This window comes from Eleutherodactylus coqui, chromosome 2 (assembly GCF_035609145.1).
Source record: "Eleutherodactylus coqui strain aEleCoq1 chromosome 2, aEleCoq1.hap1, whole genome shotgun sequence".
Lineage (NCBI taxonomy): Eukaryota > Metazoa > Chordata > Amphibia > Anura > Eleutherodactylidae > Eleutherodactylus > Eleutherodactylus coqui.
Window position 1 is genome coordinate 297,436,604 of NC_089838.1, and position 144,179 is coordinate 297,580,782.

General features: G+C 44.1%; 1 protein-coding gene across 6 annotated transcripts; it reads right to left on the reverse strand.

The window, feature by feature from the left end:
- Nucleotides 1-19,941: 19,941 nt before the first annotated feature.
- FGFR1 (fibroblast growth factor receptor 1) lies at nt 19,942-97,902 on the reverse strand. Of its 6 annotated transcripts, none has more exons than XM_066593393.1 (18): nt 97,320-97,902; nt 83,167-83,332; nt 59,157-59,420; nt 56,125-56,211; nt 50,883-51,049; nt 50,115-50,238; nt 41,560-41,750; nt 39,909-40,059; nt 33,721-33,924; nt 31,932-32,076; nt 31,714-31,835; nt 27,573-27,683; nt 25,513-25,703; nt 24,206-24,328; nt 23,205-23,275; nt 22,970-23,107; nt 21,477-21,582; nt 19,942-21,379 (listed from the first exon to the last, which is right to left on the reverse strand). In XM_066593393.1, the coding sequence occupies exons 2-18, from the start codon at nt 83,255-83,257 to the stop codon at nt 21,215-21,217; spliced, it is 2,451 nt and encodes an 816-aa protein (XP_066449490.1). In that variant the 5' UTR covers nt 83,258-83,332; nt 97,320-97,902; the 3' UTR covers nt 19,942-21,214. The 6 variants fall into 6 exon arrangements, with proteins under 6 accessions (XP_066449490.1, XP_066449493.1, XP_066449489.1 ...); XM_066593396.1 differs by having other exon boundaries at nt 31,932-32,077; nt 33,728-33,924; nt 97,316-97,902; XM_066593392.1 differs by having other exon boundaries at nt 97,316-97,901.
- Nucleotides 97,903-144,179: the final 46,277 nt, after the last annotated feature.

A 144,179-nucleotide genomic window follows, 5' to 3' on the forward strand; every position in this document is an offset into this window, starting at 1 on the left:
TTGTGTCAGTTGTTAGAGGCCTTGGAAGTTTCCTGCAAAAATGGGTCGGAAGTATTGTTGTTTAGGGCGGCGTTTTCAATTGCGTTTTTCGCCGCGTTGAGGATTGGCGAGCTGGTTCCTGCAAGTAAGTGTAAGGCGGGCGGGCTACAATGGAACGATGTTATTATAGTCGATACGTCGTTGCGCGTCAGGATCAGGAAGTCCAAGACCGATGTGTACGGCAGAGGTGAGTGGGTGACCATCAGTCGTCTCGGATCGCGATGGTGCCCAGTTGACACAGTTGTACAATACATGGACGACAGGACATCGGGAGAGCAATTTTTCGTACATTCGTCGGGCCTCCCTCTCACGCGGTTCCAATTTTCGGCAGTTTTGCGTTCGGCTTTAAAAGTAGCGGGGTTCAACTCAGCGGAGTTTGGAACGCATTCTTTTAGAATCGGCGCGGCCACATCGGCAGATGCGGGTGGTATGAATGAGGACGGTTTAATGAAACTAGGCAGATGGAAGTCGCAGGCATATAAATCTTATGTCAGACCGGATTTGGCGGTGGGCGACTTTAGCAAAACGGCGGCATTGTAGAGAAGTTTTTGTGTTAGGTGGAGTTAAATAGCCTTGGTTCCTGTATTTTCTTTTCTTTGTTTTCTTTTGTTTTCAACAACAGAGAAATGGAAGGCGTGCATTGTGGGACATTCCTACGTCTATTGGGCCCAGAGGAGGGCAGCAGTGCGGCCATTGGGATCGGACCTCGGCTTACCCGGAACACCCGTAACCTGGCACGGAGTCCGGGGGCTAAGATGGCCCGACATGCTAAAACTAATAACGGACATAAGCAGGTCCAACCCTCGGAGAGTGATTTTGGTAATTCACGCGGGAGGAAACGACCTTGGTAAAATGAAGACAAGGGACCTTTTGGCTATCATGAAGCAGGACATTTTACGGTTTCGCTCATGTTTTCAGGAGGTGATAATCGTCTGGTCCGATATAGTCGCACGAAGGTATTGGAGAGGTGCAAGAAACGTGGAGGCGATAGAGAAAGTGCGAAAGTTAGTGAACATGAAAATGTCGCAGTTCGTGCAGTCCATTGGAGGGGTGGCGGTTCGCCACTGGGAGCTGGAAGGTAAAGAGAGGGGGTCATTGAGGGAGGACGGGGTCCACCTCAATGATCTGGGACTTGACACATTTATATCTGGTTTGCAGGATGGCGTAGAGGCAGCTCTAGCCAGGGTAGGTGGGGTGGGACGGAATGAGCCGCAGTAATACGGCACATCCCGTGTGGCCCGGAATTATCCATGCTGGTTAGGGATGATTGAGGAGGGTTTGCAAGCCAGAGGATCGTGGGCTTACGAACGTCCTCTGGGACGGTTTATGGACTGAAAAAGTTAAACTGCATACAGCATGGATAAGTTTCGTGAAAGTTCAGGATTAACGTTACTAACAGGTTATTTAATAAAGCTGTGGCCTACCCCACATTTGTTCAGCAAGAAGTAGTCGGTGTATGTTATTTACTAGGTAAGTGAGCTGTTAAGAATTAAGTTATTGTCCCTAGTCTCTTATGCTGCGAACCGTGGTAGGGAAACAGCATGGGACTAGGGACAGGCAGGGTAAGGGTTAAGTGTAGCGAACGCAGCAGGGGGTGGGGGGAGGAGCTAAGGCAGGAAAAGCAGAGGGAGGGGGAGCGGAAGAAGAAGAAGACCAGAAGACGGGAGACACGTGGAGAGGAAAGAAGTCTGGAGCAGAAAAGAAGCCCACCCACCCTCCCGGAAGGCCTGGGCAAGGGAGGAGAAAGAACAGTGTTAGGAGTTAGTTGAGTCCACCTTTTTAATTTTAATTTTTCTTTTTAGTTTTTCTTTCCGGAAGTTGTCACAGCTAGTGGTTGGCCCGGAATTATCCATGCTGGTTAGGGATGATTGAGGAGGGTTTGCAAGCCAGAGGATCGTGGGCTTACGAACGTCCTCTGGGACGGTTTATGGACTGAAAAAGTTAAACTGCATACAGCATGGATAAGTTTCGTGAAAGTTCAGGATTAACGTTACTAACAGGTTATTTAATAAAGCTGTGGCCTACCCCACATTTGTTCAGCAAGAAGTAGTCGGTGTATGTTATTTACTAGGTAAGTGAGCTGTTAAGAATTAAGTTATTGTCCCTAGTCCCGCTTGACCGTGGGTCACCTCTGTCGATGTCCACCGCCTTCCTGATGCGCTCGCCGTCAGACCCAGAGATGTTCCGGGCCGCTCCACACCTGACCCGCTGCAAGGCTGCTCTCGTCCTGCAGAGCCGCCACCTCCTCTCCCTCTGCTCTTTGCATTCAGGTTAGCGTTTGGCCCCGCCCCCCTCTCAGCACGGGGCCTCACGCTGCCCGCCGCACTCCTCCGTTTCGCGGGAGTTCTCCCCGCCTTGCTCCCCCTGCCTGTCGGTGTTGCCGGGGGGAGCCTACTACGCGGGGGGGCCGAGGAGAGACTCCGCATCCTCTGCCTGCGTGAGGGACCATGCTCGGGGCTCAATCTCTCTGGCGCACGGGCCCTCCGCGGCCTAAGCTCTTTTGCGTGCCCCGCTGGTGCTGCCGCCGCCGGCCCCGCACCCCTGGTTGACCTCCTTCCTTCCACCCGATCTGCTTCCGCCATCTCCGCGTTTCCTGCCGCCACTTCTTGTGTTGCTGCCGATGCCACGTTGGTATCAATCGCTGAAGATCCTGCCGCTGCACCGAGCGCTTCGTCCGAAAGCTCTAAGAGCCACTCCAGACCTCTTTCTTCTGCCGCTGCCCGGATTCTGGAAAGGACCGCCTCCATCTCTTCAGGTACTGCGATCTTCGGGCGCTTCCTTGCTGCTTTCGCTGCTGGCTCTCCTCTTCTTCCTGCTTCACTGCTCAGGACGGAGTCTACCTGCTCTGCCGCTGTCCGGGGGTCCCACGTGACTTCCGGTGCTTCGGGTAAGCCGCGCGTCCTCTGCCCTCTTCGCCGTCTGCCGATCGCCGCCCCGGCTTGCTCTTCTCACCGCTCTTCACCCGCCGCCTTCAGCCGCCGATCCCGCTTCTCCGTCACTCCTTCCGCACCTGTCGTTCCTGCTGCCGACTCGCCGCTCCTGCTTCAGCGCTCGCCGACCCTCTTCCGCGCTCGCCGCTCCTCTTCAGCGCTCACCGCTCCACTTCAGCGCTCACCGCTCCACTTCAGCGCTCGCCGCCCTTCTTCAGCGCTCGCCGCTCCCCTTTCGCACTCGCCGCTCCTCTTCAGCGCACGCCGCTCCTATTCAGCGCTCGCCGCTCCACTTCAGCGCTCCCGATGCTTGATCTTTGCTTCGTGCTCTTTTGCTTGCTTCTCCTCTTCTTTTCGCCGCTCTGGGCCTCTCCCGTGCTTCTGCTCCTTTTATAGTACCTCCCGGTTGAGGCCCCGCCCCCTCCCAGAACCCACTGCGCCCGATGACGCCTCTCCTCCCCGTTAACCCTTTCATGCCTGCCTACCGCCCTGCGGGCTTCCGGCTCCGGCGGTTCTAAGGCCTCATGTCCATGGGGACAGATCTGCAGCGTGATCCGCGCCCCATAGGGATGCATTGGACACCCGCAGGTAGTTAAATACCTGCGGATGTCATTTTCCCCTGAGGCGCGGATTGCGTGTGCAGAAAAACACCCGCAGCATGCTCCATTTTAGTGCGGGTCTCCCGCGGGGATGGCTCCCGCAGGCTTCTATTGGAGTGTATGGAAGCCGTCCAGATCCGCGGCACACCTGCAGCTGAATTCCTGCTCTCCGGCGCGGGAGAGCAGGAGTTAAAAAAAAAAAAGAGTGCACGGCGCATGCACGCAGCACGCTACCGGCGTGCCGCGCACATCCGCAGGGCCGAAGAAAGAAGATCCGGCCGCGACGGAGGGCAGATCCGCAGTGTCCGGACAGGTAAGTAATTCTTCTTTTTAGGCCTCATGCCTGCGGGAAAGAAGGGACCCGCTGCGGGATTCTGCATGAAGAGTCCGTGGCGGGCCTGATTTTCCCCGTGGACATGAGGCCTAAGGCTCCCTTCACATGTGCGCATGTGTTTTTTCACATGCATAAGCGTAGCGGTTTTGTGAAACGAACAATACTTTTTTGCACGCCTATCTGTGTATTTTACTGTACTTTTTGCATCCGCAAAGCATGTTCTTTTGCGCAAGGCACCGATTGAACTGGCTAACTAGTCCTAATGAGTTTAGGAAAGTGTTCTTTCTCTAGCAGAATTATGCAGCGTATCACATATCTCCTTGCGTATTGCACGCATTTAAACCCGGCCATTGACTATGTGGAGCTTTGATGCGCAAATACGCAAAAAAATAGAGTACTCTGTGTTTTTTAGCGCAACAGAAATGTGCGCTCAAAATACAGAAATGTGAATTGAAATCAATGGGTTCCATTCTCTGTGTATTGCACGTGCAAATTTTGTGCGCACAAACACAGCCGTGTGAAGCCAGTGTAAGTGCCCCTTCACACTGGCGAGGGTGATGTCAGGCCGTGAATCCACGCCAGATATCGCCATCCATGTGAAACCTGTGGAGGTGGACCTCCCCCCCCGTGATTTGAAAGGCTATTTAGTTTAATGAGATCGCATCACTGTCACAGCTGGGCGATATCCTGCGGTGCCATGCAGGAAAACATCGCTAATGTGAATGGGTTTCGTATTCATGCGAGATTTATGCGTCTCACAACCCACAAATCTCACATGATTTTCTCGCCAGTGTGAAGGCGGCCTAGGGCCTCCGACACAATATTAATCTTTATTTGTATAGCGCCGGCCGGATATCAGATAGCACACGGTCAGACTTCCCTGTGGTGTTCTATACAAGGTGCACCCGAGCCCCTTGTGAAGATTTGAAACTTTGACATCTATCGGTACGGATTCCCATTCGAATGGATGGAACGCTTCACTGCTGCAGATTCGCCACAGATGTGATGCAAAATCCACAGCAAATTTCTGCAGTGTGAACATACCCTAATAATCCAATCACACGGACATATGTTATGTTATATGTTATGTAATAATAATATATAATAATCTTTATTTGTATAGCGCCAACTTATTCAGCAGTGCTTTGATGCATGGGGAGCTCAATCAGGGAGCGGTGGGGTGGTACAGGAGATGTGGGGCAGGGAGTGTACAGAAGGGCATCATTTGAGGGCAGGGGACTAAATCAGGGGAGCTGAGGAGGGTCTTAAGGGCACGTCTGAAATTCTGTGCATCAGGGATTGTCCGGATGTCTTGGGGTAGAGCATTCCAGAGGATCGGTGCTGCTCTGGTGAAGTCCTGAAGAAGAGGATGAGAGGTTTGTATTAGGGGGACATCTAGCCTGACTGTTGGCAGAGCTGAGCGTGCGGCTCGGTGATGTATGGACAGGAATAAGGTGATGTACGGTGGTAAATTAAATTGGTGCATGCAGATGCAAGTGTATGTGCAAAAACGAAAGCCTTTGCGCCAAGAATAATGCAACTTTGCACGCATATTGGTGCATATTACTGTACTTTTTGCGCTTGCATGTCCAGTTCCCATTGGACCATCCCCTCCACCCTGTGATTTAAAACGCTATTTAGTTTAATGAGATCCCGATGTGTTCTTTTTTCACAAATTGCCCAGGATCTAGCGCATTTGCAAGAGTATTTCTTCCACATTTCTACACCTCCCATAAGCTTCTAAGTGGACCTTTAATGTGAAAATGCGCACAAAAATAGAGCAGGCCGCGTTTTTATTTTCACATGCATGGAATACGTGCGCAAAAAAGAGAAGTGAGAACAAACCCACTGAAATCCACATTATTTCAATAGGTTCCATTCTCTGCATATTGCGCGTCCAAATTTTACATGTGCAAGTATGTGCGCAAATACATCTGTGTGAAAGAGCGCTTAGTCCGTGTTTATGGACCAAAATCGCTCACTAAAGTCTATTGGGGTGTAAAAAAAAATGCAGAAAACACGGATTAGCATCTGTGCCCATTGTGTTTTTTTTTAATTTGCGTACCCTGTTTTCTGTCGGTTGTGACAAAACTGACATCACTTGAGCCCTCTTGCATTGTCACAGATGTCACACAGAACAACAGGGACACAAAAATCTACAGGAATGCAGCAAAATCACATGTAACACGCACACATGCAGTGAAAACTGCGTTTTTTTTACAGACCAAAATTGCATATGCCCATGTGAATGAGCACCAAGTACGCCCGGCGGGTGCAGCATAACGCTGTATGGTAAACGAACACAGGCTCGCTGCTTTATTGAGGTCAGCAGGCCCCTCTGCTGACCTTTCCTCCTGCACCTTGCACCACCTCCTCGCTCCTCCTCATCTTCCAGTGTGTTGGATCTAGCTGATTGTACCCCTGTGTTTTGGGGGTGCCATTCAAACCCCCCATGTATCCAGCTATACATATATAGTATATCCCCAAGGAATAGTGCAGCATGATGTATAACAGAGAAGGATATCGCTTCTCCTTAGGGAGAGAAACTAGAAGGTGTGAGGAGACTTATAAGGCCACCCATGCTCCTCTGGGAAATATGCAAATGAGAAGGAACAATGTCCCTATAGCATCACCTATTGGAAGGAAGCATTCCTGCAAGTCAATGTCAGACATTTTAAGAGTCCTTGTAACAATGACTGGGGATATAAACCAAAGCCTGAATCTTCTCCAGAAGGACAAGATCACACAGGAAAGTCAGCTGTTCCAGAAACCTACTGCACACTGATGAGGGCCAATCACCCCGAAACAGCTGTCTGTGTATGGTGATCTTTTCCTTCTGGATAAAACTTTGCCTTTGGCGTATATTCCCAGTCATTGTTACACGGCTTGTTAAAAAGGTCTGATATTGACTTGCAGGAATGCTGCCTTCTAATAGGTGGGACTGCAGAGGTATTGTTCCATCTTCCCTATTTGAATAACAGAGACAACCGGGGTCACAGAGGATAGCGGGGTCAGCACAAAGGTTGCTCAATTAGATTATGGAGCCGCGTTGGGAGCACAGTTGGATTGCAAGGGCACAGGAGACGTACAATTAGATTGCAGAGGCACAAGGGACACAGCCTTGAACCATGCAGTGAAGTTGCATGGAGGGACCCAAGTTAAACTTTTGATCCAGGGCCCATGAGTCTTTAACTACCCCTCTGATAGGTTATGAATGTCTGATCACTGGGACCCCTGAGATCCCAATATATACGTACCCTAAATTTCCTTTGTGAAAGGAGCAATGATGTGCCTGCCTGACCACCGCTCCATTCACTTTCTGTGGAGCAGAGGAAGATTGACAAATGCATCATTCTTCTTCTGTCCCATAGAAGTGAATGAAGAGGTGGTCATGTATGTGCACCATTACTCCATTCACGTGCAGAACGCTGGGTGCGCAGATGTCGGGATCACTAAGGGTCTGAATGCTAGCATTCTGTGGATAGGGGATACATGTTATTAGTAGGAAAACACCTTTAAGTATCCTTTTTTTTACTGGATGGCGTAAGACTGTATTGGCATCATGACAAGTTGTAGAACATACCGCGATTCAAGCGCCGTTAAGGGTGGACACCTCTGTAATGCATCCCGTGTTCTGTATCCCCTACATGCGCCCAGTCCTATCCCAGCTGACATCTCCATAAGTGATACAGTAATGTATTCCTATGTGGCAGGAAGTGTCCTGTGACAGCTCAGGCTCCGTTCTAATGGATCACGAAGAAAGATCAATGCAAAACGCATTTCTTTTATTTTTTGCGGCGCAGGCTGATTATTTATGGTCTACCCACAGCTTTAATTGGAGACAGCAAAACAAGTGCGTCTCTGCAATTTCCCGAGGAGTCCATAGAAAACGAAATGACTCATTAAGCCCAGTTAGCTCATGGAAAATACACACACCTCATCCATCCTCTACCTGATCAACCGTCCTAATGCCAAATGCCAGCAAAAGACTATTTTCTGCATCGCTGCTAAAGATGACATTATGCCTATATTTAGATAAATTACTCACTTTTTCCATTTTGTTTCCCAGTTCTCAAAATTTTTTTAGTATGCAATGAAATCTACTGTCACCAGAAAACCAAAGCGAAGCAGCCTGCAGATATAGCATGTAGTGTACGGGATCCTGATGAACGTGTATAGTGATATAGTACATAGGATTGTGTGTGTGAAGTCCTTCTATCCTATATGCCCATCAGTCATTATATTAAAACCACCTAATATTATGTAGATCCCTTTAAGTTTATTGTGCAGATCCTTTAAGTCCTGTAAGTTGCTCTGTGGGTCTCCATGGATCGGACTTGTTTGCCAGCAGATCCCATAGATCGGATTGAGATCTGGAGAATTTGCTGGACAAGTCTTCACCTTGATCTTTCTGTTCCCCATCCTGAGCAGTGTCTGCAGAGTGCCCGGGGGCATTATCCTGATGAAAGAGGGCACTGCCATTGGAAATACTGCTGCCATGAAGGGGGTACTTGTCTGAATACTGTTAGGTAGGTGCTACGTGTCACATCCTCATGATGCTAGGACCCAAGTACCTAAAGAACAACGCCCATGATATTGCCACCACCAACTTGTCTTCTTGCCATAGTGCATCTTGGTGCCATCTCTTTCCCTTGTAAGTGACGCACACAGACCCGCCGTCCATATGAAGTAAAAGAAAACATGACTCATCAAACCAGGCCACCATTTTCCATTGCTCCATTGTCCGGTTATGATTCTCACGCGCCCGTTGTAGGTGCTTTCAGTGGTGGACAGGGGCAAGTTTTGGCACTCCGATGTCTTGTGTGATCTGACACATTTTTTGTCATAGCCAGCAGGAACACTTACAGTAATTTTACCTACAGTAGTTCTATGGAATCAGACAGTCACCTTCACTCCCCACACACATCGATGAGCCTTGGACGTCTATGGCCCTTGCACTGCTTCAATGATTGCTCATTCTTGGACCTCACACCCCACAAGACCCGTTTTAGGAGATGCTCTGACTCAGTCATTTAGGAGCCACAGTTTAGGGCCCTTGTCAAAGCTGCTCAGATTCTTAAAGAGTACTGGCAAGTTCACCTTCAGAGCGCTTCTGCTGTTTTTGGTTCCTACTGGCAGCTGAAGGTGGCTCCATATAGCGCTTGGACAAACAAAGATGGACACATATCTTCTCTGACTATCTGATACACAGTGGATATTAGTATGCATCATTTGTCTAAGACACCAAACCTGGTTTGATTAACCAGTTCTGCCCATGTGAGCAGTGCTGACCAGTCAGAACAGCATGTAGTGTCTTAGGCTACCAATGTGTGCTATGCACAGTGTGCATGAGGTAGTCAGTAGAGCAGTTCAGCCATGTCTGTTTGTCAGGACCCAGGGGGTCGCTTTAACTAGTGAGTGACAGCTGCAGTCCCATGCAAGTCAAAGTATTCCTCTGGACTATTGTGGGTGGTTGATACGATGCAGATGAAGGAGTTACAACAGATACACAATATTTATTCAGGAACAAGGACTGTCAGAGATAAATGTAATAATCACAAATAAACATCCAGATACCATGAAATTACCTGCAGCTAGCTACAGCTAACTAACTTTTAAAGCTATCAACACTTTGGTTATAATAAGAATTTAAAACAGTAACCAAGTAAATCAGTGACATCCATGAATAAAATAGCTTACAGCTCCAAGTTTAACAGTCTTCGTCTCATAGCAAAATAACCGCTCTACTGAATGGTTGATGATGGTAGCTCTGGATGTTTTATGTTGCAGTATGGAAGAACTGAGCTTGACAGGTAGCAACGTACATAAGCACCTTTTGTGATGATCAATCAGCCTCTTCATAAAGTTGCTAATGGAATACCCCAAAATTTCTTTAAATTAGTCTCTCAACCGAATCAGGTTCAGTGTCTTTGCTATTAACACAATCCCAACTAGCATGCCTGCTACAACTCTCCGTTTATGCGTTCACACATGCCAGCTTTTATTGAGGCCAGCCTCACTTACAACTCGATGATCACAAATTCCATGATGTCTTCTTGGAACTTTATCTTTCGCCCAGCAGCCCAGCTTCATATACTGTCTGTTCCTGAGTGACTGGGCGCTCTATCGCTCACTCCTTCAGCAGATGGCATCTCCTGGTTTGTGGCAGCACTGTCCCAGCTCTTACAGTCTCCTATACTGTGCTGAGAGCCTCTGCATAAAGTACAGTGCCTTACTCTTTCTCAGTTCCTATGCTCTCTCTGGCAGTTGCAGACTATTGCACCTACCCCTTCAGCTCCCCAGTAGCACTTCTGCAAACTTATACAGTCCCCCCCCCCCCCCCCCTGTGTGCAGGAAATAGTGCTGATATAATATCACTAGAAAGTTCCCAAGGAGCATGCTCAGTTCAGTTTGCAGCAGCCATTTTGGTGCTCCATTGTGAAGCCCAGTACACCCTTTAGAGGAATCCCTTTGATTTTGACTACTGAGTTGCAGCTGCAGTCTATCAGTAGCGGTACAAAAAGTCTCTGTGTAGCCGTTGCCTTACTTAATAGGAAAAGCACTTCTGTTTCTTTATTAGCCAGAGACACGTTAGACCTCATTTAGACTGCAGTAGTTGTAAGTTCAAATCAGGAGTGAGTCCAAAATACAGAAGGGTTACAAACCTTTCCATTGTACTTTTCCCGTGTTGGCTCCACTCTCGGTTTTGGCTTACAAATATTGCAGCAAAGTACTGACCAAATACTGTTGTCTGCATGAGGCTTTAAATTAGAATCTGCATGTTATGCTAGAACCAAATGATCCCAGCATCATACATAATTCCCTCTACAGCGGCACTCCTCTATGCGCTAAGACATAAACATTGAATATATGAATTATTTTGAATTGCATTATTACTACATTAGTGTTTGCCTTTGTACCTCACCCAGGGCGGCGTGCACTTGCACGCTAATTTTATATTTCCTGTAATATATGAATTATTATTAGTAACATTTTCTGAGCTCCTCTCCGTTGTTGAGAAGTAAAAACATCCAGCAAAATTATCATTAATGTAATGGTGCTATTCAATGGCGGATTATGATACGGGCGGCCACCCCAGGCCTGAAGCTCCAGGGAATGCCCATAGCCATCCCAACTCCCCCTATTATAATCCACCCCTAGTGCAAGTCACTGCATCAAAAATTTAAAAAACAGCTATACTCACCTCACCTACGTCGCTCCTCCAGCTTACTGCTCTGCAGTTTGCACCTCTAGTTTTCAGCTTGCTTCTGGGTAGACCGCAACGTGACAAATTCAATTGATTACTACAGCCAATCCTAGCCTTACCAACACTGTGGCTGGGGATGGGCTGCAGCTTTTACATTACCGGAAGGCAGCGTGAGACTAGTTGTACCGACTGCAGAGGCCATGACCGGGTGGACTGACACAAGTGAGTCTAGCTGATTTTTATCTTAATGGCTACAAAGGGCATTACTGAGAAATGGGGCCATAAGGGACATTATTACTAAATGCAGGTCATAAGGGGCCCTGCCGTTAAATGGAGCCATGTTGCTGGAAAATTGAGGAGTTAAAGATGTCTGTGCGTCAAATTCTCCAGAGACAAATTGTGACCAGGAGAAGTCGTTATAGTGGTCTGGGGCAAATTGAGAAGAAAAAGGATAGTGAATGACAACAGTCAGAGAGGACATCACCTGGGATCAGTGGATATAATGGTAGAGTAATCAGTTACATGGTGTGAAGAGCGTCTGTATCTGCTCCTATATGGTCACTGTATGAAGGGTAATTTTGGTCTTTATATAGTGTTTTTTCAGTGTGGATTTGATGCAGATCCACACCAGACTTCACCCCTTCAATCGCAAAGGTGAAATCTGCTGATATCCATATTAAAATTTGTAACGGGGTGGGAGGTGGGAATTAGGCATTATGTTTGTGTGGGGCCCACGTTGTGTGAACAGCCACCGACCTTTGCGCCGATTCACACCTTCCAACTTCTGAACCAAATTAAGAGGGGCAATTTTTGTGGCATGTGGCAATTTTTTCCATTAAGCCACATACCTTTTTTTTGCCAATACACATCCGTTGTGTCACCTTACAGTAATAGTGCCCCTCGGTGATGCCTTCATGGGAATAGTGGTCCCTCATAATACTTCCACGTGCTCCCGCTCAGTAATAGTGTCCCCACATATGCCCAAAGTAAGTAATCCCCCTTTCATGCAGTAAAATTAAAAAACACCTACCTCTCTTGCTCTCCGCTCCTACAATCCCCTTCTTACATCCAGATACCGGAAGCAGTGATCAGTGACCACTAGTGGCTGGCCACACCGATCATGTGATCTCGCTACCAGTAAGTGAATGTGGGAACAGTGATACCACCAGCATAGATCAATGTGGCGGTGCAGTAAAAGGGGTGAGTATAAGAGATATTTCCTGCCTTACTGAATGGCGAGCCAGCCTCCAAAATGTGTGACTGTCCAACCGAATGGTTTGTAGACATGAACATTACCTTGGAAGATTCCAAATCACAATGGTTTGAACATTGGAGCTACAAACCTTGACTTGAGCAGAATGCTATGGATTAAAGGGGGTTTTACCACCAAACACAATTATCCACTCTCTACACAATAGGGGGCTAAATGTGTTCTTGCTATGAGGGCCGACCCTTAGGTCCCACAGTGATCCGGAGAACTGTGCCCATGAGCACAGTTCCATTCACTGGATGGAGATTGCTGATGCATCGATCTCTGCCTATGCCATAAATGGAGCGGAGGTCGAGCATACACACCACCCACTCCATTTACATGGCGGCAGATCTAGGGATCGCTGAGGGCCCCAGCAAGCAATTGTTTATCCCCTATCCAATGGTCATGTTTATGATGAACTTCAAATATCAGTTTTGGGCACTGTCCATTTGCTTGAGAAAAGCTTTAATGTTGAGCTGAAGCATTGCATGGGAGAAAACAAAAAGGATCATTATTTTGAGTTCTGCCAAGGTCTTTCTTTTTGCTGCACATGGTGAGAAGCTTTGGATTAAGGTTTTCCTGGGCTTGCACCCATATTTTTGTTTTTTCTTGTGCTGCTGAACCTCTCTCCCTTTGGGATAATTGGGGTGGCCAGGACATACTGGGATTTGCCGTTTCACTTAAACCAGACAGACCCAGGTTGGCAACCAATGTGGTTGTCTTTGGATGTAGGAGGAGTTTTACTGGGACGTTTCATGAGCTTTAAAGGGGTTGTCCCGCGCCGAAACGGGTTTTTTTTTTTCAACCCCCCCCCCCCCCCCCCCCGTTCGGCGCGAGACAACCCCGATGCAGGGACGTACAGAAAGCTTACCGGAGCGCTTACCTTAATCCCCGCGCTCCGGTGACTTCTATACTTACCTGTGAAGATGGCCGCCGGAATCCTCTTCCTCCGTGGACCGCAGCTCTTCTGTGCGGTCCATTGCCGATTCCAGCCTCCTGATTGGCTGGAATCGGCACGTGACGGGGCGGAGCTACACGGAGCCTGCATTCTGCACGAGCGGCTCCATTGAAGAGAGCAGAAGACCAGGACTGCACAAGCGCGGTTAATTTGGCCATCGGAGGGCGAAAATTAGTCGGCACCATGGAGACGAGGACGCCAGCAACGGAGCAGGTAAGTAAAAAACTTTTTATAACTTCTGTATGGCTCATAATTAATGCACAATGTACATTACAAAGTGCATTAATATGGCCATACAGAAGTGTATAGACCCACTTGCCGCCGCGGGACAACCCCTTTAAGCAACCCTCCAGTCCTGGACAAACAAAGATGGCCACACCACTTCTCGGACTACCTGGTGCACACTTTATAGTATGTATTGGGGATCTAAGACACTTCATGCTGCTTTGAATGACCAACACTGCACATGGGGGTGGCACAAGCAGGTGTAGTGTCTAAGGGCCCATTTACACACAACAATTATTGCTCAAAATGTGTTCAAACAGCCGAAAATGAGCGCTAATCGTTACATGTAAACGCAGGCGTCAAGCACTTCTCGTTTGAACGATGATTTTAAGGTGAACTTACCATCCATCGTTCAGCTACTGACAGGTAGAGCAAACAGATTTACCCGCTCAGTAGACCTCACGCTGTTATCTTCACGGGAGTCAGTAGATAACATTGTAATCTGATGGCAGCCGTGAACAGAACAATGCAGCTGAGCCTGTGATTAATCACATGTTGGGCTCTGCAAACCGCTGGAGGCCCTTTTACATGCAAATGATGATAAAGTGTTAATAGCCATTAAAACATTATGCAAATAGATCACAAAATCTTTTAGTCGTTTGAAAGATTATCTTTGCGTGTAAATGGGCCTTTAAACGATTGATTCATACTAGTCAGAGAAGCTGGTGCAGACATTTTGGGTTGCCCAGGCCTGAAGAACCTGTTATGTCCTCATCCTGTCAGAGGGGTGAAATGCATAGCTTTTTAGTCATGACTGTTCTTGCTCTAACCAGGGCCAGATTAAGGCTGTCCACAGTATGATGGAGTTGATTTTGATGGGCCCCCCCTTATCCCTGCCCCCTTTGTCAACACTTGCCTGCAGGGTAATCTCACAGCGCTTTTTATGTTAAGCCAGCTCTTTATAGCTCCTCATAGTAATATTGCTCACTAGTGACCCCTTCATAGCAATAGTATATCTCTTAATAGTCAATTAACAGTTCTACATAGTGACATTAATTACAGCGCAGTTACCTCCTGTGACTAAATGTGGCATCAGCTCTATTAGTGTGGCCTATCCCTTTTCTTCTCTATCCACACCCAGACTACCACAATGACTGCTCCTGGCTGCAACTTGTCTCTGCAGAATTTGACACATGCAGTCAGCCTTGCTGACACAAGGATACGACAGGTGCTCTTTAAAAGGGGTTTTTCAAGACTTAAAATCGCTTCACGACCACTTTGTCCTTCCTGATTGCTGCTGACGAGGATATGTGACTGCTGCAGATAATCATTGGTTATAGAAAATCAGCGATTGGCTGCAGCAGTTACGTCCTGGGCAGCAGCAACGAGGAAGGACAAGGTGATCGTGAAGCAATTTTAAAATATAGGAGAACCCCTTTAGGGTGGATTCACATGGCGCAGATTTGGATTTTGGTGTGGATCTGTAGCAGATTTCGCCCTTTTAATTGAATTCCCCTTGCAAGGGTGAAAACTGCTGCACATCCGCACCAAATCAGGTACAGTTAAATGCACCCTTAAAGTGCTTGTGCAGGTGTATCTGACAGGTGGAGAGAGGTTACAGCATGCTGTGTTGCCAGTACGTGTCATGGGCATATCATACAAATAGGCTAGAGGTTAGATCAGGCAGGAGTGTACACCTGCACAACCCTTTTAACCCCTTGAGTGGCGGGTTTCCTACCACCCTGTCGTGCCCACCAGGGCAGGTTTTTTAAAATGGTCTAATCATTGAATTTCAACTAATTTTGCAGTTGCGTCTCAAGAGCCATTACTTTTTCATTTTTCCATTGACATGGCCATATGAGGGCTTGTTTTTTGCGGGACAAGTTGTGATTTTTTTAAAGAGGGGGGAGGAAAAAAGAAATGGGGAAGAAAGAAAAAAAGGGGCCATGTCATTAAGGGGTTAAATAATGCATTAACTTTCTTTTCTGGGTCATTACGACGCATGGATACCACATGTGTGATTGTATTTTTGATTTTTTACAAAGTAAAGGGAGACAAGTGTTTTTATAATTTTTTTAAATAATTTTTAAACTTTTTTTTTTTTTTAATTTTTTTTCTTTTTTTTGTCCCTTTAGGGACTTCCACAGGGATCCATCAGGACCCCTGATCACATTCCAGGGGTCCGATGGTGACAGCCCTTTACATGCTGCAGTGACAGCCCTTTACATGCTGCAGTCACATAGACTGCAGCATGTAAAGGGTTAACACAGCAGAGATCAGAGGTTTTCTCTGATCTCTGCTGTAAGAGCTAGTACCTAGCTGTCCTCTGACAGCTAACAACCAGCTCTCCCTGGCACAGAGACCATCAGCTTGCTTCTGACAAGCCGATGGTCTCTATGGCAACCTGTAAACAAAGCAGGAGGTTGCCGACATATCGGCAATATCTTCTTCTGGTTTTTCAAAGCCCTTGCTTTGTTCTCTGTGGGTCTGTGCAGGCAGAGCACAATGCTACAGCTTGTGGCATTGTGCTCTGCAGATCCCATAGTGATACATAGCCCGGAAATCTTCCGGGCTATGTCGCTATGAGCAGTGCAGCTCGTCCCGGAAAATTTCCGGGCGTGCCACTCAAGGGGTTAAAGGGGCTTCCAGAATTAGAAAACACCCCCACACCTGTCCATCTGTTATGTGCAGTATTGTAGCTCAATTACTTCAATGAAACTGTGCTGCAATACCAGACACAAACTATACACAGCTATGGCACTGTTTTTGGAAGAAAGACATTTTTACTATCCTTGACAAACCCTTTTAAATCAGGTTTTCATTCCTTCCATTTTGGGCGTGTGCATACACAAAATTATTGAAGAGCTATTCTATAGCTACAATTTACTTCCATTTAGTAAAAGGGTTTTAGGTCCTTAGACAACGGTTTGCGTAGCAGGTACCTAATATATAGCAGATTTCTCCACGGTTTTAGCTGGTAGAAACTGACATCAAGTACAGAAGGAAAATTAAGCATTAAGTGGAGCAAACTGAAATCAATGAAAATCCACATAACGCACTCCTCGACTCCAGAATGAGAACTGTACATTGCTGAAGCTCTAAACAAAAGCACTTGACTTTTCAAAAGAATCTACCATGTGTATATATGAGGTATAACACTATTTTTGACTATGACTTGCATCCTGCAGTTATCTCCTCTGCAGAATGTATCTCTGATTTTCAGTGTTCTCTGAACAGGTGGATGTAGACCAGTTATGTTACCTTCTATAAAATGCACATGGAAAGAAACTGTAGATTTTGTTCTCTCTGTAGTACATACAGAGAAATCAGTGTAGTGGCCCAGAACACCATCCTGGTCCCCACCATAAATATCATACATGTATTGTTTTGTGTGTTGCACAGCTGCAGCATCTGAAGGGTTAATGTTCATAAAATCATTGCCTGTCAGCTCTGCCTGCTGAAGGTATCTATTCTATGCTGTCATGTGGTATAAGTGAAGGTATAAACGTGAGTGCCTGAGAGCAGAAAGAGTTCCATCTTGTCTACCTGCGTGTGCTAACACAGAGCCGCATGGAAGCACCTTTAGCTTCCATGTAGGTGAAGATGGAGGAAGAAGGGCAACATCCTGTAGCATTTGGAGTGTGGATGTATTAGGAGTGAGTCCCATCCAGAGAGCGAGCGAGCAAGCCCCAAGTAATTCTGTATACAGGGACCCACCATACCAGGTACACATTCACACTGCAGGCATTTTCCTGTGCGGCCGTCCGTCAGTCAGGATCACCGCACAGAGGTACATTATTGGCTAGGCCTTTTTCTGAATAAGTGTTTTCCTACCAGAGTGTATGTGGAGTGACCCCTACCCATTTTCCTCCTCCGGAGGGCTCCCAATCCAGGACCAGTGACATAGAGATAACTTGGACTATAGGGCTGTATTGATCCAGTGTATCCTCCCTACCTCTGAGATATAGCCTGTAACTACTGCGAGTGAATTGTGCCTGTAATTACCTGTTATAAAAATTAAAAGTAAAAGTTATAACGGGCCCTAACCGTTCCTAGGGACCCAAGGTACTAGACACAAGTCTCCCTGTGATTTACTCCGTCGCATAGAATAACGGTGTGTGGGAACAGTGGAATTATGAGTGATATTTACTACAAACCCCTCATCCCCTTTATTGGCACTCCCAACCAAAGGAGTGTCAAAGGCTGGCTCGCAATCTACACGGCCTTGGCAGCGTGTCATCCCTCCGGGACTAGAGCCTGGTAAGTGCCACCGTGAAACATCAGCACTTAACCCTCCCAGCTCTTCACGTTAGCCAGGTGCTCAGGGTCACCCCTCTGGGGTGTTGCAACAGCAGCATGGAGGACCTTATACAGCAGTACTGAGCAGTGAAAATGTGATTCTAGTAGCTGTAACTCAATAAACACCATCAGTTGCAGCAGCAGCATTTGTATAAGTCTCTCTTCCCTGAAGCAACTCTCTTATTTCCCCCTAATTTAATTCTATTGTCAACATGAGCCAACAGCCCTCCTCTATTTCCTGTTTGTTGTCATGTGAAATCCATTGCTAGAAACAGTCACCAAGTCAGCGAACACTGGCCAGCAAGTTAGAATGAATGGAGACCTCTTGTGACCAGCACTTTAGAGGGCTTTTTAAACCAAATAGTCATTTTAGGTGAATAAAGTTATTTGCAGTTTTCCTAGTTATCACATTGACTATCACATAAGCAGGCATTGTTGACAAGTTGGTTACCATTTACATTTTATTACCTTTACAGGCCCCGATAATATGAAAATGACAGCCCCTTTAAAGGGAACCTGTCCTACGGACAAGATCCTGGGCACTGCACTACACAGGAAGAGGACCTAACTGTGCATGCAAGACCACGAATTCCAAGTGCCACTGGTGGACGTTACCAGCAACAGTTTCAAATATTAATATATGGGGCAAAAAAAAAAAAAAACAACATGACTTTGAAAAAAAGCATTTCCAAAAAGAGATAAGCGATTGTTACAATTTATCAAGATATGCTGAGTGGCAGACCAATAATGAGGGGCATTGTGCTACATGTTTAGCTAGGGACCTCTTGGATTGGATAGATTTAAAGATCATAAAAGCTGTCAGAAGACCAGTTTTAAAAAGTTCTATTGTGTAGGAGTGATTTCCTATAAGTATGCTAATTATATTGCCCTGGAGATGCCAATCCACCAGTTGACTAATGGCCCTTTTACACAAGACTACTCTCAAGCACTTCAATGCCCGACAGTCGTCCCAGCAATAATTGCTCTTAAAGGGGTTGTCCTGCAAAATAAAGTAACGTTAAACACTTCTGTATGGCCATATTAATGCACTTTGTAATATACATCGTGCATTAAATATTGGCCATACAGAAGTTATATACTAACCCCCTCCGGCGTTGGTGTCCCCGTCTCCATGGCTCCGACCAAAGCCTTCTTCTGCCTCGATTAGACGTGCTTACGCAGTCTTTCCTCTTCTGTCCCGCTCCGGCATGCGGAGAAGACCTGTGCGGCGCGAACACGCCGGAGCGGGACAGAAGAGGGAAGACTGCGCAAGCGCGTCTAATCGAGGCAGAAGAAGGCTTTGGTCGGAGCCATGGAGACGGGAACGCCAACACCGGAGGGGGTAAGTATATAACTTCTGTATGGCCAATATTTAATGCACTATGTATATTACAAAGTGCATTAATATGGCCATACAGAAGTGTTTAACCCCACTTGCTGTTGCGGGGCAACCCCTTTTAAGCGATCCTCACTCCTGTGTGGAAGCATGTTGAGTGAAGGTGGAGCGGGCTGGAAATCGTTCCTGGTTGCTTGCCTCCCTTTACAGTAATCAGGCCGTCATTCACAGATCAGCTGCGTGTTTACACAGGCCAAGTCTCGTTTGATTTTTATGTCTACTGAGACTGTAGGCAGATGATAATTTGTTTGTAGTTAGTAATTGCGGGCATTTACAGTACACCGAACGATTGTCGTTCAGATTCCCGCGATCCATTACCATTTATGACTAGGGATGAGCGAGTATACTCGCTAAGGCACTACTCGCTCGAGTAATGTGCCTTAGCCGAGTATCTCCCTGCTCGTCCCGAAAGATTCGGGGGCCGCCGCGGGGCGGGGAGCTGCGGGGGAGAGCGGGGAGGAACGGAGGGGAGATCTCTCCCTCTCTCCCGCCCGCTCCTTGCCGCAACACACCTGTCAGCTGCGGTGGCCCCCGAATCTTTCGGGACGAGCAGGGAGATACTCGGCTAAGGCACATTACTCGAGCGAGTAGTGCCTTAGCGAGTATACTCGCTCATCCCTATTTATGACCTGTTAAAACAAAAATGAATGGATAAAAACATAAACAGAAGGTGGCCCACAATGACCAATTTGAAACTATATCTAAAATTATGAACTGAAGCCGAATCTCTTTATTAAGGGACTTGTACTGGAAATAAGAAAATTTTAGAACATAATTTAAAAAAATACAAACTGAAAACATAGCAAAATATATGATTTTTTTTGTTTGTTTATAGCAACTGAGCGCTACCAGCCAATTTACTACCAAACTGGTATATAATTCATAATATTTTTTTCTTAAAAAGACATGTAAATATATAATTCATTTATACATTTTCTAGCTATATACACAAGGAAAGCATTTACCGTTCTGCTGCCCATATTTATATTACATAATTAGCTTCAAACCTGTATGAAAAAAAAAAAGGTCCCCCCTCCCCACCCGATGTTTTCAGGATAATCCGATCTAGGCCTTTAATCTGGAACTTTGCCCTTTGGTGCAGGTTTGAGTTATATTTATACTAGAACCACATTCTACCAGGAGGCTTCTGGGTAAGAGCTTCAAAATAGGCCCGGTTCGAAAAAAAAAACTAGAAAATCAACGGTAAATTGGAGTATACTGTATACCCCGTATTGATAGCTGGCCAGCAGAATTTCACTTAATATGGAATAAAATCAGTGTGCGAGATTGGAGCACAGTCCATTTTTTTGCGGTAGGTGCTTTAACATTCAGTTTTATTAAGACGTGACACATTCATAATATATGAAGAATAGTGGCGTCCTTATCAGTGTGTCGGCCTTTAGGATTCAGTTCAGCTAATGGCGGACAAAGCTGCATTGAGACTTCTTTGGAGAAAGACCTTATTCCCAACTCTTGGTGCCAAAGCCCATAGTCAACTGTATTCATATATCGGTAAAGGCTAAAGCATGCTCTCAAGGGGTAGAAAAATTGCCAAAGAGCAATATCTATATGCACCAAACAGACTCCAGATCATAGGTGTATGGTGACGAAGTTAGAAGACTTGAGATGGCACGTGGCAAGAGAATCTGATGGGTGCTTCTCCAATAAATGCGTATGATGAGGTCACAAGTTTTCCTACCGATGTTGTACCTATGAGATTAATCAGATGTTCTGGTGCTGACACTGCTAAAAGTGCACTGGCCATAAGTTAAGTAATACTTGGATCTGGTTTACATTCCGAACATCTGAAAACATGGAGTTCCATCAATGCATGAGGTAAGACTAAAAGACACAGGCTCAAATGGTCCATTAGGTCTTGGAAATTGAGAAGCAGGTTGAATGTTTTTCTTTTTTTTTTTGGGAATGCATAAGACCAAGTGTCCATTAACTGGGGTGATGACCTATGATTAGGTGATCAACGCTTTTTAAGTCCTCCATTAGCATATTTGGGAAGACATGGTTCATCTGGTAAAGGGTCGTGAGAAAAAACAGAATCTTCCCCCGATGAACACGTGGAGCTTCGTGTATCTGGGAAACATGGAGAATACTGACTGATTGGCATGACGAGGTCAAGGTACTCCTGAAAAGAAAGGATATAAGTTAATATGTACATACAACCCAATGATCATGTACAGGTCAGCTTACGCCCAACCACTCATATAACAGAGATTCGTTACCTGGTTAGAACTTAGAGCTACAATACGGTCTAAATCTTCCACCAGTTGTACAAAGGTAGGTCTCTGGCTGGGAACTGCATGCCAGCAATCTCTCATCATCATGTATCTGAGAAAACAGCACAAAGGACCCAACATTACAAGACTGTTAACTAACCCTCGGATGCACACCAAACCGAGATTTACTTAGAAACCCTAAACATTCCTGCAAGATGTGGACAAAAGCAACAAGTGAGGAACATCTTAACCGACTACTGCTATCCGTTTTCCAAGCAGGATCTGCGTCAAACTACAAAGCAGCCGAGTTCTATATTAAATTTGTGCTAGTTGAGAATAGATTTGAATAGAAAGAGTTACGAAAGAGGATAGAGACCCATTTAGGAGATACACATTGGCTGTCAGTGCAAGTTAGGTTAGCTTTACGAGGGACTACTATTGTCCAACTAGTTGCTTGATGGAGCGAATGTAAGAAGCAGCTATTCTAAGCACAAGCACCAGCCAAGTAAAGGCCCATTTAGACAACGATTATCGCTCAAAAGTCATCTTTTGAGCATAATCGTTGCATGTAAATATGCCGTCTTTCAGTTTTCTGCCGAAGGATGGATTTCAGTTCGGCTTGAAATCCGTCCTTCAGCAGAACAGCTGATAAGACAGACCGTACGCTGTGCTCTGCCCGGGGAGCACTGATTACATTGTCTGAACTGTGATCAGCTTGGCAGAACAAAGAATTTATTCAGAGAACAGCAGGTGGTCCTCTGAATAAATTCAGCCCCCGGCGGCTCACATGCTACTAATTGGTACTAATAGGCATTAGTACCAATCAATAGATTATGCAAAATGATCGCTCAAAAGCCATCTTTTGAGTGATCATCTTTGTGTCTAAATGCACCTTTACAAGCAAGAATTTCTTCCCTGGTCACTTAATTTCAGGTCACCAATTGCTGGTTGATTAAAATTGTCTGGTGTAAGCAGGTAATTGTTGTCTTTCAACGACTAGCCAACAACTTTGCAGGAAGGTGTGTGCCTCCCACCGAATGCTGATTGGCTGCCTCTTTTTTTAAGCTTTCAAATAGTGTATCCTTTGACTTAACGCTCATTGGTTCCTGAAAAGAGCGAGGAATACGTGCAAGTAATCCTCGACTGAATAGTTATTGCTGGTCTTCAAAAGAACACTTGCTGCTATGGACACCGGCTGGTTTTGGTCTGCAATGATGCATTTATGTACATTCAGTGGACCCGGCAACCAATGACTGTGCTGAGAAGGGGGTCAAAATTTCAAATACATGGTCATCAAAAAACCTTATGCCTCCTAACTAGGCGGCAAATCATTTTGTGTCCTGTGTGAGTGCGCTCCACAATTGGTTCAGCGTTCACAAAATTGAGCAAGAAAACAACAATCGCTGTGTGTAAACGCATAGTGGTCCCTTGTAAAGCAAACTTTAAAGAAAAAATGGAAACATGCAAAAGACTTCTCGAAAAACCACTTCAGTACTCACAACTCATTGGTGCAATTTGTTGGCTTGTCCATCCGATGTCCTTCTTTCAGTAACTTAAACAGTTCCTCCATTGGGACACCAGGGTATGGAGAACCTCCAAGTGTAAATATTTCCCACAATAAGACCCCAAATGACCACCTAGTACAAAAGTATTTTTCTATTAGTTAACAAATCCATATCAAGTCATTGCGATGATTTCTGTATAAACTGCATTCGGTAGCAATAGGATACTTACACATCACTTTGATGAGTGTATATTCGATCGAACAAGGCTTCTGGAGCCATCCATTTAACAGGTAAACGACCCTACAAAAAGCAGAGATAAGGTCAATCTATAGATAAACGGAAGATATATCATAACCAACACTGCATTTCATGTGACATCACACTGAATATATTGGTACTATATATTGTATCCTTCACTAGATATTACTTGGTCTTGTCAGTTATCTATAACCATTTAAACCCCACCAAAGTACAAAATTGACTTGTGGGTTGTCATGCTTAAAGCAAACCTGTCCCTTGCCATACTGCAAAGATTTCAAGAACTCATCAGTCACGAAAAAGCTTGAATTCTGTAACACAACTCCTGAACACAAGTGGGAGGGACATGATGCTGAAGTCTATGTGCAAAGCTGGTGCTGTGAGAAGGGAGAAGTGAGGCAGCTGATGGGTGAGCACACACCAGGAAGTGTCCCAAAATCTGCAGGCTACACACAATATTTCAGGCTTCACTATATCTAATACATATCTACAGCTGCTTAAAAGGAATTTTCCAAGTTATTAAAAAATGGGTAAGAAAATGGTTAAAAAATAAAAATGGCAGTGATATACAGACCCATCCTCACTGCAGTTTAACAAAAATGACCATCAGCAAGGATGAGACCCGCAGCGCTCGAACGGCAAAGGAACGGAGCAGCGAATATACAACTTTTTTTTATTATTATTGATATTTTTACCCATTTCTTTCCTCTGCCCAACCTTACATTAACTTGAAAAGCCCATGAGGCCGATGGTATATAGAGTACTGTAGCAGATCGGAGCTGGACCTGGCATGAACCACAAAGAAATCACCCCTGACAGATTTTTGTCTTTTACTCAGTAAACCCTTCACTATGTGTTTGTAGTCCGGACTAGAGCTTGACGTTATGTAGAGTGATCAACTTCCATCAAACGCGAAGATGGAGTACATGTACCACTGATAACATAACCATAACCAATTTCGACAACACTCACATTTGTTGTTTTTTTGTAATAGTCGATGTGGTGGATATCCCGAGCAAGGCCAAAATCGGCAATCTTCATCACGTTATCCTCCGTGACGAGAACGTTCCGAGCTGCCAGGTCTCTATGAATGCACTGCACAAAACAGTGTGAAACAAGATATTCATTTTAATTAAATCACAGGTTGTAGAGCAACGTACTGGAACCTGCAGAAGGCATCCATTAAACGCAGCAATCCACCCCCCCATCCTCCCCCCAAAAAAAACGTATATTACAGCATCAATCTCCAGTCTCTGTAGCAGAGAGGTTAACCTGAGGGAGCTCTTCACAGGGTTATACTTGAGCAGCCAGTCATCGCAAACTAGGAGTGGGATTTCTAATGGGCGTTTTCTATATAAAAGGGTGGGACTAAATATATTCAGACCCCCGTATATAATCTCAAACCCCAAATAAAACTCCTAAATTAATCTCAAACCCTCCAATCCCCCAGAATATAGTCAGACAATTTAAGGGGGATAGATTGATGATCTATCCTCAGCATAGGTCATCAATAGTTGATTGGCTAAGGTCCACCACTTGGGACCCTGCCAATTAGTTGATCAGACGCCCACTATTAGCGCCATGACATACACAAGGTACAGAGTGGTAGCAGATAGAGAACTACGCCTGCAATTGTGAGCGCCGCCACTATATTGGGGTTGGAGTGAACAGCTTCCGATCCCTACCCATGTGTGTTGTAGACCCCCTAAATCTATTTGGACCAGAGACTGCCTAAAATGTATACAAGACCCCAGACCCATAGCCTAATTCAGAGCAAACACCTTTTAGTATATTCAGATCTCAGACATGCACCTTATTTGTAGCCTTCCTCCTGGTCTACAGGGTGAAAACTATATAACACCGGGCAACTGGGTGAGGGTGGCTAAAAACAGGGTGACTTCCTGTAAAACCAGGTGAGTTAACATGTCTGCTGTAGCCATTTTAAAACTATAACCCCAGCATGCTCTGACAGCCAGTCATTGTTACAAGTCTTGTATAAAGAGACTAACATTTACTTGCAGGAATGCTGCCTTCCAATAGGTGGCGCTGCAGAGATATTGAACAATCTCCCTTACTAACAGCCACATGTAATTCTGCAATTGCCTGAAGTAGTGACTGTAGAGAAAATGAGCAACCAACAAAGACTTCTAGCTCATGTTGTTGGGGGGTCTGCTGCTGGACCTGAGAAGAATAGCTGATCACCATCCCGGCTTTCACTCTAATCGGGATGTCTATGATGGTCAACTTTGACTTAGTAAATACATACGTTTGTAAAATACCTTTTTAGAAGCCAGATATTCCATGCCCCGAGCCACTTGATAAGCACAAGAGACCAGGTCTTTGAAGGAGAGCAGCTCGTCAGGGGCACAAATGGGGTTGTAACAATATTCCATTCCTGGTGGACGTCTTGCACGCAAGTACTCGCGCAAGTTCCCTTTGGAGGCATATTCAACAATCACATATAGAGGACCTAGATAACCAAAGACAAAAGACAAATCAGAGACACACCACAGATCCATCTGGATATAATTACAACTTATTTTCCGACAGGAAATTCTGCATATTGCTCTGAATTGTCATCTTTGAGACTTTGCCAAAGTCTTCACAACTCTTTCCCGTTTTACACTCTTGTCAAAGAAAATCACTTCCCCCATGACCTTTAATGAGTTTAAAGTGGATAGTCCTTTCGTAGTTGAGTCCATTGTAGGTGTCTGGGCTGAGCAACCTAGACTTCATTTATTTATGAAGTAACAGATAGAGTTAGAGGGGCCGAGTTTTTGGCCATAGGCAGTCTCGCTCCAGCACACATGCACACCCGGCTGTACAAGGCATGCATGTGTTCTGAATGTAGAAAGCCACTGCCAGACACCTCTGGAAGCAGCTAATCTCTCCAAGAACAAAAAGGACTTGGCAGCTCCAACTACCTAATCCTTATCTCCCCTGACATCCACCATTGGGGGAGAGTCGAACAGCAGTCCGATACATTAGATGATCGGCTGGCTGGTCCAGCCAAAAAATATCGGATGTATAGGACCATTCTTTGGATTCATATGGTACTATTAGTGGCACTTGGTTTGTCATAAAATAAAATAAAATGAGTCATGTGTTGCATATTACTGCTATTTAAATTTGCTATGGTAATGGGCTGTGAAATGCACCAAACATTGTGCCAACGCAGAACTGAGCATGCATAATGGATGCTGGTTGATGAGCTGAAGCCGTTACATGAAAGCATAATTTCTGCTGCGCAACAGAGAGGGTGTAAAGTGCTGGATGGTAAGCTGGAGCTACTGCCGGAGTGCTGCTGACAAGGGACACAGTCTGCGGGGAGCAGCAGCCTATAGAGGAGAGAAATCGTGAGAGCTGCTTTGAGTAGGCAGGGGGCACTGGACTGAGCAACGGAGGACTGTTTACTGTCTGTAACTGAAAGGAAAGAGCGCCTATGATACATTCCCAACTTGGAGGGTCGCCGGGACTGCGGCAATGCCCAAGCAGAGCAGTAGAGTCACGCTCTTGACTTCGGATAAGCCAGGGTCAGTACCGTACCAGCGGCTACTCCCACTCCACTGAACTGTAAGTGAGGCCGACTTAAAACTGAATAGTTGGTGTGCACAGCATTAGCTGGTGTAGTTCATAACCAACAGGCCTATTGCATAGGACCTGAACTGCTGCTTGCAGTTATGTACTGGGATTGTGCCACAAGCTGACACAGTAGTCACAGTTGGTAAGGGTTTGAACATTGTATTTTCAGAAGACTTTGCTAATAGAGTCTTAGAGTTTATCTGTTCTGCTGGGACTGAGCTTTGTATGGTATTGTTGACATGGTTTTTTGGACCTATCCTGTATTGTACACAAAGTATTAATAGTTCTAGGATTCAGCTAGAGGCAGTTGGTGCCAAGTTATTCCAGAAGAAAAAGTTTGATTGTTTGCTTTTCCTGATGCCATTATTCACTTGCATTCCTTCGTTCTTAAATAAACCTTGTAAACTCCTGCTGAATCGTATCCCGAATCTGTGTAGCAATACCACCCCCGCGATAACAGGAAAACAAGTCCACCTCTGGGTGATGGTTAACACAACAACAAAGCATGGTTCCAAGGTTGGAGGGCCGGTAGTTTGTTTACCCCCTTTGTTGAAAAAGTTTTGCACTTCCCACTGGGAAAGAAGACCAACATGAGCGGCCCTCCTCCTCCCCATCGAACAGCCATACTACATCTTTAGCAATATGTCCTTAGTATATACATGGAGCATAATAGACAATTTAGCCATGTAGACGATGACAAAAACATAGTTTTGCAGTCAACTATTATTACAGCATAGTCATTATTGCAAATACTTACCATCTTGTGTACAGGCTCCTAGGAGATTAATGATATTTTTGTGCTTTCCTATCATTTTCATCATTTCCATTTCCGAAATTAGATCAGAAAGGTCTTTCTCACTGGCGTCAGCTAAAACCAGAAGAGTACAAGTAATGATAGTGTATGGTAGGAATAAAAACGGAACACACCGCCACTCTCTCTCGCCCATCAGCAGCTTTCTATTTAAGATCTTGCTAACATTATAGTAAACATTACATTTGAGCCCCATGTTTGTCATATATACATAGAGAAAACTTTTCATGGCGCTATAGAAAGTTTTGGCAATATACTAAAAAGGGATTCTGTTACAGTTTTACAGATGCAAATCTGCGGAGAGCGCTGGTTAGGGTCAGGGGAGTAAAAACACTTTTATGGATGCTTTCACAGTCCTTAGCAGCAGAGGCGTAACTTGAAGCTCCCGGGCCCCGATGCAAAACTTGTAACAGGGACCCCAACTATAATGCTTTACTCATAGTACTGGGTTACCTATATGGAGAAGAGAGGCCTTATGGGCCCCCTAAGGTTCCTGGGCCCGGGTGCAACCGCATCCCCTGCATCCTTTATAGTTACGCCCCTGCTTAGCAGTGAGAAAAGCAAGTTGGACAGCAGCGGCTCAAACATTCTGGAGGCTGGAATTCTCACTGAACTTTTCTTCTCTCCTGTTGGACACTTATAATGGTCAAAGGTGTGGAGCCACTAATTGGACAGAAATTGAGAGCGCATGAACGAGAAGTCCCACCTCTCCAAAGCGCTTGTGATTGAAAACATCCATAAAAGGTATATTTACACCCAACGTCCGTGACCTTAACTAGTGCTGTCACAGCTTTGCACCTTCAAAGCTCCTGACAGAATCCCTTAGAAGAAGTATTCCAACCTAAGGCATTATCACCTATCTACTGGATAGATTATAAATGCTAAAACCGGTGGGGGTCCTAAACTGCTGGGACTCCACCGATCACCAGAATGGGGGACCCTCCAACTCCACCCTCAGTTGTGCGACCAAAGCTATAAAGAGTTTGAACAAAGCTGTGGTCAAATATGTGTATTGCTGCTCCTTCCAAAGTCTAGGGCACTAAAAAACATAGCCAAGCACATTGCATGACTGTTTCAATCAGTACAGGGTGCATGTTTGATCACTTCTTCCTTCAAACTCTTCTTAGCTACATTCTTGCAGCTCTGAGGAAGAGGGATTCAGGATCTCCCGTTCCATCAATAGGTGGGGTTCCCAGCAGTCGAATCCCCACCGATTTAGCATTTATCCTCTCTCCAGTGGATAGGTGATAATGCTTCAGCCTGGAATGCCCCTTTAACCCTTTCCAATCCACTGTCTGATGTCTGAAGACATTCCGATTGAAGGCTGTACAGCTCTGATGTCGGAAGACGTCCGGCAGGGTATTCTTACTGTATATTGCTGGCCGCTCTGTTGTCAGGGGCCTCTCCAGCATATCCCATACAGCAGTACTAGCTCTAGCCAGCAGATGGTGCCATTGTATAATGGAAGAAAGAGAAAGCCCCCTAGGAAACCCTTAATCCAAAATTGGATTGCAAAGGGTTAACACTTTACATAGTCCTATGCAATCAGGAAAATGTATATGCACAGAGCTATACCAGAAAATGAAGGTTAAATCAAGTCTTGAAAATGTTTTGTGGTTTCTATCTGTATTTTTACATGCACAGTGAAAGGTCTATGACATTAGCAAAACTAATATCTGCTACAAATGCAGGAACATGTCAAGTCATTCAGCCGAATTGGCACATAGCAATTACTACCAAGTTCCTACAACGAATGATGAACCATACTGATGGCCACCACTATAGGGAATAACAGGTATTAAGTTTGGCTTACTTGGGGAAAAAAAATCAAACCATATTACATTATATCAGAGCTTGAACCAGCATCTAGATAATTAAAGGAGCTCTTAGGAACTATAACATCGATGGACTATTCTTAGGATCAATCCATGTTTGATTTGTTGAAGCCAACCTCTTGCACTCTTGGCCGCAGCTCTCCCATTTCCCTTTCATTGTTTACATAAGCACAGCCATTCTTCCATAAGAGCAGGTAAGATTCATAAATGCAGCTTCTTGCAACTAACGGAGACCCCTACAGATAATTGATGGCCTATCCTAAGGTTTGTATAGAACATGGAGACACATAGGAAGCACATTGAGTAGTGGAATTGCAGAGGAAACCCTACAACACTCAGTCTTGAAACATAGCTCCTGTCAGTATAGGCTAAGTACACAAGATGCTGTTGCCTCTGGAGCTATACTTCCCAGCGTGCTACCTGTCTGTCTCCACACCCTATGAAAAATTACACCTTATAACTAAAGTTATGTGACGCTAAATCTCCATTTACACTCGACGATTATCGGTCAAAAGCCATCGTTTGAGCGATAATCATTGTGTATAAATGCTACCATCTTTCACTCCTCGACTGAACAATGATTTTTAGGCGAGCATAAAATCCGCAGTTCAGCCAGAGAGCAGATAGCAGGGACTGCATTCTGTGTTCTCCACAGAGACCGCTGATTACATTGTATTCAGCTTGCAGCCCCATGGCAGAACAAAAGAACTGTATGCAGAGAACAAACAGCCTGCTGTTCTCTGCATATAGCTCCAGAGGCTAATTTACATGCAAATGAAGGTAATAAGCTGCTAATAGGCATTAGTGCTTATTAGCAGCTTATGGAAAATGATCACTCAAACTGTCATTCTCCCTATGTTTTGAACAAATTTTGAGCGATCATCTTTGCGTGTGAATGGGCCTTTAGTCAATCTGCACAGTAAAAATGGCTCATCTAACCACCTTGTAACGAAAAGAAAGCCGAAGCACACATTATATCTGCTCACAATGTCTTGATGAAAGGCTTGGGGGGGGGGGGGGGGGGGGGGGTAAGGGGTCTTCACTTTGTACAATTCCTTCTCATTAGAAGTATCCTTTGACAATAAGCTGCTCACAAAGTGTACCCCTGCTGGGACTCCAAGTAATCAGCTGTAATCTGTAGGGAAACTTGGCAGTAGGTTTTAAGTTTTTCTGGAATGCCACCGCAGGAGAAGGAAGCGGGGGGGGGGGGGGGGGGTTCGAGTTAGACGCATGCCTTTTGGGCTGACAATCATTTTTGCAACAGGGTTTCATTAAAATTTAGCACAGTTTGATATGTAGATGATGCAGAAGACACTGTATAGAAGACTGTACACTACAGTCTAATTCTCAGTAGGAGATCTGTCAGTGAGACTGGACCGACGCCTTGGTTTCCCTCTGCTGTCTCCTCTCTGGCATCTTCTTATCAGCTAATGTTTTGACCACAACAAAGTTAATTCTCTGTGTGGTCATAAATTAGCTGATAAAAGAAGTGGAGGAGAGAAGAGAAAAGGGAAGAAAACTAAAGGCCCCTTTACACGCAATGATTATCGCTTAACATACGTCCAAACAGACGAAAATAAACAATAAATCACTACATGTAAACGCGGGCATCGTGCACTTTTCATTTGAACAATGGATTTTCGTTCACTTAAATTCATCGTTCAGCCGCTGAAAAACGCCCGCTGGGCTCAGCAAACAGCTCCTAGAGGTCCTTTTACATGCAAATTAAGATTATAGAATGTTAATGGCCATTAACACTTTATGCAAATACATTGCTAAATCTTTCAATCTTTGGAAAGATTATCTTTGCGTGTAAAAGGGCCTCAAGTGTCGGTCCAACTTCAGATCTCCTGTTGTGACTTAAAACTGTAGTGTCTCTATACAGTGATACGTAGAAGCTGCAGAAGATAAACAGGCCAACATTTTTAATTAAACCATATTGTAAAAATGATAGTCAGCCCAAAATACCTGCATTAATATATATAAATGCCCCAAATGTATTATGCACTTAAATCAATGGATTGCCTGTGTAATGCAGGACAGGGCCTTCCTCGCAGAGTTGCTCTATGTGGCCACTCTCCACTCTAGCTAACAACTAAACATCCTGAACAGGAGACCCCCCCACCCCATTAACTGCATATTCATCATCAGGGTATATGAAAATTTGTTTTTTTTAAACTGGACACTACTTAAAAAAAGGAATATCACAAAATATCCTATTTCAGTGATAATGCAAAACACCAAATTCTTACATTTTAACATCTTCACCGCAACTTTAGTGACCTTGTTTGGTTTCTCTTTGTCCAGACCCATAGCCTCTGCCATAACTACTTGGCCAAAGCAGCCTTCTCCTAGTGGCTTTCCAAGAATCAACCTACAAGGAAGAAGAGTGTCAGCCATCTTTAAGTGGACAAGGAATTATGAAATAGGAATCACACTAAGGAATGTACAGTGATTAATTACTTCTTACCGATCTCTTGCTACTTCCCATCTGGGGTCTTCAGGAAGCTCATATTCTGATACTCCAGCTAGCATGGGTGTACCACTTGATGACAACCGAGAAGGTCTTACTAATATAACTCCAGAGTGCATTGAGGAGCTTGAGTCTGCCGACACCTGTATCAGGAAGTCAAAAACCAGCAGGTTATCGTATGATCGTTATTCATATACATGTTCTATACATAGGTGAAGTGTTCTGCAAACTAGGAGATGAAAGACCACCCCAATAATTAATTGTAGGACTTCAGTCTGACTAGGGCAACACTCTACATGTGTGAACCATGCCTTACAATATGATCTACACTTCGCAGAGCAGAACTGGACTAGATGCCCTAGTTATAAAACAAACAGAAAAAGCAGATAGAAATAACATTGTGGTTAGTAGGTCGGTCAATGGCATCTGGGTTAGAGGATGAGTCAGAGATAATAGTATTTACTTGGAGGTGTTACGGAGGAAGTTGGAAAGTATAGGGATTGCACGAAAAAAAAAAAAGTTATTTTAAGTAATGGCCGTGCAGGGAGATTTGGGCCCAAGAAAAGCACAGAACAGACCCTATATATTCATCAAAATGCACTGGAGTATTTTCTTCTCTGCCCATATATCCTTATTAGAATACTATAGTAGGGAGTCTCACAATCAGGAGGGGCCATTTGAGATTTGCTCACTTGTTATTGTAGCTCAACTGATGACTAAGCTACAAACTAAGCGGCTGTCGGCCTCTTTAAGCAGGTAGTTGCTCATCTATGTGTTCACTGAATGGAGGAAGAGATCTCCTGAGCGCTCTGCCTCCATTCATTGAGAGCCCAGCAGTAAGTACCCTCACTGCTAGGTTTCCCCACAGATCACTGGGGGATCCCAACAGAGGGCCACTTACACTTTGTGATCTGATCAGAGGGACCCTTCTAGCAAGTAGGGTTTATGAAAAGTGGAGAGTCTCCCTTTAAATGGACATTGTTAGGCGTTGATGCCCTAGAAAAAGCACTCTAGAGGACAGATGCCGCACGTGAGAAGACCTGAAGGATGGAGTGAGAGACTGATGGAAGAGGATAATAAGTGTAGGTCACATCTGGCTCACAAAGCACAGGTCAGGTTGTGAGTTGTAGGAAGGTGCAGCATCGGGGAGCCTTGAAAAGTTTGGAGAGGAGAACCAATGAGTTCCATGTTATTCTCGAAGAAATGGTGTAATGAATTCGAGTTTGGATAATACAAAAAAAAGTTACTCCCTATCCACATGATAGGGGATAATTTGCTGATTGGTGAGGATCTGACCGCTGGGACCCCCACCGATTCCAAGAATAGGGCATCCAAGGCATATGCAAACCACCACTCCATTCATTTCATTTCAAGATGGAGTTTAAGCACTCTCCGGAAGTCTCATTGAAATTAATGGAGCTGTGGTGTTCATAGGGTTGGTGGCGGTCCCAACGGTTGGACCCCAACTAATCAGCAAGTTATGTCCAATCCTGTGGATAGGAGATAAAGGGGTTCCTCCACAAAAAAATGAAGCATGAGTTACAGTAGCAAAAAGTAAGAAATTATTATGGCCAGGGCAGTTTTTTATAACAATGTCATTGGCGAGTGAGAATGATACAATATGGCAGTATACGGCATGGAGAGAATGAAGTACGTGTCTAGAAGTCATAACAATGGGAACACAAAGGCTCTCTGAATAGTATGTATGAATCCAGTGCAATGCAATCACTAGACCAGTCTCACAAGTGTCGTGTAAGTAATGCATTACAAACCCCCTATATACTTTCTGTTACCTGTCTGCGCAGTGGTATGCTCTTGGCCAGCTTGTGGACGGCCATCTGACTATTAAAGTCTGTCTTCTTGGATGGATGCTTCATTTTAAGGATAATGATGGTCACCAACATGGCTGACACAATGGCGGCTCCAGCACAATAGATTATAATCTCCAGATGTAGGGAGGTCGTCATAAGTGATGGTTTATCTGGTGCAGCTGAACTCATACGTACAAGAAGTTTGTCATTATTAAAAAACTTCAACATTTTTTTTAAAACACACTTTGTTATTAAAGGGGTTGTCTCGCGAAAGCAAGTGGGGTTCAGCACTTCTGTATGGCCATATTAATGCACTTTGTAATATACATCGTGCATTAAATATGAGCCATACAGAAGTTATTCACTTACCTTCCCTGCGCTGGCGTCCCCGTCTCCATGGCTCCGTCTAACTTCAGTGTCTAATTGCCCAATTAGACGCGCTTGCGCAGAAGAGTCTTCTGCCTTCGGCTTGGTTCGGCAGCAGCGGCGTTCTGGCTCCGCCCCCTTCCACGCGTCATCGCGTAGCTCCGCCCCATGACGTGTGCCGATTCCAGCCTCCCGATTGGCTGGAATCGGCACACATGACGGGGCGGAGCTACGCGATGATGCGTAGAAGGGGCGGAGCCAGAACGCTGCTGCTGCCGAACCGAGCCGAAGGCAGAAGACCCTTCTGCGCAAGCGCGTCTAATCAGGCGATTAGACGCTGAAGTTAGACGGAGCCATGGAGACGGGGACGCCAGCGCAGGGAAGGTAAGTGAATAACTTCTGTATGGCTCATATTTAATGCACGATGTATATTACAAAGTGCATTAATATGGCCATACAGAAGTGCTTAACCCCACTTGCTTTCGCGAGACAACCCCTTTAATGAAACTATCAGATTGCACACAAATCTGCGTACTTTATATGACTAATATAACCACCGTAAAAGCACATTATTTTATGTATCAATTAACAAAAGTACATGCAATGCATATAACAGTAGCTAATCACTAAAACATCATACAAAACAAAAAAGGAAACAATGCAATGAAAATTTTTGAAAAAAAAACAAACACAAATTTGAGATGAGAAAAAATATATATGGCCTATGAGAGAAGAGAGAAAAATTTAAAAGGCCATATATACACTTTATCCATGCGAGATAGTCAGCAAAGGATTAGGAATACAAGAAAATCCAGTTGGCGACCAGTGCTTTGGTTTTTTTGTCAAATTAGGCAATTTCTCTAGAACTTTATTTTAAGAATTACTAAAAAAAAAAATTTAATAAATAAGAGAAAAAGAAAAAACTTTTAGAAAAAAAAACAAAAAAAAAAACACTGGAGCCATCAACACAACACATGCATTTCGTATTCGCCAAGAAGGATCCAGTTTTAGGGTCATTTCAATGTGAAACCTTTTCGATCTATAAATTTCTCAGCAATCCCCCAGCTGCGAGTTAAGTCAGATAATACAGGTCACACGGGCGCTCTAAATACCTCATTTGCTAAGTTGTAAATAAATCAAACAATTGTGTCCATACAGAGCCTCAGTCTAAAGCGCTTATTATACTGACTGTTCAGACAATTTGTGCTGGGAAGGAAGCTTTAAAGCGCGTTAAAATGGTGCAGAAAGCTTCGATGTTTCGTCACTTGTTATATAAAACGGTTTATAGACACATATTGAATGGCCCCTTTATTAGAGATCCCGGCCCTTTAACAATTGGGGCTTCCCTTTATGGAAATTAGACCCAGGAGTGCAGCATAAAGTCATGTGACAAGTTTTCTACGGATCAGTTTCATTGCGAATCCACATTATTTGGGGGAAATCCTGCGATTTGAGCAACTTCCAGCAAGACCTGGTCATCGATGCTAACTAGTGGGGGGCCGGACTGCCAACCTTATGAGGTATTCTTGTGCGGCATAAGAGAGTATACTGAGAATGGGGTTATCAAGGAAGAGCACACAACAAAAGGTGATCCTGTGGAGGTAGACAACTAGTCGACGAAAGGGGTCAGGGGAGGACGACAAGAATCGTTCCGACAAACAAGTGCTGCAGTCAAGTAAACTGCAGGCAAATACAACACTAGTGTTCCAACTAACATGTACAACTTGTCATTCCTTAGCATGGATGGACTATAACAGTAGATGACCAGTTCCAGCGCCATTGCTGTCTAAGGGAAACAGAAAGACTCGAGCAGGCAAAGGAACACAAAAATTGGATCACTGAGCAGTGGTTATGCAGATTTCTGTTGCACCATGCTGATGGGCAGGCCAGAATTTGGTGCAAGCAGCATGACTCCATGAACTCTTCCTGTCTATGTCAACGGTTTAGGTGTGTGGAGGAGGAGTAATTGTGTGGGGAAGGTTTCCTTGGCACACCCCAAGCCTAATATTCCTGCAAAATGATTTGAACACCCAGTTGAACCTATGGCATGTTAAGGTATTGCGATTATGAAGGCGAAAAAGGTCCAATGCACGGCTAGATGGATGTGCCTAATAAAGTGGCCACGCAGAGAAAAAAAAAGTTTAATTTTGTAGACTTTTTAAATTCACATTATGGCCTTTTGCTGATTTTATGCAGATCATTTCTGTTATGTATTACGGATTATACATACAACCCACAACCAGCCTGAATGCTGTAGTTACTAACTAGGATCAGTGTGGCATACTATATGAGAGCTGTACTGGATTAGAAAAGAATGGCTGCTGGCTTCCAGAAAACAGCGCTCCACCTCTTTATAGGTTGTATCTGGTATTGCAGCTAAGCTCTATTCACTTCAAAGAGGGTTGAACCTCAATACCAGAGACAACCCATGTACAGATGTGATGTGGATGAAAGCAGTCAGTCAGTTTCTAATCCTGTAAAACCCCTCTAAAAGGTGTCGCTCATTTTAGAAAGCCAATTCTAAAATATCTTATTAGGGAATTGTGAGACAAAGTAAGGGAGTCTCCCATTCATGACTCTTTCTTTTGGCTGAGGGTGGCTACAAAGAATGCTTCACACTCTGGAGGACCCAGCAGATCTGTGTATTATATGGATAACTCATTCATATCAATGGGCATGGTGTAATACCTCATTTCAACTGCGGTGGTGCTGCAGGGGAATTCATTACATGTTGCCACTGTTGATTGCTGGGAGTTGAGTTGTCTATATGCTTAATGTGCAGCATTCATACAGCAAATTGCTATGACCACCAGGTCTGGGGTATGGAGTACAACACAGTCTGTATTACAGACATTTGTTCTGATTAGATCCATATAAATTTGTGTTTATTTCTTTTTACTTTTTTTTTGGATTAAAATCTACTTCAATCTTGACAGTTTAATTTTAAACCTAAATAAATTAATGTGGCTGTAGGCAACTCCGGAGCTTTCAGATAATATTAAAAAGGGAATTAAAATCTAAGTTTGTATACAGCTGGGCTGACTCAGAAAGGCAAAATTACCTCCCATGAAATTACTAAGCTAATATGTAATATCATTTACAATTACAGTTTATGCGGAACACCTTGAACACATATATAGACCTATGGGTAAAGCTACTTAATAACCAAGTTTGTTTCTTTGCGGAACCCCGTAATTGCTTGCCCTATACTGTTCATAAAGCAAAGGGAACCTGTCACCAGGTTCATGTTGCCTGAACCAGAGGCAGCATGAACCCAGGACAGATATGCACAGTGAGTGCCCCCGCATAGGTTATTCGGAAACCCTATGGCGCTTCAGCATACACACACTATCAAGGTCTGATGCCGAACAGAGCTCTGACCCAAAGAGCATGTTGACTGACAACTCTCTATCTGCTTGTGTATAGGGAGAGATCTGTCAATCAGCATTGACAGATCTGTCAATCAGCAGCTTGCCTCAAACTTGGAGCTGAGTTTTAAGTCAAACTTTACAGTATATTTATTTTGAAATACTGCAGCATTTCAAAACAACACATACGTAAAGGCATACCTGTCCCGGGTCCAAGCTGCCCATAGTTCAGACAACTTGAACCAAGTGACAGGTTTCGTTTAAGACTTCCAAGTTAAAGGGTGACACATACTGTTAGAAAAACAAGTCTTTTTTCTTGAAAAAAATAGTGCCTTTCCTGTTTATAGCTCATGTCTCATATTGCAGCTCTGCTCTCTTTAGGTGTAAAAAAAACTTTTGGTACATACAGATGTGTCCTTTCTTACTTTTCTTCTTGGCTCGAAATATTCTGAAACGAGTGGCACAAAATAACCAGCTTTGAAAAGAAAAAAAGACCTTTTGTGTTACAAACAACATTCAACAGAATAATGCTAAAGTTTTTGTTTTTTGTCCAAAGCTGGTCATCCTACGCCACGCTCATCTAAAAATATCTCAAGCCAGGAGGAAAGGTACGGAAGGACACATCTCTATATTTAAACCTGGATGCTTTTAGGTCTGAAATGCATGCCACATTTTAAGAAGACAGAAGAGAACCTTATATACCTTCAAGAACGGTCAACCATGCAGAATGATAAGAGTGCCCAATGGAATTAGCAGCCAAGCAGGTATACTGGCCAGCATCCTCAAAAGTAACATTCGTCAGGTGGAGAACCTCCATTTCCTTGTCGGTGGTGTTGACTCCAGCAGTCTATAGAGAAAAGCATCGAAGAAGGGGGGAGGAAACGGACAAGCGAAATGCCATGAGAACCAGAAGAGATGTGGGCAGGTGCTGTCCTGGAACCATGCAAGGTGCCACGGACAGAAAGAGAAACCACTGGAAGAAATCTGGTTAGAAGATTTAAGGAATACTTCTTCCCTTAAGCCTGACCTAAAGAGAAGCTAACTTAGTTAAACCCGTCACCAAAATCGAGACCTCCTGCCCACTTAAAACATGCTAGAGATTGACAACATGGAAAAATGAGACCCGAGTGTGACAGCCTTGTTTGTTTCTAGAAAAATGAAGAAATAGAAGGTATTAATAGAAAAAAATGTCTGGAAATAGGTATTATTAGAACTACTAAGTTTAGAGGAAGCCGCATGACAACAAATATGACCATCATTTCAACCCCCAAAAATATTCAGCTATTCTCATCATATGGCAAAACTTTCCAATTGTGCAAAATATGGAGACTGGCACGGGTGTAGCTATAGGAAGTGCAGAGAAAGCAGTCACACCTGAGCTCAGATGCCTGAGGAGGCCAAAGAACTCCCCTGCCACATAACATGACACCAGTATTATAATGGGAGACCCCATTACATATTTGATCTTCAAGTTGAGAAGCTACAAGTTATTCCTCTGGAGACGGGATAACTAACCCCCCATAAAAGGAACAGGTATGGTTAGAGAAGCAATGACGGCCATATTGGTTGTTCCAAAAGACAAATATAGCAAATGAACAGGTGTCAATATTGTTTTGAAGACCAGAATAGAAATATATTGGGAAGTTTCGATTTAGGGTGGAAATGCTCTTTTTTCGATGAAGACTTCTACATACCCAAATAATTTATAAATTATGTACATAAATCAAGGAAATTGACTTTGTCAGAGTCTCTGATTGCACAGTAGAGGATTAGATTCCACCACTTCCTGCTACAGCCATTTTGGAACACTTGCAGTATTCAACATGACTAAGACTTGCTTCAGGAGCCAAGGAGAGTAGCCAAGCAATCTCAAGTTTTAAAAAGCTGTTCAGCTGGAATAGAGAAGATTTTCCACTCTTGATAGACTAAGACATCTATAATTTCCAGATGAATTCCAGCGGTAACGGGAAGTAATTTTGTAGGAAAGATTAAACTGTCAATCTAGGGCAGTGGTCTTCAACCTATTGCTCTCCAGCTGTTGGGAAGCTACAACTCCCAACATGCCCTGACAGCAGGGTATGCTGGAAGTCGTAGTTTCCTCAACAGCTGGAGACAACCAATTTATAGAAAGGAATTAACAGTTAATTAGAACTGTTCCCCGAGAACTGTGTCAGCTTAGATACAGTGGAGAACATTGGGTAGTCATTAGAAGACTAGTCCGGTAAAGAGCAGATGATAGCAATAAACATCAGAAACTAAGCTAGGCTGCACACACACAAGTATTTTTCCATGGAAGTAAAGCAGACAAAAAAAGGGGGGAGAAATACAATTTGCTCGCCAAGAGCTTTGTGGAGCAATTGTTCCAAGGTTCTAAATTTCACTTGAGTTTTCTGGTGCTCTCAGGAGGTGCCACCGATTTTTTTTTTTACCTTGTATCTGGGGTCTGGTGACGGTAAGCCACGCAGACTGATTGGCCTCACCAATATAATTGGACACTTTACATATGTATTCCCCACTTTCTGCCTCTGTCACATTGTACAAGGTCAAAACTTCTGCGTCTGAGCTATATATCCCAGAGTGCTGAAATAAACCGATAGAACGAGGGGGTCAACACAGCAACACCATCACTGATGATACTTCATATTATCTCTTAGCTACTGACAGAGTACTTAAAGAAGTGGTCCAACAAAAGCAAATTATCCCCTGGGATAGGGAGTAGCTTGCTGATCGGTGGGGGTCTCAGCAGTCCCCGTGGGTCTTAGGCAAGTCTTGAAGCATGAGAAGTGGCAATTTACTTCAACTGGACCATCGGAGATAACAGTGCTGGAACTCAGCCATCTGCACATATTCCAGAAAAATTTATGGGCATATGTGTGACAACTGCTACCCGCACTTCAGGATGCACCAGAGCTTTATTGTAGGTGTGGGTCCAAACAGTAAGACCACTACTGATCAGCAAGTTATCCCTTATCCTGTGGACAGGGAATAACTTGCTTTCGTGGAACAACTCCTTTAAGTATGATTGCAAATTCTAATGATCTTTTGAAAAGTATCAACACTAAATTGTGGGATTTAGCCAAAACATGGCTGCTTTCCTCCAAAAACAGTGCCACATATGTCCACAGGTTGTGTGTGGTATTTCATCTCAGCAACATACACTTCAATGGAGCTGAACTACAATACCTAAAACAAACTAAGGATAGGTGTAGTGCAGTTTCTTGAAGAGGGCAGCCATGTTTTTACATTCTGGACAACCCTTTAAGTTACTACTGTTGGACAGTACAAACGGCAGTAATATTTACATTGTCGTGGTTGCTATGGGCAGAACCACTGTTGAGAACTCACTAATTTATGTGCATCCTACATGGTGAGTGACAGTAGTCACTGAATCAGGAAACTCTAGTATTGCTAAGTAACAAGTTTTGAGTGAAGATGCCCTTTAATAGAAGAATTGAGAACAAGACAGACTGTACAACGTATAGTCTTACGATATACCACGTATTGATTATATTCAACAAAGACCACTCCTCGAATTAGGCACCATCACCAGAGGCACCATTTGCCAGCAATGGTTGGTCCTACAAAATCATATAAAAATGGAGCAGACTCAAATGCAATGTAAATTGCACCATGGGATGACGATTATATAGGGGCTGTTTTAGTTTACGAGAGGTTCCCAATCAGGTTCCTTGTCTAGACTGGGATCTTCAAGGTCTTTGTGAACCATAGTCTACATAGAAAAACTCTGAAACTGAGATTTCATTAATCACAAAAGATAAGTTTACATAAGGTAGGACAGGTCAAGCAGTTTATTACATGAGTGGAGGTGAACGTTCCCTTGATACGCCGTGGAGTCCGTGCGTTGTTAGGCTATGTTCATAGATGGATCTATATTTAGCAACCCCTTAGTTAATAAATAATACATATCCTGGCTAACTGTATTCAGAATTCTCCACGCTTTCGCTGCATGTGGTCGACTGATTCTAGATAACCAGCATGTGGACATGACACAACAAACTCTTCATCTCCAGAGCTCATACTAGCAAGAACACATTTTCTACATTCGTTGCCTATACATACCTTTAGGATCTCCACATAGGGCAAGCCATCAGTTCCTATTTTAGTCCCATTAATTTCAAGGTGCCTCAGCCATTGGATGTGAGGCTGAGGGTCACTGTAGACTTTGCAATGGAACTCTGCGTTGCCTCCTAAAGTGACCGTCTTATTGGCTGGCAGGCCAGCCTGGAGAATCGGCCGATGCGGGGAACGTTCTGATAAAGAAGGAAATAAAAACTACAATTAGTTGATGACATTTCATGGAATCCTCTATGAGAAGGAACATTTTTGAGGCCTATCCAAAAATATGTTCAACCTGTAGTATGGATTAAATAAACAATAATATCGGATTCGTGGTATAATTGATCGTGATTGGGCATAGTGGCAGAAAATCTTTTTTCTCGTGGCTACTCTGCAGAATGCCTCTGGGGTAAGTGGCCGATTTTGCAAAGAGTTCATCCTCTGCTTCACAACAAATAAAAAGAGAAACATCATGGCCAAATAAAAAAAAAAATTAAAAAAATTTGGGTAATGTTTTTCCTTGTGGAGAGCACCACCAGGGTGTAGAAAGCCTCATATAGGCAGTGCAATGCTCCCAGGGAAAATGCTATGCAAATGAGCGATGGAAAAACCCTTTCACAGCTAATGGTGTCCAATGTTTCTGGGAACTAAAGGGGAAAGTCTTGGTCCATCCAAACAACTGGATCAATGCCTAAACACAGAAGTGAATACTTGATCAATCCCAAATCCACCATAGTGGTGGAAAGCAATCAAAGATCACAATACACCAATCTGCAAAAATAAAAGCAATCCAGGGAAAAGGAATGACAGCAATAAAAGAATGATTCAAATGCTCACAGGATAGTGAGGGTAAAAAAGCTGAAGATACTTACTTTCTGCCATTTGGGGGGGGGGGGGGGGGGTCTCCTGGTGAGAGACCTCCCACGGTGAGTAAGGGGCTTCAGTTTTTTACTCTTACTATCCTGTGAGCATTTGGAGCATTCTTTTATTACTATGATACATTGATTTCAATGTGTTTATTCACAAGTGATTTTTTACTTGCAGTGATGTGTGGTACAGAGTGCTCAGCTCTTGCTCATGACCTGAAGGTTGCGTATTCAATCACCTAAAATTTGACTCAGCCTTCCATCCTTCCGAGGTCGGTAAAAAGAGTACCCAGCTTGGTGGTGGTGGTGGTGGTGAGGGGTAATAAATAAATTACTCGAAAACGCTGCAGAATAAGTTGGCGCTATACAAATAACAAGATTTTCTAATTTTGTTTGATGCTGCAAGACTGAAAAATCAACGCATGTCCTATTTTTGGGCGATTCCTCCTAAGAAATCACCCATTATTCCCTAAAAAAAAAAAAATCATATCACACTTGTATGCCATGCAATTTGCACGTGAATGCGATGCAATCTTCCCCACTGCAATCTTTTCACACTTCGCAAAAGCGCATCATGCTCACATCCAGAATCACAAGCTTACACGCTCGCTTGCATGGATAACTACAGCTAAGGCTGGATTCCCATGAACGTACCCACGCAGTTATCACGCACAAAAAAAAAAAAAAATTGCATGTGCGATACGCATTGAATAGAATGCCCATGTGACACCAGCCTTACTAAGACATTTGCAGGGTGGATAGAGGTAAATACCAGCTGGAGTGTATCAGACGTTAGTAGAAAGTAAACCACAGAGAGTATCCGATATCATTAGGGCCAAAGGAACCCCACTAAGTATTAACATATGGAAATAAATACTACTTCTGATTCTTGCTCATGTCTAATCACTTTAGTTAGGATAGTGTACATTGCAAGGCCTGTTGAAAGGCTGCATATTGCCACATAGGGTAGATATCATTCCGATAAGTGGCACCGTGGAGGTTTAGTCTATCATGCCTTTTCCAAAATATATATATATATTTAAAAAGGAAAAAAAACATGGTATGATCCGGGAGCTTAATGACATTGGCCAACTTTTTGACAGACCTGCCATATAATATGGCTGGCGTAGAGCCGTAGTTTGATTTGTCCTGGAAGGAAAATGTTGGACCATCGAAGATGGAAGAAAAAAAAGCAAAAACGTGAGACTAAATAAACTCAGCACCTCAAGTAGGCCTCCCATTGCCCCCTGCACAGGAAATATCTGAAATCTAATAGGATCTGTGAGGTGGAAATGGGGGGAGTGAAGCTGGAAAAAAAAAACAAATGTCGGATAATTAAAGGCGGATGTTGAATGAAGGAAATATTTGTGAACAGAATTGGCTACTTATTCGAGGAAATGGAAGATAATTTCATGATTTGTCAGATACAGGCCAGAAAAACTTATTTTTTTTCTTCTTCTCCTCAATGAAATGGCCCGAGCGCTATCATAACACGCACAAATGCCGGATTTCTTTCCATTCACGTCTCAAATAACACAGCTGTTTGTGAAATTTTTGTTGTGATTTTTTTTTTTTATCTGGAGCGTATCATAGAAGACATCTGTGTGGGGGAATTAGAAAAATGTCCAGCTCGGAGTTATTACACGTCGTTCAGCCATGATATACCACGGTCGGAATCACCAAATTACCTCAGCTCCGCAGCACATGCAATCAGTATTGTTTAATGTAATGCTAGGCATTTATTATCTCATGGACTCAGGCCCGAAAGCTTTTACCACAGAAGATGCTGCCTGTATAATAAATGGTTACATATGGCAACGCTGCCGCGCCGACCTTTACAAGAGACTAGTTTATCTATCAGCACCGAAAGAGGACATTAGTTAGGCCGACACCGCACTCTTATGAAAGCGGTCCAAGAGAAAATCTGTTTTGGTTGCCCATAGCAACCAATCACAGCACAGCTTTCGTATTACCTCAGAGTTGTGAGGAATGAGAGCAGCGCTGTGACTGTTACCTATGGCAACCAATCACAGCACAGCTTTCATGTTACCTCAGAGCTGTGAGGAATGAGAGCCGAGCCGTGACTTACCTATGGCAACCAATCACAGAGTAGCTTTCACATTACCTCAGCACTATGTGGAATGAGAGCCGAGCCGCGACTGTTACCGATAGCAACCAATCACAGCGCAGCTTTCATGTTACCTCAGAGCTGTGAGGAATGAGAACCGAGCTGTGACTGTTACCCATAGCAACCAATCACAGCGTAGCTTTCATGTTACCTCAGCACTATGAGGAATGAGAGCAGTGCTGTGACTGTTACCCATAGCAGTATAAGACATGCTGGGTGCTGCAGTGTACAGTAATAGAGCTCCTGATTGCTGGACCTTGTAGTTATACACAATAAAGAAATGGGAGTTGCTATTTGGCTGTTCTTCTAGTGCGTTGCCCCCCCTCCACCCCCCTGCCCCACCTGTCCCCCTTCTTTGCTTGATGATTTAACTCTTTAAACAAGGGCTATAGGGTAGCGATTTTTGAAGTCCCTGCCCCTGGGTTTAAATAGGTTGATCTTGTCTCATCTCTTCCCCTTCAGGGTCCAGGAGGTGTTTGTCCACTCTTTAGGTTATTAGGCATGTAGCTGTTCGTTGAAAAAAATAATAATAAAAGTAAGAAAAAAAAGAAGTTAAAAGAAGGAAAATATATGTATATGCTTATTTGTTGTTCATGGTGTTTTTTTCTTATTTCCTTAAGGTACGTTTACACGTAGCGGAAGTGCTGTAGAAAATTCTGCAGCAATTCTGCATCTAAAACAGAGACAAAATCCACATCATTGGTGCAGATTTTGACTCAAAATCAGCTGCAGGTCCGCAGCCGACTTCAGGAGATGCAGCGCTCCCCTCGGCTCAGAAATCTTTGCGTTGGCAGCGCTCCCCGGCACCCGGTAGTGGGATCAGCGCCGCTGGTCAGGTGATGCCGAAGCGCTATGCTCATTACAGGCTGCCAGTGCAAAAACCTCAGAGGTGAGGGGGAGCTGAAAGTCCATTGAAGTCAATGAAAGCCATCTGACCCACGGGAGAAGCTGGAGTTAAAGAAGAAAAAAAAAATCTGTACTACGCATGTCTGATGGCAAGCCGTGGAGACCATCTGCAGTACAGAAAGGAGAAAAAGAAAGCAGGTATGCGCTGCCGCCAGGGCCGGATTTTGCTGCAGAATTCTGCATGCGGAATCCGACCTGGCCGTGTGCATGCGGCCTTAGATGCAGGATTTGCAACTGTGGAAACTACGATTACTGGGGGTCCTGAATGCTGGGAGCACTAGGAATAATGAGAACAGTGGTCCCCGAGACCCCTAGAGAATGGAGTTGTGCTGTACAAGAAGTGACCATCATTCCATTTCCTTTTTTGGGGCTGACGGAGATAGCACAGCCATCTTAATAGAGACTGTGCAAGACAGTTGCATTCACTAGAGAGCCTTGGCCTGCCCTCATAGTCAGACCTCCAGTGAACGTACATGTATTTATTGAGAAAACCCCTTTAATGCTGCCCTTCCGAAGATACAACTGTCCTCTACTAGGCTGCAGCAGAGGTGTTTGCTCACCATATTACATTGCCCTCCACAGTGCATTGGCATGAGCCGATCACTATGCTGCAGAGAGCACAGTACAACTGCAAACCACTACCATTAACAGTTATAGGAATTCCTATGCTGGTGCTGCCAGGTGGTCATGGTGAACACAAGCTTTGGTCTAGTAGAAGGCAGAGGGTGAACTCCAGAATGGTGCCTTTCAAGTATTGGTCCCACTGGCACCTCAAAATAGGCTTACTAGTTAATCTTTGATAGACTCCTCTAATCTCAAGGCTGCCTCAAACATCCCAATCTTGCATGGATCAGCCAAAAATTGAATATCTGTGGGAATAGGCCAGCAGTCCCCAACATTTGCCATAGGGAAAAACAGAGATTGGACGTATTAGGTCAAACAGAGGTGTGGTTTAACATCTTGCTCTATTGAAGGCAAGGCAGAGGGGGAGGCTCCTGCTGCAGCCTGTTGTCTTACAGCCAGACAGTGAATAGCAGAAGGAAGGAAATATGGCTGCTCTCCTGGAGACAAATTAGGATCAAAGGAAAGGAATAGAATAGTAGAGTTGGAAGGATCTCCAAGGTCATCAAGTCCAACCCTCTGCTCAATGCAGGATCACTAAATCATCCCAAACAGATATGTCTGTCCAGCCTCTCTTTGAACACTTCCATTGAAGGAGAACTCAACACCTTCTGTGAGAGGGACAGATTTTCATTTTTTTTTGCTTTATGTTAAGCCATCTAGAGCATCCTCACAGTAGCAAGCAGGCAGATCGAATTCTATCAAGTGTCAGGCCTTCTGCGGCACCAAGTCCATAAGGCAAAACTTTTGATGTCAAAATGGGCTTTGAGCTGTCCAACTGAATACCGTTGAGAACTTGTTTTCAGGGAGATCAAGACAGACTATAGAAGACTATAGATCAACAATCCCCAGCATGCACTGGGGGGTAAACAGCTGGCAAAGTGTTCTAGTCCAAGACCAAATGAAGAACAATGGCCATGGTAACACAAGTGGTCTGTGAACAGCTGATGAACTGCTGCCAATGTAAACTTTGTGGATATGTAACAAGGAAAAGAACTGGGAAGAAAACAGCAATGTAAAATAAGTAAACAAGAAATTCCTTAAAAGAAGAGGGCTAGAAAATAGAGATATTTACAGAAAGTAAGAAAAAAGATCCTTTAATTTAGCATCTAATCCACAAATATGAAAAATATTCTGAAATTATACAAGAATAGGAGAAAAAAAAAACCTGAGCAGAGCAAACAAATTACGAGACCTCCGCGATTGAAAGACACAATTTAGGGCCCTTTTACATGAGCCAATACAATTGCTCAGATTCCTGCATCCAGTGTGAATCCGAACTATTATTGTTCAGTGTAAATGCATGTGCCAACTGAGCGACGAACAAGAATTTGTTCGCTTCTCGCCCGTAGTTCAGTTTCTGCAAGCAGAAAACTGAATGGTGGATCGACCTGTATACATAGGCTGTTGTTCCCTTATTGTGAATGTAGGCGGGCGGGCCGGACGATTTCCGTCTCACTGCACCTCCAGTCACTGAGTGATTCTCTTTCCTGTGTACAAGCACAGGAAGGATTATCACTTGTACGACCTGTCTGGTATCTGCATCCAACAGGTCGTCCCATATTAAAGGATCCTAAAAGGGCAACAAAATTCTGCTAATCCAGAATGCTTGGCAATCCAGCACCTTCTAGGATCCCTTAATGCAGTATTAATTGGAGTTTTACTAGACCAAAATATTGATGACCCATCCTCTGGTTACATCAATATTTTTAATTTGAAATTGAAGGACCCCTGGCCATCAGCTTGGGAAGTGCTGCAGCCTCCTGACTGCATATCAGACACAGTGCTGTACATTTCATAGCAGCGATCCCTGGTACTGCAGTTCAGTCTCATTTGCTTGAGTAGAACTGAGCTACCCTTAAGCCACATGATGAATTAATGTGACCTAGCTGGATCTAAAAAAAAAAAAAAAAAAAAAAAAAAATGCCACAGCACTCGGCCTCTTCAACCAGCTGATCAGCCGGGGGCCTGGGCATCAGACTAAAACTAATCGGATATTGATGACCTATCTTGAGGATGGATCATCAATATTTTAGTCTTGGAAAATCCTTTTGGATTGTGAATTCTGAAATAGTATCATCTTCAGGGTCACTATAGATTGAAGTAACTAAAAATGGGATTGACTTATCTTGACCATCCCCCTTTTTCTTCGCCAGCAGTAGGCGCGATGACGCCCAACAGTTGGTATGAGGAAGCTGCTGCTGGGTATACCACTGATAGATTATATTAAAAAGCATAGCCGACTGTAGACTTGTTTCTACAGAGGGAGAAAGACTCCTTATTAGCAGTCTTCTCCTTTGGTTCATAAATGGGATTCCTAAGTGGGGCACCCCCTTCCTATATGCCATAACAGAGTATATAGAAAAAATGGTAGGTATGAAAAAGGGGTTTTCTGGGAAAATTCTATTGATAACCTATCCTCAAGATAGGTCATCAACAGTGAATGGTTGGGGACACACCCACTTAGGATCCCCGGCGATCAGTTGATCATCCAGACCGATGTCAGTGCAGCAGGGCCAGATGTAGTCATCGGGGTCAGAGATGGAAGCATTATAAAGGGCTTAACTTCCATTTAAATCAATGAAAGCTGAAGTCTCCTTTTATACTTCCAGCACTTCTGCCTCTGACACGGGGTCGGATGCGAAAGTGTAATAGGAAGCAGCACTTGCAAGGATTTCAATGGGAGTGAAACCTATCATGATGCTTCAGTCCTGATCCCAGTGATCAGTCTTCATCCTTGTACTGAAAACGGGCCGGATGATCAACTGATCACCGAGGATCCTGAGTGGCAGGATATGGTGATTAACTATCCTGATGATAGGTCATCAATAAAATTTGCCCGGAAAACCCTATTAAAAATTGCTGTAAAATAGGTAATATAAGGCAGTGGCGTGAAGAGTCCTCTATCGATTCACGTTAATTACGTGAATTAACGTAAAAAAAAAAAAAAAAAGTGTTTTTTTTTTTTTTTTAATAACCATGTAATAACACTTCATTTACAACCTGTGAAAATGGGTAGTCCATATGCACAATTGTAAGATATTCTAAATGCCTAGTCTCAAACATTTGTAGAAAATTCTCCTGGCACTTCTAGCAGTATTGCTACAAACCACTGAGCGGATCAGATGTGTTGGTCAGGTTGGTCAGTGAAAGTCCTCCATCGTAGAACACTTTTCAAGTTTTTATTCCAGGATAAGCAAAAAGTTTCTCAAAACTTTTGAGGAGACAAAATGATAGAAGCAACTTCAGGTGGTAGCCACAAATCAGAGTTTAACTGGAAGTCGTAGTGCAGGGGTGTCAAACTAATTTTCACCAAGGTCCACATCAGCCTTATGGTTGCCTTCAAAGTGCCAACTGTAAGTGTAAGACTGTATAGTAATAATGACCCCCATAGTGGCCCCAGTGGTAATAATCACCCCAACAGTGGCCCCAGTAGTAAGTGTCCCCTATATTGGTGGTCCCAGTACTAATAGTGCCCCCCATAGTAGTCAAAGTAGTAATAGTGTCCCACATAGTGTCTTCAATAGTAATAGTGTCCCCTTTATTGGCCCCAGTAGTAATCAGCGACCCCCATAGTAGTCTCAGTAGTAATAGCAAGCCCCCTTTATTGGCCTTTGGCCAAGCAGCATCCCTACAGGACTTCCACTCACCCTGTCCACAGCTGTGGTCTGGTGGCAACATCCGCTGCAGAGTCTGTTACTGCTGACCTCTCCCCTTGGTGTCTGTGTGCACCGTCCTGTATGCAGCACAGACACCGGGGGACAAGGTCAGAAGTCACAGGCTCTGGACTGCCATCACGGGACTGAAGCTGCAGGTTGGTTGAATAGAATGCCTGTCCGGTTGCTGCAGGCAAGCAGGCCACATAAAATGATGTGGTGGGCCAGGTTTGGCCCATGAGCCTTGTGTTTGACATGTGTGCCCTAGTGTGTCCATCAGTGGAAGTCACTTGGTCTTTTCTTTGGGACATAAAAATAGTGCAGTAGTCCTAGATCTAGAAATACTTTTAACAAATTAACTGGAAAGGTTTGGGTTCTTACCGACTACATCCAGCTGGTACGTGTGATTGATACTGCCATACTTGTTCTCCACAACACATGTATAATTGCCCTTATCAGACGGGACCACTGAATCCATAATAAGACTCCAAGATTGAGAGCGAACCTGTAAGTTATCAGAGTATGAAGTCATTGAGGTCCACAGCTTACAAATTGGACAATCAAATTAATCAATCTTGGCACCAAAAACGGGCATCACTTCTAGACAAAGTATGCCTGGTATATATCAGTGATAAGAGGAGGTAGACTATTTAAATTATATGACATATGAAATAAGAGTGACCTCTTGGCCTATCAATTGGGGGTAGCCAAACCCAGTACATCTCCCAGACTATCATAGAGTAACTTGTAGTCCCAAGCAAGTTGATGATCTACAAGATGTCTGTCTGCAAAACAAGAACATGAGCAATAGGTGGTAGACCAAGACTGTCACCACCAATACTTTCTCCTTTCCATCCATTTGCTAATTACCCACAGTTTGTTGAGCCATCTAACAAGCTCAGTAATCAGCAGGGGGAGAGATTAATGAGCGTCAGCTTCTAAACCAGCTCAGACTAGCGAGGACAGCATGCTGGGCAAGGAGAAAGGATGATCCAACTTCAAAGCCCAGCCTGGCATGCTAGGTGATCTCATGTCCTGGCAGCAACCCAGTTACAGTGGAGCATCAACTGGTGTTGACACGCATACACCGCAAGATACTGTATTATGAATCTAAGAATCAATGTATAAAGTTTCCATTGTTGTTTTTACCTTATATCCACCGATTCGATGATCAGGTTTAAATTCTTTGCCATTCTTCAGCCAACGTAGAGTAGGCATCGGTGTGCCCGCTGCCGGACACCTGAACCTTATGGTCTTGGCTGCTGGGACAGCATGTAGTTTCTTCTCCATTTTCTCTGGGTTTGCCCAAAATGGTCCTATAATTTATTAAAAAAAAAGAGAAAATATATTTGAACCACATAGTCTGTCCTGACGGCTGTTACTGGAAATGGTCAACAATCTTGTACAGGCACTGAAGAAGCAGGAACTGCAGGTACATTTCAGCTTAGCATCCTGCAGCATTGTGAATACAGCTGTGTGTGACAGGTGGAGAATATTTTTGCAAAATTGATGAAATTTAAGTATTTTTTTTTGTTGAAGTAGAGATTCAGATATGGTGTTCAAAAGTAAAGGAAGGAATACCCCTGGCAAAACTAAATGCAGGGCCTGAAGGGTGGCCTAAAACCTCTTATTAGAAATCTCTTGTGTCATGCTCTTCCTAATTGGATTCTGCTTTAGGCATAACAGTAGTAGTGCCCCCCATAGTGTCTTCAATAGTAATAGTGTCCCCTTTATTGGCCCCAGTAGTAATCAGCGACCCCCATAGTAGTCTCAGTAGTACTAGCAAGCCCCCTTTATTGGCCTTTGCTCGAGCAAGAAAAAAAGGTTTGGCATATATACGATGCCATAGCATAGACTATAAGGAGTTCTCTGATCTGAAGGTGGTGGTGTGGGGGTCCAGTTTATTGCATTATAAGATGGTTAAAAGTTATACTGTGACTTTAGGAAGGGACAAGACACCCTGAAAAGTTGAGGTTGGCAAGGGAAGCCAAACAGAAAGAAGAGAGAGGGCAGAGACGTGGCGAGAGGGAGCAACTTCTGTGAGCAGCCCAGGGAAGCATGTGCAGTATAAGGTCCTTTGGGCCCGGAGCAGAGAGAATAAGGTCAATGCAGACAAGACTACTTCTCTCTTTACTTCAACAGAGTCTTACTGACAAACTCTCTGCTTTTTCCACCTTTTTGTCACTGCAGACCCTCTCAATCTACCTTGGTATAGCGGTATGGCAAAATGGTTAAAGACTGTTGCACCTCTCCACTGCGCATGCGCGCGATCCCGGAGCGGCGCGGCTCGTGCAGACAGAAGAAGAGGAGCAGCGCCTGCCGGGAGATGACCCCCCGATGTCAACAACAACAGAAGACAAGGTAAGTGTTATCTTTTTATGCTTTAGCAGCCATTAAACCATGGGTTCCCTGGGTCCATTAGGCACACCAGGGAACAATGGCTGCTAAAGCATAAAAACATTATTCATGTCAGAACCCCTTTAATAAACCTTCCCCGTTACAGCAGTAGCCGCAATCCTCAGTATAAATATTTTCCCAACACATTACCGTGTACTCCCTGCAGCCGAGGCCAGTTTCTGGCCCGAACCCCCGTAGACCCGATTTGGTCAGATCGCAGACTAGTATATTTAGACACACCGGTACACTAGCCACTAAACGTGTAGATGAGGGTTTCATCCTGGCTGGTCTGAACTCAGATCTTCCAGTATGCCCTGTCAAACTTATCTTGAGGCTTATTCCATTACATTCAGGAAGAGCAGCTATAGGGGTGCAGAGTTAGCAAATTTTGCAACTGGACCAAAATCCCCTCTGCCACATAAGAGGACGACCGTATTATGAATGAGCCTTGGGGACCCGGTTACAAAATGTTTGCATTGGGGCTCCAAGAGCTTCGAGCTACATTTTCGATAACACTGCCTACAGATATCTTAGATGGGACCTCCAGCTACAAATTGGGTGTCCCGGTAGTGAAAGGGTTAATGCTACACTCCAGCCAGAGTTTATTCAATTAGGATGGCATAGGGCCTAGAGGAATCCCACAGGAATTTAAGGTATGTGTTGTCTAAACGCAAATGGTTACTGGAGAAGATAGGGATCATATGGCAGCCTGTCCTGATGGTTTCATCATTAGATGGTTTTAAAAACAACGTTTTTTTTTGCAGGAGGAGGGGAAGGGGTGTTAATGTAAAATAAAAAAAAAATACATAAAAATAATACATCTGAGGGAAATAGTATCCACATGTTACAAGCATTATTACAGAGCAGGGACGTTCCCCTTAAAAGTAAAGTTCTGGGAATGTGTGCTGCTGCAGATTTCTGCTTGACCTGAGCGAGCGTTATTGACTCTGTTGACTAATAGGTATATTCCAGCCAGGCGACAATTTTCACACATACTAATTATTATGCAAGAGAAACACTTAATTAGTGTTGCTATTTAACAGTATGTCAAGTATCCACTTAGTTAATATATATGCAGCGGAGCGGGTGGTTTGCCAAGTTAAGGCCAATTTTTAAGAGGCCCTACAGACTGCACTGATGTAATATTGCTGTTGTAGTGTCTGTACTCACAGGCTGGTCTCACACGAGCGAGTTTGAATTGTGGAATCCCCGATCGTCACAGGTCAATCTGCGGCATTCCACACACATTCAAACAAATAGAGCATTTGCATGTACATGTGGACGCCGGCCGCAACAGAATTTGACCAATTCGTGTGAGACTGGCCTTAACATAGAAAGAACAGATTAAGGGTTCGTTCATATCAGTATAGCGGATTTCCACTAGAAAACCGGACAAAATAGTTCAGCAAGTTGCACTATTTCATCCTGCATGCCCCAGCAAAATGCCAGACTGCTGGCCAGAAATCCAACGGACCCCCATTATAGTCAATGGTGGGCCATTCGGCACCGTTTTGTTCTATCATAAGACAGAACAGTTTGGCCAGGGGGTGCAGTTTTCTAGCTCCCCAAATAGAGCAGGGAAATGAAATCCCCTAATGCTGATGTGAAGATCCCCAAATCCCAAAGTAGAGACTAATATGAATCCCTTTATTGTTGTGCCAAGTTTTGCCAACCAGGTGTTTGTTTCCACCTCTAAAGATGACCATGCGCTCGAATCTTTACATAAACCACAGAGCAGATGATCCATGTTTCGTAGAATCATTCATATGAATGATCCCACCAGCAACATGCCAGACTAAACTGAACGACAAGGGACCATGTGGGAAAAATAATAGACAATGGGCTTGTGCAAAGTGGTGGAGGACCTTCTGAATTTGGCTGATCACACTATGTACTTCTAATTTTTGCCAATCACATGCAACATCTTCCAGTATGACAGATCCCCTCTTGGGCAGGCTTTACAGTCTGCCATCACGAATGATCATTTACAGGGGATATTTTTTTTAAACGATCATTTCCCAAAATGTCCAAAATCGGTCATTTCCTGCAACTGAAATGCGAATGGGCAATTTTTTTTTATGGGCCAAACCCAATCATGCAGCAATGCAGTTTCTCTGGAGAGGGGAATATGGCATCTTGTAATTAAGGGGACTCTATAATCTAGGGTTAGGCTCCCCATCTCCAAGGGCCTTCTGGTATTTGTTTCATTTCTACACATATTGCATACCAAAAGCGAGGCTGACGTAGAGTTATATCAAAGGAAGAAAAAGGGGAAAAGGGCTTTACGTTTGCATACTCAGGATTGTGTTAGCATTTAGTCGCCTAAATCCACCAGCATTCTCCCAGCAACACATAATCCGCTTGACCTAATGGTTGTGCTGTTGATCCTCCAAGGAAGCGCCACAAATTAGTGGCAGAAATCAAAGTGTATGTTGTGGATTTTTGAAAAATCCACAGTAGATTTGCTTATGTATCGCCTCATAACAAGTGAAATTTGCACGCAGCCCTAGGTACCAGAAACTATGGGCACTATATAAAGCAGCCATTGGCGGTAGTCATAGTTGGATGTGTTCACCCCATGTTTGTTTCCTACTGGAAACAAGGGTCTGGCACTGAATGAGTGCCAACACTCACAATACACAGGAGTACGGAATAAAAGTGATGTTGTCATCCTATCCTTTTTTGGGATGTTTCTATGCAACTGTCTTTGGTAATTCTACGAGCCATTTCTCTATGGAAAGACAATAATGAACCATTACAAGCAGACATGTTCGATAAGTTCTCTGCTAGGAGCCATTAAGGCAGTAAAAATAAAGCTGTAATATCATCCAACAGAACAAACGGCTGTGTTAGGTACTAAGTTTTCCTGCTCCATTATGAGAGCAGGAAAATGGAATCCCCTGGCCGAATGGTTCCATTTTATGAAAGAACCACCAAATGGCCCCTATTGACTATAATGGGGTGCGTTTGGTTCTTGCCAACCTGTCTGGCGTTTCACCGGACTTATTCATTTCGCATTTCACACTGGATTGGCTCAAAGGGCTCCAAATACATTCTAATGGCTTACCTCCAATAGAGGCAAACCATATGGCTATGAGGCCAAGTGCTAGGAAAATGCTCCCTTCAAGCTGCCCCTAAATTTTAATTTGCACCTATTCCCTCAAGAAGCAATTCACACATTGCAGGTTTGACACCGCTTTAATTTTTCCCAAACCACAGCACAACTGGTTCTGCGTCACTTTAAGATGAGTTACTTGAAAATGTAATCATGCCCTTTTTTTTTTCAGAAGATCATGCTTGACGTAGGCCATCAGCCTAGAGAATAACGCTCACGCAATAACTAACATCCCATTTGTTTCGCTCATTGAATGGTGCCCATGGTGATATACAAGTGGCCAATCATTGCAGGTTATGGTTTTTTTTGTTTTTTTTTTATTTCTCTTATGCTGTCTTTTTTGTTCAGAATTTTCAAGGCTTCAAGCATTGTCAAATTCGAAATGTCTGTGTAGACTATTTTCTTCCATCTCTGGCTAACATCACATTATTCTATTAAATTAAAACCATACTACTTATTGTAGACTTTTCAATTCCAGCCTCCACCCAGGTCTCATAGGACACAGGGGAAATATATGGGTCAACACAGAACAAAAAGTTCTATGTTTCAGTACCATGGCTTCCTGTAGGATTTTCATGCAGACCATCAGAGATCATATGTGAAAAATGAAATTTTGACATCAAATTTGAAAGAAAGGGCTCATGACTTGTCAAATGATACTTGAAAAACTACCTTTTTTTTTTACCATTGTTATTATATGAAGCCGGTACTGCATAGCCCTGTATCTACAAACCCTAAGCCAAGACAGATAAGCGTCTTGGCACTCAGGGCACATGTGCTAATACCTGTCTAATAGAAAGCTTCTTGGTATGAAAGGGTAGGCTAGAGATGTGGGACACACTTTGGTTTCACATAACAGGTCTCCAGTGTGTAACTTACGGTTTGGTTTGGAATTCTCTATAGCTTTTTCTTCCGAAGAAGAATTCTCATCGTCGTCGTCTTCATCTTCGGCAGATGGTAGCGCATCTGTGTTAGCACAACAAAAACATTTCAGTCAGTACATTTTTTACATTTCTGGTGGAACCAAAAATTTCAAGAATCGTCCATGTAAGAGTAATTTTTGCGGCAGATGTTCACTTGATAGGACACATCATTGGACACACATTGAAGAATCTGGAAATAGTACTGACTTGAAGGGCCCACGGATCTAAACAAATAGTGGCCTTGTTGTCCATATCATTTCAGCTTAAATAAGTATAATTGGTTCCTACGAGCAACAGGGACAACTGTTTGAAGCACGAGGTACTTTATAAACAGGATTATAGGGACATCGTCACTTTTTTTTTAATCAAATTTTTAGCTGTTGGCCCATTCCTTGATTGGCGGACCAAAATAACGTGAAGCAAAAAAACTAGGCAATGCCTACTAACTTTATAAGTGGAACACCCACCTCTGAACAGAAAAAGAATTACAGCCCTATAGGTTATGTGGACCTGCCTGGCCATATGGACAATACATTTTTGACATATCCTCATGACATAAAAACAACATCTCTATGGGTAGCTTAAAAGTGATCGTGGGCACACTATTGAGGGGAAAAAAAAAAAAAAAAAAAAAAATCAAATAAAAATAAAAATCTAAGCTTTTAAAAAATTCTATACATCCAGCAGTCTATCTTTTTTCCCCTCTGGCATTGTACATAATGGATATCATAGTTAATCCCACAGTTTTCTATGGGATAGTTCATGTATATGCTATGGGCACATAAGTTTTAATGCCAGATGCCTAACTGCACCAGGCAAAAAAAAAAAAGTTGCACGCAATGCTTTTCTTTCTGGGCATGGATGCAGATCAATGCAAAAAGTGCACCAAAATGGCATCACTTGTATCTGGCTCTGGCATAAAATCACTGACCGGACACAACTGATACATGGGAATCCAGTTTAAAGGTCCATTTACACATAAAGATTGTTGCTCAAAGTTTGTTCAAATGACCAAAAGTGTGTGATAATAGTCTCAACATGAAGCCATCGTGAATTATTAGTTTGCTTTTCACTTGTCGCTCAGTTTCAGCCTGCATAAAAATCATTTTGTTTCGCTCACTTCTCGTTACGTCCAAACACTCCTGCTCAGTGTTTCACATAGGAATGTGGGTCAGGAACGCTATCTTTTCTCCTTAGGGAGAACACCTAGAAGGTGAGTGAGTGAGGAGACTTATAAGGCCATTCATACTCCTCTGGGTAATATGCAAATGAGGGAGATGGAACAACTAGCGGCGACGTCACTCGCTTGTATAAACAGGAATCGTCCCGTGTAAAAGGGGCATTATGTGGTAGAATGGGCACATTTTGAACTGGTTGTATATCAAGAAGAACACATAACAGCCCATTACAGAAAGTTAGAGCCCTTTGACAAGTCACGACTATCGTTCATATTCGCATTGGTTCATGCTAATCTGAAAGAGAATTGGGCCTCGTAAACAGAACCAGCGACTGAAAGACGAATGATAGTTCATTTGATTTCTATACCTGCCTAAACTGAACGACAAACAATAAGCAAACAACGATCGGCCTGTGTATACAGGCCAATCTTCATCTATGAATGACTTTGAATGGATGCGGGTGGCTAGAAGCATTCTCTGGCCCGCTCCACCTTCATTCACTGGGCGATTGTCGCTCCTCTGTGAAAGCACAGGAGCAGAGGCGTAACTTGGAGCTCCTGGGCCTCAAAGCAAAACATGCAACAGGGCCTCCAACTATAATGCTTTATTCATAGTACTGAGCTCCCTATATGGAGAAGCTAGGCCTTATGGGCCCCCTAAGGCTCCTGGGCCCGGGTGCAACCGCATCCCCTGCACCCCCTATAGTTACGCCCCTGCACAGGAGTGACAATTGTACCGTGTAAAAGGACCCTTAAATGTGCCACATTTCCAAACAATTCCCAAGTGAACTGGACAATTGCATGGTCTACTTTTGGCCAAATTCTCCCTAAGATGAGGTGTCAAACAAAAATTGATTAAAAAAAAAGACATATTGCGGCACAAAAGGGTCATATTAAATTGATCATCAATTTTAAATTGCCATTAAAAAGGTCTGATAAGGAACCACTTACCTTTATGGGCTGCAATATGTATATGACACTATAGACATGGGGTTAACGTATTTTGACAAGTTCTACGAAAGCTCAGCCAAGCCACGGGTTATTTGCAATTAGAATTTTTTTTTAGCCTTTTTGATCAAATAATGGAGGTCAAATAAAGGTTTAGGGTTCCTGAAGGGCCTTTCCACCAGTTCTATAGGAAGTGTTAATGCTATGCATTTCATTACAGATTAGTGTGCAAAGGCCATTCATGAAAGATATACTGCAGTCATGCATTTGCATTTCACGTAGAATGGAAATAATGGATATTGTGGAAATTATGGTAGGCTCTACTTCAGTTCGTGGGGTCACTAACAATGTTCAAGCCATGGGCAAGTAACATGTTAAGACTTTACGTACTAGTGCCTCTATCAACATTGTAACAATTGATATGCTATACCTTCTTTCCGTTAACTATAGCAGCTTTATGACCATAAGACACTGGCCAAAAGTTCTTCAAACCAGGTCACTTCATTCACATTATTTTCAATGAAGGAAGGAGAGGCTACAACAAGACATTTCTAAATGTCTTGTGTTGCTTTCTGTATATCTTGCAGGGGAACAGAAAAATCAGCCCCAAAAAATCCAACATGGCAGATTTATTTAACTCCTCCCCTTATAAGAACATATGTACAAAAACAGCCTTGCATGAGGCATACCTTCTTTCTCTCCTTTCATATGCCCAAGACCAGTGCTTAGAGACTATATTGAATGTACTTTAGGGGTGGTCAGTAATCTTAGCCTTATTTAGAAATATTTGGAGAACCCTTTTAAAATGATTACACCACAAAGTAAAAAAAAAACATTTTACCATGTCATAATCAAAAACCAACCTGAAATGTTAACTTTGAATAAAACAGTATCTGTTCCAAATGGGCCACTAGTAACGCAGACATACAACCCAGAATCCTCCTGCCTCGCGTTGAGAATCTGGATCGCATCGCCTGTTATGCGAGTGCGGTTAGTCTCCGAAAGCTGAACTCCGTTTTTCACCCAGCTGATGCTCTGAACATCCTCTCGAAGCCTGCACTGTAAAATTATCGGGTCTCCGGGATGAGCCAAAAACGATTCCATTTCTTGTTTGGACTCTGGGCCAACTGGGTAGGGGAAAACAAAAAAAATCTGAATTACATTTTTTCTTTAAATATAAGGCTTTATAGGTGAGCCTCTCTTTTTGGGAGGAATAGTGACTTAAAAGGAAAAAGAGCTCCAAATGAAACAACTAGTGAAGTGTTATCAAGAGGTCTTTGAAGGTGTCCATGGTAGGGTCAATCAATCATGGGATTTATGGAAATTTTGGATAGTCTGACCAAAATAGAGAATACGTCTCAGGCAGATATTTCCATGTGATATTCCTAAAATTCTCACTATTGAAGTTTTGGGTGAAACATAAAAGTTATGCAGGTACTTCGTGGGTGAAGAACAGGTTGGAAAGCAAGCTAGAAAAGGTTAGTGTTAATTATTAGAAGAAAAGCATAATACCAAAGCTGCAATTCAGAACAATATAAACAGACACAAAAGGATACCAAAAAAAAGGCTCTCAGTTCCTGCTTCTAATAGTCTGAAGCTACTGGTGGTGGCCTGACCATGTGAGCAAAGGAAAAAAGCCAGAGCCGTGAAAGGCCAACTTCACACTGGCGAGCCCGATATGGGGCCATGCTTCATGGACATCTCCCGCTTCCCACCGTGTGAATTACCCGCGGATGTGAGGCATATTCATATCGCTCTCGCCACTGTGAAGTCAGACTAAGAGAACTGTCATGTGATAGAAGATCTGGCTCTGTACTTTTTATATGCTAAACATGATTGTAATAGACTTCTTATTTTCCGACTAACCAAGTTCCATCAGTGTGAGGTGTAGGCATGACCCAGAAATTACCCTTCTAAAAAGCAACACATGTTTTCAGTCCTTATCAGTGTCAATAAGATAAGGAAAGTTGCACTATGACAAGAGCAAACTACTCCTGACCATACAGGAAGAGAGGGGGAAATCATTTACAGGGCAGGTCCTTCTATGAGAAGGAGCACTACACCGAAAGGCTTCACACGGACGTATGCGCAATTGTGCATGCTCCAGTACAATGTATTTGCGCTATGAGTGAAGTAGATTTGCATAAGTATTGGCGCATTTTAATGTACTTTGCGCACGTAGGGCATGTTCATTGACACACAGCAGGCAGACGCCCCAATTTAAATGCCATTTAGCCTAATGGAGGTCCCCATAATATAAACTTATCTATGGGAGAACCTTTGGCGAGGTCTCACAAGGACGTTGTCCAATTGCGGAATTCTCGATCAGAGTCTGTGCGGAGGTTCCATGGCAAAACGTGGACATTGAGAGGCATGAACTTTTGATTTTTCCTTCACACTCATGGATACAAAATTGCGTATTCCATGAGTGGAGGTAGAAAGAAAAAACCCCCCAAAAAACGCTGTTTTTCCACCAATTTGCCACGGATGGCCTCCATTGCAGTCAGTGGAAGCAGTACGACCCGCAGCCTATATGCAATTAACATTGTGTATGGGCTGCGGATACCCACGTCATCGCTTATCAACAGCGTGGGAAAAGCAAACACTGGGGAAAAGAAACCTGTACTGCGAATGACCAATGGCAAGCTGCCACAGTAATCTCCAATGCAGAAAATTCAGGTGCGCAGGGTGACCGGCCAGGCTCACAGCCAGAATCCGCTGCGGGCTACCACCATGCGGAATCACTTCCATCCGTGTAAGCCTGGCATAGTAAGTATTCGATTTCTCTGCAGTGCCTCCACAGGGGAGATAAAGCATTACAACGATCCAATTAAAATCAATGGGTTATCCATATTAAAGCATGCACAGACCAGGTGCTCCAAAGTGAGGGGGGCTCTTTGTATCTGCTTAACAGACGAGGGTCCTGAATACAGGAACCCCGTGAATAACTTAACAAAACTATGACAAAACTGTTAATGGTGACCACATCTCAGCCAGCTTTCCTGATAATAGTCATGACAATAGTTACACACACAAAAAAAACAACATTTTCTTATATAACCTGCAGCAGTTATTTTTAAGCAGTATTACAGACAGATCCGAAAACATTTTAAATTCTTGGAAAAACTAATTTATATAATGTGACCTTTAAAAACACAGCTTTTATACACAACCTCGGCATGGGCCGGAGTCCAACAATCTATGAATCAGTACTGTGTGTACTCTCAAAAGGCAAAGTGCAATAGTAAAGGAATTAAACGGTGAGTAACGGCCAAGACAGTAAACTACTTTATGTTGTGTTTTTGTTTTTGAACATCTTCAAGTATTCAGCACCTTCGCCTTTTATCACATAACTAAGTTATAACCAGTCAGTCAGATAGAAGACGCTTTTAGCCCAAAAACTCCACTGATGGTTTACGGTACGAGAATTATGAGGCACATAAATCACCAAATTAAAAAAAATATATAGCAAATAAGATTTAACTTTTCTTTTGCAGTCATTACAGACTAGATTTCAGCAGAAGATCATTCTACAACAGGTTCCTAAATTGGTTGTTGGTTGAAAAATGGCAGGAGGATCGATTCTATTGCCACCTCCAACCATAAAAAGAAAAAAAAACTGATTAAATAGAACAGTGCCAAAGACAGACTATAAAAATAATATAAAAGGTCTTAAATGAAACCCGTCACATCGAACATTACCTCAATATGATGGCAGTATGTTATTGAGCAGGAGGAGCTGAGCAGTTCAATACATATTTTTGTAGTAAAAGATTCAGTCTGAAACTTGTAATTTAGTTAAACTATTGCCCCTTCTGGCTTTAGGAGTCCAGTGGGCGGTCCTAGAAGTGATTGACAGCCGTACCTGTACAAGTGTGTGTATTGAAAATTGTCTTTATATGCACACTCATAGGTAAGGCTGTTAACCCTTTCCAATACACTGTCTGACCTCTGAAGACATTATGATTTAAGGCTGTACAGTTCCGATGTTGGAAGACGCCCGTTGGGGTTCTCTTACTGTATATTGCCAGCCTCTCTGCTGTCGGAGCCTATCCAACGTGTCACCTCATGCAGTACTGGCTTTAGCCAGCATATAGCGCCGTTGTATAACGGCAGAAAAAGAGTAAGCCCCCTAGGAAAACCAGGATACAAATTGAATTGGAAAGGGTTAATCATTGAGTAGGATAGCTGACTAGACTCGAAGCTAGAATCGTCAGAGATTTAAAAGAATTAGATACTAATCATGTTGAATCTTTTCCCACAAAAAAAGGTATTGAAGTGACTGTCCGGGCCTGGAGAAACAAAGATGGCTACACCAGCTTTTCAGACTACCTGATGCACACTGAGCACTTGTATGCATAATTCGTCTGAGACACTACACCTGCTTCGATTGACCAGTGCTGCCCATGTGAGCAGTGCTGACCAGTCAGAGCAGCATGTCATGTCTTACAGACTACCAATGAATACAGTGTGCATCAGATAGTCAGAGAAGTGGTTCGGCTATCTTTGTTTCTCCAAGCCCAGAGGGTTGCTTCAATCTGACCAGATCATATTACTCTGACACAATGCCTGCAGGAGTTGTGCTGACCACTTGAATGAGTCCCACTAAAATTAATGGAATGTACATGTGCGACCATCACTACTTCACTTCAAGATGAGCGGGACCCAATTCTCAGGATCTGTGGAGTTCTCAGTGGTTTGACTACCTCCGATTTGAAAGTTTTCCCCTAACCTGAGATAGGTTGTTCCAATATACAAAAAGGGGTCCAAAAGAGAGCCTGGTAACTACAGGCCGGTAAGTCTCATGTCAATAATTGAAAAAATATTCAAGGGGTTTCTGAGAGATGCCATCCTAGAATACCTCAAGGAAAACAACGGTATAACTCCTCATCAGCATGGGTTCATGAGGGGTCAATCATGTCAGATCAATTTGATCAAGAAGTAAGTTCTAGGTTGGGCCTGGGAAAGTCTATTGATGTCGTATATCTGGATTTCTCTAAAGCATTTGACACCGTGCCACTTAATAGATTGATATATAATATAAAACAGCTCAGTCTGGGCGAAAGCATGTGTATCTGGGTTAAGAACTGGCTCAGAGATAGAAAGCAGAGGGTGGTAATAAACGGTTCGTACTCTGATTGGGTCACTGTCACTAGTGGGGTACCACAGGGTTCAGTACTAGGCCTCATTCTGTTCAATATATTTATCAACAACCTGATAGAGGGGCTGCACAGTAAAATATCAATATTTGCAGGTGATACACAATTATATAAGACAACTAAAACAACGGAGGACAATGTACGACTACAAACGGACCTAGATAAGCTGGGGGCTTGGGCAAAAAAATGGCAAATGAAGTTCAATATTGATAAATGTAAGGTTATGTACATGGGCAGGAGAAACGGATGTCACCAATGTACACTAAATGGGGTACTGCTAGGGAAAAGTGATATGGAAAAAGACCTGGGGGTACTAGTGGACTGGAGACTAAACTGGAGTAACCAATGCCAGTCAGCTGCTGCAAAAGCTAATAAAGTCTTGGGGTTCAATAAAAGAGGTATAGAGGCGAAGGACGAGAACATTATTCTTCCACTATATAAGGCACCTGTCAGGCCTCACATGTAATACTGTGCCCAGTTCTGGACACCGATGCTGAGGAAAGATTTTGCAGTGCTTGAGGGGGTTCAAAGAAGGGCAATTAAATTAATAAACAGAATGAGAGGACTGGAATACCCAGAGAGGCTATCAAAATTAGGATTATTCACCCTGGAAAAAAGACGGCTAAGGGGCGTCCAAATAACTGTATAAATATATCATGGGGCAATACAAGGATCTCTCCCATGATCTGTTTATACCCAGGACTGCGACGGTAACAAGAGGGCATCCACTACGTCTAGAGGAAAAAAGGTTTCATCACCAACACAGAAGGGGGTTCAACTGTGGAACACTCTGCCTGAGGACGTGGTGATGGCAAAATCCATAGAGGAGTTTAAGAAGGGACTAGATGTCTATCTAGAGCGCTATGATATTACAGGATATAGACATTAGGTGACCAGTGGGTTGTTGTTCCGGGTCTTACAGTCAGGTAGGAACTATCAAAGGTTGATCCAGGGATTATTCTCACTGCCATTATGGAGTTCCCCCGCATGGATTAATTGGCTTCTGCCTCATTGGGGTCTTTTGCCTTCCTCTGGATCAACAATAGGGGGAAGGGGGTTGAAAAAGGCTGAACTAGATGGACATTGTCTTTATTCAGCCTAACATACTATGTTAGGTGATAACTTTCAAATGTGACGCAATTCCCCTTTAAAAACATAAAACTCGTCAGGAAAGGCTTCAACAACTTAGTTTGCATAGCTTGGAAGAAAGAAGGAAAATGGGGGATACGATCAAAATTCTTATAAATATATTAAAAGGTTTAAATAAGGTTCATGAGGAAAGAAACTAAACACTAGAACAAGGGGGCACAGTCTGAGATTAGTTGGGGGAAGATCAGAAGCAGTGGCAGAAAATATTTTACTGAAGGACTAGCAGATGCTTAAAACAACTTTCCAAGAGATGTGGCTGGAAAATCAACAGTAAGTCAAGTTAAAGGTGTTTTTGTGACCAAGATATTATGCAGACACTGCGACCTCTTCAAATAGCCGACTGGCAGTGGTCCCAAGGTGGCTGACCCCCACTGATCCGATATTGATGACCTATCCTTAGAATAGGTCATCAATGTTTTAAGGCCCTTTACATGGGGCGACCTATTGGGTGCTTTTACATCATCGCTAGTCAATGGAGGCCTCGATCGGGTCGATCCGTCACTCAGTTTTCTGCATGCAAATGAAGGAATTCTCATTCGTCACTCAGTCGGGGCATGCATTTACACTGAACAATAATGATTTAGACTCCCGCTGGATGCAGCAATATGAACGATTTAGCGGCCCGTATGAAAGTGCACTTAGTATCAGAAAACCACATAAAGAAAAAATGGAATTTATATAAGGGCAGATTATGTGGTCATTATTGTTGTCAATCATCTTTGTTTTACATGTAAACTATTTTAATGGGTAGCCATTTATTTTTTCAATGCCCCCCCCAAAAAAAACACAGTATATGTTGGCACTCTATAAGCATTGGGAAATAAGAAATAGAGATGGCAATTATTTATCTTCTAATTGACAGTTTGGTGGGCTCCTCTCACAAGAAAGATCAAAAGACTAGAGATGAGCGAGCGTACTCGGATAAGCACTACTCGCTCGAGTAATTTGCTTTATCCGAGTATCGCTGTGCTCGTCCCTGAAGATTCGGGTGCCGCTGCGGCTGACAGGTGAGTCGCAGCGGGGAGCAGGGGAGAGCGGGCGGGAGACAGGGAGAGAAAGATCTTACCTCCGTTCCTCCCCGCTCTCCCCTGCAGCTCCCCGCTGGCACCCGAATCTTCAGACCCGAGCACAGCGATACTCGGATAAAGCAAATTACTCGAGCGAGTAGTGCTTTTCCGAGTACGCTCGCTCATCCCTAATAAAGACGCTTTAGAAGGATAATCTAACTATTATTAATAGGAAAGATATATACAAGCTGTTTTTGCATTTTTTTCACCACTTTTTTTCTTGCTGTTCATCTTTAAGGCTGGGTTCACACACAGCTGATTCCCGACGTAAATGTCGTGGTTTGGCCGCGGCGGCTTTGAAGCGGCCCAGCCGCTCGCTCTTCCGCTGCAGCCGGCGCTCCCATAGAGGAGAGCGCGGCCGCAGCGTAAATAAAAAAAAAAATAGACATGCTGCGGTTGGCAAAGCCGCGCGGGAGCGGCGGTTTCTGCCGGATTAACCGCAGCGGATTGGCCGTCCCGTGTGGACGAGATTTCTGAGAAATCTCGTCCACTTGGCTGGCTAATCCCGAGATTAGCGGCCGCGGGCGGATTTGCTGCGGCGAAATTCTGCACGGAATTTCTGCGGCAAATCTGCCCTGTGTGAACCCAGCCTAAGAGTGACAGATGCAGCTTTCTTTCCATGCTAATCTAAGGAGCAGACCCTTAGATAATGTAAATACAAGTGACTGACCCTGTTACACCCATAATGGGTGGTTACAGGAATGGCCCTCAACAGGGTCAAATGGGCTGTAGATGCCAATGAGCTGTAAATAAGTCTATTTTCAGGGGCATAACTATAGGGGATGCAGTTGCACCCTGGCCCAGGGGCCTTAGGGGTCCCATAAGGCCTCTTTTCTCCATATAGGGAGCCCAGTACTATGACTAAAGCATTATAGTTGGGGGCCCTGTTACAGGTTTTTCGTCAGGGTCCAGGAGCTTCAAGTTTCTTCTCTGCCCATTTTTATTGTTTGATGCTATAAAAAGCCGCTACGTCTGATGAGGTTACATGGCTGATCACTTACGGTTATTGCAAATTGCAGGTTTTCTGACAATCGAGGCGAGAGCCTTATTTAATCTGTTGTTGTTCTCCTTCTGACAGGAGAGATGGTGGGAAAATTAACTTAAGAGCTCCAATTCTTGCTCAAGGCAGCTGATGTAAATGATGATGCTCATGTGGCAAGATAGACACAGGAGAGGATTTAATTTCAGACCTGCTTGGGGCTACGTATACCAAGCACTCGTACAACAATCAGTGAACAGTTCAATCCCAGCAACACAGGGTATTCTTCGCTGGCATTCTTATGCCAGTCTTGGGAAGAGACAAAAACACTTTTGTAGTAGAATAGGCTTTTGAAAGAAGGGGGTTAATACTGCCCCAATAGTGGATAAATAGTGCCACTACACAATACCCAGGTAATACTGACATAAAGGGAACACATAAGAGTGCCGTAATATCTGACATATAAAAAACAGCAATGCCAGAGCTAGCACCATGATGTAACAGGTAAAGTTGTGTTTACATTTAGGCCTCGCGTTAAAGTTAGGCCCCTGGCACAGAGTGTTAAGACAGCAGAATGCAGTCCTAAGCTCTCACTCACGACCTGAAGGTTGCAGGTTCAGCCTTCCATCTTTCCGAGGTCAAGGGGAAAATATTTTGCAAATATCTCGTCCACACAGAGCGGCCAATCCATTGTGGCAAAGCCAGGCAGAAACAGAAATGCGGTGTGGAATTCAATTCGGCGGCATGTCAATTATGTTTATTCTGCTGTGGCCTCACTCCTCTCTATGGGGAGAGAAAGCCGCAGTGGAATACTGACGGCCGAACCACTAAAAAAACAGCGGGTCTTGAAAATGCGTCTCTCCTGCGGAAAGCTCACGGTCCTTCAGTTTGGCCAAGCCATGAGATTTCCATCCCATGTGAACCCAGCCAAAGGGTTGCCATTGCCATAAACATGGACCCACCCTATTAGTTCATACCTAAAACTTTCATCAATTACATTCCTGAACTGCAATTCCCATTACTTTATGGGCACCTAATCAATGTAGCTGATTAAAGGGAGGATTTCTGTATCACTAACCACAATACTACTTCATTAACCCAGACTGCGTAAAACGAGTCATCAACTCTTGCCCTGTAAACCTTAGATAATGTTTAACCCTGCTCTGCTTCACAGAACAGGGTAAAGAGTGCACAGCCGTGGCTGACTTGTCACTTGGAAGACAGTGTACAAATCGGGAGCACATGTTCTACTTATACCACCTACATGCTGGCCAAAGTCTAAACTTTTTAGAATTAAATCCATTGTGGGTGGGGGGGGGGGGGGGGGGGGGAAGATGAAGGAGGTGCAAAGTGAAGGAAAACAAAATGAAATAATAGAACCACATCAACGTTTCACTTACAATTGCAAACACTCACATTTTTCCAGGATATGTAAATATATAAAATTATACGTCTAGTTTTAATAGGTTTTGGGTGTTTATTCCATAGTTTAAAATTTTATAGCTTGTTTTAAATTCAGCATTAAAAAAAATGTAAAAAAATACACAAAATAGTAAGCAATTTCACACTAAAAAATAAGGCTCTTTAAAAAAAAAAAAAATACAAAATTTTGATTTACAAAATAATCCGAAAATGAAGAAATATATATAAAAAAAATTGTAATATATTTTAATTAAAAAATAAAATAATAAAAAAAAAAAGTCAAACACCCTTACAGACTTGACAGAATTTAGGGGGAAACATGAAAAGGAAGGAGGAAAATGACCTGGAAAGTAAAGGCAGATCCTATATATACACAGCACATGGAAAGAATCCTTAATAATCAACACTGAGGGGAAACTGACTCAATGTGTTTTTAAGAAAGGAGAGCTAAAAAGGGCAAAAAAAAAAAAAAGTTGAAAACATTGGCGCTTTCAAATGCAAATTGAGCAAAGCATGGGATGCAAACTTTAGTTAAGCTGATGCTGATGCAGATTTAGCCATAAAGGCCTTAAACAAAGCCTAACTAGGACAAAAGATAGTGAATGGCTCTAAGCAGCAGGCGCTGGCTGGTTTCTATGGAAACGCCAATGGGGCCTAGTTAAATTTTTTCCTTTTACTTCCTAGAGCATACAAAAAAGACCTGTGGGTACCCTAATCCCAAAACCTTGGTGGAGGGATGGGGGTCAGAAGTTTCCCACATATTAGAGTAGGAAGAAAGCAGAAGCACTCAGCCACGTAACACCTTTTAATCCCCTTTCAATGACAGGAAAGCAGTATGTTTATATTTTACTCATCAAAAAACACAGGGTTAAAACCTGCAGTTGGGTCATCTAGAAAAAAAAAAACAAAAAAAAAAAACAAACCACAAGAAATAATTCAAAATTTTGTAGAAAAATTTAAATAAAAATGTACAACTCCAGTTTGTTGGTTATAAATTATACTTTATTTGGAATGATCATTAAAACTGCAACAAATGATCCAAAATATAGCTTACATATTAGGCAAAATTGTAAATAACTTTACAGGGCCCATTGTAGTACATGGTAAACTACCCAATGACTTACTCCATTGACATTTTTCGATATTTTTTTTTAATTGTTTGGGCAGCAATATTTTATATTTTTTTATGCTCCTTGGAAATGCAAAATTAGGGTTCCTGCATGTGGCAGTATTATCAATGCTGTATATTCTCCAAGCTATAATGCAACACCCCAAATCTATAAAGGCCATGATGATGATGATTTATCCGTTCAGTCATTGCCAGCTTTCGGTCACTTTGTGGATCAGCATATGCCACGCTTCCTTCAGATTTTCCACATTCATGTTCAGGTCAACCTCGATTGTGTCTAGCCACCGTGTTCTTTGGCATCCTCCTCTTCTAGACCCACCGACTGTGCCGAGCATTAATGTTTCCAAAGAATTGGCTGGTATGACATGACTGATTTATCAAAGGCCTATTGGCTATAGTATGGCCTTTATTTTGTTGTGATACTTTATGGATCACAACAATATAAAGGCGGTACTGCAGCCCGATAGACGTTTTATGAATTGTCCCTTTGTTTCCTATAGTTCAACTGCTTTGCTTTTACATTAAAGCCCTATTTAGATGGGACGAATGTCGGGCAAACGATGACCGACACTCGTCCCCGCATATACTCGCTCCCATGCTGCTGCACAGGAGCGAGTATCACTGGCTCTCTGACGGAGCGGCCAGCAGGGAGGCAGAGGAGGAGATTCTACTCCTCACTCTCCCCTGCCCCTCTTTATTCGCTTAACACAGCGGCTGTTCAGTATTGAACAGCTGCTGTTTACATTGAACGATCATCGTTCAGCTCATCGTTCATCGTTTATGCAGCCTAGACAATAAAAGATGAGCTGAAGGATGATCATTCAGTAATTCATGATTGATGATGGTCTGCAGCTCAGGATCCCCACTAATCAGCAGTTTCCTGGCACCACTTTCTGTATGGACAATGCAAGAGGCAGATTGCACTGTCCGTAGTACAGAGTCCCGGGCTGACATTATAGGCGCAGCTCTCACTGAACCCAGGCTGCTGCACTATGGACAACGTGATCTGCTGCCTGCACTGTCTGTACTGACAGAGGTGCCAGGAATAAGCTGATCAGCAAGAATCTTGAGTAGTGGACCCCAGCCGATCATCTTTTGATAACCTATTCCGAGGATAGGTCAGCAGTAGAAAAAGCTCCCAAGAGTCCTTACAACCTCTTTAATATATATATTTTTTTCAAACCATGGTTGAAACACTTCTACCAACTACACCACCCTAAATTCTACATTTTTGGAGTACCGAATTGGGTAGACATCAGAATTACTGAAGGTCATCAACCTTCACGACAAATATTATTTCAGCTTTTTTTTCTCCCCAATTAACTTTAAACAAGCAATATATACCATATATACACATTGTTCTATAACAATCAAAAACCAAAAATTAAATATACTGCCCAAAAACATACAACTTGAGAAATGTTCCAATTCAGCAGATGCTAGCATTTACCCAAATATGGCTCTGGTGAGACAATACAATGTAGCTTCACAATTTGGCCAGGTGAGACTTGTATGTGCCAATTCCGTAAAATGATACTTCATTATTTATATGCATGCTGGGATAAATATCATTTAATTGCTAGCAACTAATTACATATTGGAATCTCCCCAAAAACTATTGCTGGTTAACTATTTCCCCTAGGAAAAAAAGTGTTGTTTTCTCATTAAACACTCAAATCCCTTATCCATCCTGACCCAGGAAATACCTCTAGGACAAGCAAATACCCTTTGTCTGCTGGGGGTGGAGGGGATTCATTAATTCTGCACATACACAAGTGCTTGACTACAAATTCATCAGGGATTATACAAAAGGTGGATTATCTCGGCACTTAATTGGGTTAAAAACAAAAAAACAAACCAAAAAAAAGAGAGCAAGGGTTCAGGAGTGCACTTACAGGTAATGAGCAATGTGCAAAAACCAAGGGAGTCTGCGGGGATCCTGAATAGATATATCCATAGTAGCACAACGACTCCAGCAGACCATGTATGAACATTTTAGATATATTTACATCATATGGGCGTTCGATGTAGTGGGGCCGAGTTGGTGGGGGACTTTCTTTTAATGCAACCACCATTTATCCTCGCGACATGTTAAGGCCCTTTTACACGGCATGATTATCATGCAAATCGCTCATTTGATCCAATTGCTAAGGCCCAACGCACACGGGCAAAATCTGGTGGCAGTGGATTCCGCAGTAAGTGTCCATCCATAGCCTGCAATGTAAAATGAGTCTTCCACGCACACAAGCGCAAATCACTCGCGGAGGAAGAATCGCAGGATGCTCTATTTTCGGGACTCAATGCAGTGGAAGCCGTCCGATCCGGGGTGATTCCAAAATGTCAATTTCGAAATCACCGCGGATCCACGCCATTGCCAGTGCGGCATTCTCTGCAGTGCGCTGGCCGGCGCATCCATAGAACACAGAAGAAAAAATCTGGACAGGTACGCGGGGATCACTGGTCGGGACCAGGTCGGATTCCGCCGCAGGATCTGATCTGGCAGTGTGCATTCAGACTAACACGATAATTGTGCTGTGTGAACGCATCCAGTGGAAGACTGATTAGCGATCGCTGATCGGGCCTTTCATGCAGACCTAAAAATCATAGTTGGTCTGCCGTTGCATCGTCTGACATTCATTTTGAAGTTCTGTACTGCGGGCATGTGCAGAAGTGCCAGCTGGCACATATGCGCAGTACAGATTTTTTTTTTTTAAATCTCCTGCTATTCTCACGGAATCCGTGGCACATCCACAGTGTCAACTATGAACGCGCCACAAATGGGACTGCTTCCATTAACTTCAACGGAAGACGTCCGTGCGGGAACCGCAGTAAAATGGGGCATGCTGTGATTTTTTTTAAAGAAAAACAATTGAATCTGCATTGCCCCATTCTACGGCCCATAGCATTTCTAGATTTTCCACTAATTGATCCATATGGGGGCTTGTTTTTTGCACACAGTTGTAGTTTTTATTGGTACCGTTTGGAGGCACACATGACTTTTAAAGGGGTTGTCCCGCGAAACAAAGTTGGGGTATACACTTCTGTATGGCCATATTAATGCACTTTGTAATATACATCGTGCATTAAATATGAGCCATACAGAAGTTATTCACTTACCCGTTCCGTTGCTAGCGTCCTCGTCTCCATGGTGCCGTCTAATTTTCAGCGTCTAATCGCCCGATTAGACGCGCTTGCGCAGTCCGGTCTTCTCCGTGTTGAATGGGGCTGCTCGTGCTGGAGAGCTGCTCCTCGTAGCTCCGCCCCGTCCCGTGTGCCGATTCCAGCCAATCAGGAGGCTGGAATCGGCAATGGACCGCACAGAAGACCTGCGGTCCACCGAGGGTGAAGATCCCGGCGGCCATCTTCACAAGGTAAGTAAGAAGTCACCGGCGCGCGGGGATTCGGGTAAGTACTATCCGTTTTTTTTTTTCAACACATGCATCGGGTTTGTCTCGCGCCGAACGGGGGGGCTTTTGAAAAAAAAAAACCCGTTTCGGCGCGGGACAACCCCTTTAAATAACTTTTTATTGTGCTTTTTGAGAAGCAAGCAAAAGAAAAATAGGAATTCTGGCATTACTTTAAGTTATTTGTACGGCATTCACCATGTGTGATAAATACCAAAATAGTTTCATTGCCCGAGTCATTTGGAACATGGTAATACCTACGTTTTAAAAACGTTTTGGGTAGATTATCCATTTAAAACGTAGTTCGGTGGGGAAAAAAAAAATACATATTTCATTAAACTATTTTTTTTCTTTAAATTAAACTGTATTGAACTTTTTGACATTTATAAGTCCCTCAAGGGGACCCGAAGATGTGATCTTATCTTTATGATAGTAAACTGCATTACATTCTACTAATGATATCCTATGACCGCATTGTATTAAGACTCTGCAGGAGGGCGGTGTCTAATAGGTTGATTTACATAGTAAACATGGAGGCCTTTGTAAGGCTCCCGGCTGCCATAGGAACTTTAGGATCACATTTCAGGGTGCCGATGAGTAATAGAAAGGGCCCCCCGTCATCTGCTTACATGCTATAGTAGTTGATTGTGGCATGTAAAGAGAGTCGACCACTGCCGTAACTATAACGGATGCGGTTGCACCCGGGCCCAGGAGCCTTAGGGAGGCCATAAGGCCCCTCTTCTCGATACAGGAAGCCCAGTACTATGAATAAAGCATTATAGTTGGGGGCCCTGTTACAGGTTTTGCATTGGAGCCTTTGCGTTAAGTTAAGAAGAGTTAGGGGGCCCCAAGATAAACCTTTGCACCCGGGCCCATGAGCCTTTAGCTACGCCCCTTTCAACCTACCATGAAATGAGATTTCTCCTCTCCTATTGGTTAGAGCAGGAGCCTGGCTGTCATCAGCTAAGCCACCGCCATAAAGACACGTATGTGCAGGTTTAAAGCGCATTCGTGGGGTCTATAAAAAGGCGTATTGGCATTCACTGAGGGTTTACAGTGATTTTAGAAGAGGCCATCAATGTGTGACCAGTGAGAGCCCCTGTAGTCAGCAGGGGGTTCTAGTAAACTGGGATATTGGAGAGGTTTTAGAAGGGATGACTGTTGACCACTTAACCGCCCAACAGCTGTCCCAAGGACTATAAAGTGAAGCACGCTGGGGATCTATTATGGCCGCCTGTATCCATACACTACAAACAGGCAGTCGTTCATAGATGATCGACCGCCTGTTTACACTGAACGATAAGAAGTCGCTCACTAGTAGTTTTGTTTCAGCTCAGTCACATGTTATCGCTCATTTGGGCGATTCTCCAGGTGACTTGCCTACAGTCATAAGAAACTTTCTAGGACAACGATGGAAACAGTTGGGTAAATTTTCTTTTTTTCTAGCAATCTAATAACAAAACATATTGGCACACTCGTCAAATTTGAAGCAAATGTTCCCATCTATGGTTAGCAACACTCAGCTCTGCCACATGTGTATAAATAAGTGCATCGCCATCACCCAGAGCTCCATCACCACCCTCCTCCAACTTCCATCCTTATCTGTATTAGCTCCTTTCGATTGCTTAACAAATGCTAGAATACCTAAAAAGTAACATTATCACCAGTGTGCATCACATAGGAAGTGGCTAGGCCAGTGCAGGCCACATATGTATTGGCTTAGTGCAAATGACCTGATAGACCGGTTTGCACCCTTCCACCTCAGATTTGCATGTTCTAAAAAAAAGACAAACATTTGCCAGGAACAATTAGTATAGACACTAAAAGTCAAGAAATGGTGGACATCAGCTTTTTAAGTCAGTGATTAGGTGGTAATTAACTTAACTTGGTTATCACTGAGGTAATTTAATCAGACTGGAAGCAAGCTAGGCTCGGTTCAGATTTCTGTTGGAGGGTTTTTGTCCCGGGTTCCCATCTACAGTACCAGAAAAAGGTTCATAAATAACGCAGCACGCCGCACTATTTTTTCCAGTGATTGAAGCCGGACAGAACCCATTATAGTCCATGGTGCCGCCAGTTTCTATCAGTTTGACAAATCTGGAATGCCACTTTATTTTTGTTCTTCTATTCCGTAACAGAACAATAGAATGGAAAATCGGAACAAGAGTCTAAGGAACACAGAACAATTATTGTGTAATTATTGAATCGTGTGAAAATGAACCCTAATCGTTCAGTTTAATCATGGCCAACGACTGAACTAGAATTTGTTTGCTTAGCGTTGATTTCACGCAGGCATGAAAAAAAATCAGTTTGTCATTTGCCAGTCATGAAAGGCGGTCAGTTTACAAAAATGTCATCCAGGCCCTTCGATTTCAGCAAGACAGACGCCTATCACTTGTGTATGAGCGCCTCCCGACTCTCCAGACAGGTGATGTCAGGGGAAAGAAGGATCAGGTATGTTGAAATTCAACACCAAAATCCCTTTGTTCCCCCTAGAGATAACCCAGCACCAGAGGTGTGTGGCAGCTGTTTACCACCCTCCACCTACTGAAAACATGTGAATACTCAGCAAACCAAGTGTTCATGTGTATGGGAAAAAAAGTCAGTTGGAATGGACCATTTTGGGCCACCATTGTTTGAAAATTATCACTAATGATGGCAATCTGCTGTCTGCCAAAAAACATCATCGGTCACGTAGTATTTTTAGCAGACCGCAGCTGAAAAAAAGCCAACTCTATGGCATGGTCGACCAAATTTGGTCACCTCCGGGTTCCGCAGCAAATAGCGTCCATAACATTCCATGGAAAAAATTTTATTTTTCTGCATACCAATTGCAAATTTCCACTTGCGGAGGAAAAATAAATAAATTGCAGCATGTTATATTTCTGGGCGGGCTCTGCAGGGACGGCTTCTATTAAAGACAATGGAAGCCGCCCAATCCGCGGCCCTTACGCAACTGACATTGTAGAAAGGTCGCGGATTCCATGGCATCGCCAATGGAGAAGCAGGGGTTTAAAAAAGGAAATCTGTATTGTGCATATCAGACAGCGAGCCATGTGGAGCATCTGCAGTAGAGAACAGAAGAAGAAATGACAGGTACACGTGGATGCCGGATGGTCATAGGGTCGGATTCCGCAAGTAGCCGTGTGCAGCCAGCCTTATTGGCCAGCTGAGAAATCATTCATAACAATGATTCCTCAGATGATTGATCTATTGTATTTAGATCAATCAAAACCTTTTTATAGGGCAGCTTAACTCTGCAGGTTGGTGGGACATCATCAAAAGACCCAACGCAAAAGCGGGTAGATACAATTCGGTGCAACTGGGTTGACCATAATTACTACAATGAGCAACTAAAGGTACCTTTATATGGGGCGACTCCTGTGCTTACATAGGGAGACGGTCGTTTAAGTAGAGGCGCAGTGGCTGGGGATCGTTCTGAACCTGTCCACCTCCATTGACAGTAAACAGGAGTCGCTCAAACATTGAGCAGCTCCTGCTTACAAAGCCCCATAGTCGCCTGGTTTTTAGTTCTGCTAAAAACCAAGTGACTCAAATAGGTGACCCATTTCTCACTTAGTGCCCTGTTGGTGGCCGCCTGTACACAGAACAATTAATCGCCCAAATGTGCCGTTTCCAATGAGAATTTGGGTGACAAATCAGCTGTGTAAAAGGTACCTTGAGTCCAGGAGAATAGTTAACAGAACTAAAGACCATTAATATATTAGGTCATCTGCAGCCTATAATGCATCCTGTTGCACCTGGGGGGGTAAATACCTTGCAGTATGCAGTCCTAAGCTCTCGCTCACGACCTGAAGGTTGCAAGTTCAATCCCTGCCTGGTTCAGGTAGCCGGCTCAAGGTTGACTCAGCCTTCCATCTTTCCAAAATCGGTAAAATGAGTACCCAGCTTGCTGGGGGTAATTAATAAAACAAATGCGGAATAAGTTGGCGCTATACAAATAAACAGTCCCTTTAGTTTCTAATAGAGATACTAGCACCGCTACCAGAGTGTTGGGATACTTGCAATCTTTCTTCCGCGTACATCCGTGTTGGAAAAGTGCACACATACGTGACCATAAGCAATTTGTTTCCGCGATCATTCCCAGGTCTTCTGCTGCAGATATCCGTACGCTCATGTAGGCCGGCTCAATTGTCCATAATCCATAGACCACAGGCCGTCTGTTGACACCAGACCATAGGTAATCCAATAATGGTATTGCAGGGCAAAATCATCTCGTCATACTTACTGTAAAGTTCCCACAAATCACAAACCAAATCTCATCCCAACACCAAATTATGGAATGGCTACTTCTGCAATAGCCTAATTATATTCGTGTAGGTGCACTGACAACGAAAAGTCGTTAGAAAATCTCCCCCCAAAAAGTCAATGTTCACATTATTTCACTGCTAGGTTCATAGTGCAAAGCAATACATAGAAGTGGAAAGGATGCTCAGCAATTATAATCATGCAAAGCTGCTAAACTTCTGTATGGTCAGGAAATAATTGTCTCAGGAAAGGTCAGGAAGGTGCTGCACGGCTCACTGATTTATATTTTCAACTCTGGCGAGTAAAGATTTTATTCCTCAGAAGAGGGATTAATTCCTGAAGGAGGGAAGAAAAAACATACAACATAGGACCCCAGCTGTTCCAGTTGGCCTCTGACCTTCGTCTTCACTAAAGTGTGATTTCCCCCCCCCCCCCCTCCAACCCCTCTTGTGAAGCTGTCGCTCCCCCTCCCCCCCACCTTCCTCACAAGCCCAGACACAAAAGCTTCCTCAGTGCCTCTTGTTGAGGCAGCACAAAAATGTTTCTGGCCCCTTTGGCTAATGAAGTGTGTGGGTCAAAATGACTGTTTATATATGTTAATCTACTTCCTCCCTGCGCTGGAGACAGGCCTCCCTTTCTAAACACAAGCTGAGGCAAGAGCCATTATAAATCCCTCACGTGCACGTGGTATGGCAAGACGTACTACTATAACCATCTTATAAGAAGGCCTTCACGTAAAATTCATCGGTCTAAACATAATCTGGCCACTAGGAGTGTAGTTTAGCTATTGCAGCAAAAGCTAAACAAAAACAACAAAAATAAACTTAAATGGAATTTTTTAAAAACAAGCAAGGGAAGCATTTGATCATGCAAGGGAGATATGTGGTGACCGATCATGACCCAACTGTGTTCATAAATGGACAAACATATCTCCAACAGGCTTTGAGCTCATCATTGGATCACCTATTTTCAAGATGGCAAGCTCTCATTTCACTAGTGGAACATAAATGGCAACTACAATGTTCCAACCTCTTCGAGAAAGTTGATTTAATCAAGGCCAAGCGTGACATTCAATCAAGGCCAAGCTGGCCAGAAGCTAAAGACTTCAGACACATGTTTTTCGTACCGATTGTAATTCAAGGTGGCCACAGGTACCCAAATTACCTGACCACCTAATGTGTATTTGGTGTCTTGACTTTCTCCCAAAGGCAGATGTTTAGGATCGGGCTGTTTTTGTTCTCAGAGAAGATGAGCCCCTGCCAGAGGTGTCCAGCTCTACTTTTTGTCTGTGAAGGAGGATGTTCCATTGTCTAATACGATGAATTACAATCATTAATTGATCTCTGGCTTGATCTGTTAGCTGGGTTGACCTAGGCAGGGTTTCCCTTAACGGGGTGCATAATTAACAGGCAGCAACAGTGGCATGAAATCAGCCTCTTCGGACGTCTAACATCTCTAATGCATGGCCAAATATCTGATTGTCAGATAAGGTCCACGTTTCCCTCATACATGACCCGATTCTTGTCTGACCCATGTATTTTTCTCCTTGCTCGAACCATGTCAGGTTGAGTGCAACTGTAACCTCTGTACCCCATATAGCTATACGTCTATGTAAAATAACAGGGAATTGATGCCACGTACAACTATGTTAACCCATCATGTACATAAGACCTAAGTTGCAGAAACTGCCCATATTTGACTCGTGATTAAATTTGGAACTGGCACTCCTTTACACCAGACTACTCAATATAGTTCATAAAATTAGAAACATGGCTGACAAGAGGCAGCATTAGAAGTGTCCTATTCAAATAGTATATGGAACAGTTATTTGGGAAGTTAAAGTGCTTTACATATGAGTCAATCTTTACACCGTAGCTAATAATTGCCGACAGAGCAACATCTTCTGTTAAGACTCAAACTACTCGTTTTAAAAGGTGCAAATCTTTAACCAGGACCGTCTAAGGTATCAGAGTGCCAAGCAACCTGGACAAAAGAGGGGTGGTGGGAGTGTTACCTCTGATGGATTTTATCAAGCAGAACTAACTGCTATAGTACGTTTCTGGTGGGATATTATACAACTCACTGGTAGCGTATGGGCAACAGGATTTAACATTGAAGCTCACTAAGGAAAGTGCTACAGGAAGGACAGTCCAAAGGAAGCAGTATGTGCAAGAACATTTTTGGGCGATATTACAAAGATGACTTTTTTATCCTAGAATTGTCTTGCTAAGAAGATTTATAGCTCGGAAATGCTAATTTTGAAATTAACTTTTAATGCAAATCCAATACTCTACCCTATGTGATGCCCGCCAGCAGGAAGAGGTCTCAAAAACATCAATGGATGGTACTCTATGTAGTATGCACTTCTCTAACCTAGAGGAAGAAGGGAATATCTCATTGTGCCCTAACAAAATCTTTCATCCACTTGGCGCAGAGGTGATCATAGAGGATGGGGTACTGGTTATAAAACAAAGCCACCCTAACCCTCTGGACCTATTGCGCAATTCTCCCTACAACATTACCGATGGGGAAGATCAGTGACATTAGTTATCCCCTAGTTCCTGCTGGTGTGAAAAGACATGGCCATACACAGATCAATACCGACCATGATGATGAGCCAGCAGCAACTGTCCCTATAATATATACTACCGGTCAAAATTTTTAGTGCACCTCAATTTTTCCACTTTTAAACACAGTTCAAGTCCAGCAAATAACATGAACTGGTTCAAAGGTTCAAAAGTAGAGATGAGCGAGCATGCTCGGTTAAGGAAATTACTTGAGCGAGCATCGGCATTTTCGAGTAACTGCCTGCTCGAGAAGATTCAGGGGGCGTCGGGGGAGAATGAGGGGGGGGGGGGGAGAGAACTCTTCCCGCTCCCCCCTGCTTCCCCACCAGCTCACCCGCCGAGTCTTTTCGGACGAGCAGGCAGTTACTCGAAAATGCTGATACTCGCTCGAGTAATTTCCTTAACCAAGCATGCTCGCTCATCTCTATTCAAAAGTAAATTAAAAACATAAAAATATTAAATTTTAACCTGAAATGCATGAAAAGTTTGAATTTATGATTTTAACCAAAGACCTTTTTTCAGGGAACACGTCAAGGACACCTGCTCTGCAGCACAGAAAACAAAATTATGGTTTGAAATTGGATGCAAACTATTCCTGCAGGTGTCTCCACTTTTGTGGATTCCTTTCAAACCCTCTGTCTCGTTGTAAACAGTGTTGGAACAGACTGCATTACAACACCCTTCAGGGCAGCATTTGGACAGTTTGCTCTAGAGGACAGAGCACATTATTATAATGGCAAGAAAAAAAAGCAATTAATCAAAGAAGGTAGACGGACAGACAATTAAAACTCTTAAAAGTGTAGGTATGTCCTACAGAGAAATCACTGAGATAGCCAAGAGGGCAGTCAGTACAGATACCATCAAAAGGCACTTGGAAACTGGAGAAAACTAACAGGAAGAGATCTAGCAGACCAAAGAACACTACAAAATCAGATGACAAGTTTTCGAGAGTCAACAAGTTTTTGCGATCGGTGCCTCACAGCTCAAAATCTTCAAGCACAGCTTAATGCAGCAAAAAAAACCCCAAAAACACACAAAATCCAATTCAAATGTGAAGAGAATACGTCTATCTGCAGGTTTAACATATAGAGTATCAGTAAGAAGGCCAAAATTAAGAAGAAAAAAAAAAAGCCTGAGATAAGCAGGAACTCCAGTGGACTAATGAAGAGTGGAAGAAGGTCTTATGGACTGATGAATGAAAATTTAACATCTTTGGTACATCACAGGATTTTTGCACACCATCGAGCAGGCGAAAAGATGGTTCTCGAGTGTGTGACGCCAACTGTCAAACATGGAGGAGGAATCAAAATGGTCTGGGGCTTTTTGGCTGGATCCAGAGTTCGCAACTAGTAGAGGGTGACTGGCAAAAAAGGCTACCAAAGCATTTTGATATGCCATGCAATATCCTCTGGTGTACACCTAGTTGGTCAGGGGTTCATATTCCAGCAAGACAATGATCGAAAACAGGTTGTGTCAGAACTAGAGATGAGCGAGCAGACTCGGCCACGCCCCTTTTTCGACCGAGCACCGCGATTTTCGAGTACTTCCGTACTCGGGCGAAAAGATTCGCGGGGTGCCGTGGGTGAGTGGGGGGTTGCAGCGGGGAGTGGAGGGGAGAGGGAGAGAGAGAGGGCTCCCCCCTGTTCCCCGCTGCTACCCCCCGCTCCTCCATGCCTCCCCCGACCCCCCCCGAATCTTTTCGCCCGAGTACGGAAGTACTCGAAAATCGTGGTGCTCGATCGAGTAATTACTCGAAACGAGTAGGTTCGCTCATCTCTAGTCAGAACTACTTAAGACGACATGAAGCAACCGGGTTTGCTTTAAAGAGCGGAATGGTCTACATAGTCTCCAGACTTAAAACCCATAGAGCTTGCTTGGGATGAACTAGACAGAAGGATGAAAGCAAAGCAACCTACAAGTGCAGCACATTTGTGGGAACTTCTGCAACAATGCTGGGAAGACATTTCTGAATATCTGAATGCAATTGTAAAAAGAATGCCTCAATTGCGTAAAGCTGTTACATCAGCTGGAGGAGGTGACTTAATCCATTATTTTTATTCCTCTTAACTTGTTGGTTTTATGCTTTCATTTGAGACATTAAAGGGAACCTGTCACCTGCCTAAAGCACCATAAATATATGACGCTGTTAGGCAAGGTGGCAAAAAGCTGGGTGCTGTTTTCACCTGCTTCCCGATTTCCACAGTACCTGCCGGATGAAAGTCTGACTCTTTTTACAGTCCTGTGCGTGCAATCTCCTACACAAGTCTATGGGGAGTGTGCACACGGGACTCTGAAAATAGTCAGGTTCTCTGCCAACATGTAGACCTCAGCAGTGGGCACCATAGGAATCAGGCGAGTATAAAGAAATTACAGCAACCATCTCCCTGTCACCTTGCCCAACAGCAACATTATTTAGTTTATGCTCCTTTAGGTAGGTGACTGGTTCCCTTTAAACTGTGCAAATACCAAAAACTGAAGTGTTCTAAAACTTTTGACCAATAGTGTATATCTTTCATGCTGTAGGCTAGCTGCAAACTTTACTGTAAATATTTTGACACCGTAGCTTCTCTAGTATTTGCCCTCTTGATCAAATGTCCGTAAAAGCCCACAGATTTCCCTGTGTCAGTAGAAAGTACTTTTTATGTATATGTGTATATATATATATATATATATATATATATATTTAGTTTTTTTTTTACACTCGGGAAGATATGTGCACTTTCTGTGCTGACTTTTATACTTATTTGTATTTTTATCCACCCATGTCATGATCTGTCAGAAAAACATATCTACTTCACCGCAGAGAAGGATCAGTAACCCGCGGCTATGTTCTGGTATATTCACAACAGACTGCCAAAGAGGTATGCACAATATTTACCCAGAAGATGAGCACAGACACCCTGGGGCTATGGAAAGGAAGAGACAAGTCCTTCGTTAGGACAAAGGCAGAAAAGGAAGTCTGTGGCGGATTATCTGAGCCCCAAGGCTGGGAACCTGCTTTGCTCTATACAGTTTGGCAGCTATGAGGGATCGAATTTCATTTATCTCCATTGACAAACATAGGTGAGCGGAACGCATTAAGAAGGCGTGTAAACGAGATCCACCCATTCACAAAAATAGCAACACAGACAACTAACTGAATGATTTATGATCCCAGAACACATATTGTTAACAATCTATTTGATTTTACTGGTCAAAAAAATTTATCAGAAATGTTAGATTTTTTTTCTGCAGATAGACATTATTGATGTGTCAGGGCATGTAGCTGGCAAGGAGTCAAAATCTGCATTCCAGTTCCTATCACATCAATTTAAGAGCAAATAAAGACATTTTCAATATGGCCATACACCTTAGATGGCTGTTGTCCAATAGCCACTCCACCATAGACACCTGTGCTCGGCCTACAGCTTTTCTCAACACAGAAACAAAGGATAGGTAGGGCATGCTCAACTCCAACATGTCCAGTTCTACTTTTTTGCCAATCTGCAGTCAGAGTAGAGTTGGAACACCTCTATACATATCAGAACTCCTGCCAAAATTATCAAATTTAGCTGACTTACGTCTAAAAACTACAATAAAAATTCTGGTTGCTTGAATATACTAGGTATTAAAAAAAAAAAAGATACAAAAATTTGACCAAGGTAATTCTATGAACACCTACGACTACTTTGCTTCTAACTACTGTTTTAGAATGCCGTTAAAAACTTAGAAGAGCAACAATAACCTACCTTGGTCTGGCAAGGTGGAAGGGGGCCGGGCAACTGAGAGAGCAGCGCCGAGTAGGACACCCCAGAGAAGCAACGACCTTCCAGAGAACATCCCCACTCGGCTAGTGCAGGCCACCGGAATCCATGAGGCCTCCAGTGTCAAGACGAGACGAGCCGCACGCTGTTCCTAGATAAACAGAGACATAAACAAGTTATAAACCGTTCATTCACCAGTCCTATTATCTAATAAACTCAAGGAAAACAAAGTAAATAGGGCACACAATTTGCAGCAGATGTGGCCCTCTTACGCGTAACCACATGGAATGCGATCAACTACCTACGACGTCACTATATATACTCTGATTAACTACATGTAAGGCTGAGATCCAGGTCTAGAAATTTTGGCCAATTTTCATTAAAATGCAACTCTTTAATTGCCCCATGACCAAGGGGCAACAGTGGACTTGTATTCCACCACTGCTGATCATGTTGTAGGGCAAGGCCATACAGAACTTGAATAATGCTTCCCAAAAGAGAGTCTACGTGAGGTGGAGCAAAAATGACAGGAAACATATTAAGTTGATTATATATTTTAAACAAACAAAAGAACAGACATGTGATTGCGTCCCGGCCAAGTTTTTTTTCCCTTTCTAAATAAAACACTGACCCAGTAATGGGGTCAAAGCCAGGCACTCAACTTAGGTGCAACAATTGTCTTTGGTACACATGATGCATATGCAAAAACAGTCAACGAATTTTACTACCTTCCTTTTAGGCACTCAAGTCGTAAATGCATAATTATTTGCTTACACATAACTCATTCTGGTCATTAGAGATGCCAGCTGTAAAAGAAGGAGTGTGTGTGTGTGTGTGTGGGGGGGGGGGGGGGGCAGGTGGACAGAAGAATTTTTTTCTATCCATTAGCATCAAACTCCATTTTAACAACCGACATTATATCAAGGAGTTTAAATCTATACAGTTGCCCATTCCCACTGAAGGACAACATATCGAAAAGGCCTTCTACATGGCCTGCTCGGGCCAAAACCTTCTAAGGAATGTTCTTTTGCCCAATTAGACCATGTGAAGGGGCTGTAAACCACCCAACAAATGTTTCTTTATCGAGCGATCACCTTTTTATGCGGCAGAAAGAATTATTGTTGTTGGCAGCACATCTCCCCGTGTAAGCAACAAATGTAACGCTGACAATGATAAGGCTCGGGGGAACAGACGTACGTATGGATGGTCGTTCATACCCAGGGGCGTAATTATAGAGGGTGCAGGGGATGCGGTTGCACCCGGGCCCAGAAGCCTTAGGGGGCCCATAAGACCTCTCTTCTCCATATAGGGAACCCAGTACTATGAATAAAGCATTATAGTTGGGGGCCCGGTTACAGGTTTTGCATTGGGGCCCAGAAGCTTCAAGTTATACCTCTGTGCAGCATGGTTTAGGTATATAGATACAGATGGGGGGGGGGAGCCCTCGTTTTGCATCAGGGCCCCTGAGCCTTTAGTTACGCCCCTGTTCATACCCGAATAATGTCTCAACTGCCCATGCGAAGGTCCAGTAGATGAGAGGTTATCACAATGATTGGAGCTTTATCTCTTAATAGAAAAGGTCCTTAATGTGTGTAGAGGCTTCCAATTCCAATTTTCCAATTGTAGTCGTTTAGCACAAAAAGGAATGGCCATTTGGGGTTCAACATGTGATTCTTTAGGCCATGTTCATGTAGGGTGAATTTTCTGCACTTACAGCCTTAGCTAAATGGATGAGATTTTCAAAACCTTACCTTGCTTCAGAAAAAAAATCCATGCCTAAATTGAGCTATTCTGCAGATGTTCTATCCACAGCATGTTTCTTCATGCAGCAGATGTTCAGCGTGGATTCCACCTCTTCAAAATGAGGAGAAATCCACACCAAGATCAGCTTCAAAAACCCTTGTTTTACAATTGGATTTTAATTCTGATCTGTGCCAAAATCCACAGCAGATTATACATAACAGAAAATCCATTATGTGTGAATGTAGCCTCAGGCCACACAGAAAATCCATGACATGTTATATGGAAGAGTTCTGCTGCAGATTGCGCCTGAAAAAAAACAAACAGGACATTCGTGACTGAAGTCAGCCACCGAATTTATACGCTGCCGGAAAAGATAGGTCTTGTCCGATCTTTTGGCCGAACTACGCTGGCGGCTCCCATAGACTCCTATGGGAGCAGCAAAAAAAAAGGGAGGGGGAGGGAGTTTAGCAGCGTCTAGCACTGTAAAAAGCTTACAGGTGCCTCTATTTAGGCATTAGAAGTCATTCTTAAGGGTTTAGGCTGACCGAGGGATTTCCGGGCTGTGGCGTATTTTTTCGCCAATATCTACTTAAAGTAACCAAGGCGCCCTCTTAAAGGGGGTGTCCAGCTTTGAAAAACTGAGGCTTCTAATTGATCAATAGCTGATCGTTGGGTTTCCGCCAGCCGATCCACTGTTCGCCAGGTCACTGTCAAGAGGGGTATGGGCATCTTTCTTGAGTGTAACAATATTACATGGGAGGACAGAAGCCTTTTTTTAGCCTCAAATACTATGTTACCGTCACAATATATGGAGCAGGAAGTAGATCGCTCTGTAGATTTGCAGTGACCCAGTATGGTATTGCACACGCAGCTCTCAATGGGAGTTATGCCTGCAATACTATGCCGGGCCACTGCACAATGAATGGAGCTGTCCGCTTGCTGCTTTGTATACCATGACAGAAACCTGATGAACAATTGATCGGCCTGCATATCCCCGACGATCAGCTACTGATTACCTATCCTGAGGATCATCAATCTTCCAGAGCTGGACAACCCCTTTATTTGCTCTACAATGTGCATTAAAATGTGGTGCAGCATAAAGATCATTGCAACAATGTACAAGAGCAAGTTGGACCACTGCAGCACTCCATATGAATTACAAAAAAGTTCACAGACCTCCAGAGAAAACAGCCCAAAAAGTTGCACATTTCTATGCCCAATGACTATTCATAGTCCTAGGCATAAACGGATGCCCTAAACTGCCACCATACAGTAAAACACAGATAGCTTCATATACATTAGGACCTATTAGATGTCAATTCAGAGGTCACCAAAACTTAAGTAAACAATGATGGAAATCAGGGCTTCACTATAAAAAAAACGTATAAAATAACTGTTTTGGAAATGGGCGCATTACACTTTAACTAATGTTGCATTTGTACTTCTAAAAGTCCTATATGACTCAACATGTCTTCAAACAAAACATATTAAACACAATACATGAAACACTTCCTTTCCACTCCGACCTCCCCACCCTGACCTCATGTCACCTCTTTGTCAAAATGCTCTTCCTCGAATACAAGAGGGCTCTGATAATCTCCGACCGCAAGGAGAGTTGTATATAAAAGGAAACCGCGGAAGTTCTATATAATACAAAACTATTGTCTTGACGGATATGAATTACTGGGAGATTATACCTTTGGGAATTAAAGGGAAAAGTTACCAAAACATTCTCAGATTTGAACAGTCGGATAATAAAAAGAACGGCTCATACAAGGTCTCATGCATGCAGCTGTGTCACAGCTCGGAGTGTGTAATTGGCATTTATAGAAGGGCCATACTGTACCTCTAATTTCATACAGAGGCATAATAAAGTTTGTCATATTACAGACCAATGCTTTTAGGGAAAAGATAATAATCTTGTACGATATTATATCATTTTGAGGTACTATCTATTGTGCCGATGACTCTATAGCACCGAACCGTAGAGTATTACTGTCTTCGACCAAACTATGAACCTCTTGAAGTAAACCAACTAGAGATGAGCGAGTATACTCGCTAAGGCACATTACTCGAGCGAGTAGTGCCTTAGCCGAGTATCTCGCCTCTAAAGATTCGGAGCCGGCGTGGGTGACAGGTGAGTTGCGGTGGGAAGAGAGAGCTCATTCCTCCCCGCTCTCCGCTGGCCCCCGAATCTTTAGAGACGAGCGGGCAGGTACTCGGCTAAGGCACTACTCACTCAAGTAATGTGCCTTAGCGAGTATACTCGCTCATCTCTAAAACCAACCCATTTAAGACCACTTTCAATCATGACTTCAGAAAGAAAGGATATGTGCACCATGGTGTAGATCAAATTATGTGGATTTTGGTAAGCAATTAGATCAATCCTGGAACCAGCTAACTTTTTTTTTTCTACTTGCAAGACCATGAACTTCCTTAAGGTGCGTTCACACTGAATGATTATTGTTCAGAAAAACATTCAGACAAGCAAAAGTGAAGGATAATCGTTCAGCTTGAATGCAGGCAACGACTGAACGACAAACATGAATTGGGAGGTCCTCACTCATCTTTCACGGTCAGCCGGCATAAAAGGCAATGCTGGCTTATTCACTTGTCGGGCATTAAAGATAGCAATGTGAAACACTGAACAACAAGCGAGTAAGAACTGCACGATCCTCAATGAGAATCATGTAGTTTAAACAGGAGGCCTGAGTGCGAATGACCTGGGGATGATGTCACCAGCTCGTCCACTCGGGCAAACGAGAATCGTCCCATGTAAAAGGGCAATTAGGCATGAAGAGAAAACACTCCAAAGACATATTCTCCAGTCTATTGGGATTGGAGCCTGGTTTAGACACAACGATTATCGCTCAAAAGATTTGAGTTCTTTACAGGGCAAGGTGATCGCTCAAATGTTGAGCGATCACCTTGCACTCCGAGCGGGGGATGCAGAAGATAAGTGGGGCCGCTTGTCTTCTGCATCCAGCCGTTCTCTGCTCGGAGCAGCTGGCTGTTATACAGCCAAGCGCTCCGAGAGGGGGATGCAGAAGACAAGTGGGATGTCCCCACTTGTCGTCTGCACCCGGCTGTTATACAGCTGAGCGAGGTATGAAAAACAGTTTGACCGCTCTATTTTTCATACACCGGCTGTGTTCAGGGAGCGGGATACAGCTGAAACAATAGGATCCCCGCTGTGAATTCCTGATAGATCAGCAATCAGCAGCAGCTTACCGAAAACTGCATGATGTCAGTGCAGTTAAGACACGATTATCACTCAAAAGATGGCTTTGAGCGAAAATCGTTGTGTCTGAAAGGACCTTTACTCAGCCCTGATCTAGCAATGATTCTCATGTACTGTAAATAGTGCGGCCAAAATTGACCCCAAGACATCATCCCAAACATAATCTTCTTCCATGTTAATCCAATAGGGGGCAAATTAAAATCCCTGCAGGTGCTTGAACTTGATTTTACGAAGATGGATAAATCACAGAATCTCCATATACAACAATTCGATTAAAATCTCCAATCAACTTCCAATACAATTCATGTCTAATAGGGGCTCATTTGGGACATGTGGTGCAGCTGTACAGATGGCCAAGTGGGAAACAGAGATGAAAGAGCCTAAGGCCAGCTGTCCACGGGCGTTGCGAAGTCCTGTGGCAGATCTTCGCCCCGGGTGCAGGAGCCACAAACGTTTCTCCGCCGGTCAGCCTAATCTAATAGAGCATGCTGCGAATTGCCCGCCGCGAGCGCAGAATCGCAATGATTCTCCGCTCGTGGACACTGGGCCGGCGCTTTCCATAGCAACGCTATGAAAAAGCTTCAGCCTGCGTGATTCGCCGGCGATTTACCGCCAGTGAATTCACGGTCGTGGACAGGGGGCCTTAGGGTGTATTTATCTTAAAGCTATTAAAAGATGTGACAGAACTTATGTATGGATGGTATTTGTAAAATGCTATTAATTATCCAGGAGCGACTGTGTTGAGTAGAGTCTTTAAGAAGTACACTTTACCACAAGTCAAGACAAATGAATCCAAGGTTACTTCAATTTAGTCAGTGTTACACAAACTTTCTACTTCTTACAACCTACGAAAAAAAAAGTTTTCTAAGTTGGTGTTCATGCAAACATCAAGTGTGGCATATCTGGGAAAATGTTTTTCTACTCCTGTAGAACGTCTTTAAACCATTAGTTAGCTTTCCTTTAGTATAGAAATTCCATAAAAAGGACGAATAGCAGAGCCTGGAAGACTGTAAACTAAACATGTCAAACAAGGACGACAGACTTCCTCAATTGATCAGAGGGTATGTCAAGTATCAAGAGATACATAAACCACTCAGACACATCTTAAACGCTGGGCGGATGGTCAACTCCAGTGGGATCATCTGCTTTCTCTCATGTTCCTGATTATGACATCAACATAAAAATTTCAGAAGATAAGGTTAGATAGGTCTGCTTCCAAGAAAACATGATGGCGTTTGGAGTCTAGTCCTCGAAAGAAAACCAATAAAGACAGCGCCAGGGCTACAAAATGATCAAGAAACGATTAAGTGAATTCTCCGAGGTAGGCCAATACTACCCACTAGATCAAAGAGTACGTCTTGAGGCCAACTAAGACAAGTCAGCCAACATCACCATTAGATTTCTATGAACGAGAAAAACGATTGCTCTTTGATTGATCACATCCTTTATATGGCACAAAATAATGTGTCTGTGGTGGCACATCTCCCCAAGTGAATGACGGATGTACTTCCCACAACGATACTCTATAAGGACAAGCAATTGTATTGTACGCCCCCTAGGATAGCTTTCACAAAGGTCAATTCAGACTATCTAGAGGAGCACTGATTGGCAATCATCAACAGAACCATTTCGGGACAAAATTGGTAAATGTAAAAGGATCTTAAAGGGCCTTTTATATAGGCTGATTATATTATTATTGGACACGTACGTTCGCCCAAACAGTTTATTGTCCACTAATGGGTGAATGTGCGACCAATCACGCAACGAACGAGAAACCGCTTGTTCATTGGACAATTGTATCTTTTATACAGCACAAAATAAAATCACTAGTGTCAGGAACATATTTCCTGTGTAAATGGATGATGCTGCCGACAATGATGATACGCTACGGGAAATAATTTGACTGCTTGTCCCCTTAAAGGGGTTGTCTCGCGAAAACAAGTGGGGTTCAGCACTTCTGTATGGCCATATTAATGCACTTTGTAATATACATCGTGCATTAAATATGAGCCAATCAGGAGGCTGGAATCGGCACACGTGACGGGGGGGGGCGGAGCTACGTGATGACGCGTAGAAGGGGGCAGTGCCAGAACGCCGTTGCTGCCGAACAGACCCGAAGGCAGAAGACCCTTCTGCGCAAGCGCGTCTACTCGGGCGATTAGACGCTGAAGTTAGACGGCACCATGGCGACGGGGACGCCAGCGCAGGGAAGGTAAGTGAATAACTTCTGTATGGCTCATATTTAATGCACGATGTATATTACAAAGTGCATTAATATGGCCATACAGAAGTGCTGAACCCCACTTGCTGCCACGGGACAACCCCTTTAACAGAGCCTGAATGTCCTATGTCAAGGACACACAGACGAGCGCCTATCTAGCTGATCGGCAATCGCCATCAAGAGCGATTGTTCCATGTAGAAGGACTCTTCGTTTTCCCTAGTATTTTCACATCGACTACACAAACAATGAACACTGAGCACAACAGGTCTTCATACTCCTTTGAGATACAATTAAAGATTTATATTTTCTCTGGAGGCCATCAAAATGTTAAAAGTAAATTTAGTACAAGTCAAATACGGTTAAAAAGGAACTTGGACTCTTTAATTCACCATTTTAGACCTTTTTCACACGGGGGCCTACACATGCAAAAATCACGCACGTACAAAACTTGTGGCAATTAAAACTAATGGTCTCCTTCGGGAACATTCAGATGTTTTTTGCCCTGCCCATAGGAAACCATTTGTTCTAACCACCGCAAGTTTTTTACGCGCGTGATTTTTTTCGCGCATAGGTCCCCGTGTGAAAGAGGCCTTAATGTGGAGCTCCTACTGTTTTAGAGCAACATAGTACATCTTGTATCTTTTAATATAACAATAAGAGCTCCAGAAGTATATGAAAACTCTAGAGATACATTGTACCAATCCATCCTCCATTAAGAAAAATATACAGTTTTCTCACCGGGACTCTCTCTTTAAACACAAACCTTACTGGAATTAAACGCTGGAGGCAGAGTTAAGTACTTAATATTACACCGACAATAAAAAACCTAAACTGGTTTACGAGCAATGTGTTATTCAATTCTTAGAAATGAATATTTTCCAAAGTCAGCGCCAGAAATAATTAGCAGAAAACACCATACGAAGAAGAAATCTGTAAACTAGCCAGCAGCAAGCAAATTATTACATTAGAAGAATGTAATTACTGCAACATATTTCACATCTCTGAAAAAAACGGAATTTTTCAAAAACGGTGTACAACGACTAGCGGGGGAGGGGAAGTGATAATGGCTCTGAGTAGTTGCCACTTTCTACACCAGAGGACCCCAACTTTCTTGCAGGTCCACATTCTAGTAATGCAATGGCATTCTTGGTATTAGTAATATACAATAGCATCTGCAGCCTCAACAGCTAGGGAAACCACAAGAAGGGGGCCCATACGTGGCCACCAAGCCCCTGGTTGGGAGACTCCAATATGCTGTTGGTCTGACAAAGCTGAATAGTTTTACTGCACCATCAAAAAACAGATAAATAGGGTTCTGATTGGTTTAGGAAATTGTAGTCATAAGGCATGCAGAAAGGTATAAATGGGTAGCCATGAAATACAATATATTTACCAGAAGGTCAACCAGACTCAAGAGACAATAACCAACTCAATGGTCACAGATATTTACAACAGTGATTGGTCACTTGAGGAAACTTACATGAAAAACATCCAGACAGACCTCCATGATCGAAAGCTGTCCATTGACAATGTGATACCTGTAGGCCAAAAGCAGTTCCGCATGACATATTCAAAGCCGGGATTTCTCACCGATGTGCTGTTTAACAAAACTATATACATTACTTGGATTGAGGTGAGAAGGGGCAACGTAGGCACAACATCTCTGGATGTGGAGAGGAACAGCTGAGAAAGAAGAGCCAGCTAGGTCTACTTGTAGCGATTGACACTTGAACATTAGTAGACCCGATAGGAAGTGGTGGGCTCTTATGCCCATCTTAATAGGGTGGACAGATGGCCCACCTTTGAAGTATCCACTAAGAAGCCTACTGAAGGACCCAACCTCATCTCAGTATTTGTATCATATTCTTTGTTGTACCTATGCAGCCCTTTCGCTCCATGATATAATTAGTAGTTTAGAGCGTTTGTTGCAAGTACATTTTATAGTCATCCGGTAAGCATCTATTAAAAAACACATATAGGTGAGAACAAAGATTGTGAAGCCTGGAAGCAGCAAGCTATGAAATGTACATTGATATGCTTGTATTACTGTACACACCTGGAAGGCAAAAAGAAAAAAAATCCAGCAACCAGATGGCACCAGCCTACAATGAGCAAATAATTTATGCTTCCAGACGTGCCGGATATTACTACGCACTATCAATTACAAAAAGTCTATATTTAGCAGTCAGGCCAAACTGACATGTACCTAGGGCACTACGGGTTACACTGTATATTGGACAGTAGGATTTTTCTCCTTGTTGGCTTTTTGGGCCATCGAGTCCTAAAGGGACTACATATTAGAAGTAACCCCTCATTTAGCCATCATCGTCATACAAATAAGGACTGCCCAATGGTAATAAGTTTATGGCAGGTCTTTAACTGGCTACACCAAAACTTTACAGCTCTGTCCCTTGATGTCACACTTTCAGGGCAATTGACTCCTGATCATCTAGATCGAAAACATGTTGTTAATTGGTGCACTATATTTTAATGAATTGCACCCTTACGGTCAATAGCCTCAGAGAAGTTAACCAGAATCGTAATAAAATTATTATGCTGTATGCAAATGTCAGCAGTTTAGGCTTGTAACGGTGTAAACACTGCCGGTAATTTGGATTATAAAGTTGTAAAGCACTCATCAAGCATATGAACTTACTAGGGGGTTGTCTCAGCATTGGCGGCATAACACCGTGTATGCAAATAATTGGGAGCAGTATAAAAGAGTCATACCACTTCATCTCCACCTGGTTATTTTCAGGAGGCCACATGCTCAGCCCACTATTGTCAAAAGGCCCATCACCTGTCTCCCCTAAAAAAGAGGAGGAGTCAAAATACAAAAGTAGCATAGTACTTGCCTAGCACAACTGCCACTTCATATTGCCGATTGGCAGAGGCTACAAAAATTAACATACGACCAATGTCTATACAAAACCATCCTGTTCGAAACCCCTCCGAAAAAAATTGGAAAAAGCAGTAAATATAAATCATTGAGTTGTCCACTTTTGTATAATTATTTGACAAAATAATGATGGTCTCCAGTACAGCTTTGACCATACTTTCTCAAATTTTGGACTGGCAAATGAGTTATGTTGCGATACATCACTTAACCCTTGTTGGAGTTGGTCATAGACTCAACTTTCTCAGAAACTGGTATGATGGGCTTGACAGAAGAATTTGACTCAAGGCCTTATATTTACGAAATAAATTCTTTGAAGCCGATAGGCTTCATGCCACAGTTTGTTCCAGGCGCCATGTCTGGTCCAAGGTGAACAGGATTGGTCTCATGTACAATCAATATTAGCAAAGCATCGTTATATTAAAAACGGCAGTGCCAGGTGCAACAAAAAGTAAATAACCGATTGCCCGCAGTAGGATAAGAAGAAATGAATAACTTTTTAAGACTTTTATTCCAACTGCTACATCTAATCTATAAGGAAGTCATGGTAAAAAGGTCATAGAAACTAATGTGTTCTAGGGTGCGGATAAACAAAAGTAAGGAATGTTTGACCCAAAATACCTAGGAACATATGAAAACCCTTATTTATCCAGCACAATTTGGTGGCTACATGACATTTCTTTGCCAGTCAGTTTTAGGCACCTTTCACATGGGACGGAATTAGTCCGAATGGACATTTCTACATCGCAATGTTATCTCTATGGGGTTTAAATTCTGTATCTGTTAAAATCCACGCTTCTTTACTTCAAAACCGCTATATTAAATTCTGCAGTGGAAAGGCTTTCGGATATGGAATTAAGTGCGTATACTTGAATTGTTCTTGCAGGTCTCTAATACACAGGGGTCTGTGTAAAAAAAAATGCAAGATGTTCCACAGAATACATTTAAAACTGCAGCTATATCCACACTAATTGACAAAATCCGCATCTCCACTGCGTTCTGTGGACAATTTCGTTTCGCGTGAAAGGTCCATCTGGAAACCTAATAATTCCATGGGTTGGTTTGCAGACCACCTGTGAAAACAATATCATGGTTAGATCATGTGGCCTACAGCTTCTTCACGCCTAACCTTATGTTTCTCTCCAACAGTGCTACTTCAAAGGCCATTCATTAAAGCAGATAGCCATTGTCGCCTATTTGGAACTAGGAAGACTTGCAAAACAGGCAGTCAGTCCTGAAAAACAAACAATCCTTCCAGGTACAAGCAGGTTTTAGGTTTCAAATTAACATCTACTCTGGATATGCACATCATTACATACAATTCAACTGTTTATTATATACTGTTACTCCACTATGTTTAACTTTCAGTGGGCATCAATCCATTACAGTGTGCCCATCAATGTCCCATCCAAAAAGGTCTATATGGAAACCCAATAGGTTTTGACATTTGGTGGTAAATACTATAGCAATGTCGTAGTTGAATAAAATGTAGCTTAATAGACACATTGGCAACAGAACATTTTCATCGGATGGGTCAGAGCAGATTCACCACTTGAAGAAGTTGTGTTGTTGTCGTCATAGTCCATTATGTGCCACCCATGACAAAAGGCTCCAGGCAGGTTGCAGTTCCAAAGAGAACTTGGTTATGATATTGTGCCCCTAAATAACCCAGCTGGCAGACCTGGTAAACAAGAAAAGGTATGCCTTTTGCTTTTGGGCAAGACTGTAGATTGACTCAACAAATGACGACGTATGCTCGATAGTCATTACCCTTGACTACCCAATAACAAGCATAGTCAAATTGGTCAAACATACTTCTTGCCCCATCGGGCAAGACTGAAGATTGACTCAACAAATGAGGATGTATGCCCATTATTCTTCACTACCCATTAACAAGCATAGTCAAATTGACCAACATGCCTGTTATTTTAATACAACATGGGGATAAGATACTGCTGATGGACTTAACATCCATGAGCGATCACGATTCGAATTGGTTAAAAGCCTACCAGATCCACATATATCTCAACAGCAAAAGACCATCTACTGGGCCCCATGGTCATTGGATCCCAATGAAACTGTCAGGATTGACAGACAAATATTTGAATCTTTAGCCATATACCAGGCTGGGACTTTGGCTAAGCCAATAATATACTTGGGACCAAGCATAAGCATCAGTCCACATAGAGATAGTCACTGATGGAAAATATCAAGCTTTCAATGCTAAAATCCTCATATTATCCAGCAATACATAAAATGAAAATCTGCTGAAACATAAAACTAAAAAAATACATAATTGAATTTTCAAATTAGGTGTCCAGGTCCTGAAACGTCACCGTAAAGTTACCCTGGGGCAGGCACAGGACTATAGAGGTTTCACAGACGCCATCTCTTAAGCCAACAGGTTGAGATAAGCAGGACAAATTATCCACATATGTGGAACGCCAGCATTTAATCAAATTATTTACTGCAAATCAGACACATTTGTAACACACGGATGGAAACAATAGACAGAGGATTGAATGAGCAAGATCTGGAGAGGAGAACTTGCCGGAAACCAAGCATCACCTACAGCACAAATTTCCAAACCACGTCATTGCATGGGGGACAGAGAACATTTTTGTCACGCCAACTCATGTTGTTTTTAGATGTTGGATCACACGTGTCAATATGTCGCACGCCATAAAATGAAAATACTGGAAAATTGGCATGTATTTTGTCAATTTCTGGGACATCTACCAGCATCAACTCAATTACTATTTCGGTGCCTTCATAAATTTTCCACCTTCAAGGAGTAGCAACGCAAGATCCTGAATACTGTATAGAACAAGTGTACACAGGAGGGGTAAATACGAAGAATATAACGGGCTTCTATTAGGAATTGCATCACAAACCGCCAAGCAAGCTAGCAGTCACTAGACCAGATACAGATCCAATGCTCCTCAGCTTAGAAAGTCAAGCTGGAACTTTCAAGTCATACAAAAGCTAGTGGTCTACTGATAGCCTACAGGGCATGGCCTATGGGCTTTTGCCTTCCATATCTGTAAAACCTGTGTCTCATTATCCATATACTTGGTGTTATATTAGTCACAGCTTGGCACCTGCATAACTAGATACAGGAAAAACTGGAATGCTGGAACAGATCAAGGATGCAAGAGGGAAAGAGGGATAGAGGGATGGATGGATAGATAGAATAAAAAAAGCTCCCCATTACGATGAATGGAACAAGTTACTGAGCATGATCCAGCAGAAAAGTTCATCCACAGGCTGGGTTTTGAATGCAGTCATGGAACATTCTATGACAAATATTTTCCAAACCTCTCTCGCTCCCTCTAACACTTGCCTACTTCATAGAAATACATACTACAAGCAAGGAGGAGATACATAGATAACTTTGCTATATGAAGAAGGTTTCCTAGCACACATGAACTATACTAGGAGAAATGCACAAGACCATCAGTGTCCCTGAAGACAATCCAGGATCCACTTGCCACTGTGGAACTACAATTAACAGGATGTGCTTCAGCAAACTGAACACAAAGGTGATCAGACCCTGTAGAGCAACTATTGGAGACCATTACCTTAGGAATAAAGGAAAATGCAAAATAAATAAAAAACAATATAAATACAAATAAGAAAAAAAAACTAAACATAACAGGAAGTTAAATAAAAAAACAAATAAGAATAAATAAATAATATTGTAACGGAGAGCAAACTCCTGGCTGGAAAGTTGGAAACAGAATCACGGCAAAAGGTAGACATTCAAGTCACATATACAAGTATGAAAACATAGCAGAAAACTCTGATAGAAAACATATGTGCAGAATGGATCTCACTGACTTCATCCTGAAAGCAAGTGAACAAAATAAAAAAATATAGAAAGTAGAAAAAAAAATTACAATTCTCATGCAATCACATAACCCTACTGCGACTTAAACAAAAAGTAACAACATAATATAAAATCCGCTTTGCTCAACAAAACCAAATACTATCAGCATACATTGGTAGGTTAAAAAAAAGGAAAATATTTACCCACTCGAAACCTTGGATTCTTTGCACAAAAGTCTTCACTCCTTTATCCTTCTGAAGACTTCAACAATCAAAGAAGAAGAAAAAAGGAAGAAAAAAAGTTTAAAAACTGAAGTTTTGTTTAGTCCCCAACTTCCAAGTAGCCTTCACCCTTTAGTTTCTCTAAAAAAAAAAATCTAAAATACCAGATAAAGGGTTAAGACTGTGGCTTTTTCTTGAAGAAAAATTGAACTACTTAAAGACTTGGAAAAAAAAATAAAAGGAAAAAATAAATATATAGAAAAAAGTGAGAAGTATTTCACAAGAAGAAAAAAAAAATTAATTTAAACCATCTGGTGCCCTTAAGACAAAAATGTGGACCGTGTGAAGCACCTCTCGGAAATCCAGGCAGGAGAGAAAGTTTTACACGTGAAAATAAAAAAGTTTTCGTTCCCAGTGATTAAAAAAGAATCTTGAAGTTGATAAATAGAGAAGGTTGGTGAAACAAGGTATCCAGCTCTGCTAAGTGTACATGAGGCAGTTGTGTATCCCTCCAAGTGTGCAGGATTCCTTGAGCATGGAGAGAAGTGAGGCAGCTCCTATTCAGACTTAACAATACACTGCAGTCCCATCCCCCATGTTCCCTACAAGAATTTGCAGCCCCTCCCAGGCAGAGTTCATTTACACAATCCCCTCCCAGCCTCTCAGATTTCTCCTTGTGCACACTGGGGCTTGTAGTTTACATGCCAGGCTCCCTCCTCTGTCTCTCAGACTGCACTGAATATGAATACACATAGGCTGCAGTGCACACATACAAGCCAGGGGTCAGAGGAGATAAAGCTGACTTATTACATCTCCAGTCCTGGCTCTGAAAGCAATACTGCTTAGTTTATTATATGTTTTGTAGAGCTCACATATATCTATCTTGTGAAAAAAAAACCAAGTACCTAGAAGAAGTTGTCGTTTTGCTGCAAAACTCTGCATGCAGGTCCATCTCAGGCAGATACGTAAATGATGAGAGTAGTGGTGATTAGATGAAGGGTCTTGGCCTATAAAAGGCTCTCGGAGGCTCCTTGTGTGTAGTGGCCTCTTCTTCCACTTGTGTAGAGCTTGTTGACCACTAGACGTCGCTACGACGCAGAGAAGAGATTTCACCCCGTTACCAGAGATTAAGAGGGGCGCATTATTGGGATGCGTGAAGCTGGATGGTTGTATTGATAAATTGCCCGCCACCTAGGTCCTTCTGCCAAGACTATTAGGAGGAGATGTTGGGAGCAGTGGGTGCGTGAAGGCATGCACACAAGGCATTCGGGGTCAGTATGCCCTCAACTGATTCCCAGTAGAGAGGATTGTCTGATCCTCCCACAAACACAAGCATCTTCAACTGTTTCATTATCTGCCATTCAGAGACAAGTTGCGCCATCGTTACACCCCTGTGTCTATTGGAACCATTGCCAGGCACTTGTCTGATGGACATTTGGTCTCATGGCATAAATTATGCGTATTGCCTTTGATACCCACTTTCATCTCTGCTTTGCAGTGGTGTTGTGAATGACCGATACTGTGGGTGGAGACATGGGTGTGTGCTGGTGGAGTAAAACTGATTGCCCCCAGCTGATGATTGGCTACCTGGACGCTGGGGGAAGACTGCGGATGATAGCCTGCGTGGGCCGGGGAAACGGAGAGCGGCCCCAGCTTCAGCGTTGTTGCTGGATGAGAGGAGACCGGCCGACGACAGGGCAGCCTAAATGCTTCCATGTGAGAGCGAGGCCGCGTTCAACGCAGGAGCAGGAAGGGCACAGTGATTCTACAGAAGATAGAAGCCGTGGTTGGAGACTGACAGCACCGGAGGCGGCAGGGAAAGCCTGGAGGGGAGATGATGGTGGAGTCACAGCGGGGTGCCGAGGGGAGATTGACAGTGGGGCTACAAGAGGATATGGAAGGATGGCTGCAGGAGCGTTACAGAGGCGCTAGGAGCGCTGATAGAAGGCCAGAGGGGAGGACACATGCCTGAACGCGGGTGGAGGTGTGCCCTTGTGTCTGGGGAGCATCCAATCCGCATTAGTGGCTGTCACCTGCCCCTCCCCTATAAGTCAACCCACACAACCCAGGTCTCCACCATTCTTCTGGTGGAGACAAGATGCACCAGTACCACCCTCCCCCACTGCTGGTGTGATGGTCTGGGGCTCCATCATATACGTCGCTTGGTCACCCCTAGTAATGGTACGAGGGACAATGACAGCTCAGTGATATGTCCGGGACATCCTGCAGCCACATGTGTTCCTCTCATGGTGGCTTCCAAGAGGCAGCAGGATAAAGCTTGGCAGCACACACAAGGGGGTCACAGGAATGTCTCCACAACATTGTCACACATCCATGGCCTGCTCTGTCGCTAGATTTATCGCCAATAGAACATATATGGGACCATCTGAGACACCAACTTGGGCAGCCTGCAAGTTTGCACACTCTAGAGCAGTGTTGGCAAACCTATGGCACCACGATGTTCGCTAGTATCATCCGCCCCTCCACACTGGAGCCTAAAGGGAGAGCTTCCTCCCGTAGAGGTTCAAATCCATGGCAGCCTGAGGCGAAGTGGATTGCCAGCACGCGCTGTTAGCTAGTGGCTCCTCATACCCCCCACCCCTCCGCACAGCAACCCAATCGGAGCGCTTCCTTACTCCCCTGTCAGTGGTAAGGCAGGCAATTTAAATGAAGCGCAGATGGCAGCCTGAAGTGAAGGGGATTGCTGACACGCGCTGTTAGCTAGCGGCTCCTCATATCTCCACCCCTCCGAACAGCAGCCCAATTGGAGTGCTTCCTTCCTCTCATATCAGAAATAAGGCGGGCAGTTCAAATGCAAAGCCGACGGCAGCCTGCGCTGAAGGTGACTGCCCTGTGGTTGTAGAGGTGCGGAGATTGAGTGCAGCAGTAAAGAAAATCTGCAACAGAGGTTAAAAAGAAGATCCTAGCTGCCTGGTTAATGTAAGATAATAGCACTTAGTGCAAAGATAACAGCATAATTACTATAAGTTCCTGTAAAAAACACCTAAACGTACAAAGTCACAGCAAAAACAGAAGCTTAAGGAAGAAAGTAACTGGCAGAAAGGTTTCACTTCTAAAACTTCCCAGCTCACCAACTCCCTGCTACACACGTGAACACGGGTGTATTTACATTGCGGACTCCAGAGTGGGCAACCGCCTCAGCTGTCATTCAATAGCTGAGAGCTGCCTATGATTGGTCACAGTGCTCAGCCAATCAGAGGCAGCACTCAGCTATTCATGAATGGGTGAGTGAGTGCTGCCTCTGATTGGCTGAGGGCTGGGACCAATCAGAGGCAGCCCATTCAGCAGGCGTAGATTTTAAATCCCCGGCTGCTGAATACTACAGAAAGCAGTTCAGAAGAAGAGCTGGCTGGACGTGGCTGATCCCTGGCAGCAGCAAAAAGGTGAGTATATGTTTTTTTTTTATTTTTACACTTTTTTGGGATGGTTTTCAGGGAAGGGCTTATATTTAAAGCCCTTCCCCGAAAATCACTGCAGCGCTGGCCGAGAGCCCATTGCCCAATGGGAGAACGATCTTTAGTATATCTTCTCAATTGGGTCGGTGCTGCTGCCGCCGGTTCCATTGAGCGCATGTACAAGAACACCGACTTGCACAAAATGCAGTTACATGTGCTCTGCGAATCGTTGTGTCATATAATTTTTGGCACATCTGCATAAAAAACGGCCATGTGACCGCTCCTATTGCAAAGCATTGGGTATATATAGATGCGGATCACTAGCGCATCTGCAAATCGGGCAAAAAAACGCCCGTGTGACTAAGCCCTAACAGGCAAGAATCCTGCTAATGAAAAGAAAACTATTGAAATCAGAATTGCGCTTTTTTTGGTCACCCCGTCTCCAAGAAAAAAATGTGATAAAAAATGTTCAAAAAGTAGTATGTGCTTGAAAATGGTACTAAAAGATACTACAGGACGTCCCACAAAAAACGAGCCCTGTCAACAGAAAAATCAAAAAATTATTGTGTCAGAAGATGGCAGTAGAAAATAATTTTGAAAAATTAAATATGTTTGGGAAAAAATGATAGTAGTACAGCAAAAAGCAATAAGCTATGCATTTGGTATCGTGGTTATCGTATGACACATAGAATATTGTTACGTCATTTTTGCTGCAGTTTGTACAACATAGAAACAAGATCCCTCCTTAATGACATGGCCCTTTTTTAAAATTTCAGCTTTTTCCTCCCCCCCCATTTAAAAAAACATAACTTTGTTATTTATCCATTGACCTGGATGTATGAGTGTTTTTTATTAGATTTTTTCTTTGAGATGAGGTGACCTAAAAAGAAGACTTCAGGTGTTCTTTTTTTTCTGACTACATTTACCATGCAGGGTAAATAATGCATTACTTTGATAGATCGAACTTTAGCAGATGCAGCGATACCAAATATATTTTTGTTTTATTATTTAGCCCCCCCCCCCCAGAAGCTCCAGCTATAATTGTGACCCCTCCAAACAGTATCCCTAGCAATAATAGTGACCCTTCACAGTAGCCCCATGAAAAATAGGGACACCCTACAGTATCCCCAGCAATAATAGTGACACCCCACAGAAGCCCCAGCAATAATAGTGACACCTAGTATTCCCAGTAATGGTAGTGACATCCCCATGAGCCCCAGCAATAATAGTGACCCCCACAGAACCCTCAGCAATAATAGTGACACTCCACAGTATTCCCAGCAATAATAGTGACACTCCACAGTATTCCCAGCAATATTAGTGACCCCCACAGTATCCCCAGCAATATTAGTGACCCCCACAGTATCCCCAGCAATAATAGTGACGCCCACAGTATCCCCAGCAATAATAGTAACACCCACAGTATCCCCAGCAATAGTAGTGCCACCCCACAGTATTTCCAGCGATAGTAGTGCCCCCCAGTTGCCCCAGCAATAGTAGTGACCCTCAGAGTATCACCAGCAATATAAGTGACCCCTACAGTATTCGCTGCAATAGTAGTGACCCCCTACAGTAGTCCCAGCTATTACAGTGACAGCCGCAGTATCCCTAGCAATAATAGTGACACCCCACAGTAGCCCCAGCAATAATAGTGACCCCCCCCCACAGTAGCCCCAGCAATAATAGTGACCCCTCCCCCACAGAAGCCCCATAGTATTAGCGCTCCCCCTAAGCCCTCTATAGTTACCTTTTTCTGGTCTTCACAACACTGCTGCTCCTCTCAGTGCCGCTGCCGGCGGGCAGAAGTGTATGCCCCTGCAGCAGCGCATCCTCCCCCTCCTCTCCTCTTGCGGAACTAAAGAGGAGAGGTCAGGGGAGGAGGGGACAATGATCCAGGATGCACACACTTCCGTCAGTGTGTGAATCTGGCCTGCGGCACTGCAGAGTGATTACTGGCTGGGGAACTGCCCCCCCTCCCCCTGCCCCGGCCACTAATCACTACAATGGTGACCCCAAATCCCGAAAGCGGGACAAATGGCTATCCTGCTGAAGTCCCGGCGGAAAGTGGGATACTGGGTCCCAAAGCGGGACTGTCCCGCCTAAATTGGGACGTCTGGTCACCTTACCTAATGACAAATATCATGGTCATAGATTTATTTTATGTACAGTTAAAGCTGGACGGTTTTAAACTTTTTATTAACTCTTCCTGATCGCCCTTCACAGTGTCTTTCATCTAGTAACTTCACTTATTATAGTCTCCAGAGATTTGTGATTTCAGGGCCTGAAATAGTAGAAAGTGGAAACACTTCAACACTAACAACCTACTCAGTGACTTTTTAAGTGTTAATGTATTCTGCCTTATTGCTATGAATGTTCCTTAGGTGAGAACTCAACTTTCCTTCCATCTACAAGCAGCTCCTTTATAAATATTTGACATGGAAAGAAGCCTCCTTGTATCACTTCACCTGGTTTTTATTTTTCCACATAAATTTACTAGAGGTGTAGCACAGTTTTTTGTAAATGTTATATAGTAATACGTTCTCCTACAGTATAATAACCTCTCTATCTCTGGGGGAGATTTACCAATAGTGCTGTAAGATGTATAATAAAAATGGCACCAGTTATGCCTGGACTAAAACATTGAAGACCTTAGGATAGGTAATCAAAATCAAATTGCTGGGCGTCCGACTTGCGACATCCCTACTAATCAACTGCTTGAAGGGGCTGTGGAATTCAGGCTAGTGCTACAGCCTCTTCATTACATACTTGGCGGAGCATCATACATCATGTAATGGCAGTGCCTGGTATTGCACTTCAGTCTCATTCACTTAAATGGGACTAAGCTACAGAAAGACCATGTGGCCGATGAATATGACATCACAGACCAGAGAGCCATGGCCCTTCTGATCGTTGATGGTGTCATACCTTCACCAATTTAACATTGATGGTCTTTTCTAAAGGCCTCCATGCGAATTAGATTTTAGTCGTCCAAACCCGCCAGTAACTGTTGGGTCGAATGATGATGATGTTAGGAGAAAAAAAGGATTGGGGAGATGTTGAATTTTAATGCTCTATCCTTGTGTTCTTCGAGGGATGAGCCACTGCCAAAGGTGGCTGACTGTAGATTACCACCCTAAACACACAAACGGTTGTCCAAGCCGAACGTTTGTGTGTATGTAGGTGTAGTGGCCCAAAACACCATCCTAGTCCCCTCCATAAATGTCATACATGTTTTGTCTTATGTAGATGCACTGTGAAAAGCTTGTCTTGTCATATCCAGTGTGTGTGTGTTTCACAGCTGCAGCGCTTCAGAGGTTAACTCTAATAAAATCATTGCCTGCATATAAATGTATCAGTTTGTCTTGTCATGTGGTATGTAAGAAGGTATAAATAGGAGTGATTGAGAGCGGGTAAGGAGCCCGTTTTCAGGAGGAGAGAGTGCTGACACAGAGTCACATGGAAGCACCTTCAGCTTCCATTTAGGTGAAGATGGAGGAAGAGGAGCGATATCCAATAGCGTTTGGAGTGTGGTTGTGAGAGAGAGAGCGAGCCCTACAATAGCTCTGTACAAGTACCAGTTCACACTACAGGCTTTTCCTGTGCGGCCGTCCAAAGTTAGGATCAACGCACAGAGGTACGTGACTGAGTTACACTCATGCACCTGCCATACGGCGTGTTTATTGTGTAAGCCTGCCTGTCAATAATTGTCTGCCAGAGAGTCTGCAGAGTGACTCCTTCTCCCTTCCTCCTCTGAAGTGTTCCCACTCCAGGAGCTGTACTGTACAGATAATGTGGACTGTAGGACCGTATTCATCCTGTGTATCCTCCCTGACCTCTGAGCTATAGCCTGCGCGGGTTGAAAGTGAATTGTACCTGCTTTGCTTTGAATACCTGTGTTGTAAATTTATTCATTCAGTACAGTTATACCAGGCCCTAACCGTTCTTGGGGACCCGAGGTATTCTACAAAAGTCTCTGCATTATTTTCTCCGCCGCGTATCATACCAGTGTGTGGGAACGGTGACGTCACGAGTAATAAGTACTACTACCCCCATCAACCCGTTTATTGGCATTCCCTATCATTGGGGTGTGAAAGCTGGCCTGTGAGCCTACTCTGTCCTTGGCTGCCGTGTCATCCCTCCGGGACCAGAGCCTGGTAAGTGCCGGCCTGACAAGCCAGCACTTAACCCTCCCAGCTCCACATGTTAGCCAGGTGCCCAGGGTCATCCCTCTGGAGTGTTGCATAGGAGCCATTGGAAAAATGGCACACAACCCACGTCCGTATACCTTATTCAAGCATATGAATATCATAGAACAGGATCCCCCACTTGAGTATAACTTCTTTAAACCAGAATGTATAGTTGCTCTGAGCAAGGTGGCTCTCATTCTGGTTGACTATTCATCTGAATGGCTCCTGCAGGGGAAATTCCCAGTTGGATGCAGCGTCTCCCTGCAAAATCAGCTGACTGCTAGCGGCTGCCCGGAGGGCAGCATGAGTCAGTCAGCTATTCACTGTAGGTACCATGTTTTGAAAGGGGTTGTCAATAGTGAGACAACCTCCTTTAATAAATTTGGCATATTTTATGACTCCTCTTACCAATACCCTTTCTTTCTAGACACTTTTTAAAAACTGTTGGGGCACATGTATAAACTGTCTAAGGGCCCGTTCTCACTGGCATAAGCCTCAGTGTACCATTTCTGTTTCTCTGTTCCATTTGTGAGGCGGAATTAAAAATTTCTGTTGTTTTCCCTATTGATTTCAATATTTATTTTTGTTTTTTGTTTTTTAAACCGATTGAAATTAATAGGGAAAACAACGGAAACGCTTAATTTCATTTTTATTTCCGTTTCTCTGCTCCTCAAGGGGAACAAAACAGAAATGGTTAACTGAGGCTGACACCAGTGAGAGCGGCCCTACGAAACCCAAAAAATCAGCACATACTATTTACTTAAATTTTTTTTTTTACACAATTTGCAACAGAATTCTAGGGTATTATTATAAGTATATCACCTCCGTTGTTCTTTCTTGGGCCACTTTATTCCTGGTGTATATATATGTCAATATTTTGTGCCGAAATGGCGGCCATTGTAACAAATTGACAACTTCTGCGGGACAAATTCATGCCTAGTCTAAGAGGTGACAATTTTAGTCCTGTGCTAGCATAACTGAAATTTTGTATAAACTTGGCCATATACAAAAATCACTCGGAGAAGAGTCATTAGGGTTGTCCAGGACTAGAAAACAAAGGCCTGCACCTCCCCCTCCAGAAACAGCGCCACTTTCATCCATAGGCTGTATCTGGTATTGCAGCTTGGATCCACTCTCTTGAATAGGGAGGAGTTACAATATGAAGCATAGTCCATGGACAGATGGGATGCTGTTTATAGGGAAAAAAAGACAGCCCCTTCTTTTTTAATCCTGGCCACCAAAAGCTTGGATGGTACAAGTGGCAAATAATCTGAATCTACGTATATTACCTATGTTTGTGTTTATTGATATTCATGAAAAAAATGGGGGAAAAAACACAATCTGAAGAAAAAATTGTGAACATTCAAGTAGTCATATTTGCAGTACATGATTGTAGAGTGAATACACTTGGGAGAGTTGCATTTTTCTTCATCTGCTCCATTCAGGGTTTCATCCAGCCATTATCGAGCATAGCTCTCTACATCTACATCTAAGATCATGAGATAACTCCCTAAATCCATCAGCTCCTGTCCACATCACCAGATGCGCAGCTGGACCTCAGCTCTGCATGACATGTTCACCTTCCCTGGGGAGTCAGCTCTTTACTCGGAAGACTTTTTTCTTTTTTTTTCAACCATTCACCTTCTGCTTTTTCATGAGAACATCTGATTAGTCCAACCACAGTGCACAACATTAACAAAAAGTCCCACCCTCTACTCTGAGGTGGTAGCAGCTGAACATCTCCACAAGGGGTGATTTTAAAGACAATGGAAGTTGACACAAAGCTTTGGTTTACAAAAACATTTAAAAAATTACATTACATTGGTTAAGACTGACACTTTTCAGTGGAAATCAACTGGTCTAGATTATGCCAAACTTTTTGGATTCAACATCACCAAACTTCTACTTTTTGATTCCTCCTTTGAAGCTGACCTATTGGTAATAAATAATCTGGTTGTGTTGAGTTGTGTTAATTATCAACATTTTGGAATGAAGTACTGGAGAGATGCCACATATGCCCATGAGCACAGCATGGAGAACAAAATTTAGATGTTAGGTCAAAAATTTCCAAGGCTAAAGATGTGGAAGAATTTGTAGAGGCCATGCAGTATGGAGCCATAATATAATGCCCATATACTGGTTTGGGCTCGTCTTGTATCTTCATTTACCTCCAATTAGATACGGAGGCACATAGAGGTTTTTTTCACATGGAATCCATGAAAAAATAAATTTGTGATGTCTTCCATATAGCATTCTGAAGTTATTCATCACTAAAAGCTTTGCCTCCTGGAAGCCCCATATTTTGGCACACACAGTGGCTAAAGGTCCATCATACAGACACTTATGGATTCTTTGTAACTTTGCTGTGTGCATGAACCCTCAGCCAACACGTTTTGTGTTTTTTTTTATCATGGCACCATAGTTTCAAAATAACTGAGTATCTAATTAATTATTGAAGTAAATGGGTATTATCACTATGACATTGGTTGCATATGCTTGGGACACACGTGCTAAACACAAGGCCCGCGGGTCGAATCCAGCCCGCCACCTCATTTTATATGGCCCACTGGCCATGCAGCATTCTACTCACTCAGCCAGCAGGACCAGTCTGGCAGTGCAGTCTGAAGGTTGACCTCCCCTCCTGGCCTCTGTCATCCTGTACGCAGCAAAGACGCTAAGGCCTCATGTCCACGGACAAAAGAAGAATTAAAATCCGCTGCGGATTTTAACTCTTCTCCTGCCCGCGGATCCGCACCCCATAGGGATGCATTGACCACCCGCGGGTAGATAAATACCCGCGGATGGTCATTAAAAGTGATTTAAAAAAAAAAATGGAGCGTGAAAAAATCTGGACCATGCTCCATTTTCGTGCGGGTCTCCCGTGGGGACGGCTCCCGCGGGCTTCTATTGAAGCCTATGGAAGCCGTCCGGATCCGCGGGAGACAAAAATCAGAATTTACTCACCTGCTCCAGTTCTTCCCTTCGCCGCGGCGCCATCTTCTCTCCGTCGCGGCCGGATCTTTCTTCTTCGGGCCGGCGCATGCGCGGGGCACATCACCGACGTCATCCTGTGCATCCGCCGAGCCGAAGAAAGAAGATCCGGCCGCAACGCAGAGAACATGACGCCGCGGCGAAGGGAAAGAACCGGAGCGGGCGAAAGGTAAGTTTATTCTTATTTATTCTTATTTTCAGCTCTCATGTCCGCGGGGCAGGAGGGACCCGCTCCGGATTCTACATGGAGAATCCGTAGCGGGTCTGATTTTCCCCGTGGACATGAGGCCTAAGGGGGCAGGTCATCGGTCACAGACACTGCACTTCCATCATCGGACTTGATATGAATGCTGGAGAGTGAAATTTTTGTAGGGATGCTGCCCAGCCAGAGGCCAAAAGGGAGGTTGCTATAACTATTGGGAATACTATGAGGATCACTTATTACTTCTGTGGCCACTATAGGGGACACTTTTACTATTGTGTATTAAGTGCACAAACATTGTGTACATAATACACTGCACAAATCTACTCATGTGAACAAGCCCTTACTATACAGTCTTACAATTACAATCAGCCCATTGAAGGCAAACGTAAGGCTGATGCCGCTCTTGTTGAAAATGAGTTTGACACCCCTGTCTTAGAACATGTCAATAATGCGTGTTGTATGGGTCTGACCTCTAGGATTAGATAACTAATGAGTGAATCTCTTTAATCTCATTTTCCCATTAGGTGGGGGTCCCTGAGTTGAGATTCCCATCTATCAGACATATATGAAATATACTGTGAAATGGAAGATTGTGCACAGAGCCTGTATGTTGGCTCATGAAGTTCCTATAATTCTAAATTACAGTTGTAGAAATTCCCTGTGCTGCCAAATAGTTCCTTTGTATAACACCAACACCGTATTATAAAGATAATCGCCTTTAGAAACAAGGCTTCTAGGGGAGAGTACCTTCATATGAGCGACATTCGATGGAGGAAACCATTGTTTTTACCATCTGTCTCTGCATGAAATTGGAGGCATACAAAGTTATAGTGGTGACACATAGAAGTATATGGGCAAGGGCGTAATGATCGTGGTCATAGGGGGTGCGACTGCTACCTGGCCTGGTACTGAAGGGGGTTTGACCGCATCCCTAGGTAGGTGAGGCTTTCAACTGGATCCGCATCCTCAGGTCACACATCCAGGTGAAAGCTATGGTGGAGTAGAGAACTGTAGGCTTCCTGCTCTGCCACTTATACAGATCGTGTGTTACGTGTGCTGCTGGGATCTGTAGTTCTAAGCTTCCTAGCAGCACAGCCCTCACAGGGTTAATTGATTGAGCTGGCTGGGTGTGGTACTTCCTGCTAGCCAATCTCCTGGTTCTGTGCTCACATATAAACCCTGCTCCTGTCAGTTTCTGGCTGGGTCCCAGGGTGAGCAGTCATGTTACTTCTGTGCTGTGTAACTTGTTATCAGGTATGTGCCTTTTTCCCACTCTGAACTGTGTTTGCAAGTATGTTAGGCCTGTGTCTCTCTGCTTCCCTAAAGACGGTTTGGATACCTGTAGTCCTAGTCTGCAGTACATGCAGCCCCCTTTTCCTTCCCCTTTACAGGTGCAGCCTCCAAACTTCTTATGTCGTGCTCTGTGTGTCAGTTGGTGTAACTTTACACGGTTCCCTATGTCAGCTTGTGTGGCTGACTGTCTATTCCCCCTGGTATTAGGACACATAGACTTGCTGTGAGTTCCATCTGTGTGCATGTGAGCTCTGGGTCGAGTCTGTCTGGTTTTCACTATAGGTTGTAGTCTTCTGTGAGCCTTTGCCTGTAAGCAGGTATATTGCTGTCTGTCCTGTTCCTGTTGCCGCTGGCTGTGTGCCCTGTGCTAGGTTTTGTCCTGTTGCAAGCTTGCTGTGTGGCTGTGTGCCCTGTGCTCTATTCTGTCCTGCTGTAAGCTTTCTGTGTGATCTGTGTCTTGCTGGTTCATGTCCGTTGTTCATTTAAATTCTGTCAGTTTTGTGTAAGCTTGCTGTATGACCTGCGATCTGTGTCCTGTCCTGTTGCAGCATTCTGTGTGAACAGTGTCTGGTTCCGCTGGACTCCTGGTTAGTGTAGGGACTAGCAGTATAACCAGGAGCCATGAAGTTGGCCTACTAGCTTCCATGTTTTGTACAAAATTTCAACTAATACCTGGTATTTACATTTAGCTTATCCTGTTACTAGTGGTTGCATTTTGGCTGCAGTATGCTGTGTTTTCAGGCTCTGTGTGTTCTGTTGTTCTGTCCCTGTCGTGTGGCATGTGTATGTCTCCTGTTCTGGTGCGTGGCTCCTAGGATCAGCTAGGGCCCAGATCTGAAGACCGCTGGGTCGCCCTTCATTGGGGGCAATCCCCCGTTTAGGTAGGGCCAAGCCATCCTCCCGTGTAGCACAGGGTCAGTTGCCTGAAGCCCGTGTGAATACCGTGTGCAACCTGTGTGCGTGCATCCCTTCCAGTCCCGCTTTGGGTACGATCGTGTGGGCCCTGTGCCTAGTTTGCCCACACAATCGTAACATCGTGCTGCTGAGTCTGAGCTTTGGCCAACTCAGGTTGCGCTATGACGTCACTACATAGCACTACCTGAATTGGGCTGCAGGAAGAGGACCAAAGTGCTCCTTGGGGCAGCAGAGTATGTGAGTTTCAGTTTTTTATGGTAATAAGAGAAATCGGAACACTGTTTCTCTGTGGGGGCAAAATTAGTCAGTAGGAGCACTTTTACTCTGTGAGGCTCAATGCTGGCACTATTTTTCAATGGGGCACAATTGGTACATAGGGGTAAAATTATTATATGTGGGCACAATGGTGGAACTGTTATTATATGGAAGCTTTATTACTGTAATGGCCATGATGGGAGCACTCTTACTCTATGAGAGCACAATGGGGACACTAATGGCGACAGTATTTCTATGTGGGAGTACAATGGGGTAATATTACTGAAGGGAAAAACAGTTAGGAGCACTATGACTGTATGAGAGCATAATGAGGCACTATTAAAGTATAGAAGCACAGTAGTGGAGCTATTACTGTGTGGGAGCACAATGGGGGTACTTTTACTGTGTAGGAGCACAGTAGGTGCACTATTAAAGCATGGTAACACAATGTGTGCAGGGGGTAATATTCATGTGCGGGGCACTCAGAGGAGCACTGTTACCGCGTGGGGACTAAAGGGAGCACTATTGGTGTTTAGGCGGTATTATTACTGTCTACTATGGATGGAGTGTCTGTTTAAAGGTGGGTAGGGTACTGGTTAAGCAAGTAGCCCAAACCATCTGTGCGTTAAATTCTACAGAGAGGAGTCAAGGCTGAAAGATGTTGTCATGATGGTTTGGCCTTGATGGAAAAGGAAAGTGAAAGCGAATGACCACAGTGAAGAGGCCACCTGAATCACTGGTGGTAATTGCACTGTAATGATTTATAAAGCCTGTAGATATCTACATGTAACATATTTATTAGATTTTTTTGCTTTCTTATTTGAGGGGGGAGGGCAGATGCATATATCTTTATAGACCATAGGAATGCAACTGTGACCTGTTTATCTAAAGAACAAACACCAAATCACCATATATGATGGGCACCAGGTAATGCTTACAGATTGGGTTACCTCACTATGTAGTGTCATCAGACTATATAATGTGACTATAGAGTTGGAGACAGAACTCTCTCTGAACACCCAAGAAGGTGACACTAAAAAAAACTGTGTTCCTGCGTCCTGAAGCCTTTTATGCCCTCAAAGGGAAGAGGAGGGCATTTCACAGTACAGTAACGTCCTCCAAGAAATATTAGCTAGTATTCAGGAAAGAGCCCCCTCTGGGCTAAACACTATGGGGCCAATGGATCAGATCCTACAAGACTAATTTATCATAGGATTACATAGCATCCCCTTAGGCCAAGTACTACACGAGCGAGTCCTTGTTGATCCATCAATGACATTCCACCGGTTGCTGCTGGTATCAGTCGATCAAAGCGAAGATGCGAGCTATGGCCCATACACTGTAAGACCTCAAACTGCCGAAGACCGTGGTGCTACTGGAAAAGAAGAAGCTTGGGAGAAGATGGTACAATATCTGTAGATTGCATTGAGCTCTGTCCAACTGGAGTTAATTCAAGTGAAGGCTCGACTGGGCCAACCCCAGCTAAATGATCCTGTTATAAAGCACTACACGCAGTGTTTCTCAACTCCAGTCCTCAGGACCCCCAACAGGTCATGTTTTCAAGATGGCTTATAGTAAGAACACTGGTAGCAATGTCTGAGGCACTGACAATAATTACATCATCTGTGCAATACTAAGGAAATCCTGAAGACATGGCCTGTTTTGGGGTCCTGAGGACTGGAGTTGAGAAACACTGCACTACAGTATCCACCTAGACCATCATCTGCTAGCCTCAATAGCCTCTTTTCTGAGCGTCGTACGCAAGTAAACTTCCTCGCTTTTTTTTCAGCTTCTATTGGAGTCTATGGGAGCTTCCAGTGTTTTTCGTCAAAAGATAGGTCAAGAATTATCTTTTCACGCAGCATAAAAAATTGACTGAAGACAGTGGCTGATGTTCTCCCTTGATGGCGTGATTTTTTCACGTGACCAAAAATCGCTCATGTGATTGAATGCATTGGAATCCAATGCTACACATGGTCGTGATTTTCAGCTGATGTAGTTACGAGGCTAGTTAGAACGCTTGTGTGAATAAGGCATTATACTGACCGATGATCATTCACTCTCGCTTGTTTGAATGATTTTTTGAACGACATCGCTCTGTCTGAAAGCACCTTTCGAATAAAGTTGTCTGAATCTGACAACTTTTTTCGGATTGTCAGATAGTCCCCCAAAGTTTGCTATCAGGAGAGAGAAGGATGAGGCTTTACGTGAGAGATGATGTGTTCAACCAACAATTAGCTTTTCAGATGTAATTTATTTTTCCAAGATGCAAAGTCCAGAGCTCAAATGATACATTCCTTAAACCAATGTTTTCCTTGAGCTCTTGGAACATCCTTCAAGAAACTAATGGGCATTTTTTATTTTTGTTTTCTAAATGCACCCATTATTTCTTAAAGGAAACACACTGAACAAAACCACATTGTAAGCTAGCAGCTTGTGCCAGAGACAAGTGACCTCTGCTGTGGGGTCAATTTAAAGGGTCACTAGTATTTGCAATCGACATGACCACCTCCTGTAGGGGAATAATGGTTGCCCCCTTGCACCTTTTGTTAGTCAAGAAAGAAATGCTTCTTCTTTTATATTGCATGGGTGTTCTCTGAAGACATTATACCCAGATGTGGAACATGCCATGGCAAGTACAGTGTATATTTAATAGATAATTAATTTAGTGAAAGGCCCCATTTTATCATAGTATGCATATTCTAGGTATTTTGTTCAGTAATTACATTTTTGTACTTTTTTGCTCACTGAAGTCTTGTCTTTCTGTTTGTCAGGGCTCGACCCCATGACCTCCTGTGCTCTAGTTGGTTGCTCTTGCTTTTGAGCCATCCACCTTGGATAGTTCTCCTGCATACCTTGACCTTGCTTCTAAATCCTACTATCCAGCCCCTGTTCTAGCTCTGCTTTTTCCTGTATGGGACTTCCTATAAAAGCCTGGCCCTGACATTCCTTCCTTGCGTGATTATTCTGCTCCACAGTATTGGTCAAGCTCCATTTCTGCCTGCTCCTCTGCTATTGCTAAGACCTAAGACCTTCTGATACTGACTTCTGGCTTCCCTTCTGACTATGCTACTCGCCTCATCCATCTGTACTGCAAACTAAGTCCTCCAATTGCTAACCCCAGGTTTCCCTTCTGACTACACTACCCACCTCATCCATCTGTACTGAGACCTTCTGTTGCTGACCCCTGGCTTCCCTTCTGACTATGCTACCCACCTCATCAATCTGTACAGCGAACTTAGACCTCCCGTTTTTGACTCCTAAATCCTCCCGAACTACAATCCAGACTTGTGGTTACTACACCTGAGGCTTCCCCCTAGTGCCTGAAACCGCTTCACTGTTCCTCTTAGACAGCAATGGTACTGAAGCAGGTTGTCTGCTGTTATAGCCCATTCATGCTAAGGAACAAAAAGTTGTTTACATCCATAGGATCCTCTTTTGCTGGATGTTTTTTCTTGATCACACCATTCTCAGTATACTCTCCACACTGCGGCATGAGAAAATCCCACTAGGTTGGTAGTGAAATCCTGTTCCCAGCTAGTGTAGCACAGATGACCAGGCCTCATTGGAAATTGATCAGTTTGATGGATTTTCCAAAAAATGTGGATTCACACTGAAACTGATCCATGGCAAACTTGCCACTTGATTTTATGCTGCACTCTGGTTTTTCATATTAAACATCCATACAGGGAAGCTCCAATGAAGTCATGGAAGTCTCTAATGAAGTGGCCAATTCGAATATGTCTTCAAAATACCATGGTCAATGATTTTTCAATTAAAGGGCCACTCCATCGAAGACACATTTTTCCACCCATGCCCTGCTCACCCGATTGCCTGTCACACTCTGGAGGTCTCCTTTGTATATTGTAGACACTTTCCTGCAGTACAGCCTCCTGTCTGATACTTATCAAGCACCATATTGATCGTTAAAGATTTTGGTTTCACTTTTACTTTAATCCAATGATGCATCAGCACAGAATTAGCTAAAGGCTATACAATTTCTGACTACTCGGGGGACAGTTTAAATATCATTTACCTCCTATATTCACCTAAATGAGCTACAGACCACAAGTATACAATCAGGAGGATGGGCTTTGATCTCCTCCATTATAACTGTATGACAGGAGCTCTGCAATCATTATCAGTAATAGGAGTGTCTGTGTTCCTCTTCAAGCAGTTTCCATTATAGATTCATGTAACAGAATCACAAAAACAGAGAAATTGACTAGAAACTGAATACATAAACCCAAATAGATCTGAGCTGGCCAGAATCGAGATCACATGACCATCTGAGGAGAAAGAGACTGGAAGTTTTGGACTGAACAGAATAAGTAACCAAGGTGACACTGGGTGACATATATACGGGGGGCATAGCTACATAAGGAATAGAGATGAGCGAGCACCAAAATGCTCGGGTGCTCGTTACTCGGGATGAAATTTTCGCGATGCTCGAGGGTTCGTTTCGAGTAACGAACCCCATTGAAGTCAATGGGCGACCCGAGCATTTTTGTATATCGCCGATGCTCGCTAAGATTTCCATTTGTGAAAATCTGGGCAATTCAAGAAAGTGATGGGAACAACACAGCAACGGATAGGGCAGGCGAGGGGCTACATGTTGGGCTGCATCTCAAGTTCCCAGGTCCCACTATTAAGCCACAATAGCGGCAAGAGTGCCCCCCTCCCTCCCAACAATTTTTACTTCTGAAAAGCCCTCATTAGCAATGCATACCTCAGCTAAGCACCACACTACCTCCAACAAAGCACAATCACTGCCTGCATGACACTCTGCTGCCACTTCTCCTGGGTTACATGCTGCCCAACCCCCCACACGACCCAGTGTCCACAGCGCACACCAAAGTGTCCCTGCGCAGCCTTCAGCTACCCTCATGCCACACCACCCTCATGTCTATTTATAAGTGCGTCTGCCATGAGGAGGAACCGCAGGCACACACTGCAGAGGTTGGCACGGCTAGGCAGCGACCCTCTTTAAAAGGGGCGGGGCGATAGCCCACAATGCTGTACAGAAGCAATGAGAAATATAATCCTGTGCCACCGCCATCAGGAGCTGCACACGTGGGCATAGCAATGGGGAACCTATGTGCATGCCCCAGTCAGACCGCGTTTTTTTATAAATAGTCACAGGCAGGTACAACTCCGCAATGGGAATTCCATGTGCACCCACAGCATGGGTGGCTCCCTGGAACCCACCGGCTGTACATAAATGTATCCCATTGCAGTGCCCTGGACAGCAGAGCTAACGTCAGATTAAATGCAGGTGGGCTTCGGCCCACACTGCATGCCCCAACCTGACCGGGGGTTTTAATTCATAGACAGAGGCAGGTACAACTCCCTATTGTGAAGTCCCTGTGGACCGACAGCATGGGTGGGTGCCAGGAAGCCACCGGCGGTACATAAATATATCCCATTGCATTGCCCATCACAGCTGAGGTAATGTCATGTTTAATGCAGGTGGGCTTCGGCCCACACTGCATGCCCCAGTCAGACTGGGGTTCTTTAGAAGTGGACACATGCAGTTACAACTCCGTGTGGACCGACAGCATGGGTGGGTGCCAGGAAGCCACCGGCGGTACATAAATATATCCCATTGCAGTGCCCAGCACAGCTGAGGTAATGTCATGTTTAATGCAGGTGGGCAAAAAATTAATTGGATTACATTGTAGGCGAGGGCCCCAAAAAATTGGTGTACCAACAGTACTAATGTACGTCAGAAAAATTGCCCATGCCCAACCAAGAGGGCTGGTGAAACCCATTAATCACTTTGGTTAATGTGGCTTAATTTGTAACTAGGCCTGGAGGCAACCCAGTTAAAATAAAAATTGGTTCAGGTGAAAGTTTCAACGCTTTAATGAGCATTGAAACGTATAAAAATTGTTTACAAAAATTATATGACTGAGCCTTGTGGGCCTAAAAAAAATTGCCCGTTCGGCGTGATTATGTGAGGTTTCAGGAGGAGGAGCAGGAGGAGGAGGAGGAATATTATACACAGATTGATGAAGCAAAAAGGTCCACGTTTTTTATGGTGATAGAGAACAATGCTTCCATCCGCGGGTGCAGCCTACGTATTGTTTAGGTATCGCTGCTGTCCGCTGGTGGAGAAGAGAAGTCTGGGGAAATCCAGGCATTGTTCATCTTGATGAGTGTAAGGCTGTCGGCACTGTCGGTTGACAGGCGGGTACGCTTATCTGTGATGATTCCCCCAGCTGCACTAAACACCCTCTCTGACAATACGCTAGCCGCAGGACAAGCAAGCACCTCCAGGGCATACAGCGCGAGTTCAGGCCACGTGTCCAGCTTCGACACCCAGTAGTTGTAGGGAGCAGGGGCGTCACGGAGGACGGTCGTGCAATCGGCTACGTACTCCCTCACCATCCTTTTATAGTGCTCCCGCCAACTCAGCCTTGACTGGGGAGCGGTGACACAGTCTTGCTGGGGAGCCAGAAAGCTGTCAAAGGCCTTAGAGAGTGTTCCCCTGCTGTGCTGTACATGCTGCCTGATCTCCGCGCCTCCCCTGCTACCTGGCCCTCGGAACTGCGCCTTTGGCCACTAGCGCTGTCGTATGGGAATTTTACCATCAGTTTGTCCACCAGGGTCCTGTGGTATAGCATCACTCTCGAACCCCTTTCCTCTTCGGGAATCAGAGTGGGCAGGTTCTCCTTATACCGTGGGTCGAGCAGTGTGTACACCCAGTAATCCGTAGTGGCCAGAATGCGTGTAACGCGAGGGTCACGAGAAAGGCATCCTAACATAAAGTCAGCCATGTGTGCCAGGGTACCTGTACGCAACACATGACTGTCCTCACTAGGAAGATCACTTTCAGGATCCTCCTCCTCCTCCTCCTCCTCAGGCCATACACGCTGAAAGGATGACAGGCAAGCAGCATGGGTACCCTCAGCAGTGGGCCAAGCTGTCTCTTCCCCCTCCTCCTCATCCTCCTCCCCATCCTCCTCCTCCTCAACGCGCTGAGATATAGACAGGAGGGTGCTCTGACTATCCAGCGACATACTGTCTTCCCCCGCCTCTGTTTCCGAGCGCAAAGCGTCTGCCTTTATGCTTTGCAGGGAACTTCTCAAGAGGCATAGCAGAGGAATGGTGACGCTAATGATTGCAGCATCGCCGCTCACCATCTGGGTAGACTCCTCAAAGTTTCGAAGGACCTGGCAGATGTCTGCCAACCAGGCCCACTCTTCTGTAAAGAATTGAGGAGGCTGACTCCCACTGCGCCGCCCATGTTGGAGTTGGTATTCCACTATAGCTCTACGCTGCTCATAGAGCCTGGCCAACATGTGGAGCGTAGAGTTCCACCGTGTGGGCACGTCGCACAGCAGTCGGTGCACTGGCAGATGAAACCGATGTTGCAGGGTGCGCAGGGTGGCAGCGTCCGTGTGGGACTTGCGGAAATGTGCGCAGAGCCGGCGCACCTTTCCGAGCAGGTCTGACAACCATGGGTAGCTTTTCAGAAAGCGCTGAACCACCAAATTAAAGACGTGGGCCAGGCATGGCACGTGCGTGAGGCTGCCGAGCTGCAGAGCCGCCACCAGGTTACGGCCGTTGTCACACACGACCATGCCCGGTTGGAGGCTCAGCGGCGCAAGCCAGCGGTCGGTCTGCTCTGTCAGACCCTGCAGCAGTTCGTGGGCCGTGTGCCTCTTCTCTCCTAAGCTGAGTAGTTTCAGCACGGCCTGCTGACGCTTGCCCACCGCTGTGCTGCCGTGCCGCGCGACACCGACTGCTGGCGACGTGTTGCTGCTGACACATCTTGATTGCGAGACAGAGGTTGCAAAGAAGGAGGAGGAGGAGGGTGTTTTAGTGGAGGAAGCATACACCGCCGCAGATACCACCACCGAGCTGGGGCCCGCAATTCTGGGGGTGAGTAGGACGTGAGCGGTCCCAGGCTCTGACTCTGTCCCAGCCTCCACTAAATTCACCCAATGTGCCGTCAGGGAGATATAGTGGCCCTGCCCGCCTGTGCTTGTCGACGTGTCCGTTGTTAAGTGGACCTTGGCAGTAACCGCATTGGTGAGGGCGCGTACAATGTTGCGGGAGACGTGGTCGTGCAGGGCTGGGACGGCACATCGCGAAAAATATTGGCGACTGGGAACTGAGTAGCGCGGGGCCGCGGCCGCCATCATACCTTTGAAAGCCTCCGTTTCCACAACCCTATACGGCAGCATCTCCAGGCTGATAAATTTGGCTATGTGCACGTTTAACGCTTGAGCGTGCGGGTGCGTGGCGGCGTACTTGCGCTTGCGCTCCAACACTTGCGCTAGCGACGGCTGGACATTGGTGGATGGGGCCGAGGACAGCGGAGGTGAGGGTGTGGGTGCAGGCCAGGAGACGGTAGTGCCTGTGTCCTGAGATGGGGGTTGGATCTCAGTGGCAGGTTGGGGCACAGGGGGAGAGGCAGTGGTGCAAACCGGAGGCGGTGAACGGCTTTCGTCCCACCTTGTGGGGTGCTTGGCCATCATATGTCTACGCATGCTGGTGGTGGTGAGGCTGGTGGTGGTGGCTCCCCGGCTGATCTTGGCGCGACAACGGTTGCACACCAATGTTCGTCGGTCGTCTGCACTCTCAGTGAAAAACTGCCAGACCTTTGAGCACCTCGGCCTCTGCAGGGTGGCATGGCGCGAGGGGGCGCTTTGGGAAACAGTTGGTGGATTATTCGGTCTGGCCCTGCCTCTACCCCTGGCCACCGCACTGCCTCTTCCAACCAGCCCTGCTGCTGCACTTGCCTCCCCCTCTGAAGACCTGTCCTCAGTAGGCGTAGCAAACCAGGTGGGGTCAGTCACCTCATCGTCCTGCTGCTCTTCCTCCGAATCCTCTGTGCGCTCCTCCCTCGGACTTACTCCAATTACTACTACCTGAGTGATAGACAACTGTGTCTCATCGTCATCGTCCTCCTCACCCACTGAAAGCTCTTGAGACAGTTGCCAGAAGTCCCCAGCCTCATCCCCCGGACCCCGGGAACTTTCCAAAGGTTGGGCATTGGTCACGACAAACTCCTCTGGTGGGAGAGGAACCATTGCTGGCCATTCTGGGCAGGGGCCCGGGAACAGTTCCTGGGAGTCTGCCTGCTCCTCAGAATGTGTCATTGTAATGGAGTGAGGAGGCTGGGAGGAAGGAGGAGCAGCAGCCAGAGGATTCAGAGTTGCAGCAGTGGACGGCGCAGAATTCTGGGTGGTCGATAGATTGCTGGATGCACTTTCTGCCATCCACGACAGGACCTGCTCACACTGCTCATTTTCTAATAAAGGTCTACCGCGTGGACCCATTAATTGTGAGATGAATGTGGGGACGCCAGAAACGTGCCTCTCTCCTAATCCCGCAGCAGTTGGTTGCTATACACCTGGATCAGGAGCTCGGCCTGTGCCCACACCCTGACTTGGGCCTCCGCGTCCTCGCCCGCGTCCACGTCCTCTAGGCCTACCCCTACCCCTCAGCATGCTGTATTACCAGTAGTGCAGAAACAGAACACTGTAATTAAATGTGCTGCTTATTGGCCTGTGGTTGGAGGCTGACTTCCCTTACGGAACGCACAGCAGAGCCAGGAAAAATTTTTGCGCACGCCTGTAGTGAGACGTAGGTGCATATGACTGAGCTAGTGGAATTCACAGCGCAGAAGCAGTCAAGTGGCCAAAGGCCAGTAGTAGGCCTTAAGTATTTTGCTTCTATTTTTTTAAAATGCTGAGTTGATACAGCAGACAGATACTGTAGGCAGCGTATAATATTATGTATGCTGTTTCCCTCTGGCGGGATGACGGCAGTGATGTAACGGAGACAGCAGAGCCAGGAAACAATTTTGTGCAAGCCTGCTGTAACGCTTAGCTGCGTATTAATTAGGACTACTACCCCCAGCAGATAGATACTGTAGGCAGCGTATAATATTATGTATACTGTTTCCCTCTGGCGGGATGACGGCGGTGATGTAACGGAGACAGCAGAGTCAGGAAACAATTTTGCGCAAGCCTGCTGTAACGCTTAGCTGCGTATTAATTAGACTACTACCCCCAGCAGACAGATACTGTAGGCAGCGTATAATAATATGTATACTGTTTCTCTCTGGCAGGATGACGGCGGTGATGTAACGGAGACAGCAGAGTCAGGAAACAATTTTGCGCAAGCCTGCTGTAACGCTTAGCTGCGTATTAATTAGGACTACTACCCCCAGCAGACAGATACTGTAGGCAGCGTATAATATTATGTATACTGTTTCCCTCTGGCGGGATGACGGCGGTGATGTAACGGAGACAGCAGAGCCAGGAAACAATTTTGCACAAGCCTGCTGAAACGCTTAGCTGCGTATTAATTAGGACTACTACCCCCAGCAGACAGATACTGTAGGCAGCGTATAATATTATGTATACTGTTTCCCTCTGGCGGGATGACGGCGGTGATGTAACGGAGACAGCAGAGCCAGGAAACAATTTTGTGCAAGCCTGCTGTAACGCTTAGCTGCGTATTAATTAGGACTACTACCCCCAGCAGATAGATACTGTAGGCAGCGTATAATATTATGTATACTGTTTCCCTCTGGCGGGATGACGGCGGTGATGTAACGGAGACAGCAGAGCCAGGAAACAATTTTGCACAAGCCTGCTGAAATGCTTAGCTGCGTATTAATTAGGACTACTACCCCCAGCAGACAGATACTGTAGGCAGCGTATAATATTATGTATACTGTTTCCCTCTGGCGGGATGACGGCGGTGATGTAACGGAGACAGCAGAGCCAGGAAACAATTTTGTGCAAGCCTGCTGTAACGCTTAGCTGCGTATTAATTAGGACTACTACCCCCAGCAGATAGATACTGTAGGCAGCGTATAATATTATGTATACTGTTTCCCTCTGGCGGGATGACGGCGGTGATGTAATGGAGACAGTAGAGACAGGAAACAATTTTGCGCAAGCCTGCTGTAACGCTTAGCTGCGTATTAATTAGGACTACTACATCCAGCAGACAGATACTGTAGGCAGCGTATAATATTATGTATACTGTTTCCCTCTGGCGGGATGACGGCGGTGATGTAACGGAGACAGCAGAGCCAGGAAACAATTTTGCACAAGCCTGCTGAAACGCTTAGCTGCGTATTAATTAGGACTACTACCCCCAGCAGACAGATACTGTAGGCAGCGTATAATATTATGTATACTGTTTCCCTCTGGCGGGATGACGGCGGTGATGTAACGGAGACAGCAGAGCCAGGAAACAATTTTGTGCAAGCCTGCTGTAACGCTTAGCTGCGTATTAATTAGGACTACTACCCCCAGCAGATAGATACTGTAGGCAGCGTATAATATTATGTATACTGTTTCCCTCTGGCGGGATGACGGCGGTGATGTAATGGAGACAGTAGAGACAGGAAACAATTTTGCGCAAGCCTGCTGTAACGCTTAGCTGCGTATTAATTAGGACTACTACCCCCAGCAGACAGATACTGTAGGCAGCGTATAATATTATGTATACTGTTTCCCTCTGGCGGGATGACGGCGGTGATGTAACGGAGACAGCAGAGCCAGGAAACAATTTTGCACAAGCCTGCTGAAACGCTTAGCTGCGTATTAATTAGGACTACTACCCCCAGCAGACAGATACTGTAGGCAGCGTATAATATTATGTATACTGTTTCCCTCTGGCGGGATGACGGCGGTGATGTAACGGAGACAGCAGAGCCAGGAAACAATTTTGTGCAAGCCTGCTGTAACGCTTAGCTGCGTATTAATTAGGACTACTACCCCCAGCAGATAGATACTGTAGGCAGCGTATAATATTATGTATACTGTTTCCCTCTGGCGGGATGACGGCGGTGATGTAATGGAGACAGTAGAGACAGGAAACAATTTTGCGCAAGCCTGCTGTAACGCTTAGCTGCGTATTAATTAGGACTACTACCCCCAGCAGACACTCAGTAAACTGAAGACGGTCACAGGCAGCCCAAATATAGTATTTTTCCCCAATTTTTTTGAAAAAGCCCATTGCCTATATAGCCTGTATATCTCTTCCCCTGCCTCACCAGTACTGGCCCTATACTCTGTACAATGACTGCAGACTGAGGACGCAATGCTCTGCATGCCCGATATACAAAAAAAAAAATTGTGCAACACTGCTAAAAGCAGCCTCAACAGTACTGCACACGGTTAGATGTGGCCCTAAGAAGGACCGTTGGGGTTCTTGAAGCCTAAAATCACTCCTAACGCTCTCCCTATAGCAGCTCCGGCATCAGCAGCACTTTCCCTGATCTCTGTCAGAATGCATCTGTGGCGAGCCGCGGGAGGGGCCGATTTATATACTCGGGTGACACCTGATCTCGCCAGCCACTCACTGCAGGGGGGTGGTATAGGGCTTGAACATCGCAGGGGGAAGTTGTAATGCCTTCCCTGTCTTTCTATTGGCCAGAAAAGCGCGCTAACGTCTCAGAGATGAAAGTGAAAGTAACTCGAACATCGCGTGGTGCTCGCCTCTAGTAACGAGCATCTCGAACACGCTAATACTCGAACGAGTATCAAGCTCGGACGAGTACGTTCGCTCATCTCTAATAAGGAATGAAAAAGAAAATCACCTGAGTTACCCTTTAACATACCATACATATTCTGTAAAGCCAGCAAAAGTAGAAAGGACAATAGGATCAAACTGAAACATCGAGCCTGTCCAGCCCTGCAAATGCTACAGGGATTAAATGTCCATTTATATAACGTGTATTTATAAGGATTACACTAGCTCATGCCTCCTACAAGCTAATGTAATAGCAGAGATTGAAGTTCTACCAAGGGCCCTTTTACATGGAACAATTATCATTGAAAACTTCGTTAGATTGTGCGAATTGGAAGTATATCGTTCACTGTAAACATAATCAACTATTGAATGATGAATGAGAATTCAGGCATAAAAATCATAATTGCTTGTAAACAGCAATTGTTTAGTTGTTCACATTCACTATACAGTGAAGGCTCACCCTCCTGTATCTTGTCTCAGTCTGTAATTGTTTGTTAAACAGTCCAAGCCCTTTGGTAGAATGCTCTCCTACTCAACAGGCCTGTTGGTTGCCAAGTTCCTATGGTTTGAAACTTAGTGGTTTTTACTGAGACCACCCTCACTTACAGTTCATGCTTGGGATTCACTGCTACCACAGCCCCATGCTAGTCCAGGCTCAGGAGGACAACTCTACCATGGTTTCCTTAGATCGCTGTCACAGTCCAGTGGTTTCCACTGGGCTGCGGCAATAGTGTAGTCACTCTTTCTCCCTCAGTTGGGTCCAAGCAGACTCCAGTTTTCAGTCTAGTACTCACTGTCCTTCAGACGCTCTCTCTCAACCAGGGGTCCAGGCTTCCATTGCGTTTTCTTTCTGCAGATTATTGCACCTCTACTCCAGCAGCCACTCTGCTCACTGCTACAGTCCTTGTGCTCTCATTTGTGGCACAGCAGAAAACCCTTTTATACAGTGCTTGTAGCATTGAGAAAGTTTGGGCTTGGTCAGACGGCAGAGTTTCCACAAACATCGCTCACGGCACTGACAATTTCTGGCACTTCATGCATCACAATCTTCTGCTGTGAACCTAATTCTGACGCATGGCGAGTCTTTTCCCTCACTCCGCTCTTCTTCCCTGTCTGATAGGGGGCAAAGCTTAGGGTCCTTTACATGGGCTGATAAGTATTTAGATTCCCGCAGTCCAGAGAGAATTTGAACAACTATTGTTAAATGTAAATTCATGCACTGACTGAATGACGAATGATAATTCACTCGCTTCTCATTCGCTATTCAGTTTATGCATGTATAAAAACTGAACAACAATCTGTCCATGGAAACAGGCAGTCATTTATCTAGAAATGGCTGCCTGTTTATTGTGAATGTAGGCAGGTGGGCGGGCCGGGACGATCCCCAACACGCTCCACATCCATTCACTCAGCGATAATTCCTGTGGAAAAGCACAGGAATGATCATCGCTGGGACAACTTGTTGAGTATCTGCGCCCAACATGTCACCCCGTGTAAAAGTGCCCTTAGCATGGCCAATGCAGATCCTTGTTAGAACAGGTAGCAGCTGCTACAGTAAGAGAGGGAAGAGAGCCATGGCTCCCCCGATTATAAGGAGACTAGCTGATATACCTGGCTTTGCCCGAGTTAATTTGGTACTGGTGTTTATCTGGTGTTCACACGGAAAATCCTATGAAGTCGTCGTTAATTTAGAGATACCGAGGAAAAAAATATGTTCACCATTTTGCATGGTTCTTTGCGTTACCCAGGAAACACCACGTAGAGGTAACCATGCGACGTTTCCTTTATATAAAATGACATCAGGAAGTGAGAGAATAAGATTACGTACGTAAAATTTGGACGCTAATTCTTTTGCGCTAGAATTGAATAATTGAGTTGGGACCCATTAGCTTTTCCTATTTATGACATAATCAATGCTCGTGCAAAATTTCAAGTTTCTATGACATCGGGAAGTGAGAGAATTAGATTCCGTACGTAAAATTTGGACGCTAATTCTTTTGCGCTTAAAATTGAATAATTGAGTTGGGACCCATTAACTTTTTCTATTTATGACCTAATCAATACTCGTGCCACATTTCAAGTTTCTATGACATCGGAAAGTGAGAGAATTAGATTCCGTATGTAAAATTTGGACGCTAATTCTTTGGCGCTTAGAATTGAATAATTGAGTTGGGACCCATTAACTTTTCCTATTTATGACATAATCAATTCTTGTGCCAAATTTCAAGTTTCTATGACATCGGGAAATGAGAGAATTAGATTCCGTACGTAAAATTTGGAGGCTAATTCTTTTGCACTTAGAATTGAATAATTGAGTTGGGACCCATTAGCTTTTCCTATTTTGGACATAATCAATTCTCGTGCCACATTTCATGTTTCTATGAAATCGGGAAGTTGGAGAATTAGTGGCGAGTCAGTCAGTCAGTCAGGGCTTTCGTCTTTATATATATAGATGATCCAAGTTATTGGAAAATCTTCTCCAATTTTGTTGTTATTGAGCTCTCGGTGTTCTGCCCCCTAGATGGACCGATTATATTTTTGGGCCATAAAATTGGCTTTCTTTGTTGCCCGGTTAACAGCCTGGCATGGAAACCCTTACATGGTGGTTGAATTTGTACAATCAATTATTCTTTTCATCCAAGAAAATGTATCTGCTCATATCCATGATCCTAGAAGGCTCACCATCCAAACCTCTTCTCCTTGAGTCAATCTTGTAATAAGCCGGTGAGTCTGGAGAAATGTTTTTCTAGAAGGGCCTTTGTTAATGTTTCTCCATGTCATCCAGGCAGGCAATTTGTCAATGAAGCCCTTTATCAGTAGCTTGTCTGTTCTTACTGCCCTGCCATAAACTCCATTACAAAGACCCTCCTTTGTCTTTCAGTTATGTGTCATTTATTGCTAATACATCTTGTGGTTTTAAGCCATCCATAAGTGACTGTGACTAATGTATAGGATACATGTGTGTGCTGGAGGACATCATGGTATAGACAGAGCTTATTAAGATCACAGACTGATTAATTTGCAGCTCAAGAAAGTTTTCAATACTTAAAAAGCCATTATCGCTATGCAAGAATAATGAATGCTTTGTTTTACTGCATTTGTTTTGTCTCGGTGCATAAAATAAGTTTTGTCGGCTGTTTATGGTTTGGAAAAGTTTTAGTTTTGGCTTAAAACCCCAGGCTGCATACAATACTCAAATTACTGGTCTATATACTTGGGGTGCTGATACTTCTTTGGCTTTTCCTACATCATCTACATTCAGACTAATAATACTTTATCATATCAAAGTTTATTGATTTTTATGTGTCTGACCTTAACTTCATAGTTGTAGCCTTGTAATACAACCGGGTGGATTCCCGGCCGTTTCCCAAGTTTTACATTCGGGAAGTATGACCATTTGAACTCCATGCTCAACATTCTTTCATTGTTGGCTTCTATGCCAATAATTAGCAACAGCCTATAAACTCTGCAGATTTCAAATAGCCGTGGTACTTTTCGAAAACTGAGTTCACTTTTGGACCTTTTTAATGCAATCACTTATTTTAACTCTCTCTCTCTACTTTGGCGCAATACTACTCGGTCTCCAAGCATTTCCTCTGCCAAAAACTGGACACTGCTCTCTGTCTCCACGGATTGAAACTCCATTTACACGCACAGATGATCGCTCAAAATTCGTTCAAAAGATAGGGAGAATGACAGTTTTAGCGATCATTTTGCATAAGCTGCTAATGGGAACTAATGCCCATTAGTAGCTTATTAGCTTCATTTGTATGTAAATGAGGATCCCTTCGCTGTATGCAGATAACAGCAGGTGGTCTGCTATCTGCATGCAGCCTCTTTGTTCTGCCACAGGACCACAGCTGAAAACAATGATATCAGCGCTCCCGTGGAGAATCACAGTGTGCGGTCTCTGCTATGAGCTGCCCAGCCGAATGATGGATTTTAAACTCAACATAAAATCATCGTTCGGCCGAAAAACTAACGATGGTAGTATTTACACGCAACGATTATTGCTGTAAAGAGAGGATTTTGAGCGATAATCATCCCTTGTAAATGGGGCTTAAGACTCTTCAGTGGATTCTCTGTCAATGTTTTTGAACTACTTGTGATCTGTTATCTGTCATGAAACTTTCCGTTGCCCTTACTAACTCTTCTATATTAGAACAAGAACTGTATGTTCATGGAATGGTCTTAGGGAATGAATATGGCATCCAATAACCCATGCCACTGTCACTAAATTCAGAGGTGTGGGGGTACTTTAGAGGAGTAAAGTTTCTCCTTAGGGAGATCACCTAATAGGTGTGAGGAGACTTATAAGGCCATGCATGCTCCTCAGGAAAATGTATGCAATTGGTAAGATGGAACAATGCCTCTACATGTATTGCATGTATTTTCCAGAGGAGCATGTATGACATTATAAGTCTCATAAAAGGAAAAACGTTACTCTTCCTGACACATATAGGTTTCAAAGGGAAAAGTGTAGATACAGTTGGTGTCCAGCTTGTTGACCATGCCTGGTGAGATTGCACATTAGAGGCCCTGGGCATTTGCCTTTTGGTACTCACTATAGTCCAGCCTTGAAAATTCTTGCACAGTGAATGTTTGGGCCTTATTTTTCCTTATACATTCTATAATAAGCCTACATAGGAAAAATTGGATCATGGAAATCTAGATTTCAAGAGTCATTCAAGAAAATTTGTTTAACAAATTGGGATTTGACTAATGCCTCCAGCCACGTTCTCAGCTCTAGCAGTGAAGAAAACTGTGAAACATCAATACTAACAGCGGTGGTGAAGATCGAATCTTCCCTGTGATATCAAACTCTTGTTGTGCTGATAAGATTTTGCATCTAGTGGTTGTAATTAGGAAGCTCATTGAATTACAACTTGGCTTTCACATTAATTGGCATGCTCTGAAAATGTAAAGTGCCCAAAAGTGCTTATGTCATGGAGATGACTTATATAAAATTCATCGTGAAGTTCTGTCAAACTTTTCACTGTCTCCTTCCAGTTCCCACAATGCAGTGGGGCTGGTAGGAATACTGGAGCCCACATATTCAGAGCCAGCAACAAAATAAAGGGTTGGCATATTTCAAATCAGAATTATATCGATTTCAGTTTGGTTTTGCGCCATCTCCTACTTGAGCTTAAAGGGGTTGTCCCGCGGCAGCAAGTGGGTCTATACACTTCTGTATGGCCATATTAATGCACTTTGTAATGTACATTGTGCATTAATTATGAGCCATACAGAAGTTATAAGAAGTTTTTTACTTACCTGCTCCGTTGCTAGCGTCCTCGTTCCCATGGAGCCGACTAATTTTCGCCCTCCGATGGCCAAATTAGCCGCGCTTGCGCAGTCCGGGTCTTCTGCTTTCTTCAATGGGGCTCCGTGTAGCTCCGTGTAGCTCCGCCCCGTCACGTGCCGATTTCAGCCAATCAGGAGTCTGGAATCGGCAATGGACCGCACAGAAGAGCTGCGGTCCACGGAGGAAGAGGATCCCGGCGGCCATCTTCAGCCGGTAAGTATAGAAGTCACCGGAGCGCGGGGATTAAGGTAAGCGCTTAGCGGTTTTTCTTTTACGTCCCTGCATCAGGGTTGTCTCGCGCCGAACGGGGGGGGGGGGGGGGGGTTGAAAAAAAAAAAACCCGTTTCGGCGCGGGACAACCCCTTTAAACTCTTATGACTTGGCTTTCTTGACAACTCTTTTGCGCTGTCCATCCTTATCCTGTTTGAGCGCTGTTACCTTAACCTCAATTAACAATACTTATGCCTACTCCCAGGGGCGTAACTAAAGGCTCAGGGGCCCTGATGCAATAGGTGAGCTGGGGCCCCCCCCTCTATCTGTATATGTACCCGTACCCATACCTAAACCATGCTGCACAGAGGCATAACTTGAAGCTTCTGGGCCCCAATGCAAAACCTGTAACAGGGCCCCCCAACTATAATGCTTTATTCATAGTACTGGGCTCCCTATATGGAGAAGAGAGGCCTTATGGGCCCCCTAAGGCTCCTGGGCCTGGGTGCAACCGCATCCCCTGCACCCTCTATAGTTACGCCCCTGCCTACTCCACTGTACTGCATACCCAATCACTACTAGCCTTCATTACTGACCTGTTGACTATGTTCACGTCTACTCCATGGTAACACCTACCTGATTCTTTCTAGCATCCGCTTCAAACCATTGGTCTATTTGACTACACTCCGGAATAGCTGACTGTTCGTCCACCACACCTCAATATGTTTACCGTGACTTTTCCTGTTGTTACTACCAATAGCAACTTTACCTCCAACTATTCCTATTATGAATGGTTCCATTAGCTAGGAACTTAATTACTGAATCAGATTGGGGCACTTACCTCAACCCTAAACTAAGTTGTGTGAATTCCCGATTATAGTTCCTTGTGTTACCAGATATAAATTGTGGTATCCAAACTTAAGTTGTGTGAAATGTGCTTCCCGGCTTTCTCAAGGTGGCCAGAAGTGTAATATTTGGTTCACCCTATATGCCGTAGTGTTGTATCGGTATTGCAAGGTCCACCAGGCCTGAGTGGGTCACAAGCCATAGGTTCACACAGATGGCTCAGGGGTAAAAAGACAAAAGGCAGAATGGTCAATCAACTGCACTGCAGTGTCTCCACCCTTTCAACTTCATCCCATTGCTTCTAGTCTTTCCTACCTGGTACTTACCTGGTAGTACTGTAGGTGACATAAGTGGCTTTGGCTTATTATTCCCAGTCATTGTAACAAGGCTAGTTAAAAGGTTTGACATTGACTTGTAGGAATGCTGCCTTCCAAAAGGTGGTGCTGTAGCGGTATTATTCCATCTTCTCATTTGCATAAATTTCCCAGAGAAGCATGAATGGTCTTATAGGTCTCTTCACACTTTCTGGGTGCTCTCCCTAAGGAGAAACAAGACACTTCTTTACACAGATCATTTTCATAGAAAAGCTGTCCTTTAGATCATCCCAATTTTTGGAAGAAACAGTATCATTTAGAAAAACAGATTAAAATGCTAGTAGTCCTTACATAAACTTTCAAATTTGTTGAAAAACATTTAGAAAAGTAGTATGAGAGATCATTTCAAGATTCACAACCAAAAGATCAGGGGGAGACATTTAAGAAGGCTTCTACACCAGTTTGCCGGCATAGAAAAGTCATAAAATTTGGCGCAAGGGCCGCTTAACCAATACCTTTGCGGCTTTTCAGCTTTCTGCACTAGCCCCAACACTTTTTAAAAGCCTCCACATGTATGAAAAAGCTAGGGAGCGCTGTGTTGTCCCTACACTTCCTGCTCAAGATCATGGTCAGGATGTCATGTACTGTCCTGAGCAGGAAGTGTAGGAACAGCACATCGCTCCCATTGATTTCTGTAGAGTTAGGCACCTATCCATTAAGGTTCGCCTGAACATGGTGGGTGGGCCCACACAAATTTGATCAGATTGTGCACTTCGAACCTTGTTTTTTTTATGCAGTTAATATAAATGATTGCGAGCGCTGATGCCAACAGAAGGGGTGGTGATGCTGCAGCCTCTGATTGACAGGGAAAAGTCACCTGAGAGATGAGCGAGTATGCTCTTCTGAGCTTGCTACTTGTTCAAGCATTAGGGTGCTCGAAATGCCCGTTACTCAAGATGAACACCATGCGGTACTCGAGTCAATTTCATTTCCCTTCCCCACATGTTTAGTGCCATTTTCTAGCTAATAAACATGCGGGGAAGGCATTACCACTTCCTGCTATGACATGCCAGCCCTCTCCCCCCACAGTAGTGAGTGGCTGGGCCAATCAGGTGACCACCGAGTACTTAAAATTGTCCCGCCCGTGGCTCGCCTCAGACGTATGCTGTTAGGGAAAGTGCTGCTGCTTATACAGAAAAAATGTTAGTCGGGATCCTCTCTACAAGAACCCCATGGTCTTTCTTAGGGCTACTCCTCATCGTGTGCATTACAGTTGTGGTTGGCTGGGAGCAGTAGTGCACCATTTTTTTATTGAAGCATCTAGGCCTGTGCAGAGCATTACAGCTATACCATTCTCAGTCTGCAGTGCATTACGCAGAGTTTAGGGAAAGAGCTGCTGATATAGGGAAAGTGTTACATTCGTGATCCTCTCTACAAGAACCCCAATGGTTCTTCTTAAGGCTACTCCTCATCGTGTGCATTACAGTTGTGGCTGGCTGGGAGCAGTAGAGCACCCTTTTTTTAAAGCATCTAGCCTTGTGCAGAGCATTACAGCTATAGCATTCTCAGTCTGCAGTGCATTAGACAGAGGTCTCACCGCGAAACAGTATTCTAATATTTCCTGGGCCACTGCAAAGCCTTTCAGTTATACCGTTCTCAGTCTGCAGTGCATTAGACAGAGGTCTGACTGCGAAACAGTACTCTAATATTTCCTAGGCCACTGCAAAGCCTTTCGGTTACACCGTTGTCAGTCTGCAGTGCATTAGACAGAGGTCTCACCGCGAAACAGTATTCTAATATTTCCTAGGCCACTGCAAAGCCTTTCAGTTATACCGTTCTCAGTCTGCAGTGCATTAGATAGAGGTCTCACCGCGAAACAGTACTGTAATACTGTACACCCTTCTAGACCCACAGTATAAGGAGAACCTTTCCATTCTCATTCCCGAAGAGGAAAGGGGTACGAGAGTAATGCAATACCACAGGGTCCTGGTGGAAAAAGTGATGCTAAACTTCCCATCTGACAGCGCTAGTGGCAGAAGACACAGTTCTGAGGGCCAACTAGCAGGGGAGGCGCTGGGATCAGGCAGCATGTCCAGCGCAGGCAGGGGAACACTCTCCAAGGCCTTTGCCAGTTTTTTGGCTCCCCAGCAAGACTGTGTCACCACTTCCCAGTCAAGGCTGAGTCAGAGGGAGCAATGTAAAAAGATGATGAGAGAGTACATAGCCGATCGTACCACCATCCTCTGTGATGCCTCTGCTCCATACAACTATTGGGTGTCAAAGCTGGACAAGTGGCACGAACTTGCGCTGTACGCTCTGTAGATGCTGGCCTGCCCTGCCGCTAGTGTCTTGTCAGAGAGGGTGTTTAGTGCAGCTGGGGGAATCATCATGGAAAACCGTACCCGCCTGTCAACTGCCAGCGCCGACATGCTTACACTCATAAAGATGAACAAAGGCTGGATTTCCCAAGACTTCTCTTCTCCACCGGTGGAAAACAACGGAACCTAATGATTCTTTTAGCTGCAACAGGAGAAATATGCATCCTCTCTCTAACCCCAAAAAAGGGGAGAAGTAGCTTGGTCTATCCCTTTTGGAACTTACTAATCCTCCTCCGAAAACAGCATGTCATCATGCTAAACCGCCAATTTTTCAGCGGGCCAAAAGGCTCTGTTAAAACCAATGTTTTCAGAGGGCTGCCTCCAGGCTCTGTTACAAATAAAGCGACAACGAGCTGCATCTTTAAAAAATGTTTATGGCTTTCACCTGCCCTCGGGGTTAAGCAATTTTTAAGGGGTACACTTGTACTCCTGGTACACCAATTTTTCAGGCTCTCACCTATACTCTTAGCCAACAAATTTTTCCTGCCTTCGCCTATACTCTTGGCAAACAAATTTTTTCAGGTGTTCGCCTATACTCTTGGTACACCAATGTTTGAGGGGTTCTCCCATACTCTTGCAACAGAAATGTTTCATGGGCCCGCCTATACACTTGCTACTGAAATGTTTGAGGGGTTCGCCTAAACTCTTGCAACAGAAAAGTTTCAGGGATCCGCCTATACACTTGCTACTTAGAGGTTTGGGGGGTCCACCTATACACTTGCTACTAAAAGGTTTGGGGGGTCCACCTATACACTTGCTACTAAAAGGTTTGAGGGGATCGCCTATACTCTTGCAACAGAGAAGTTTCAGGGGGCCGCCTATACACTTGCTACAGAAAGGTTTGAGGGGTTCGCCTATACTGTGGGTGCACAAAGGTTTCCCATAGCGGTGTTCAGCTGTCTGGCAGAAATACACAGAATGACTAGGGCAAAAGTATGGGCGAGGTCCTTGGCAGGATGAAACTCTGCCATGTGTGGGCACTCTGATTTCTTCATGTGTAATACTGTTTTTGAGTTTCATGGGCTCGCCTATGTTGTGGGTGCACAAAGACTTCCCATTGCGGTGTTTTACCTATCTGGCACAAATACACTGAATGACTTGGGTAGGGTGCAGAGTGCAGACGGCTTTCCCAGCGTGGTGTTTAGCTATCTGACACATACACAGAATGAAGTGTGTGGGGACACATGGATTTCCAATAGCTATGTAACTCCTGGCACCTTGGGTCACACAGGGTGGAGGCTGGGACCGAGCCTGACCCAGAGTATTGCAGGTCCTACCTCAGTCATGGTTTCTCACACTTATTATGCCACCTCCTCCTCCTGCTTGGGGTCTGGGGATCAGCGCTGGGCAACAAATATTTACTCTCTTGTTACCACAGTTATCCAAGACACTGGTTTGGACCAATCAAAAGAAGCATAACTGAATTAAGGAGATGTTCACAGCTGTACTAGCATCCGAGTCTGCTTTATGCCCACGATTGCTGATGGTGTGGGCAGAGGAGGGGGGATGCAACTGCGTCAGGTTTGGCCTGTGGAACTTCTTTGTGGTTCATCCAGTCTTTGGAGTGATGAAAGCAACCGTAACTGATTTAATGAGACGTTTACAGCTGTACTAGCATCCAAATCCGCTTTATGCCCACAATTGCTGAGGGTGTGTGCAGAGGCTGAGGTCCTGGGCGGGGTGAAACTCTGCCCTGTTTGGGCACTGTAATTGCTTCATGTTTAATACTTTCCTTGGGTTTCATGGGCTCGCCTCTGCTGTGGGTGCACAAAGATTTCCCATTGCGGTGTTTTATCTATCTGGCACAAATACATTGAATGACTTGGGTAGGGGGCAGAAGGCTTTCCCATTGCGGTGATCAGCTATCTGAAACCTACACAGAATGAATTGTGTGGGGACACATGGATTTCCCATTGCTATGTAACTCACTGCACCTTGGGTCACACAAGGTGGAGGCTGGGACCGAGCCTGACCCTGGGCCCGCTCACGTGCTTCCCACACAGAGTATTGCGGGTCCTACCTCGGTCATGGTTTCTCGGGTTTATTATGCCACCTCCTTCTCCTGCTTGGGGTCTGGGGATCTGCGTTGGTTGGCATGTATTCTCTCTCGTGTTACAAATTACCACAGTTATCCGAGATACTGGATTGCAGCATTCACAGGAAGCGTTAGTGATTTCATGAGACTTCCACAGGGTCACTGTATACCTGTGGTGGCTACTTTTGCGACACCTCCTGCTTCAAACCAATCTTTGGTGTTAGTATGCGCTGCTGCATTGTGGAGATGTGTAGAAGTGCTAGCACCGGAGTCCCCTTTATGCCCACGTTTGCAGCTCCTGACAATTTTGTGACGGAGGTGGCACGGGATTGGAATGATCGTACGTTAATTTATCAGCAATTCTCATCAGCATTGTTGGATATCGCCCACACTTTCAAAGAGGGTTACCGCCTGGCCCTGCCAACCCTCTGCAGTGTGTGTCTCCGGTTCCTCCTCATCGCAGATGCACTCATAAATTGACATGAGGGTGGTGTGGCTATAAAGCAAGCGTGTAGTATGAGGCCAGCTGAACGCTGTGGAGGAAAAATTTTGTGTGCGCTGTGGATGTAGGGTTGTGCGGGGAAAAAGGGGGGGGGGGGTTGGACAGCAATGCCAGCATGTAACCCAGGAGAAGAGGCAGCGGTGTCACCCGCAGGCAGTGATTGTCCTTGGTTGCAGCTAGTGTGGTGCTTAGCTAAGATGTTCCAGCGCGTGTGCCTTGCTGCTTATGCTCTGTCCCAAGCAAATTTTTAGGGGTGACCGCCAGGCTCTTGCCCCCATTTTGGCTTAATAGTGGGACCTGGGAGCCTCAGATGCAGCCATGCATGTAGCCCCTGTCATTCCCTATCAGTTTCTGTGGTGTTTCCATGACTTTCTGAGGTTTTCCGGTGTTTCACAAATAATCCCCTATGCGGAGCATTAGTCCCATACAAAAATGCTTGAGTCCCCCATTGACTTCAATGGGATTCGTTACTCGAAATGAGCTCTCGAGCATTCCGAAACGTTCGACTTGAGTATCGAGCACCCAAGAATTTCGGTGCTCGGTCATCTCTAGTCACCTGACTTCAGCTGTTAATACAGACTGGGAGAATCTTGGAGCTTCAGCGCTGGATCGGGTTAGCAGGGTAAATACCCTTTGCTTTATTGTTAGATTTTAACCAGACAACCCCTTTAGGCCTCATGTCCACAGGTGTGTTGGATTCCGCACACCCGCGGCTGAGGACCCTGCTTACCTATCCAGGTCTTTTTTTCTCTGTACTGTAGATGTGTGCAGAAGTGCCGGGTGACACGCCGACACATGTGCGTAGTCCTTTTTTTTTTTTCAAACTCCTGCTTTTCCGTGGAATCTGGATCGGACGGCTTCCATTCACCTCAATGAAAGCCGTCCATGCGGGAACCCCCTCAAAATGGAGCATGCTGCGATTTTTTTTTTTATCCTTGGATCTTTTGGATCGTGTGGGTTGAGCCAGGTTTTACCTACTGTAGGTCTCTCCTCAAATTTGTATCTACCGTTTTCATGGGAATTTACCATGTATAATATTTCTTGACCATCCTGCTGAGCGATATCTTCTATTTTCTCTTTTCTACATTGGTTCCCCTCTATAGGTGTGTTTGGAAGAGGTGGCTCACCCAATGCCTTGGTCCATTTACGGAATAACTTAGGGATTTCCTGCCACATATCTATTGAGGGCCTTCCTGGGTTATAGTGTGGCACACACCTGGTGGGTCTCTATTGTATGGGTTCATCTTTTTGTCCTTTCTTGTTATTATTATTATCCTTTTATAAACTCTTTTATAAAGGACTGAGAATGATCCAGAGTATTTGATCATGTACTTGTCACTTGTGAATGCTATATGAAAGAAACTTCTAATGTATATCAGCATTACAAATAGCAAATGTTCAAGTTATAATTTGCCTTAGTTTGTATGCATTTACTCTGGCTTCTCTCAGAAGATGCCGGTTATACTCTGTCTGAAGGTATTTCTGGTCATGTCAGTGATTCCTGGTCCTGACCTGCATCTCAGCAAAGATAAGTCTGCTTGTTGTTGGCTTCTTTATCTGGGGTGTTTGAACATCTATTATTCTGTACCTTTGTGGTTTATTGTTCTTTGAATGTCATCTACTTTTGCCACTGTTCCCTGTCACCATCCAGAGAAAGTCAGGATTGCCCCAGATACCTGATGTGGGGTTGCCCTCATCAGAGCAAGCGCTCCACTGGTATGTAGGGTCTTCCCTTTTCTTAGAGTTTAGCATTAGTTTCTCTGTCTTCCCCATTTTGTGTTTCCTTTTGACATTTTTTTATTATATGTGTGTGTGTGTGTGTGTGTGTGTGTGTGTGTGTGTGTGTGTGTATATATATATATTTGTTCTTTTAGGATGTAACCAATACATCTTGGCCAGACATAACAGAATTATATGATAGTTTAATTCTTCAAATCTGAATTTAGCATTTCCAAAGGGTTGGCCCACCACTGACCCTCTCCATTGGATTCATATAAGTGGAGTGGTTTACTTCAATGACCGAAATACAATAAATAGTTGAATCCCCCTATTTATTTAGTGGTTCAGGGATCAATAGTTCGTCGTTGGTCTTTTCCATGGGATCGACCGTAGTGGGCTGGATTGTCTATATGAACTATATAATGTACAATTGAATCCTTTTTTTCTGGAATTAGCAGTACTTTGGCACTGAACTCTGCGATTGAGGAACATTTTTTGTACATAAGTGTAGATACAAGAGCATCGGGAGTTTGACCTAGCAGATGTCAATCATCGGGATTCGGGACACATGCTACTAAGTTTTAGACCTCATTATAACAGTATTTTCACCCCTGTCTGGTCTTCATGAATGTGTTCTGGGAAGTATGCAGCTGCATGAGATATGTACATGTGCGTAATTCCCCACATCAGAAAATCCCCTTTACATGTTTGTTCCCAGGTTACTTATTAAATGAAGAGACATGAGTTTAATTTGAAAGTAGAATATCTTCCTGGATACAAAAGACTTATCATGCTGTCTGGGATTTAATTGCGCAACTTTGGGAACTAAAAATATTGTCTCATGCTTACATATATAGTTTTATATCCATCCTATTTGTGTTTGAGAATTGTATCTAAATTTTCTGGCACTTCTTCATAGTCATATTCTTGTTCATAGGTGGAAGAGTTATAGTTGATAGCGCTGGAAATAATCTCTCTGCCAGAAAGAAGAAAACTGTCTCACAAGACAATTTTCTTCCTTCGGGGAGAGGGCTAATTTGCACACTTTTTTTTTCATGGTGCATTGCCAATAAGTCTTGATACACAGCTGCAAATCAGGTCTTGTCTCAAGCACACCTGATTCAACTAATCAAGGGTTTCATTAGTTGCATCAGGTGTGCTTGAGATAAAACACATCAAATAACTGGACAGGCAATGACTTTGTAAGAAATATGGCTTAAGGGCCCTTTTACACAGAATGATTATTGTTTAAAAAATCATTGGATCATGCAAATTTGAACATTAGCCGGTGGTCCAAAAATGGGTCCCCCATATGAGAGAGAGAGAGAATAAAGGGGCCATAATTATTAGATAGTGGCCTCTTCCACCATAAGCATGCACTCTTGGATGGGTCACATGACTTTTTCCATAGGGAGAGTAAAACAATGTGCCAGAAGGGCTAGGAAAGCTTCATGCCGATGGTTGTAACTAAAAAGTGATGGGCCCCATGGCAAACATTTAAATGGCAGATCCTTCCTATTCGAGCATTTACCAAATCTGTGTGTAACTAAAGGCCCTGTTATATGGCCTGAATGTTCATTACCCTGATTGTTAGGCTCTGTAAAAGAGACAATGATCAGTCAGTGAATGAGCGAATGCTTATGTGGTTCATGCACATTGTAATGCTGAGTCTATCAATCCTTTAAAGTGACACATGGATTGTGTATGGGTTCACAATAGGCATTCTGTTCCGCAGTGTATCATGCCTCTGTGAGGCATTGTATTCTTTCCTGGAAGCAATGCTCCATAATGCAGTATGCGATCTTATGGAAAAGTTGAGAGAAAATCTCTTATGTAAAATTGGGGGCACATAGAAGTACAGTGTGAGCATGTATTATAATATGATCTGTACATGCCCTAAAACTAAATAAAGTAAAACTTAAAGGGGTTGTCCCACTTCTAGCTATTGTTGCATTCGTCCTGGACTGCTAACGAGATGGAGAGATCCCTTGTTACTGGAGCAGTCAGGCCGGACGTGTAAGCTTACTATACAGGTGGCTAGATGCAGGAGCAGACAGAAACAAGAACTAGTGTCTGCCTATCAATGGACAAAGGGGACAGGATAAGGCTTGGGCATCCGCCCACCAACAATTAAGATCAGGGCATCCAACAACCATTGGATGGTTGGATCAGACATAGAATACATGAATGGAATACATAAATACATAAATGGATAAATACATAAATAGAATACATAAATGGAATACAAACATAAAACAGCAATTAAGAAAACACCCAAAACACTCACCTAGTATACCTGCACACATAAACAGATGTAATTGCTAGCGTACATACAAGGTATTGGTTTGTAGTTTGGCCAAGACATTTAAGCCTGCAGCAAGGGCCCTCGTTTCATGGGTCCCTACTCTCACAAGACAACTACCCCAGGAGTCCTACCTGCAATTGGGGCGATCATCCCAATAGGGGCGGCCCCACGCTGGAACCTAAGGACCTGCTTCACCCTAGATGGTAAATGAAGCAGCACAGAACACGGTACACATCAACACATAAAGGAATGCATACCAAACAGAACAGGACAGTTCACACCACATGACCGGCACTCTGCTCAGACCCACAGAGCACATCACTGCTCACACCATACAGAACACCAGGCATGGAAGCTAACACCAGGGTGTTGGCAAATCAGCATCCTCTAGCAAGAGGAGCTGGTATTTATGTGCAGCAGACCAGTGGGGATTGGCTGGCTGGAGAACTCCACACCCAGCCAGTTCAATTATCCCACACCTGTGAAGGTGTGCTCCTGGAAACCTATAGTACTCCAGGTCCCAGAAACACAACCCATCATCTATTTTGCTGCAGGAAACAGCTCTGTACATTGCCCAGGTTGGTACTTTAAGCAGAGTACCATTCCCTTTAATAGGACTCAGCCTGCAGTACCATTCCAGACCACAGTGTAATGTACGGAGCTGTCTGCTTCCTGCAACAAAATAGCTACAAGTGGGACAACCCCTTTGAGACTGGGTAAATATTATGAGGTGACTTCAGAGGGAACCAAATGCTCCGCATAGTGGAGGATTGCTATATGGGGAAATTGCAGAATTGGATTAAAAGAGAAGTTGTCCCAATGGAGCCCAATATTGTAATGAGATCTTCCATTATATGTAACTAAGTCTGTGATAAATGTGGAATATTTTCAATACAAGACATTTGGCCACCTCATAGTTATGGAGACGTCTAGACATGAGATCTGAAAATCCATGAATATGAAAAGATTTGCCTCAAACCATATCGTAGAATACCCATACTAGATCAAAACTCCCAATTACTACAAAATGACACCTGGCTGCCATACAATGCCAAATGTAGAATTTATATGTGACAACCAGATTTCTGACCTTGAAATGTTTAGAACAGTTGTCACTCCGTTTTCAATATTCCTATAGGAAATTTATACGAAGTGAATCACCCAGAAGGGGGCGATAAAGAGCAAAGGAGTAAGAAAAAGAATTTGGAATCTTTGCTCCATTAAAGGGGTTGTCCCGCGCCGAAACGGGTTTTTTTTTTTTTCAACCCCCCCCCCCCCCCCGTTCGGCGCGAGACAACCCCGATGCAGGGACGTACAGAAAGCTTACCGGAGCGCTTACCTTAATCCCCGCGCTCCGGTGACTTCTATACTTACCTGTGAAGATGGCCGCCGGAATCCTCTTCCTCCGTGGACCGCAGCTCTTCTGTGCGGTCCATTGCCGATTCCAGCCTCCTGATTGGCTGGAATCGGCACGTGACGGGGCGGAGCTACACGGAGCCTGCATTCTGCACGAGCGGCTCCATTGAAGAGAGCAGAAGACCAGGACTGCGCAAGCGCGGCTAATTTGGCCATCGGAGGGCGAAAATTAGTCGGCACCATGGAGACGAGGACGCCAGCAACGGAGCAGGTAAGTAAAAAACTTTTTATAACTTCTGTATGGCTCATAATTAATGCACGATGTACATTACAAAGTGCATTAATATGGCCATACAGAAGTGTATAGACCCACTTGCTGCCGCGGGACAACCCCTTTAAGGAGCATAATAAGAGTGACACTTATAAATAGACAATACCTATGTCTTATCAATGACTTTAACCATTCGAAGGGATTCTCCATGACTTATCATTAGGATAAGCTGTCAATGTTTGCACAGTAGGGGTTTGGCCTCCAAGATCAGGGCTGTTTTAACACATTAGTGGGACCCCTCTCCCAAATGTTAACTGTCAACTAAAAGGCAATTTTTTGGACACATTAAAGGGGTTTCCTTATCTTAAAAAGTGATAGCATATCACTAGGATATGCCATCGCTATATAGTTGAAGTGGGTCTGACTGCTGGGACCTCTGCCAATCCTGAGCATGAAGGGAACACAGAACAGATTTATCAGTGCTTAGAATTATCCCCCGCAGAACTGATTTATCAACGCTTAGAATTATCCCCCGCAGAGTGGCACATCTAGCTGTCCAGCGTGTAGAAAACTGCTGCCATCCCCATTCAGTTGAACAGAGGGTGGCACAGCAGGTGCCTGGGATGTTGATATGCAGGGCAAAGTAAGTGAAGAGGAAGCAGCAGCACTACTCCAGCGCTCTGTCCCCTTTATTCACAGTATTAGTGAGGGACTCAGGAGTCAGATCCCCATAGTCATAAACTGATGGCATATCCTAGTGATGTGCTATGAGTTTATAAGATGGTAAAACCTATCTAATGGGAAAGTTTTGGACTCTAAGGCAATACTTGAGTCAGTAGCTCTCCTTTTCTTCTCCCAGTCCCTGACCCCCCATGATAACTTCTTCCAGCAATGACTCAATAGTGTTTATAAAAGCAATAGTGCGAATAATGACATAGATAGTAATAGTGACACAAATGGTAAGAGTGCCCCACACAATAATAGTGCCCCCTTTAGGCGTCTCACAGTCATAGTGCTTCCTTTTATTCCTCACACAGCAGCAGTGCCTCCTTTGATCAATAATGTTTCCCGTGCACCCCAAAGATACATACAGAATGAATGCCCCTTTAGTGCCTACCACTGTAATTTAAATGTAATTCGAAATAAAAATCAAAAAGATATTTACATAAACCATCCCTATGATGAGCAGAGTGGCTGGGACTTCTCCCGCCTGTACTGTTAGCTGCCTGATACAGACAGTATGATACCATTGCACCAACTGAACCAGACTGCAAATGCCCTATTCTTTCATCGGCCCAGAAAAAGCAGTGTGATTAGAGATGAGCGAGCATACTCGCTAAGGACAATTACTCGATCGAGCATTGTCCTTAACGAGTATTTCCCCGCTTGGAAGAAAATGTTCGGCTGCCAGCGCGGGTGACAGGTGAGTTGTGGCCATGAGCAGGGGGGAGCGGGGGGGGGGGGGGGGAGAGGGGGAGAGAGATCTCCCCTTTGTTCCTCCCCGCTCTCCCCTGCCGCTCCCCGCCCGCCGCCGGCAGCTAAACCTTTGCTCCCGAGTGGGCAGGTACTCGCTAAGGGCAATGCTCGATCGAGCAATTGCCCTTAGCGAGTATGCTCGCTCATCTCTAAGTGTGATACTACCACGCATTGCACCTCTTGCCCCAGGCACAGATTCCTATAGCCTACTACAGAGAAGATGTGGATATACAACCCCAATTCCAAAAATATTGGAACACTGTGTAAAATGTAAATAAAAGTAAAAGAAAAAAGGATGCAATGATTAGGAAATCTCATATACCCATATATTCTTCACACTAGAACATAGAACACATCAGAAGGTGACGGGGAGACATTTTTCCATTTCCTTTTATAAATAATATCTCCTTTAGAAATTGATGGCAGCAACACAACTCACAAAAGTTGGGCGGGGCCGTGTCTACCATTGTGCAGCATCCGCTCTTCTCTTCACAACAGTCTGCAGACATCTGGGAAGTGAGGAGACCAACTGCTGGAGTTTTGGAAGAGGAATGTTGTCCCATTCTTGTCAGATGTAGGATTCTAGCTGTTTAATAGTCCTGGGGGGTGTTTGCCGGATTTCTCGTTTCATAATATAGCAAATGTTTTCTATTGGCAGAAGATCTGGACTGCAGGCGGTCAGTTATCAGCACACAGACTCTTCTTCTGTAAAGCCGCACTGTTGTGATGCATGCATTATGTGGTTTAGCATTGTCTTGCTAAAATATCCAAGGCCTTGTTGTCTGAATGGAGCATATGTTGTTCTAAAGCCTCTATATACGGGTCAGCATTGATAATACCTTTCAAGATGTGTAAGCTGCCCATGCCATAGGCACTAATGTAACCCCGCACCATCAGAGAAGCAGGCTTTTGAACTGTGCGCTGATAACAAGCTGGGTGGTCCCTCTCCTATTGAGTCCGCAGGACACGGCGTCCGTGGCTTCCAAAAATAATTTCAAATTTTGATTCATCCGAGCACAGAACAGTTTTTCATTTTGTCTCAATCCATTTTAAATGAGCTTTGGCCCAGAGAAGACGCTGGTGTTTCTGGATTGTGTTGATATTTGGCTTCTTCTTTGTATGATAGAGCTTTAACTTATATTTGTGGATTGTACGGAGAACTGTGTTCTGATTTCTGGAAGTATTCCTGAGCCCATGCAGTGATTTGCATTTCAAAATCATGAAAAATGTAAAAAAGTGATCCAGCACCAGTATTCTTTAAAAAAACAAAATCACTGCTTTATTGAAAACACATTAAAAATTCCCACGTACACAGGGATTAAAAAACAGGCTAACACGTTTCGGCTGTCATGCAGCCTTACTCATTGCACAGCATCACATTGGAAATCAAGGCCTTCGTCTTTCAAAATCATGCCTGTTTTCAGGCCGTAAATCTCGAGCATCCTGTATTAACCGTCTGCCTTGTCTCTTGTGCACATGAATTTCTCCAGATTCCCTGAATCTTTTTATATTCTGTTGTGTAGCTGGCGGGATATTGAAATACTTCACAATTTTATATTGATGAACATTTTCCTAAAATTTTTCCACAATCTTTAGACACAATTTTCCACAGACCGGTGAACCTCTGACCATCTTTGCTTCTGAGAGACTCTGCCTCTCTAACATGTTCTTTTTATACACAGTCATGTGACTTAGTAGAAAATTGACCCTCCAGCTGTCTTTCATTAGTAGCACTTACATTTCCAGCCTTTTGCTACCCCTATGCCAACTTTTGTGAGATGTGTTGCTGCCATCAATTTCTAAATTAGTTAATTTTTAAAAAATAAAATAGAAAAATGTCCTCCTTTCACCTTCTGGTATGCGTTCTATTGTGAATAAAATATGGTTATATGAAATTTTCAAATCATTGTATACTTTTATTCTTAATATTTTGTTACATCGTACATAGTGTCCCAACTTTTTTGGAATTGGGGTTGTAGTTGAAAGTGGTGCTGCTTTGAGGACTGATGCAGCTCTACTGTTTATCTTATGGTTAAAGCAGCCCTGCCCAGGAGGCCAACTGATCAGCATATTGATGGGGCTATGGCACTGCTATACTGTCAATATAAAGATTTAGTACAGCTGTATCTGAGCTTAGTGGTTTTCCATAAGACAGCAGGTAAGCTTACTGCATTATTTAAACTCAATTGGGGAAATTTACTTAGCAGTTTACAGAAGTTTTCTGTGGTTAAAAAGTCACAGAGTTTTGCAACTTTTTAGGTCCTACACTGCACTTTTCCAATGGTGACTATTAGAGATGAGCGAGTATACTCGCTAAGGCACATTACTCGAGCCAGTAGTGCCTTAGCCGAGTATCTCCC

Bases quoted from the DNA above. Each gene is read 5' to 3' on its own strand.
- FGFR1 (XM_066593393.1), bottom strand. From the start codon at position 83,257: ATGTTCTCTGGAAGGTCGTTGCTTCTCTGGGGTGTCCTACTCGGCGCT. The intron at 51,050-56,124 runs GTAAGTTACACA...AATAAATTATAG, and splicing joins AGAGAATTCCAAACCAAACC to GACCATTTTGGGCAAACCCA. The intron at 25,704-27,572 runs GTAAGTATTTGC...TTGGTTATCTAG, and splicing joins AGGAGCCTGTACACAAGATG to GTCCTCTATATGTGATTGTT.